General features: G+C 41.5%; 1 protein-coding gene and 1 pseudogene across 4 annotated transcripts; one reads left to right on the top strand and one right to left on the bottom strand.

Annotated features, from left to right (window-relative positions):
* Positions 1-29,771: 29,771 nt before the first annotated feature.
* On the top strand, positions 29,772-130,974 carry AHR (aryl hydrocarbon receptor). Of its 4 annotated transcripts, none has more exons than XM_059728947.1 (11): positions 29,772-30,035; positions 39,684-39,871; positions 94,572-94,687; positions 103,956-104,045; positions 106,013-106,136; positions 112,144-112,271; positions 114,790-114,992; positions 116,968-117,077; positions 119,643-119,784; positions 121,035-122,295; positions 128,137-130,974. In XM_059728947.1, the coding sequence occupies exons 1-11, from the start codon at positions 29,980-29,982 to the stop codon at positions 128,290-128,292; spliced, it is 2,574 nt and encodes an 857-aa protein (XP_059584930.1). In that variant the 5' UTR covers positions 29,772-29,979; the 3' UTR covers positions 128,293-130,974. The 4 variants fall into 4 exon arrangements, with proteins under 4 accessions (XP_059584930.1, XP_059584929.1, XP_059584932.1 ...); XM_059728946.1 differs by having other exon boundaries at positions 29,773-30,035; positions 112,141-112,271; XM_059728948.1 differs by lacking the exons at positions 29,772-30,035; positions 39,684-39,871 and adding exons at positions 66,119-66,303; positions 69,085-69,211 and having other exon boundaries at positions 112,141-112,271.
* Positions 97,530-97,657, bottom strand: LOC132251004 (U4 spliceosomal RNA; annotated as a pseudogene).
* Positions 130,975-144,179: the final 13,205 nt, after the last annotated feature.

The following is a 144,179-nucleotide window of genomic DNA, read 5'->3' as shown; positions in this document are numbered from 1 at the left end:
GGGTTTTTTGAAGTCAAGATATATGACATCAATCTCATCTCCCTTGTCCAGGTGATAGGTCACCTGGTCGTAGAAGGAAATGAGATTGGTCAAGCAAGACCTACCCGCAACAAACCCGTGCTGGCTATCCCTTAAGATGTTGGCGTCGGCCAGTCCATTAAGGATGGCCTCTTTAATAAACTTTTCTAAGATCTTCCCCGGGATAGAAGTCAGGCTGATGGGCCTATAGTTAGCTGGATCCACTTTCCTCCCTTTCTTGAAGATAAGGCACCACATTGGCCTTCTTCCAGTCTTCGGGCACTACACACCAGAGCGCCAAGAGTTTTCAAAGATCCGCGCTAGAGGCTGGGCTATGATGCTCGCCAGCTCCTTGAGTACCCTGGGGTGAAGATTGTCAGGGCCGGCTGACTTGAAGGTATCCAGCTTCTCAAGATGTTCCTTCACAAAGTCAGCATTAATGGAGGGCAGGGGATCACCCTCACCCGGACTTCCCGGCCCTGTAGCGGGGATGGGCGTCTCATGGGGCTGATGAAAGACTGACGCAAAGTACCTATTTAATAGGTTGGCTTTTTCCTGGGCGTCAGTTGTCAGTTGCCCCATCTGGTTCAGCAGGGGTCCAACGTTGCCCCTGCTTTTCCTCCGGCTCCCCACGTATCTGAAAAAGGACTTTTTATTGTCCTTGATGCTGAAAGCTAGTTGGAGTTCAGTTGCAGCCTTTGCTTTCCTGGTCAGCTTCCTACAGGACCGGACCAGTGCAGAATAATCCTCCTTGGAGGTGACTCCCATCCTTCATCCTTTGTAGGCCTTTCTTTTTAGCCTCAGGAGGTCTGCTAGGTCCCTGGAGAGCCAGGGGGGCTGCTGTGCCCTCTTGCTGCCTTTCCTCCGAGATGGAATAGACTTAGTTTGTGCATTGAGGATCGCTCCCTTGAGGAGCAACCACTCTTCTTGAACTCCCCTCTCCCTGTGGTCACAGTCCCTTAGGGCCTCACTGACAAGCCTCCTGAGCTTGTCAAAGTCGGCTTTCCTGAAGTCAAGGACTTGAGTGTTGCTGACCGACTTGCCAGCTTTTCGGCTGATGGTGAAGGTGATCAGCTCGTGGTCGCTGTCACCCAGCTTCCTATCGATCACTAGGTCGCCGACTAGGTCATCCCCAGTAGCCATTACCAGGTCGAGCAGCGCTTTGCCTCTCGTTGGCCCATAGACTTCTTGAGTCAGGTAGAGGTCATCCACACGAGAGGAAGCTCTGTGACCGCTCAGATTTTGCTGAGCGATCCTCCCATGAGATGTCTGGGTAATTGAAGTCACCCATGACAACCATGGTCCTGGAGCAAGCTGCCTCAGCCAGTTCCTGGGCAAACTCATGGTCAAGCTCAGGACTTTGGGTGGGAGGTCTGTAATAGACTCCCACCACTGTGTCCCCTATGCCGTGTTCCCCACGGATTTTAACCCAGAGGGTCTCCAGCCGTCCACCCTGGTCGCCAATATCGGCTTGCAGGGATCCGTAGCTTTCCTTAACATAGAGAGCTACACCCCCGCCCCTTTTCTCTACACGATCCCTCCTGTACAGGGTATAGCCATCTATACCCGTGGTCCAGTCATGGGTGGAGTCTCACCAGGACTCCGTTATCCCTATGGCATCGTAATTGTTTGCACTGAGCAGGAGAATGAGTTCCTTCTGCTTATTCCCCAAGCTCCTGGCATTAGTGTACAGGCAGGCAAGAGCCCCCTGGGGGGCTCCTTCCTTGCCCACAGATTTTACCAGGGCTGGGGCTGGGGTGGGCTCCCTTGAGTGCCGTGATCTGACTTAAAGGCATCCAGTTCTTCCAAATGACTCTGCACCATCTCAGGGTCTACGCATGGAAGTCTGGTGCCTTGCTGCTGCCTCTCTACAATCCCAGTGAGAGACTTGTCGCGCCCCTCGCTTAGGAAGACTGAGGCAAAGAACTCGTTGAGGAGTTCAGCCTTGTCCCCCCTGTCCATCACCAATTGTTTCTGCCCATTTAGCAGGGGTCCTATTCCTCCCTGGGCCTTCCTTTTACTCCCTATATATCTAAAAAACAATTTCTTGTTGTCCTTTACTTGGGATGCCATCCTCAGCTCCATGGTAGCTTTGGCCTGTCTAACTGCCTCCCTACAAGCACGAGCAGAGGAGGTATATTCGTCTTTGGTGATCTCTCCCTGTTTCCACTTTTTATGTGCTCCCCTTTTGGCCCTTAGGCTGCCCTGGATTTCTGCGGTCAGCCAGGGAAGCCTCCTGGCCCCTTTCCCTCTTTTACCCCGCATGAAGATCGTCTCGCTTTGTGCCCGAAGGATCGTTTCCTTAAGGCACAGCCACCCTTCTTGGGCTCCCAGCATTTCAAAACTCCTACTCTGCAGTGTGTCCTTGACTAATCGCCTGAGTTCACTTAAATCAGCTTTCCTAAAGTCTAGTACTTTCACCCTACTAGTTTCCTTACCCACTCGACATCTTATGGTGAATTCTATTATTAGGTGATCACTGTCCCCCAGATCGCTACCGATCTGTAGGTCCCCTACCATGTCATCCCCCGTTGCCAATACCAGATTCAGTATGGCATTCCCCCTAGTGGGACCATGTACCTCCTGTGTCAGGTGGAGGTCTTGTACACAGACCTTCAATATCTTCATTAATTATGTGGATATTGGAGTCGGAAGCGAACTGGACAAGTTCGCTGATGATACCAAACTTTGGGGTAAAGCATCCACACCTGAGGACAGGAGGGTGATCCAGGCTGACCTTGACAGGCTCAGGAAATGGGCAGATGAGAACCTGATGGTGTTTAATACTGAAAAATGCAAGGTTCTCTGCCTTGGGAGGAAAAATCTGCAACATCCTTATAAGCTCGGCAGTGCTACACTGGCTAGCACTATGGATGAAAGAGACTTGGGGGTCATGATTGACCACAAGATGAACATGAGCCTTCAATGTGATGCTGCGACTAGTAAAGCGAGCAAAACACTGGCTTTTACCCATAGGTGCTTCTCAAGCAAATTCCAGGATGTCATTCTCCCGTTGTACTTGGCTTTGGTGAGGCCACAGCTAGAGTACTGCATCTAGTTTTGAGCTCCACAATTCAAAAAAGATGCGGAAAAGCTTGAGAGAGTGCAGATAAGAGTCATGCGCATGATCAGAGGTCAGGAAAACAGACCTTAGAATGACAGGCTGAGATCTATGGGGCTCTTCAGCCTGGAAAAGTGCAGGCTCAGGGGCGATTTGATGGCCACCTATAAGTTTATCAGGAGAGTTCACCAGGATCTGGGGGAATGACTGTTCACCAAAGCACCCCAAAGGATGACAAGGTTGAATGGTTATAAACTCCTGCAAGATCATTTCAGGCTGGACAGAAAGAATTCCTTTACTGTCTGAACCCCCAAGGTCTGGAATAGCCTGCCATCGGAGGTGGTTCAAGCACCTACTTTGAACGCCGTCAAGAGATATTTGGATGCTTATCTTGCTGGGATCCTATGACCCCAGCTGACTTCCTGCCCCTGGGGCAGGGGGCTGGACTTGATGATCTTCCAAGGTCCCTTCCAGCCCTAATGTCTATGAAATCTATGAAATGGTGAAAGAGTCTGTTGCAAGGATCTCAGTCCTTTGAAACCCCATGCTAAGCAACAGGAGATGGAAAAGTGGGAGTTGCAGAAACAGTGTGTCATGGACTGAATAAAGTTTCCATGTGGGGTGAGTGGCTCTGGATTCATATACCTGAGTGGTAATAGAATGTATTGATCCCTGATTGGCCTTGTCAGCCATCTTTTGACCCACAGATAAGGCAGTCATGGAATACAGTGATCAATCATCTTTTACTGTGAGGGATTGCAGATGATGGTAACCTAATATTTCACATTGTGCTGCTGCTATAGCTCTATTAGTTTGTAATTTCCTGTTCTGAAAATTCAGGTAACCTTGTACTTTTGTGCTATAGGGACTATACTAAAATGTGGTGGCTCCTGATGCTTCAATACAAGGGCAGATCCAGAGGGGTGCAGTGACATGCCTGAGGGATTCTTAAGTGCTTTGGGGATTTGTTTAAAGTAGGCTATCTGCACTGGTGTGTGTGGAGGGGTGAGAGGAGGCTGGGAGCAGGAGTGCAGCCATTCTTCCTGTGCAGGTCTCCACCCCTCTTTGCCAAATATGGATTCACCCCTGTCTGAATAAATACTGAAAAGTTTGGGTATGCTTTGATTATCTGCATTGTCTGAATTGAAATTTTTGTAGAGTATCTAAAAGGAATCTCCATTTTAGCCTGTCAAAAGACTTTACTGAACTAATTAATACAATAGCTCTGAGGAGATAACTTCCCATGTATTTTTTGTAATGTTAAACAAGCTAAAGTGCATTGCCTAAAGGAGGTATGAAAGAAACAGCATTTAATCAACATCTATCAAGTTAAGTGGACTGTTTCAGCACAGTGATGCAATTGTAGTGATTGTCTCATAGCCAAGTGGGTGTATGAAGAGGAGACAGGTGAGTAAAGAGTTCCTAAGTCTATTCTGTGGAGATCAGAGCTGATAAATGTCAGTTTTATACAACAGTCTGTACTTTTTGCTAAACTTCTCCAAGTACCTTCTGAGAGAGAACAAATTGTTCAAAACAAACAGTTTTTTAAAAATATTGGTCTAAAGGTCACAGCTAATTATGAATTAATTTTACTTTAATACATTTAATACTACAAATATTTAAAAATAGATATGCAAAAATTAATAACATTTCAGTCGGCAAAACGTTTTGATAGAACAGACAGCTTTCTGATTCAGTATCTTAATCGATAGGAATGTGAGACAGACAAGCTCCCTGAATATTAAGGTGGGTTCTTTCCTACAGTATTTCAACACTGAATATGGACAAGAAAATCATGCTTCGTTTCTTCCACAAAGGGCACTGTTCAGAAATCTTTTACTGCATACAGCAAAAATTGAAACTTTCAGTTTAAGTGTTGTAGAACTTACTGCAGTGATCAAAAATAGAAAACTTGTGAGATTGCAACTGGCACTATTTGTAATATGAAATGAACAAGATTGGTGGAAAACTCCAGATAAAGAATCTTGGGATTCTGGGAATGTCAGATACTTCAAATGATCTAATCATATTTCTTAAAAATTACTGCTAAGAAGTTTACTCAGTACAGTTACTCTACATTTCCTGTAGGCCTTAAGCATTTACAATAACAGTATTTGCTGATTATAGGTCACTGAGGCTGCGTATACACAAAATGCTGGCTGCACAGTTGTTCCTGTGCAGTTATTTAGTACTTGCATACACAACAACTGTAGTAACCAAACAGCTTTTAGGTGATGCTGACTGCACAGTAGCTTGTTATTACTGTGTTACTACACAGTAGCTTGTTACTACTGTGCAGTAGTGTTACATCACACTTCGTGCCACACAATGCCACTGTGCAGTAGTAATGAGCTACTGAGCAGTCAGCATCTCATGTAGATGCAGCCTGAGTGTATGAAATCTTATCATGAAATTAAAATGTCTCAACTGAAATTTTGATACTTAACAGACACTTCTGAGTATGGAGAAAATCAGAACTTAATTTCTTGATTTCATTTGAATTGCTGGCAAAACATAGTATTTAGAGCCTACCATTTTATCGAGATGTTTTACATATGTCTGCTTCCATTTGTTTTTTAGTTCTCTCAATAGATCTGCTTTCATAGACAAAGGGTGCCTCTACATGTTCCATTAGGGGGCAGCAATAACCTGTGGAGAGTATGGCTCTGCAGTTTATTGTTCCCGGGAAGCTCCTGGGCACATGATATACACAACACATTGAGCTGGTTTGCAGCAGCCCTGGCTGGAAGGAGGTCTGGGGGGTCAGCTTGTGAGTCTGAGGCTGCTTTTACTGGGCTCAATGTGCTGTGAAGGGGCTAGCTTGGGCACGAGGGTGCTTCAGTGCTGTTAGCCAGCAGGCCACCCCACACTGAAGCACCCTTGTGCCTTTGCCAGCCAACTCAACATCTACAAGTCCTATGCTGCTGTGGAGTTCGTTAGTTTTATGCAGCCTAATAGGGGCACATGTGTAGATGCTGAGATGTTTACTGCACAGTAATTTGTCATCTGTGCAGTAAATGTCTCATGTAGATGCTCCTTAAATGAGTTAGATTCTGGCACACTTATTCAAGCTGAAAAGAGCTTTACTCTTCAAATTGGGTTACTGAAATTAATGTTTGAAACATTTGAATATTTGCAGTTTTAGGGGACTAGAGCTAGCATAATTTAACATTTTCTACTTATTAAACATAATTTTCAACACTTGTTACATCTTCCTCTAAAAGAAATAATTTTTCCTACAACCTTATGACGAATAGATCCAAAGATCCAATAGATCCATTTAGTACTTTTGGAAGTACTAAATGATGGTGCAGTAACAGGCCATACTGCACCATGCTGGTGGTACACAGTTATTTTTAGCTGCTACATTGCCGTAGCAACATGCTATAGTGAGGCGACATAGTGTCTCATGTAGATGCGCCCCAGTGATCTGGGAACTCACCAAGTCTACTTGAGTTCTCAGAGATTAGCCAATGGTTCTGAAATTAGCTCAGTCAGTTCCTTCAGTAGCCTACAGTATATCCCATCTTGTCCTGCTGACTTGAAAGTATTTAGCTTCTCCAAGTAAACCCTAACCTGTTCTGGTATTACTCTAGGCTGTTTGTCTCCTTCTTTATTTTTGCTGCCAACTGCCCTTGTCATCTGGTAGCTGCCCTTATTTGTGAAGACTGAAATAATAAAGGCATTAAGTGCTTCAGCCTTCTTTGAATCATCCATAACTAGATTGCTTTCTGCATTCAGGAAGGGACCTGTGGTTTCTCTGGTCTTCCCCTTCATATACTAGTCAAGTGCCTCCTTATTGCTTTTTATGTCCCTTGCCATTTCAAATTGTGTCTTGGCCTTTCTAATTTTCTTATTGAATACCCATGTGATAGTCTTCCGTAGAACTGAGACCAAGTTTTCACATTTTGTGGATTCCCTCTTGAGTTTCAGCTCATTGAAGAGATTGCTGTCTAGCCAGGCTGCTCTCCTGTTGCACTTCCTATTTTTTTATCACATCAGAATAGTTTGTCCCTGCACCCTTAAGAAGGTCTCCTTCAAGTATGGCCAACTTTTCTGGACTCCTTTTCCCTTCAGACTTGCCTCTTAGAGGGTCCTATCCACCAGTTCCCTGAGTCTGTTGAAGTCTGCTTTTCTGAAGCCCAGGATCCTTATTCTGCCACTCTTCTTCCTTCCTCCCCTTAGGATTTTGAATGCCAGAATTTTATGGTCACTGGGCACATCTACATATGTAATTAATGTGCTTTAAAGTTACTGCACATTAAAATAAGGTACAGTAAACTGCACCTGGGAATGTGTCTACATGTGCACCTGCATTGGAAGCAAATTTGCTCCCAACAGGAGCAGTTGAGTTTAGGGCTGCTCCTGCCCCCCTGCTCTGCTTTGCCCCCCTACAGCAGCCAGGGGGAGCTCCAGGCTCCCCCAATGGCAGCTTCAGGTTGGTAGAGGGCACAAGGGTCAGGTCTGGGCTCTGGGGAGCAGGGGAAGGAAGCTGTCCTAGAGCAGGACGACAGCTCCCAGCCATGTAGAGTCAGGATCACAGCCTAGCTAGACACCTCTGGCTTTCGCTAATGCGCCGTGGCTGAATGGCAGCAGCGTCCTGAGCTCTCCCCTCACTTTGCTTGCTGAGGGAATGGGAGAGCTCTGTCCCCAATTCTAATCCTGCTCAGCTCCCAATTCTGCAGAGCCAAGAGAGAAGCAGCACCAAGATGGGGGAGGTTTCTGTCCCCTTAGTACCTGGCTGGAAACAAAGAGCTTCCCCACCCCCTCAGCTCTGCCACTGCAAGCACAGCACACACCCCAGTCGGCTCCCACTTCCTGCCTATGCTTGGGGGGGAGCTGGGAGCTGAACAGCACCAGGACTGGGGGGAGCTTTGGGGGAGAATAAGCAGTGCCGGAACCAGGGGTAGCCATAGCAGGGTGGTGGGTAAGCAGCACCTGGACCAGAGAGGAAGACACAGGGAGAGGTAAGCAGCACTGGGACCAAGGGGAGCTATGTCTCCTTCCTGGTTCTGGTGCTGCTTACCCCTTTTGGCTTCCCTGGTCCTGGTGCTGCTTACTCCCCCTCTCCCCACGCCTGTGGCTTCCCCTGGTCCCAGTGCTGCTCAGCTCCTGGATACCTCCAGGCATGAGTGGGGAGTGGGAGCTGACTGGGGTATGCACTTCATAGGCAGCAGCAAGACTGAGGGGATAGGGAAGCTCTCTGCCCCGGCCTGGCATTGAGAACAGAGAGCTCCCTTGTCCCCTCAGCAAGCAAAGCAAGGGGGGAACTCAGGGTGCTGTTGCCGCTCAGCCACAGGGCATCACCTAAGCTAGAGTTGCCAAGCCAGGCTATGATCCTGAGCCCTGCACCAAAGTGGCAGACAGCTTACCCCCACCCCCTCTCATTGCCTAGGTCGACCAAGAGCAAATTGCTCTTGGTCAGCGTCTACATGTTTGCTATTATTCAGTATTTCATAGATTTCATAGACATTAGAGCTGGAAGGGACGTCAGAAGATCATCGAGTCCAGCCCCCTGCCCCAGGGGCAGGAAGTCAGCTGGGGTCATAGGATCCCAGCAAGAAAAACATCCAGGTTTCTCTTGAAGGCATTCAGAGCAGGTGCTTGAACCACCTCCAGCCATTCCAGACCTTGGGGGCTCGGACAGTAAAGAAATTCAGGCTCCCAGCTGTGAGAATTCATGGTACGCCCCTGTAATTGGGAGCATGGATCAGCTGATGGGGCTCCCAGCCATGGGGGAGCACCTGGCCACACATTCAGTTAATGCCATGATAGGAACCAATCACATTTATTACACTTTTTGTGGAATAATTTTGTGGCTTATTCCTTATTTTATGATGCCATTAATTGCTTTAACATGTGGTCAGGTTACAGCTTAAGATGTGATTAACTGGTTAGTTATGTCTTAAATAAATATAACATGTGGAAGGGGCCTAGGACCTCCAATTTTTTGTTCGTTCCCCATACTTCTCACACGAGCATATAAGCATTTTAAGGTATCTAACTGACTGTTCATCTTCTTCCTCAGAACATTGCTAAGGCTTCCATTATTGCTTTACCTTACTAAGTTTTCTCCAGGTGCCCAGGCTGTTTACCTACCTCTGGGCTTTTGTTTATATCCCCCAGTGAACCTAGTTGAAAGCCCTCCTCAAAAACACTAGGTATGCTAAAACATTCTTCTCTCTCTTTGTCATACATAACATGAATCTATGTTATGTATGTAATAGTTTGGGTGAAGAAGGCCATATTATTATTTTTCTCTTTATGAAAGTATACAAAAGAGGGACTTCTCTATAATTCTGAGGATGTGTCTATGCAAGACGCTTTACTGCACAGCAAACTAATTTGCTGCACAGTAAAGCATCACTATCTATACATGCACAACAATTAGGGCACAGTTGGCTAATTTAGTGCACTACTGGATAGTCCCGTCGGATACAAGTGATATCTGGCAGTGTAGTAAATTACTGCGCTTAAGCACACGTGTAGATGGTGACATCAGGATTAGTTTACTCTGGCTCAAATTGAACCAGTCATATTATTTTCATGTGTAGATGCGCCCTGATTTGCTCTATTTGTTTTGTAATAGGTGTAAACCAGATCAAAAGAGTATGAGTAATTAGTTAGTACATTGCAGTAGTGAATAGACTAGCTCTGAAAACTGTTCATATTCAGGTATTTTGTAGCATTTGTGTTTTTTAAAAAGCTGCATACTTTTTCTAGAGAATCCTACCTTTACCTTTTGGGGTTAATAAGATGCTATTAGCTAGATGCTATTAAAACACAGTTTCAACTGTAAGTTTATTTTAGCCTGTAAATTTATTCCCAAATACATAAACACACTGATTATGGTACAAAAATGTTTGTCAGGTCTATGGTTCTTGCAGTATGTATTCAGACCTAATTAATGAGATTAAAATAAAGAACACATGTTCTCTCCTTTTTCAAGTTATCTATAATTAAGGAATTGTGAAATTTCTGATACATGGTATACTCCCTTTAGGTGCATCACCTTATGACTGTAAAAGATATGTACTCCATGTACATAATGCTCATTAACTACAAGAACAGACTGTGCTCAGCTTTTCCTAACTTATTAAGGCTTGTTACCTTGTTCTGCAAAGCACCTTAGGCATCTATCTAATTGCAGCCTTGAAATTGACAAGACTTAGTCAGCTCAGGGCTCTTTTAGACACCTTGTAATTGAAGTTTCTTCTATTATGCAGTTAAACAGAGTAAACCATGCAACTGAAGAGCTCCTGCATACCCGCGTTCTTTATACACTTAAAGAACAGCTATTCAGATACTTTGTTTTGTTCTATAAGCATATTCTGGTGAGAAAATGGAATTGGCATTGTGTTGAGCTATCAAGGGAATTTCTCTTATCCAATATGCATACAAGTGGAGTACGATACACTATTTCATGGTGTTATTGTATAGGATTGACAACTAGATTTTGCAAATGTTTGATGTAAGATGCAGATTCCCAAAAGATCTTTATCCTATTCTGTAAGCACAGACTGCTGTTGAAGCCTTCCAAAAGTGATAGATACAGAACTTCACTTTTTATATACATTAGTTTGACTGGTTCCGACTAGAAATTTTGAATTAGCACATAACAAACATACTAATTTGACAGGGAAAGATAACAGGAATAATGTGCACTGGATATTAAATCTCATAAATGTTTGTATATAATTGTTTCTATTCAGCTAACATGATAAGGTAAACAGAGAAATTGAGAGTCCATGCTAATACTGATACAGCTCATTAACTGGTATTGGTGCAAAGAAGGAAGAAATGCACCTAAAAAGGAAGTCGAAGATTCCTCTTGTGCAGAGAGTATCCAGGTCAGAGAGGACCATTATCAGCTGGCATTAATTTTGAATGGATGTAAGGAGGTTCTTTTTTGCTTGGTGTGCCAAACTCAGGTCTTGCAGTCTTGGAGACTGGAAGCATTCATGCCTGAGACGCAGGTGCTAGTAACCTTTATATCTCACCTAGTATGTTAAGTTTTGGGCCATAGTTCCCAACTGGTACCTTAATATTACCTATTTAATTTAGATCAAATATTTTAAGGATAGACTTAATGCAAGGCCAGAGCTGGAACAGATCAGCTCACTGGCTCCCTGGCAAGCCCCTGCAAATACATATACTCTCCTACACCAAGCAGGAAGAAGAAAAGATATACTTTGGCCATTATAGGTAGAGTAGAAAGACAAAAAGTCTTCAGATAGTTCCTATAACAAAGGGACTTTCTCCATACTTCTGTTACACCAACAAGTACTAACAAACTCAATAGCTATGTGTATTGTAGTAACATCCAGGCTATCAATAGGGATTATACCCTTGTGCAAAGAAAGTTTTCCCACCTCAAAGAGCTTGTTACCTTAAGACCTCTTCTCCCCTGCTGTTCATATTTTTCTGCTTTAGGAATCCCAAATGCCTTCCTCTGTAACCAAAAATTCTTTAGACCTGAAAGGTAGGGGTGTACGAAACAGGCCCAACTTGATTCGGATTCGGTCCAAATCAGGGACAGAGATTTTGATTTGTTGATTCGGATCACTGTCCCTGATCTGATTTGGCCTAATCTGAATCTGAAGATTTGATGCTGATTTAGAGAATCAGTGATTTGGCCATTGATGTAGCTTTAAATTTTTTTTCTACATACCTTGAGGCACCAGGCGTGGCTCGTGAACGCTGCAATGCTGAGGTGGATGGAACATATCACAGGAGTGCGAGGAGCCCCCCTGCATGCTCAGCGGAAAACCCAGAAGTGGACCAGACGTACTTCTGGTCTGCTTCCATGTCCAGTGGGGAGTGTGCAGGGCACCCCCACCCCCTGCACCCTCCAGCTCAGTGACCAGCCGTGGGGGGACCCTGGGCATCCTCCCAGACCCAGGAGGTACTAGTCGCTGAGCCAGAGGGGCCCCCCTGTATGCTCCCAGGCAGACCCAGAAGTGGACCGGAAGTTCTTCTGGTCTACTTCTGGGTCTGTTGCTGAGCACACTGGGGACCCCCCGCGCTCCTGTGGAACACTCCATGTGCCCCAGCATCACAGCATTCATGAGCCGCCAGGTACCTTGAGGTATGTAGAAAAAACTTTTAAAGCTGTGTCTATGTCTAAATGGCCGAATCTTTCTGAATCTCTCCAGATTGATTCCGAGGGTTCCGATTCATAGACATTACATAGATTTTATAGACATTAGGGCTGGAAGGGACCTCGGAAGATCATTGAGTCCAGTCCCCTGCCCGAAGGGCAAGAAGTCAGCTGGGGTCATAGGATCCCAGCAAGATAAGCATCCAATTTACTTTTGTAGGTGTTCAATGTAGGTGCTTGAACCACCTCCGATGGCAGGCTATTCCAGACCTTAGGGGCTCGGAGAGTAAAGAAATTCTTCCTTATGTCCAGCCTGAAATGGTCTTGTAGGAGTTTATAACCGTTCAACCTCATCATCCCTTGGGGTGCTGTGGTGAATAAACGTTCTCCCAGGTACTGGTGGTCACCCCTGATAAACTTATAGGTGGCCATCAGATCACCCCTGAGCCTGCGCTTTTCCAGGCTAAAGAGTCCCATGGCTCTCAGCCTCTTGTCATAAGGTATGTTTTCCTGACCTCTGATCATGTGCGTGGCTCTCCTCTGGACTCTCTCAAGCTTCTCCACATCCTTTTAGAATTGTGGAGCCCAAAACTGGACACAGTACTCCAGCGGTGGCCTCACCAAGGCCGAGTACAAGGGAAGAATGATGTCCCGGGATTTTTTTGAGAAGCATCTATGGATGCAAGCCAGCGTTTTGCTCATTTTACTGGCTGCAGCATCACATTGAAGGCTCATGTTCATCTTGTGGTCAATGATGACCCCCAAGTCTCTTTCTTCCGTAGTGCTAGCCAGTGGAGCACTGCCGAGCCTGTAAGGATGCTGCAGATTTTTCCTCCCAAGGTGGAGAACCTTGCATTTTTCATTGTTAAACACTATCAGGTTCTCATCTGCCCATTTGCTGAGCCTGTCCAGGTCAGCCTGGATCGCCCTCCTGTCTTCTGGTGTGGATGGTTTGCCCCAGAGTTTGGTGTCATCTGCGAACTTGGCCAGTCCGCTTCCGACTCCGATGTCCACATCATTAACGAAGATGTTGAACAATATGGGTCCAAGGACAGAGCCTTGGGGGACCCCACTGGTCACAGGGCACCATGATGATTGACTTCCGTCAATTACCACCCTCTGGGTCCGACCATGGAGCCAATTTCCCAGCCAGCGGATCGTGGTGGACCCAAGGCCACAATTGGCCAGTTTTGCCAAGAGGTGATCATGGGATATCAGATCGAAGGCTTTTTTGAAGTCAAGATATATGACATCAATCTCATCTCCCTTATCCAAGTGATAGGTCACCTGGTCATAGAAGATAATGAGATTGGCCAAGCAAGACCTACCCACAACAAACCCGTGCTGGCTATCCCTTAGGATGTTGGCATGGCCAGTCCATTAAGGATGGCCTTTTTAATAAACTTTTCTAAGACCTTCCCCGGGATAGAAGTCAGGCTGATGGGCCTATAAGTAGCCGGATCCACTTTCCTCTCTTTCTTGAAGATAGGCAACACACTGGCCTTCTTCCAGTCATCGGGCAGTACACCAGAGCACCAGGAGTTTTCAAAGATCCACACCAGAGGCTCGGCTATGATGCTCATCAGCGCCTTGAGTACCTTGGGGTGTAGGTTGTCAGGGTCAGCTGACTTGAAGGTATCCAGCCTCCCAAGGTGTTCCTTCACGAGGTCAGCAGTAATGGAGGGCAGGGGATCTCCCTCACCCGGACCTCCCCATCCTGTAATGGGCATGGGCGTCCCATAGGACTGATGAAAGACTGACGCAAAATACCCATTTAATATGTTGGCTTTTTCCTGGGCGTCAGTTGTCAGTTGTCCCATCTGGTTCAGCAGGGGTCCAATGTTGCCCTTGCTTTTCCTCCAGCTCCCCACATATCTGAAAAAGGACTTTTTATTGTCCTTGATGCTCGAAGCTAGTTGGAATTCAGTTGCAGCCTTGGCTTTCCTGGTTTGCTCCCTGCAGGACCAGACCAGTGCAGAATATTCCTCCTTGGAGGTTAATCCCATCCTTTGTAGGCCTTTCTTTTTAGCCTCAGGAGGCCTGCTAGATCCCTGGAAAGCCAGAGGGGGCTGCTGCCTCTTCCTGCCTTTCATCTGAGATGGAATAGAATTAGCTTGTGCATTGAGGATCGCTCCCTTGAAAAGCGACCATTTTCCTGAACTCCCCTCCCACTTGGGTCGTGGTCCCTTAGGGCCTCACTGACAAGCCTCCTGAGTTTGTCAAAGTTGTTTGACTTTCCTGAGGTCCAGGACTTCCATGTTGCCGACTGACTTGCCAGCTTTACGGTGGATGGTGAAGGTGATCAGCTCATGGTTGCTGTCACCCAGCTTCCCATCGACCACTAGGTCGCTGATTAGGTCATCCCCAGTAGCCAGTACCAGGTCGAGCAGCGCTTTAACTCTTGTTGGCCTGTAGACTTCTTCACTCAGGTAGAGGTCATCCACGCACGATAGGAAGCTTTGCTACCTCTTGGATTTTGCTGTGTGATCCTCCCATGAGATGTCTGGGTAATTGAAGTCACCCGTGACAACCATGGTCCTGGAGCATGCGGTCTCAGCCAGTTCCCGGGTGAACTCCTGGTCAAGCTCTTGACTTGGGGTGGGAGGTCTGTAGTAGACTCCCACCACTGTGTCCCCTGTGCCGTGATCCCCATAGATTTTAACCCAGAGGGTCTCCAGTCATCCACCCTGGTCACCAACATCAGCTTCCAGGGACATGTAGCTTTCCTTAACATAGAGAGCTATACCCCCGCCCCTTTTATCCACTCAATCTCTCCTGTACAAGGTATAGCCATCTATACCCGTGGTCTAGTCATGGATGGAGTTGCACCAGGTCTCCATTATCCCTATGACATCGTAATTATTTGTGTTAAGCAGGAGGGCGAGTTCCTCCTGTTTATTCCCCAAGCTCCTGGCATTTGTGTACAGGCAGGCAGGTGTCCCCTTGGGGGGCTCTTGCCTTGCCCACAGATTGTACTAGGGCTGAGGCAGGGGTGGGCTCCCTTCAGTGCCTTGGCCTGCTGGCTTTGCAAGGTTTGCTCAGTGGGCCAGCAGTGGCAGTAGTGCCCCCATCCCCTGGCAGGCTTAGTTTAAAGCCCGGTGGAGCAGGTCAGCCAGTCTGGCTGAGAAGAGCCTCCTCCCCAGGGGAGAGAGGTGGAGGCCATCTCTTCCCAGAAGCTCACTGCCTCTCTCACCAAAGAGCAGGCTTTGGTCATGGAAGCCAAAGCCTTCCCGATGACACCAGCGCCGCAGTCTTTGGTTTACTACCTGGATCCTCCTCTCTCTCCTCAGCCCATAGCCTGAGACTGGGAGGATCGACGAGAACACCACCTGTGCCCCCAGACCCTTTAGCCCTGCTCCCAAATCCCTGTAGCACTTCATGACCCAGCTGGGAGCACTCCAAGCAGTGTCATTGGTGCCCACATGAATAAGGAGCATGGGATAGTGGTCTGTGGGCTGGAGGAACTTAGGGATCTTCTCCACAATGTCTCGGATGCGGGCCCCCAGGAAGTAGCAGACTTCCCGGGCTAAGGGGTCGGGGCGGCAGATTACCCCCTCAGCCCCCCTCAGGATGGAGTCTCCTACAACAAACACGTTATGTTTTGTCTTGGGGAGAGTGGAGGTGGTAGCTGCAGTTGAGCCTGTGTTGCCTGCGGGAGTTGGCAACTCGACAGGCTCTGCTGGCAGGCTCTGTTGCTAAGCTTTGGCGGGGCAGGGGCATTGGTGCGGTGGGCCTTGGGGCCCTTGACCACCTTGGTCCATCCCCCTGACTGGACAGAATGGGAGGTCCCGGAGTCCTCCCTTGTCCTTGAGGGAGACCATGGTCTACCCTCCGCCTCCCAGGTGAGAAGGGCCTGGCGGTACGAGTCTATTTCCTGTTCACAGTCCCTGATGGCACACAGTCTCTGGACTGTGGCCTGGAGCTCCTCCAGCTGGCGCACCAGAGACCCCTTTCTGATCCAATTCAGAGAGATTAAAGGCCTCCTGATTCGAGTCAGATTCGGAGATTTGGCCACTGAATTGGGCCAAATCTCTGCTGGATCGAATCAGTGACCGAAGGTTTTTACAGCCCTACCTAAAGGTTTGTTGACTTAAGTATTTTTGCCCTGAAACAGCCTATTCCTCTATTAAGCTTCTATAAGTAACATTTCTTTTTCATAGTATTGACTGCATAGGTGACTAATGACAGGGGAGTGTACGTGCCTCCCCTGACAGGGCCAGTGCTCCCCCTGACAGCCAGCACTGATGTTGTCAGCAGGGCTGGTGTGCCCCCTGACTGGTCCACTGCCATCGGCGGCTTCTGCAGGTGCCCCCCCCAGATTCAGGAGGCACCAGTCACTCATGATTGACTGGTAAATTTGTTCACCCAGGATTACTCGCCATTTTTACTCAAATATGGTGATCCCCCAATAATTAGATTCTATATATGGAAAATTTGTACATTTATTATAATTTTCCAGGCGTAGATCTAATTATTAGAGGTTTGCCTTGAAGTTGTCTCTCTCCCATTGCTACAGTGGGGAAAATAAATCTAGCAGGGGGTTCAGGTGGCACCCTTGTGCTGTGACTCCCCAAATTCTTCCCCCTGCAGCCCCTTATAGTCAGATCCTTGCTCTTTCTGAGCACATAGAAGGGGAACATTTAGAAACACTGACTTTGAAATAAACATGTCTATAATATTTTGCATACTACTGTGGGTATCCATAGGCTTATTTCTTCAGAATTGATGTGTTTTAGCTTCTTTTTTTCAGAAACTGCTGCAAGTTTTAGCACAGGTCCTCCATAAACACACTTTTAAGCAGCACTTTTGGACTTATACATAGTACAAACGGTGTATAACATTAGTCCAAAGCCAAAAGGCTCATGATTTACCATATAGGTCATTGGGCCATGCCCCAGCAGAGTCAATGTTTCAAGCCATCATGACCCTATAGCACAGCACTGCTCAGTATGTGTGTGTACTCCACATACCCCCTCAAAGGAGCCATGTGCTAATTAGCCCCCACTCATACCTGGAACTGGGTGTTCTTGTCATGGGTCCTGGGATCCTCCAAAAATTGATATGTACAGGGCAGCCTGGTCCAGCTCCACTTCTTGGGAGGCAGGGCCACACTGTTCATATGCACCAGGCTGAGAGGGAGGGTAACAGAGGGATTCTGTGTGAACTGTTTGGGGCCTTATTTGGTGGTGTGTGCCAGACAGTTAAGGCTGGTGAACCAAGAAACAGGAATTATTGGAAATGGAAAAGAAAGGCACAAATCAGCAATTGAAGTAAAGAAGAAGTAAAAATGTACTCACTGTAGTGGCTCATCATAACTTGTAAAAGAGTCAGTGGTGAGGGAGATTGAATGTGATGGCCACTACCACATAACTTATTCAGGTAAGTTACACTAGCTTATTCCTGTGGTAGATGGGGGACTGCTTTCAGGTTTTTCTCCTAGCTGTTTCTTGGCCTTTTGACTAGGAGCAAGGAAGACTAGAGGGCATCAGAACTCCAAGGCTTCTGTGCCTGGGGCTTGCATGTAGGATGCTACCCAAAGAAAAAACATTTCTAACAGCATTTCTGGCACCAAAGGAGGGTGTCAGCACTTGCTCCAACCTCTCCAAGTGCTGGCCTGGTATTGCAGTAGCTCCACTCCCAGTTCTTGTTTCCTTCTGGGGAAGTACTGCCTTTTTCTAAGACTCACACAAAAATGGTTTCCATCAGTATGTTTGCCCAATATAAGCCATGTGTTTTATAGTCCTGGTCAGTGTTGGCTGCATTTAATCGACTACATAATTGGTTTCCATTACTGAGCTCATGCTGTTTTTAGCAGCTGTTTAATGATAGACAGTGTATTTAGTGAGGTTTTCTTGCATGCAAATGTAAGACAAGTAGCATTTTTCCCCATGCTGATTTGGGGGGAAAATTTCATTTTGAGTAAATACAGTATATACATTTGTAACCCTTTTAAATCAGTTTTTAAGACTGGCTCAATGAATTACATCTCTATGCCTATATTAGCATTTTCTCATATTCTTGCTTGTGATGTTTATTTGGTCAGCTTCACGGGAAATCTACTGGAAAAGAGATTCTATAAATTGGTATGTTACCCGCAGCTTGTGATAAACTGAGGGATACATTTTATTATAGCGGGAGTCAAGGACAAGTTGCTACAATTAGTAAGATTGGCTCAGGTTTGTTGGTACAAAAACTAAAGTGTAGCATACCAACTACATTGTCATTTCTAATTTAGATATTTTTTTTTACTCATTAATCTTATTCTATGCTACACTCTTTCTTTTTAATGAGAGCAGAAAGGGAATTCAGCCTGCTGAGTTAGACATCGTAGTTGTTAAGATTGTATTAAGCTCTCTCAAACACAGATTTTTGTTAATGTTATAAGCCAGTTTGGTAACAAAGCCCTAGCAATCAAAATAACTCAACAGAATTTTAAAATATGAGAAAACAATAAAACAATAATCACCATTATTTATGTATCCTTTTTACAGGTTATTTAGTACAGCAGTGACTGTATCATAAGTAGCTCATTATTGGCTGATTGAGATACTAACTTTACGACTGGGATAAAATTCTTCCTGCTTCCAAACAGAATGTTAAGCTATATGCTTCCTAGATAGCCTGAAGCCAATAAAAGTGGGTTCACATTGACTTCTGTGGATGTAGGATCCTGGTAGCAATCTATATGAATACTCTGCAATGGCTTCAGAAAGATATTACTCTATGCATATTGAAATAACAGTATACAATTATTAAAAAATGGCAAATGCATTTTATTTCAATGTGACTGTCAGAGAACATGCTTCATAATAGTTACTTCTTACGTTCAGGTTCTTGCCCAGAAGCTTGGTATCTGACTGTGTTATAAAAGTATGTTGAATAATATGACTGACATATTTCAGATGGTTCCATAGGGGAAACTATACAATGGCTTTTTATATTTTATTCATTAAATGTATCTGTGCCATGAGGTTTGTGTTGGTTCTTGGATCCTGAGGACATTTGTTCCACAATTTTGTTCCAGAGAAAGTTTGGTATTCTTTTTGGTATAGTTCCATTTTGCCAGGCGCGGGGGACAGAGTTATTGATAGTACTCCTTATCCTTAAGCTCTAAAGGTTCTTTTAGATGTACTGGATCCCACGGAATACCTTGAAGATGAGCTCCAAAGTCTTGCAATGGGTGTTCAATAAGAAATCAGTATTTTATACTTGCATTAGTCTGAGTTGCTGAGAAAATATGCTATATTGTTCTGTATTACTGGGAACTTTATGTCTAAGTAGTTTGGTCTAAGATATTTCAGTGAGGAGATGACAAAAATTAACATAACTGATGCTGATATTCATCTGCCAGCATGGAATGGATCTTCTAGTCAATGAGAACGGATATAGTATATTACTTGGAGAGGGTGACAAGTGATTGTTCATTAGCAGCAGCACTACCCCTAAACTGCTGATTCAATTCATGTGATTGTGCATCTGTAGCTCATTATTAGGGGCCTACTTAAATTGCAAAATCCATGAAATAAACAAAAAAAAATTCTGGCTCCCTAGTGGGAGCAGCAATCCTCACTGCCAGGAGGTGAAGGTGCTAGCTGGCAGGGCAACACAAAGGGCAGTAGACAAGATGGAGGCTGTCCCCTTGAACCTCTTTCCCCTCCCAGGGCCTCTCTGGCAATCAGCACCAAGGGGTGGGGCTGCACAAAGGGCAACCAGCAATCAAGATGGCAGCTGCGCCCTTGTCCCTCCTCCCACCCCAGGCCTCTCTGCCAGTCAGCATTGAGGGGCAGGGATGTTATAAAATAACCATGGAATTAGAACTTTATTCCATGATCAACCCACCAAAAATAGTATACCCCACCCCATGATTTAGGTGGACACCTACTCATTATGATTTAAGACTCCTCAAAAGCATTTCTCTATCAATCACATCAACCTATTCCTCCAAGGGTCACAACATTGACATGTGTGCTACCAGGCTACAAACTGTGACAGGCTTCTGTGCTATCAATTAACTTGAAAGTGATGCCATCTGAAGTTTTGTACTCCTGATGGGGTCACCCGTGGCAGCAAGGTTGAGAGAGAGGACTGAAAGGAGTGAAGAACAGCTGTCAGGATCAGAGAAGTTGCACAATTCACTGCACCTAGTGAGATCAGATGTGTAGGAGAGAAGAGCTCATAGATCATGGTAGTGGCTACAACTTTTTTTGGAAAAGAAAAGTTGAAAAAGACAGACACATGGCACTGGTTTCACTATGAAGAACCAGATTGTTACCTCAGATGCTGGAATGTCCAGTTGGCATCAATAAGGGTTTGTCTTTAACTGGCCAACAGATAGCAATGTAACAGTTATCAGTGTATATGCCCCAACCTTTGGTGCAGAAGACAAAAGATTAATTATATTTTAAACTCAACCAAATCCTGTCTTCTGGCTCCAAAGAAGATCATTCTTCTTGGTGATTTCAATGCTAAAGTGGGCAGGGACACCAAGCTATGGAAAGGAAGGGGTGGTGAAAGTAATTTCAAATGAAATTCTTCTCCTGAGTGTTTGGAACATGGTCTCATCATCACAGACTCCTTATTCTGCCAAAGTAACAAATGGAAGTCATCATGGATATACTACCACTCAGAACACTGGCTCCTGATTGACTACATCCATAGTGCATGCCCAGGACCATCACAACTAGGACTAGATCTGTATTTTGTCAGGCCTCAAACATGGTGTCTCAGCCTGACTATCCCATGGATGCTTATCCCAGCCTGATACCCTACAGCTGGTAACCCAAGCTGGTCAAGGCTGTCTTGAAGCCTCCAGAAGGACCTAGCCTTCCACCCATTCACTGGAGTGACTTGGTCAAAGTCAGCTGACCCTCCAGTTTGCCCCACATAAACCCCTGACCCAGAACAGGAAGGGAGTGGACAACATGGCTCAATTGATCCCAGACTGCCTTGCTGTTCACTCAAGGTTGTCTTGGTTTCTTTACTCAGATTACTCTGACTCTACTCTCTGCCTGATCCCTCCAGTATCCTGACTCAGCCTGTTCCTAGACCCTGTACTTCAATTGACCTCCTGGCTTCCTGACCCAATTTGTCCATGGAATCTGTCTCATTCCTCCTGTCCCTGGTCAGCATCTTGATCCCCGAGCGGCCCCACACCTCGCCATCCCTCACCTGGCATGACAGTGACCAGCACAGATTACTGCTGGATAGATCATTGTTTGATATGTTTCATCACATCCATTTGTATTGCTCTAAAGTTACAAAAACAAAAGAAGCAACCAAGGAAGAGGTCCAATATCTAGTGCTTGAAAGCCCCTGCTAAAAGTAAGCATATCCAGCAGTGTCTCATTGAGAAACTCTGATGATCTTGACACCATTTATCACTGGGAGAGCCTCAAGAAAGGCATCCATAAGTGTGCAAAAAAAATTGCTAGGCTTCTTCTCCATAAAGAAACATCAGGGCTATGATGGCTAGAAAATGGTATTTAGAGGCTTGCTTTTGGGAATTGATTTGTACGTAAATATATATGCATTCGAATAATGGTCCAGGGTGGCAGCAAGGCTTAATTAATTTCTAAAGGCCTGGTCACATAGTCACACAGTGCTCATGGCCTTTAAGGCAGACAGGGTGTCTAACACAACAAGGCCAATGGATATACACATAGCCTGGGAAGATATGGACATGTACCACACTGTTCCATAACATGAGATAAGGTGGCAGCAGCTTACAGGGCCCAAGAGTGGGGAGCCTGAGAGTTACAGTTTTGGGGGAGCAGACCAATTAGGAAAAAACCCAGAAAACCCAAATTAGGATTTGTGCATGTGATGGGCTTGTGAAACAAAGGAATATGCTATCAGGACAGAACATGGACAGTATGACGACCACAGAAAGACCAGTTAGCAATAGCTATGGATGAAGAGTCATTAGGAAGGAAAAAGAATACAAAGGCAGAGACTTTAGAGCAACAAAGGGTCCTTGTCCCTGAGAGGGGAACCTGAGGCCACCATAAACAGAGGGCATACCACCAGCCTATCTCATCCACCCCACTGGGGGGAGGATGTGGGGGGATGGGCCTTGGCCTCCAACCTCCAGGCTGCTGACATCTGACATTCAAGAGAGAACCTTAGAGTGAAGCTTGCATCCTAGCCAGATGTATCTTGACTCTAATGATGGCCCTAGGAGTGGTAGCTATTGAATTGCTTGTATTATTATTTTCTGTTATAACTATGCATCAATAAATTTGCCTATTATTAAATGGAAAGGTCATGATCGGTCTGAGAGTTTTGGGTCCCACAGGAACAAGGCATGTGAGTCCTAAATCCAATGCCAACAGACTGGTTTGTTGAGAATGATAGGTAGATTCAAGCTCTCATAGACAGTAAAAGGAGAGCTTTCAAAGCTTAGCATAATGACATCAACTCCAAACAAAAGAAATACATTTATCACCACACTGAAGCCAAGACCCTCAGGAAAATTTGCAAGTGAAAGAACAAGTTGGTAGGAGGACAGAGTAAAAGAGATTCAAAAGTTTGCTGGTAGACATCACATGTAGTTTCTTCAGTGTAACCAAAGTTATCTGTGCACCAAGTACACAAGGAACTGTCCCTCTGAGGTCCAAGAATGGAACAACACTCTTCAAAGGCAGCATACATGGTAGAAGGAGCATTTTCAAGAGATCCTGAACCGAGATTCTAATGTCAAAGACATTACCATCAATGTGATTCCACAACACTCCATTGAGGGCTACCTTGCAGATCCACTAAATTATTAAGAGGCTTTGAAAGCCATTGAGTAGACAGTAGCTCTGTCAGGCCTTCAGTCAGTGCAGATGTAGTTAGGGGTCTTCTGGAAGGGCTAGACATTTTTAAATCTGCAGGTCCAGATGCCCTCCACCCAAGGGTGTTGAGGGAGCTGGCAGGGGTCATTGTGGAGCCCTTGGCCCAGCTGTATAAGCATTTGTGGTCATCTGGCCAGGGGATTGGAAACTGGCTAATGTGGTCCCAATTTTCAAGAAAGGGAGGAAGGAGGACCCAAGTAACTATAGGCCCGTAAGCCTCACCTCGGTGCTCGGGAAGATCTTGGAGAGAATCATCAAGTAGCACATCTGTGGGGGGCCTGCAGGGGAGATCATGCTCAGGGGCAATCAGCATGAGTTCATCAAAGGCAGGTCCTGCCTGACCAACCTGATTGCCTTTTATGACCAAGTAACTAAATCCTTGGATGTTGGTGTTGCCGTGGATGTAGTCTTTCTAGACTTTAAGAAGGCCTTTGACACTGTCTCTCACCCCATCCTCATCAATAAATTAAGTGACTGTGGCATTGATGCCTGCACAGTTGGATGGGTAAAAAATTGGCTGATGGGGCGCACCCAGAGAGTAGTGGTGGATGGGTTGTACTCAACCTGGCAAGATGTGAGCAGTGGGGTCCCCCAGGGCTCGGTCCTTGGGCCCGCACTGTTTAACATCTTCATCAGCGACTTGAACATGGGGGTGGAAAGTGCGCTGTCCAAGTTTGCTGATGACACTAAGATGTGGGGCGAGGTGGACACACTTGAAGGGAGAGAGAGGCTGCAACTTGATTTAGACAGACTACAAAAGTGGGCAGATGAGAATAGGATGGGGTTCAACATAGACAAATGCAGGGTGCTGCACCTTGGGAGAAGGATCCACAGCATACATACAGGCTGGGAAGTTCCCTTTTTGAAAGCACAGAGGCAGAAAGGGATCTTGGAGTCATTATTGACTCCAAGATGCACATGAACTGCCAATGCCAGACCGCAGCCAGCAAGGCCAGCCATACCTTGTCATGCATCCAAAGATGCATCTCAAGCCGATCCAGAGAGGTGATACTCCCCCTCTATGCGACTTTGGTCAGGCCGCATTTGGAGTACTGTATCCAGTACTGGGCGCTGCACTTCAAAAGGGATGTGGCCAGCCTGGAGAGGGTTCAGAGGAGGGCCACCCGCCTGGTGATAGGGCAGCAGGACAGGCCATACAAGGAGAGACTAAAGGGACCTGAACCTACTCATCCTCAGCAACAGGAGGCTGAGGAGGGACCTGGTGGCTGCCGAAAAACTCATCAGGGGAGATCAACAGCAAATAGGCAAAGTCCTTTTCTCCCCAGCACCACCTGGGGTGACGAGGAACAATGGTCATAATCTGATGGAAAATAGGTTTAGGTTAGAGATCAGAAGGCAATATTTTACAGTTAGGGTGGCCAAAATCTGGAACCAGCTTCCCAGGGAAGTGGTCCTCACCCCTACCTTGGGCAATTTCAAGAGGAGGTTGGATGATCACCTGTCTGGGGTCTTGTGAACCCAACATTCATTCCCGCCTGTGGCAGGGGGTCAGGCTAGATGATCTGTTCAGGTCCCTCCTGACCCTAGCTACTATGAAACTATGAAAAACAACAAAGCATGAGGTCCTGATGGAATACCAGCTGAAATATATAAGTAAGGTGGGAAAAAAAGCTCTCTTACCAACTAAATTTCATTATTACAAAAATCTGGGAACGTGAACAAATTCCCAGTAACTTGAGAGATGCTAGAATTTTTACTATATTCAGTAAACAAGATAGATCAACTTGCAGCAATTATAATATCACAACTCCTGCCTATAGCTGGGAAGATCCTCACCAACATTCTCCTCAATAGTCTCACCTTCCTCTCTGAGAAGATTTTATCCAAGTTCCACTGTGGCTTCAGACCACTCAGATATATAACAGATATGATCTTTTTTGCTAGACAGCACATGAGAGGTGCCATGAACAATGCCGAGATCGTTACATGTCCTTCATTGAACTAAGTCTCCCATAGGTCTAATCAATGGAGAGACCCTATGAAAGATCCTGATGAGATTTAGATGCCTGCCAAAATTTGTTACCATTATCCAACTTCTTCACAACAGCATAACAACAACTATACTAAGCAACAGCTTAGAAATAGACCCCTTCATCATTAGAACTGGAGTCAAGTAAGGATGTGTGATGATTACACCAACGCTCTTCCATCTCTATCGCTGCTTTTCTACATATTGTTGTTGATAGACTTCCAAATGGTCTGAGAATCCAAGGGAATCTCCTTAACATCAACTAGTTACATTCCAAATCCAAGATAACCAACACCTCTCTTGTTATCTGTCTGATCTCCTGGCTTCCTGACAGTCTGTTTCTAGACTCTGTTCAATATGCTGCTGACTGCTTCAACTGAAGAGCTCTGGGTCACCCTTGATTATTTCTGTGAAGCACATGAAATGCTAGTCACACACTGTCAACTTCACAAAAATCAAGGTCCTTTACTAACCCACCCCAAGCCAACCCAGGTGCTCCTCCACATATTACAATTAGGGGGTAGTTTTGGGAGAATCTTGAGCATTTCCCCTATGTGGCGTACCTACCTGCAGCAGGGATGCTGCCACGAGATGAGACTCACCTCCAGCGCCAGAGCAGAGGGAAAAGCAATGGCCGCCAAATGCCGCTGAAGACCAAAGGTGCTGCGGTGTGAACATTTCCACAAGAGGAAAAGCATAGGTGGCACAGGGGCAACAGGAAAAGCAGCAGCAGCAGAATGCCACTGAGGACCAAAAGCACCTAAACACACATTCCAGCGTGGGCATGCTTTATGGACTCTTGCTGCCAATGATTCACTGGCCTTCCGAGAGAGGGATAAAATCCATACCAGCCAATGTCCAGGGAGGACCAGAAGTGAGGCCTCCTGAGAGCCAGGAGCAGCAAGAAGTGAATGGATGCCCCGGTAGGGGCCAGTGATGGCAAACCCAAGAGTTGGGGTGCCCAGCTAAGGCTGGCTCAGAGGAGCCAGGATACATACCTCTCATGAAGCCATAGTTCCCAGACAATGCTGATAGAGACTGGGACAGCAGCAAGCCTCCGGAGAGAGGAAAAGAAGGATATTAAAAGCTGTAAGGAATGCCTGGGGAGGGAGTGAGCCCTCAGGGAAGGCACCCCGGGGTATATGCAGCGACAAGTCAGGCTGACGTGACACCTTGACAAGGACAGTAAGCCATCTGAACTGGGACTGAAATTAAACAGGGGCTAATGCCTAGCCATGGCTGACAGTGAGTTAGCCTCGGCCAAGACCTAACATCATCTGTGGTTGGCGTAAGGAAGGGTGTAGGGGAGGTGGAGGCCCAAGACAAAGACCTGTGCGAGAGACCTAAGAGGGAACCAGGAGAGGCAGGACTTCAGAACTTCCTCCCAGCAATAATCTTTACAATCAAGTTGTGGCAGGCGAGAACCCATGGGGACCTTAAGGACTCCCATTGGAAAGCAAGCTGCTGACCCACAAGGGGACAGCAGCACTCAATTGCCCCGAAAAGTCAAAATGCTCAAGTAAATGCCATGGTAAACTACACCACCTTTTCCAAAAAAGTAAATATAGATGACAGTATTCAGCACCAGATAAAATCTGCCAGTGCTACCTTTTGGATGTCTCCAGAACCATGTATTCAGGACCCAAACTAAACTTCTCATCTACCAAGGTGTTGTCATCCTTACCATGTTGTATGGGTGTGAACCTTGGATGACATATCAGAACCACCTGAAAGCTTTGGAATATTGGCATCAGCAATGCCTTAGGACAGTGGTTCCCAACCTTTTTTTCCTGTAGACTGGCACAGGAGCAGGACAGGGCACATGGAGCCGGCTGCCTCCTTCCCGGGGCTGCCCCAGCCCCCAGCTTTAACTCTGTTCACCTTGGAAGCTGCTCACTCGGGCAGAAAGATTGGGGTCTGAGCAAGGGGCTTGTGCTACAACCCAGCAACCAACCCTTCGCAGCCCAATGGTTGGGAATCTCTGCCTTGGGAAAATACCCACTATTAACTGGAAGGACAGAAGAACAAACACCAGCATTCTGGCTCAAGAAATACCACCAGCATTGAAGCCATGTTTATAGGTCCTTTGGACAGGACATGTTATCAGGATGCCTGACAACCAGCTCCCAAAACAGTTCCTATACTCCCAACGCACCAATGGTCACCAGTCCAGAGGTGGGCAAAAGAAAAGCTTCAATGACACCTTGAAAGCCAATCTAAGGAAGTATATTAACATCTATATGTGGGAGATTCAAGCACTGAATCATCTCCAATAGCACCATGATGTGCAACAAGGCATTAATCATTTTGAGCAAATTAACATCACTATGGCGGCAGATAGACAAGAGAGAGAAAAGAAGCTGTGACCTGACATCTCTAGTATCTACTGCTTTGCCTGGAACTATTTGCCATGTCTGCAGTCAAACATGCAGATCTTGGATTGGCCTCCTCAGTCACAGACTCATTGATGACTTTGCTATTTACTGGAAGGCTGTCATCCTCATATTGAAGACTGTCACTGCCAATTGACCCATGTTTTGGTTGTTTGAAATAGAGGGCACTTAGATGTGCAGTGGGGCTGGTTCAACACACAGTAATTAATCCTGTAATTACTGCACTCCAGCAGACCCCAGTGTCACATGCATCAGTGTCCCCACACTGAAAAATAGCAGCAGGGGCACCTTAACTAAAGTTTGCTCAATGAGCTTTAGTTAAAGAGCCCCTGCTGCCACTTTTTAAGTGCAGGGACGCTGATACACATGATGCTCCAGGCATTTTAATCAGACCAACTCAGAGCTGCTCTAATTAAAACCTTCCACCCCACCCCATGCACACTCCTGGACCATGTCTATAAATGCCCAGAAAGTCCTCAACATGAACTAATTTTGAAGAAGCACTGGGCCACCTTTATGAAAGAGAACAGACATGCACTGTGAAAGAGTTAAAGGTGTTTACTGTCCATATATTATTAGTACTTGAACCCTGTCCATCTCAACAACAGAGTACGACTGACATGTGAGGGGTCTGGAAGTCAGGTGCAATTTGGGTGTATCGCTCAAAGAAAGGACTCAAAAAATTATGTTATATCTGATAACTACAAATAGTACTATTATAATGGATATGGCCATAGAGCAAGAATAAGGTACATATTTGTTTGTTCCTTCACCAACAGAAATCTACGCTGTCATACACCTGTTGTACTTTTAGTCTTTGAAAGAGATGAAGCAGGAGGTCATTTCTGCTCATTCCTTTCACTGAGTTTAGGTCTCCTGATTCTAGCTCTATGTTTCAATAAGGCTCTTGTACCCTTTTTGGCAGCCTCTTGGAGAACACTCTTTGCACTGGATTTCCTAAGCCAGTGTAGAAGTGGATGACTGAAAACTTGTCTTAGCCCTAGTTCCCCTCTTGGGATGCTTGTTTTTAGAAAGGAAACCAGAGCATAGTGTGATGTAGGGCTGGTGGGAGTGGTGAAGAGCATGAAACAAGTTGAGGTTGAAGGTAATTAAGTTTATGTGGTAGATGGAGCGTTCAGAGGACAGCAGTAGTTTTAGTCATGGGTGAAAGAGCAAAGGACGCTAGAGGTTGAAGAAGAGAAGTAAAGAGATCACAGTACATCTCCATAGTCATCTTCTTAAAAAACCTTGACAAGATCTCATGTGGAGGCAACAGGATGAAAAGGAGAGGTTATGAGTCAAGAGTGGAAGACTATAGGCAGCATCAATCACAGACTTGGTTCAAATTCAGAGAACCTATAGGTTTTCTTGTCCAGGAAAATGTCAAAATTAAGAGTGGCATAGTACTAGATGCTTTTCAATACATTCTGGAAAGCTTTATTTACTACTTCATTTATTTTTGAAACATAACAAATGTACTCCATCTACTTTGGAGTTTACTGCCATTTTCACTGTTAGTGTGTAGTAGCTTTGCGGTACACAGCACGGGGAAAGCTTGAGAGAGAAACAGTTGAGCCAGCCAAATAAGGCTTATAATTAGACAAGGTGTGGCCTGCTTTGATTACAAGTTCCTTGGTACCTTCTTTTACGTTTTCAGTCCAGGACCCAGCATACTCATCAAAGGTTGTACTGGGGTGTTCAGAGCACCAGCTCTGAGGAAGCCATCACGTTGCTGGAGAACAACTGTGCTAGTTTCTCTCAGTTGTGCCATCCCCTTCACTCTGCTCCATCCGGGCTGTCTGATTTGCCTAATCTCTGTACTGTTATTTCTCAGCGACTGCTTCTATGGTAATGCCGTACTCCACCTAACTACTCATCCCGGTATTGTTTTGAAGAGACCTAGAGTGAATATGCAAAGCCGTGCTGCTGGCTGGTGAAACACCTTTCCTTCGCCTGCTCCTGTGGTCTGCTCCGAGCCGTGTGCCAGGACCAAGGACACTGCCTCCGGCTTCCTTCGCCTTCACCCACAGCAGCCCTCTGGGCCGCGGGGAGGCCGGTCGGGGCCGAAACGAGAGGCACCTGAGCGGCCCGGGAGCGGAGGCAGGGCGGGGGAGCCCCGGGGCGAGGAGAAGCGAGGGTTGGGTGTGAGCGCCAGCACGTGCCCCCGGCCGGGGCGGCCCCAGGGCGGGGGCCGGCTCGTCCTACCCCCGGCTCTCACACCTTGCCCGCGGCCCGCAGCGTCCTCCCCAACATGGCGCCGCCGCCGCCCCGCGGGGGCCTCCTCAGCGGGGGCGGGGCAGCCGCCGGCGGGGCGGGGCGGGGCGAGACGAGACGAGGCGGCGGTTGCAGCGGGGGCTGCCGGCGGAGGGGAGTGCGGCGGGGCAGTGCCAGGCGGCGGCGGGGAGATCGCTCCCTCCCTCCGCGCGGGCAGGAGGCGCCGGGAAGCCCCGGCCGCCCCCGCACCTGCGCCCGGGGGAGCAGCCGCGGGTCACCTGCGCGCCCTCCTGGGGCCGCCGCGGCTCAGAGCGGGTCGGGCGCTGTGCGAGGCGGCGGCCGGGCCGGGCGGCGGCAGCAGCAGCAACATGAACCCCAATGTCACCTACGCCAGTCGGAAGCGGCGGAAGCCCGTGCAGAAGATGTAAGCCCGGGCGGGGTGGGGGCGGGTCTCGTCTCGGAGCAGGTGAGTCCGAGCAGCCCCCGGGCGGGGGGCGCTCGTCGCTCCGGCCGCCCAGCGGCGGCCCCCGGCGGGCGGGCGGGCGAGCGAGCCCGCGCTGCTGACCCGGGCGAGGCGGCGGCCGGCGGTGACCTAGTCTCAGGAGGCATCTAAGGTGACGGGCGGGCGGCCGCCTCGGGCCGGGATCGCTCCGCTCCGCCCCGCCCCGCCCCGCCGCACTCGGCGCGAGCCCGGGCCACGCCGGGGAGGCGGCAGTGCCCGGGGCTCGGGCCCGAGGGCGGATGGGCTCCCCTGCACCCCGGCGGGTTTCCAGAGTGACCCGCTTCCATGTGCCCCCCCACCCCGGTGCGTGCGGCGGGGCAGCTGCGCTTCGCCAGGCGCTGCCACGTCTGACCACGAGACACGTGTCGCTTGGCAGCTCCTGGGCCTGATCCCGACTGTGCCAGAGCCCCCGCCGCGTGGCGATCCTTGCTCCGCTGGGAATGGGCCTTAGGCTTGACTGGCCTGGCATCAGGGTTACTCGCATTTCTGTGACCGTCTATGCTAAGGGTTCCCCACCTTCTTTTGCACCAGGACCCGTTTGTAAACGCCGATTGGCAGTCCCGACCCGCTGCACCCGTGCCCCAGCCACTGGGGCAGGGTGGGCCCAAGCAGCCGCTCACAAGCTGGAAGTCTGCCAGCCTGCAAGAGCAGCCCCACAGTTTCCCATGTTTTTCTCCTATAAAGGAGAACGCATTTTTGACGTTTGTTTGCAGCCCTTTCATATACTTTTGCAGCCCACTTTTGGGTCACAACCCACAGGTTGAGAAATGCCGGTCTAGAGGAAGAAGATAGGTTTTGACATTTAGGTGTCAGGCATCTAGATGACTGGCTTTCGTAAAGAAGTAGAATACAAGACTGTAAGGAAGAAAAAGAGGACCCCCCCCCCCCCCCCCCATGATTCAAAGCCAAAGCAAGGTTCTTATTCTTGTTAATCGCGTGCATTTGTGCAGATAGCATTGCTGGAGTACATCTGCTACACTGAAATCCCTTCCAAAACGTAAGCAAAGGAGGAAAAGGAGTATTTGGGAGACTAGCTGAGTAAGCAGTATTCTTTTATTCAGCACAGCTTACAGCTCTTATTTTGGATTGCTGCTTTGGGCTAGGATGGCTGTTGCTATTACGGTTTGGGGGGGGAGGGGGTTGTTGTTTGCTTTTCAAAAGGAGATTTCTCTTTAAATGAAGGTGCTGTGTTATAGACTTTAAATAAAGAATTAAAAGCTCTGAAAAATTCTTGACTTGGGCAAACAGCAGCAGCCAGGCAGAAAGTGTGGCAATTATAGAAATAAATTGGGGGTGGTCATGCTTTGAGCTGGAGTCGGACTAGATAAACTTTTCTCCACATGTGAGTTGTGACCCAAAAATGGGTTGCAAGAATATACGAAATGGTTGCAAATAAACTTTACAATGGATCAACAAACTTTAAAAATGAATTCTCCTTTAAAGGAGAAAACTAGGAAACCGTGGCTTTTCCCCTGCAGGCTGGCAGAGTTCCATCCTGCATGGGGTTGCTTGGGACCCCCTTGTCCCAAACTGAGGGCCTGCGGGCGCGCAGTGGGTCGGGAGTGAGGGGCACTGGATTCGGACTTGCCATCAATGTTTACAAATGGGTCCCTTACAAAAAAGGTTGAGAACCACTGGACTAAGTGACCTCCTGAGGTCCCTTGCAACCCTAATGTTTTACGATTCTGTGATACTGTAAATAGGCCTATCTACTGTTGAGCTAAAATAGAGAGGTTGAGGTGTTAAAGCAATTCAGCAGTATAAATTTACATTTTATAAAGAAAATAGTAACTCTGTTGCTCTGCATGCAAGTGTATACACTCTACCACCTGTCCAGCTAATAACAACTTTCCAAGTCTATAATTTCTTTGGCTAAAACTTATTCAAAATTGTGGCAATATTTGCTTTTTCTGGTCAGAGAACTTCATGATTTGCTTACTAATAAATTCACTTTGATTACCAGATGTGCAAACTATTTTTATTTTGAGCTATTGATTGTTGTATAACAACTCACTGTTACTATTTTATATTTCTTATTTCAATTGGCTGAACTTCTCTTATTTGTTGAACCTGAAGAATATTTCCTTTTTTCATGAATGGAAACCAATCAACAACATTTTAGGGCTAAAGGGAAAATAAACATTTCTTCTTAAAGTAAATGTTTTTGGTTTGAATGTATCCTATATAGTTGGTGTTTTACCTACCTTATGGAGGAGGAAAAAAATGTTATTATATTACGTAGTGCCCTGTTTGATTGACAGACAACTTGTGCAACATAATTATTTTTTGTTCAGTGTATCATTTATTATCCTCCTCTTACTTACGCTGAATGGTCCTTGATTATTTTTTTATTTTTTTTTTTTGCATTTGTCCTCTTAGATGTTTCCTAAAGCTGCTCTACAGGCCCCAAAGGGTTTGATTTCTTCAATTAAAAACTAATCATAGTACATATCTTCGGGCAAAAAAGTTGAGTCAGTCAGAGAAGCAAACAGTTGTCAGAGCTGATTTAAGAGAGTTGGTTTTTGGTTACAGTCTATTGTTGGGTAGTAAAGCTTTTACATGTTTGTAAAAAGATTTGTGTGCTGTCTATGCCTTCCTAAAACCAAGGTGTCCCACCAGTGGGATGCAATTAGCCTAGCATCAACTTAATTCCGAATTCAGACCTCTTGAGAAAGCGGTTTTAAAGTAGAAGAAAGTACATACTTCAGTGATTAGAGTAAGTTGTTTTTACATTTGTCATATAAGGAAGAGATGAAATCTGTGAAAATGTGTGTTTGTTACTTCCTTTGTTACATGTGAAACTGCCTGAAGCATGACAGAAGCATTGCCTATGATATTAGGCAATCAGTATGTATGAATACCTTTTTTCTCAGTTGTGTAACGGCAATTTTTACAAGAAAATCTAAATTCTGATTTTTTGTGAGTGAAAAACAATGGTTGAAGATTATAGGCATAATTTGAAGCTAACTTGAAATACTGTAGGCAGTACACAGGACAGAAGTTGATAGGGGGGCTTGGACCATTGCTGTGACAGTGCTAAGTATTGGAAAATAATATTTTCTGGTTCTGTAGAGAGCTATCTTTCCATTGCAATAGATGTTTATAAAATATTTAATTTTTAAAGTAATGTAATAGCAATCTAAAACGTAGGAATACTTGCTTTTTTGTTGAAGAAGTAAACACCCTGGTAAACAGAGTGTAATTCTGCCCACTCCCAAAAAATCTTGTCATGTTTTAGGGAAAATGCTTTCTTGTTGCTTTTTAATATTTTTATTTCTATTGTATTGATTGAACAATGTGGCTTCCCCCTAGTGGCCATATTTCCGTGGCTGCGTAAGAATAATGTAACCAGATGAGTGAATAGCATGTTTTATTGTTCTAAGTTACTGAATTCAAATGTTCAAGTGTGTTCAGTTTTCATGAATCATTGGACTCTAGTGCTAATTTATTAACAGCATTTTTCACACCAGGCAGAATAAAATGCAAGTTATACAAAATGAGGATTTGTTGTAAATTGATTGTAACCTTAGGGAAGAGTGCAATGAAGTATGTTAAATATTTTCTTTAAATATTAATTTAACTGATTTTATGGTTTTGTGAAGCAGAGTACATAAACAGTTAAAAAGCAGGTATCTTTTAAATTGGCAATTGAATAAATCCTGGTAGCAGGGGATTAATGAGGGCTCAAAGTTACTATCATGTATTCACAATTGAGAGTTCTGATCTTAAGCTTAATTGCATGGAAGGTGAACAAGAAAATGTGACTGGCTTTATGCAGTAATTATATAAATAGGATCCAGATAAAATATTCCTGGAAAACATGTTTACTTAGTGGTTTGGTTGATTCTTTAAAATAGGATTAAGGCATGCCAATACAGAAGGTAAAGTAGAGATACTTGTGCTGTCATTGGTTCTCCCTTACCTATAGATAGGTTTTCTTTTTCCAGAGCCGTTATGAATGCTTTTCATTATCTCCAACTGAGATTACAGACTGGACAGAAATAATAGTAAAATCCAACTACAGGCTTTCTTTTTTTAACAATGAACACCTATTTTTGCAGTCAAACATGTCAGTTTGTAGCAGATGCTACTTTAAAGTTAAAAGAAACTTTATGTTCTTTTGTTTAAAATAAAAAAATGCATACCTACTCAAACTACACAAAAAGTCTTACTGTAATATATACAATGTGTTGTGTGAAATTGGGTAAAGAAAAGCTATACACCTAAATAGTTACACATTCCTGTATTATACACAATGTTTGCTACTTAAATCATTCCCATTAATTTTTTTTTTCTCGGTGCTTCGTACATGGAAACATTAAAAAAAATCCATTATTAAGATTTTTATTTTCTAGAAGTTAGTCAGGCAGTATGGTGGGAAGCAAGCAAATTATTAATCCATGGCACATATTCTTAAAAATTAAATATTGAAAGTCTGTTGGCATGAAACTTTTCACATTAGTTGTTTGGTGTGACAGCTATGTCCAGTCTTGCAATAAGGGAGGATGCAAAACTATTCTTGCCACACCTCCGGGTACTTTGTTAAAATAATAGCCTTATACTTTAAACTGTTTGAAAACTCTTCTGGCACATAGCATCTGATTAAGTAGGCTGTTGTCACCTGTGAAAGCTTCTACCGCTTTGAACAAATTAGCTTTTAAGATGCCATTCTGCCCTGTCTTCTGTCCAGAGACTGGTCAGAACAGAACTGCTGCCTCATTCAGATAGGTGTGCCTCCATCTCAGATCAAAGGGGTCAGTAGTCCACAGAAGTCCTGTCCTACCCACACCATTCCCAAACTACACATCTATCCTATTATTAATAGCAAATACAATGGAGGGAAGTGTGAAGGAAGTGTTTTAAAAAATCAACCTTATGCTTAGGATTTTTAGTAGCTTGGGGAAATAGTATGACATTTGAGGATGGCATTTATTACATCAGTACAGGTGGATTGTAGTGGTATAAGAATTTCAGGGAATGACTAGTTTGAAAGTGTGATGGTGCCTATAGTGGGCTATCAACTTTATTTAATTAAAAAACAAAATTTCTTATTTTATTGAAATACTTATTTTCAAATCACCTATACCTTTTACATGTCCATTTTCATATAGTTAACATGTGGTTGTTAATTATTTGAAAGGATAACTTCATTGATTTCATTTGTAATCTACAGTGATGTCCCTACAAATGATATAGGCACATCACATTCACCGTAGGCTGCAGATTGACTAAATAAGTTTAAAAATAATTATCTTGCCTGTTATATAAAAGTGGGCTATGAAAACATGCAGCACTTTGCAGCCCATATATAGCCCATCAATAGGTGACAGATGCCTATTCTTCCCTAGGGTCCCTGAAACCCTCTTTCTCTTTTTAGGGAATAAAAAAGATCCCTAACATTTCTAATCAATTTTCTCATGACATGTTTAACAGTATAATTTTCCATGTCTTTCTTGCTCTTGTTGCATGTTCTTTTTTCTTTCTGCTTTCGCTTCACATCGTCTTTTTCTTGTAAGAGATCACAAAGTCCCTTTTTCCCTTGTGATCTTTTCACTGTGTTTCTTTACTCCTTCCAACCTTAATAAATATACCAACTTTATTTACAACTGTTTCAAATTTATTTAATTTTTTTAAAATCTGCTGGTGGGTATTGAATTTTTCTTTGGTCTTTTGGTATAAATTAAGGATGAAGACCCATGCTTTTTAAAATTGTATATATCTAAATATATTTTGGGTCAATACACGCAAGTATGGAACCTACTCTGTAGTATGCCTGGGAAAAGTGTTCAAATTATATGTCAGGTTGGTAACTGAATTTAATCTTATTTTATCTCTCCATGACCACACTTGCTTGTCTTGAGCTATAGATTGCCGTTTAATTTGGAGAGATTAATTTAAAATGACCTCTGAGTAACTGATTTATTAGAGAATTCAGATCTCTGATAATTGATTTTAAAGGTTGGAGAAACAGAATTGGAAGGGGATTTGTTTCCTCCTGAAGTATTTTTGGTTTTTCACTCAAAGTATACACACTTAGGATTAATCTGGACAAAGCATTTATTTTCACTTGAGATTAAATTGCTACAATGCATTTACTGCTGAAGTCTCCATAACTGATGCACACTTTAGTCAGCCATTTAAATTTGTATATGGGAAATGGCACACACAGTGCCCCTCTGTTCTCCTCACTGATTTCCTGATGGCTGTTCTAGGCTTTTATTCCTCCTAACAGATTCAGCTTACATCCTAGTTTTTACTGTGTGGAAGGGGATAGTTAAGGAAAATAAATGTTTAGATGGGGAAAAGACAAAGAAATGGTGAGTTTATTAGCTTCTTGGCTATCCAGAACCTCAGTACTATCGTATCTCATACTCAGTATTTCCAATGTCATTGTGCATTAGCTAAAGTAAAGAAAAAAAGAAACAACAAAAAGACTTCAAAGTAACCAGACTCATAAACGTCCCATCCCCAACAATTGGAACTGGTCCAGCTCCATTAACAAACTCTGTCATCCACTAAATCAGTTGTATAATACCTCCTGTAATTTCTAGTTAGCTTGTCAACTTGCCTGTGGATGTTACGTGTTTAAATGGAAAATGGGGGTGGAGATAAATTGTGGCATTGGCTTTTTATTCTCTTGGCTCTTTGTGACTTAGTAACAAAGGGATCAGACACTGCAAGCTATTGCATGAGAAGATACACTTTCTGAAGATGGATACAGCTGACTAAAATGTGCAACTGTATGAATGGATGGCTCACTCTTGCTGCCCAAAGTTATTAATATAAATTTAGTAGTAGTTTTCTAATCCAGTTCTTACTGGCAGTTGTATACACAAATAAGTCAGTTGCAGGGACATGTAATATTATTAGTTGGGATGGTTGTGGGAAAGGTGGGTTATCTTCGGCTGGGGTGAGCTGCAGGTAACCTAAAGTTGAGCTGCCTATTTGGCTCATGATTGCACTTAGAAAGCCAAGACTCAAAATAGAGGCCTTGGTTCTCCTGTTGCTCAAAGCCACATAATCAGTTTACCTCAAATTGTATTTGACAAGGCACCCACCACACACAGTGCTCTTTTCATTTTGGATTTTTTCAAAGTCAGAATTTTCACAACTGTTCATTCCCTTTTCTGTATCCTCCCCCCGCTGCCCTTTTCCCCATAAATCTATTCCTGGTCCAATCTCCAAACAGTGGAAAAACTGACCCTTTATTTCTGGAACAAGCTCAGTATTAGTGGGGATTAATATAAGTACCATATTAGTTGCTGTCCTGGAGGTTTTGTGTGTATCTGTAAACATGCTATATTATAGTCTCTATTAAATAGCAAATGCAGGGAATGCAATGGGACATCTCTTTAATGGTAACAGCAGTACACTTTTTTAATATTGAAAGTGGACAGCTAACAAAAATTAAACTTAAGTACTTGCCAGTTAGAAAATAGTGTTACTGGAGAAGCACCTGCCCTTTAAAAATAGATTTAAAAGGATTAGACCTTAAGTAAAATTGTCAACACAATCTTTCAGCCAAAATAAAAAGGGGAAACTCAATTGAAATGGAGAAATATGAGGCAACAACGTGTATGACATTATGCATGTATGATACGATTTCAATTCTATCCATTATTTATTTGACTGGAAATCATGAAACTGTCTTGCAGTTCAGATCATATCTGCATTTCATCACTGCTGAAAATACTACAGGAGCTTTTAAATTGCTAGCTAGTGCAAAATATTAAGTTGATTGAAGTCAGTACTTTGAATTAAGTGCTCCCAGGACTATTTAGACTAAATAAAGCCTTTAGGTACAGACAGGCATGTCATGTCTTGCAAAACCAATATGCATAATAAAATAGGATAAATCATAGCAGACTGACAACTTTATAAACTTACATAAAAGTGAACGATAATATAGAAGCAGTAACCCATAGCCTCTCCACTTAAACTGTGATTTCCTAATTGCATGCATGTTGGAATACAATACAAAGCTAATCTGTTAACAAAGTATTTGCTTATAACGATTGAATATAATTTCAGGTAACATAGATGAGTGAGGGACACAACCCAGTTCTTTAACTTTAATACGTATAAAAGATTGTGAAAATTCGAGGGCATGGCAAAGGAAATTTATAGTGGGTGTAAATGGAAACTAGAAGCAAGATTATATAAACCCTATTATATAATTCATGTTGGAGCACTGTTACTTTAGCTGTATTTGAACAGTATATTTTGGCAATTTGTTGTCACACATGCTATAAATTTTGGGATTATCTGAAAGTTGAAGGGCAGTTTTGTGCTTGTAGCAGGGAATGCTCACTATGCTTTTGGCTCTGAGAGGATGTTGCTTGGTGCCTGCATGCATCTCCCCCACTAAAATCTAATTAAAAGCATCTAAATCAGTGGCTTCTTCAGGAACTCCCAGTATGTTTTAGTGTGTTGTCCTAGATTAGAAGGGATCTGGGGCAGGGGCTTGTCTGATAATAACAATGTTTTCAGCAAAGAAGTTCACGGTTTATTTTCAGTTGACAAATAAATTAACTGTACAGTAAACTGAACATGTATCAAGTAGTCTTCAGGATCAATACAAAGAATTGATTTTCATCGCATCATATTTATTAAATTTTTATTTTTTGATGACTAGTCTTTTCTTTTTAAAATAAAGCAATTGTAAAATGAGATGTGATTTTTAGTACATACTGGTCTAAATTTATAATCTTTTAACACATTTCAATAAAGAGTCTGCAACCCTGGTGCTCTATTAAAAATAAAACCCCTTAGAGTTATGCAGACTTTTCTGTGTGATGAAAGGGGTAGGGGAATATCTAACTTTATAAATATGCCACAGTTGATGTGAAGGGCTTGATCTAGTGAGGAAGCCGGAGTCTGTGCCACTGGCATGCTTTGGGCCTTGGTCCCGTTTATTGGATGCATCATTATGTAACTCAAGAGTAAATTTCATTTAACATCCTAATGCAGCTGGTTGACACGCATCACTAGCAGAAAGAATTATCAATTAAAGAAACAATCTGTCCTTCACCATTTTAATGCATTTAATAGGAATAGGAAAATATTGAGCTGTATAATTGTTTAAATAAATGTGCTTAAACATGGGTGCATAGTTATAGTATAGAATCTTCTAGGGAGCGAAAACACATACCAAATCTAGAATAAAGACTGTATTTAATTATAAAATTATATGTTGTAAAGGTTAATTAACCAATGGGAATTCTTTTTTTAAAGAAAGCAAAGTAACTGAAATACAGTTGGAAAAGTTGATTAAAGTTGTTTTAAATTGACTTATTGTTGATTTTGGCTGCCATGACTTAAATAAAACTATGCTGCTGATTGTTGCTGAGCTAAGTTTATTTGAACTCAGTCTCAGCTGTTACTTTTCACTGAAGAATGTACAAGTCATTCTGGTAAAGGAGATACATATTTTAAGTTTAAAAAATGACTTGTACAGGTAGTCATCAATTTAAATGGGAAAAATTTGCTGCCTGTCTATGAAAGAAATAGCTATGATATAATATTTTGTGGGATAAAAGTTTGTGTTAATACAGTTTCTCTTTTTCACAGAGTAAAGCCATCTCCAGTTGAAGGAGTCAAGTCCAATCCATCCAAGAGACACAGAGACCGGTTGAATGCAGAGTTAGATCGCTTGGCTAGCCTTCTGCCTTTCCCACAAGATGTTATCGCCAAGCTGGATAAACTGTCTGTGCTTAGGCTTAGCGTCAGTTACCTGAGAGCCAAAAGTTTCTTTGATGGTAAGAGCTTAGAATTTAATTTTTCTTGGACTGCTTATAAAATTCTCTTGGTACTGTATGTCAGTTTCAGCTGTTTAAGTACTTAAAAATGTTGAATTTATTTATAGTTTTATGAAATGTCCAGGTCTTTGGTGATGTACAGTATAATTTTATAAAATCAGTTTTCCAGTTTCTTGAAAACCAGATTCATCTACTTGTATTTCATTTAATTTACCATCCTTTGAAAAGTTTGCACTTGAAAGTAATATGACTTTTCCAGATCTTTTCCTTAAGCTTTCAAAGCCTTAGTGATATAAGATTTTTTTAAAGAAAGACCTTAATAAAATTATTGCTATACTTGCAACCCTTTTTCCTATGAATTTTCCATAAGTTGGAAGTTTTCCTTTGCGATGCGGCAAAGATAATTTTGTTCTGAGTACTTATTGTTACATTCTCTTACCATAACTTGCTTTGCCTTTGAAACCAGTGGAGGAAGTGAAAATAATTAAGACAGATCCTCTCCTGTCCTGTGTTCAAGCTCGATTTTCACATGAGAGTGGGAGGTATTCAAAACCAGTTTTGGTTCCCTCATTCTGTGGGCTGCCTGGCATTGCCCCCGTCTCTAGTACACACAGCATCCCATAGGGCACATCTACACATATGCTTTACTGCAGTTGACAAATTAGCTCTACAGTTAAGCATCACCATCTACATCTGTGCCAGTATTAAGGTGCAATAGATCAGTTTAATGTGCACTAAGATAGCGCTGTTCCCCTAGAGTTATTTACTGTGCCAAAGCACATGTTTAGATGGTGGCCAGGGCTGGCTAGGGCATGAGGGTATAAAGGTGCAGGGCTGCCTGCTGCCCAGCCCTGCACTTCGACACCTTCGTTCCCCAACCAGCCCCTCTGTAACCCAAAAATGACCTGCAGCCCAGGCCTGACCCCCCCCCCCCCCCCCCAAAACCCTCCTGCCAGCCTGGGGGTGCTCTGCCTCGGCTCAAACTGCTGCAGTCCCAGGCACAGCATGTGCACCCTAGACCACAGCAGTTTGAGCATCTACACATGCTATTTAGGCACACAAACTGGTGGAGTTTATCACTGCACTTTAATGGTACATGTAGATGCCTCCACAGAGTGTAAATTTAGTCGAGCAGCTTATTTCCTTACATCATCTGAGAATTGATGCTCTCTGTATCTCCCCTAGAGAAACTGTCTAGGATTCAATGGTTGGTTTAATGCCAGCTGAGAGCTGCTATAGCAGTGCAAGAATATTTGAATAAAATCGGTCTTTTTTGTTGGTATCAGTTGTTATGATGTGGCAGTTGAATTTCTGTCTATAGATGCAATTTAAGTTCATCAGCTAGACAAATAGATGAACTTCAGCTAATGGTGAAGCCAACTGTAAAGTTGGAAGTACTTCTTACGTAGCCGTATGATGTTACAATCTTCTGGCCTTATCCGCTACTGGTGTAATGTTTTGGCCTGATAATACAATTACTTATCTAGGATAATTAGGTTTCAAATTCTAGCTAAGAGAGTTTCATAATTGTTTTTTCCCCTGTACGTCTCCAGTGCAGAACTAGCATTTATATTGCATATAATTATTAATTAACCCTAGTACACTTTTTGTCCTTTTTGATTTTTTTTTTCTGCCTTGTCGAGTAAATGGTCTATGTAATGTCTGCTTTTGGGATTGTTAAAGATAGTTGAAAATATAAACCTGGTCACAGTAGATCTGGTTGAAGATTTTCCAACAGAAACTATGCTTATTGTCATGAAATCAACATGTTTTAGAGAAATGTATAGGTTTCCTCAAAATGTTAATGGAAAACTATCTAGAAGTTCCATTTTAATAAGAGCAAAACATTTTCTTTTTTGCATATATATCAAAGCAAGGTGTTTTAGCCTTATCAAGAAAAAATATTTCAGAATATTTCGTTTTCCCAAATATTTAGAGACTTCAGCTGCTTGTTCCTGGGATGAAATTTAGAAAATTCCTAATTTTTCTATGAGATAAAAATCAGAAATAAATCAGAATCAGACTTTCTTTTTTTTTTCAGTTCTTGCTCAACAAAATAACTTTCATCTTTCAAAGTCTGTGAATAGTGACTGACATTCCTGTCCAAGTTGTGCGCGAGTCTGTGCTTTTACGAATCCTTTTAAGGATCAGATCTTGATTCAGGTTCATGCTTTACAAAAGTATGCCAAAAACCTCAAATATCCCACCCCAAACTTGTCTTACATTGCTTGCATCTTGGTAAGTCTAGATGTGGAAACAGTTTCCATTCATTCAAAGAAATTATGAATTTTATCTTGTCCTTTTGGCATCAGAGAAGTATGTGTACTCTTCAGGGTACAAATAATTTTCAGTGGGTCCAGATTTGTAGCAAGATAATACAGTATAGAACTGAAAATGCAGTCTTTTAGGATGAAAGCCATGGAATTTGCACAGCAGTATGCAACTGATGTACCGTATTGGACATCAGTAGTTGTGATATGTGAGGTGTTTTTAAATTTTGTTGTATAGAAATAAGTTATTTTGCAGAATATTGATATATCTGTCTGTAGGAAACATAAAGTGTTCATTTTCTAGTAAAAAGCATTATGTGCATATACTACAAGAGTATTATGGCAATATCCGTTAAGCTGTATGTAGAAATGGTTAGGAATACAAAGAGAAACAGCCTGTATTAGACAGGTGCTCATCTATCTTAAGTAGAATTGTCAATGTAAGGGTTTTTAAAAGTTTTTCTTGTAAAAAGACTTTCATTATTTGTTTCCCAACTTTAATAAGATACTTTAAGTATATAAGTGGGTTAGTAATTGAAAATCTGTCTCATTGTGTTAATGTGTACAACAAATTGTTATCGCTAAAAGCGAAGGGCTGCAAATAAACGTAAATGTCTAAGATTTCAACAGATTCAATATTAGGAGTGGCAGTAATCTTAATCTCATCACTATTTTAGTAGACCTATCAGATAGTTATCTAACAAAATTCCAACCTAAAACTGTTCACCAAAAGAAAATCACTAATGTGGCTACAGTTCGGATGCATGATTCTACACCCCCCACCACCCAATTGTAAAGTGTATTTTAAAACGGAGGTGCCCTCTACAGTATATTATGTATAGCAGGCCTTTCAGAGAAACATAGTTTACCATATTTTGTGCTGTGAGCTCAGCTATCCTATACATAGAATAAACCTGATGGTCAAAATGCTCACCTTTTAGCATTTACTTCAACTTCAGTGCATAGCCTGAACCACCAGCCTGAAGTAAAGGGAAACGCTAAATGAATAACAGGATGCAAACGGGGGGGTGTGTGGATTCCTGCGGAAAGTAAAATATAAACGTGTAATCATATGATCTTGTTTGAAAGGAAACCCAAGTTTTTGCTGTAACAATAGATATTTTTTCAAAGAAAGCACTTACATTTTTCCAAGTTTAAATAATCCAGAGTGGATGTCTGTTTTCTGAAGACGGAAGTCTGTGAAAGAAAAAACTACTTTTGTAAAACACATGAGTAGAAATCACATGTTTGGAGTTTTTTAGTAGGGTTTTTTTGTTTTTTGTTTTGTTTTTTTTTCATTTAACTAGCCATCTTTCAATCATAGCCCTGAAAGAGGAAAGTGGAAAAAAAATTTCATGGGTTTCTCAGTCATTAAGATGATAATAGTGTTTCCATGTCTAAGATTGCACATGTTCTTAGATTTAAACAACTAAAGAATTATAGAGATTTCATTTTTATTAGAAAACTAGTAGGGAAGGTGAACTCAATTTCTGCTGCATTGTAGTATTAGAAAGCACACCTTTTTCAGTGATTATGACCTTATTTTGTCTATATGAGGATTTTTTTTGGTTTGGGAGGGCTGGGTTGACAAACCAAAGTGGTTGTTCTGACATCTTGTTTGGGTCTTTAAGCTGTAGTACAGTTGAGTTGTTCTAATTTTGGGTCACTGCAACTTCAGATATGCCATTTTATTGACACAGCATTCACAGCTGTGTAGAACTATGGAAAAATGTGTGCTCATTGTCTTGGTTTTTATAAGATCAACTGGTAACCATTTACTTGACTTGTAAAAAAGGTCTATTAATATATTAACAAGTTTTCTCATATTTACAGGGTGGAAGTTAGACTGAAGGGCAAAGTATAGTTAAATAGAATTACTATTATGGCATGCTAGTATATTTGTCTTATTTTGGGGAGCAATCTAACTTGCATTTGCCTTGTTAAATTTTGTATTTAAAATTCCAAAGGGTAAGAAAGAGGATTCATGGAAGCTCAGATAAAGTAGCTGTTCTTCATGTTTATCTGGTTAGCATAATGAGCCTAATCAATCTGAAGTATCAAAACCTGAAATCCAAGCATAGTCTCCAGGTTTGGTAATATAAATTATTACAAATGATGTTAAAACTAAAAGTTTTTCTTAGAAATCTACTTGTCTGTGATAAATAAAATGATATATGAAGTCATAAGCTGTACTTAATATCAAAGTGGGGAAATTATACAATTTAAAACGCTCAACACAATGCCCCTGAACTACTCATGGTACTGTAATTTTGTTATATCAAAAGGTCTTAGGAACAGTGTTTAGCATTTTGCTTATTAATATGACTCTCTCCATTTTTATTAATTCCTGTGGTTTTGAGAATGCAGTCCTTCTCTTCCTTAGTGTACAGTATCTGGAGTTGCAGAAGAAAATTTCTGTTCAAAATTGGTTTCTTATGGTCTATGAAAGTGAGTTTTAGCAAGTCCAGCAACAAATAATTTAATGTACAGTTTTTTCTATTAAAGTTGCATTGCTTAAGTTTGCTTTGAAATATAATTAACACATGTTATTTGACCTTAATTGCCTCGTGCATCTTGTCAACATGCTCATCGTGGCAAATTTATTTTGTTTCAGTTTACTACCTCTACTGCAAATCATGCTGGTGGTCTGCAATCAGCTTCCCGCTGTGCTATACAGCATAAAATCATAATAGAGGCAGTCTCTATTATAGAGGATTAAAAATGGGGGAAACACAACAGGGGAATGGGAGGAAAGCAGGGAATCCAGTGATCCCAGCAGAGCAGCTGATTAACTGGTATATATAACCTTTTTCGAGGTGCTAGACTTTATAAAGGGGTGGTTCAAGTGATGTCCAAGAACACTTCCAGGGGTCCCTTTGAACATTTAAGAATGGCTTAAGTCTCCCATAGAGCCTTTATGCACATTTTCATAGAATTTGAGTTTAGAAGAGTTAATTAGATCTTCTATTCTACCTGTATATATAGCCATTACATTTTACTGTCATGGTTTTACTTGTTTGTGTAGCAGGTCTTCCAGATACCTCAGGTTTGATTTGACAACTTGGAGCTAGATAATCCATCCCTTTCCTTGGTAAATTTTACACAGTGGTTAAATACCCTCACTGGTTTTATCAGGCCTTATTTTTTAAGTTCTGAATTTGTCTGGTTTCAGGTTCTAATCAGTAGTTTTTGTTCTGCTATTCTCTACAGTATTAGAGCTCTTTTTATAGCTGCAGTAATAGTTTCTCCCTGTGGAATTACTTTTAATTACTTCTACACTGTAATCAAGTCATCTGTAATCTTCTTTATGAATGAGCCATTTGCCTGTTATTGAAAGCCACTTTTTCCAGTCCTCCTTTGTGAGGTGATTGATCCAGTAGGCGTTCAGAGCATGGTTACCAGATCAGACTCCAGAAAAAATGCAGTGGTGTCTGCTACTTTCTTTTAAAATCCCAGGCAGAAGAGGAGGGGCAGCAGGTTGAAGTGGTGAGTGTTTGTGCAAGTGCTCTGCCTACTTAGTTACTTATAAAAGAGAATCATCTTCATCTCCTCTTAATATCTGAAGGAGTGAACCCTACTCAGTTTTTAAGAGAAGGTTTAAGGTCTTAACTTCAGGATAAGGAGAGGGTTCAGGATTGTGAATTTTGAGTCGAGGGAGGCAGCTAATTTTGCCCCTCCCTGGAGTATAATATTCACTTCTGTCTGGCTAGGTTAAATGGTTCCTTGCTTAGCATATTCTTTTGTGAATTGCACTCTGAAGTGCCTTATCTCTTCCCATGCATTGTATAGGAAACCAGCTTGCCCTACTACTGTCTGTGTATTCTGCGGCAGGAGCTAGGAACCTAAATTTACTTGCTGTGATTATTTTGTGGATCTGAGATCCTGACTTCTAAATAGTTTTCAAGTCACTAGTTACAATCTTCCTATTCTGTAGCCTTGCATTGCATTTCTTATTCCTAGATTTATAATTGAATTTGGCTGTTTTAAAGTGCATTGTCTAAATAGACCCAGCCTAAAAAACAATCCAGATTGTGTGCGTCTGTCCTGTCCTCCACAAATCCTTGTCATTAGTCAATTTTATCAGCAATTTTTATATTTAGTGCAAAATTGGGTATTTGCCTCTCTCAAACTGCTGATTAGAGCTGGTTGGCATGGTTCAGGAGCCCCTGGTATGGGTCAGATCTTGGCCCAGAGGGTGTAAAGGAACACACTGTGTAGACCAAGTTAAGGCCGTACATCTGAAAGTATGGAAACGTGTACTTGGAGCAGTTTCAGAAGGGCAGCAGCTGTTACATTCTGGTTGTTATATGTGAACAGGTTAGGAATGACACAAATGTAGCAAAACTGCTCCAGCTTCAACACTGCTTCATCAAGTCTTACCAGTGGAGTCGTTTTGATGTATTTGTATCATTTCTGGTTTGTCCACCCATAATGTTTAGAACCTAACAGCTGCTGCCAATTTTAAAAGTTTCCCTTTTTGAAACGGTGCCAAATATGCATGTGTCCATACCCTGAGGTGCTTCTTGGTATTGCAAACCCTTTGTCAATCTAATTCTGTTCATTTCAGTTTAGTGCTCCTGAAAGGTTCCAAGTTAACAGTGGTCTGTTCACAGAATGCCCCTGTTACATTTTATAGCATATGTGGGGATTACATAATGCATTGGCAATGTCAGGGAGGCATGAAAGGGCCCATGCCCTTCCCCCCTCCCCCCCAAGAGTTCTGTGCTGACAGTGGGGTGCAGGGCAAAGGGTTGCAGCCTGGCCAGAGCCTGGCAGCAGGGGGGTGGGCATCAGCAGCATGACTTCTGCAGCAGCAGCAGGGCATAGAGCTTCAATGAAGCTGGACCCAATGCGCAGCAGTGGTGGTGGCAGTGCAGAGTTGTGCCGTGCCCCCCCCCCCCCCCCCCCACTGTCAGTACTTACGCATCACCTATGATATAATGCAAGCATTTGTTTTGTTACGTTATCTCCTAGACTGTGATCTTGCAGATATTTATGCACATGAATATTCTTATTGGGTGTCATGGGATAAATCATGTTTGCAAGATCAGAGCCTAAGGATGAGTGTTGTCCAAGGAAAACTGAATACTAAAATGATCGGGATTGACATCTTGAGCATAAGCATCAGCCCAAGAAACAGAATGGGTAGAAAGATCAAGCTGTCTTATAGAACAGAGCATGATGTATTGCAAATCTATAATGTTGTAGTACCCAAAAGTCGCATTCCAGTTGGGCCCCATTGTGCTTGGCATTGTAGATACTGTAGTTGACAATAATTCTTCCTCAAAGATGCTTTCAGCCTAAAAGTTTAAGGAGATGTAAAGATTGTTGGTGAAATCCTGGCCTTACTGAAGTTGAATGGCAAACTCTCATTGATTTTTAAGCTAGAATTTTATTCCTCAGATTTGTTCCTTGTTCGATTATAGTTTTAAAAATAAGTGAAATTTAAAATGATAAAAGGACTTAGAATTATTTGAGTTTTTCCTTATAAATACATGATATGCAGTTAAGACTGCAAAAGCTTCTTAATGCTTTGTGTTCTTTTATGACTCAGCATTTTCCCCTTACATGTGCTGGTTGATACCAGAAATGTCCTAGATTTTCCTGTTTGACTTCATCTGTTCTGACTTTATCTGTACTTTGATAAGGAAATGACATACTTGTATGGTTGAGCTCTGTAGATGTTTACAGTTCTAGCCATTTATAACATAATCTATTTTCCCTATATAAACAACAACTTCAGTTCTTAAATCAGTTCCTACTCTGAGCATACTTTTATGGAACAGTTAGTGATTGCTTTGTGAACAAGTCTAAAGTTTAGAGCAGCCTCAGTCAAATATTTTTCTTAAGCTTTGAAGCTAAGGTACTGTTGTAATCAATGTAGAATAAGTTTTCAAAAACTTTACCAGATCAATTTATATTGATGATGTTTTTTAATTTTTTTTAAAGTATTATGCTACTTTCTAGAGCTGTACTACGAACAGTTATACTTTAGTTCATAACATGCTTAATTTATCAGCAAACACAAAAAGGCTCCAGTTATCCAGAACTTTTAAGAAGAGGGAAATTGATTCGAGTGTTGTCTTCAGCAGTCTCTACACTAGTGGTTCACTCTAAACGTTTTAGACTCAAAGCACCCCTCAGTAGACTCAAGGCACCCCTTAGAAACTGCCTGCTATTAGTTTTCACTCATTTTTTGACTACAGAAAAATAATAGAGGAATTTTTCTGTTACAAGGAACTTGGACCACAACAGGTCATTAATGCTACGAATTCCTATTTTAAAAGACTACCCTATTTGAAATCTACACTGAAACTTGCATTGATTAACCTTGTGCTGATCTTATGCTGAGATGATAAAATGAAGTTTTCCATCTCAGTGCCATGATGGACTAGATGTCAAAATAGTGAAAACAATTTCATGTGGCATTCCATTGAAAATAAATCATAGTTACTAGAGGCACTTAAATGAAATGTAGCAGTTTTCCTTTTCTTTTTTCAGACGGAAGTGTTATGTGAAATTGCTTTAGGAAGTTGCAGATTAATTTGGCTTGCTAACTATGAACTTTAAAGTGATATGCAAATGAGAACATTTTAATCACCTTCGGTAATACCTGCTGAATGCTACTTCTGAACAAGTTAAGAAGGGCATTCAATATAATACTTGAAATCTGATCTGTGGGGATGGGGAAATGGGAAACAGTTGGTATGTGCCCTTTTACTACTTTACGTCAGTGAGGGCTTTTAATAAGCTTGTAAATACACCCCCATACTTGACCCCAGTGGACCAATTTGAACTAGTTATATAATTAGAAACATTTGAGATGAAGCCTATACTCCTCTAGTTCAATATCCCATCTCCAATATTGGCAAGCACCAGATGTCTTGGAAGAAGATGCAACAAACTATTCAATCCTTCTTTGAGCTGTTCTAAATTCTTAACCTTAATGACATCCTGTGGCAGCAATGAGTTCTAGTTATAGATAAAGCAAAAATGTATTTTATTTTTCAGTTTTGATTTTTGCCACATCTTAATTTCATTGAGTGTATTACTCCTCTTGTGTTCTGAGATAAAAGCCATGTCAATACTGCTTCTCTGTGGACTCTGAACTCCGGGACTGCTGCCAAGAAACAAGCAATTAGGAAGACAAGATGGCCAAACGGATTCTGAGAATTAGGGCTGTGCAAAGCATTGGTCACTGATTCGGTTTGGAGGAGATTCGGCCTGATTTAGCAGCTGAATCTCCGAATCAAATAAGGAGACCCATTAATCTGTCCGAATCAAATCGGAAGCCTCTGATTTAATTCAGATAGATTCAATGATTTGGCCATATAAAGCTGTGTCTATTTTTTTTTTCTATGTACTTCAAGGTACAGGGTGTGGCTTGTGAATGCTGAGATGGTGGGGCAGATAGAGCGTCCCATGGGAGCGCAGGGAGGTCCCCCGTGTGCTCAGCAGCAGACCCAGAAGTGGACCAGAAGTACTTTGGTCCACTTCTGAGTCCTCTGTGGAGTATGCAGGGGATCCCTCCCACCCCCGGGCTGCCTCCTGGATCTGGGGGGACACCCGGGGTCTAGCTCTGCTCTGCAGCTGAGGGCAGTGGGACAAGGCTGCATGTGCCATAGCCTAGGGTCCTTGGCTGCTTCCCACCCCTGGGCTGGGTGGTGCCAAGGGACCTGCCATGGGCTGGATAAAATCCTGTGGTGGGTTGGATCCAGCCTGCAGGCCATGTTTTGCCCGCCCCTGGTTAAAGTGAAGTATAAGGGTAAACTGAGGAAGAACTAGAATATTTCTTTGTCTCCTAATCCTGTAGGCTGCCTTGGCACTTCATTGTGAGCTATATGTGAAATGACATCTTAACTTTATTTGGGTGGTGTATGTTTTTCCCTCAATCTAGGCAGTATATGTTTCTAATAGAAATTGTTTGGTTATTAAGTTATTCTTGCTATAATAAAAGGGGTATAAAGGTCACCTCCCACCCAAAGGATTTTCTTTGTTGCCATGGCAAAAAAACACCACCACATAATTTTAGAAGACCAATTAAATTGTCCTGCTTCATTTTAGGACATCAAAGACAATTGCCATTTTCCTTTCTACAGATGAAAGCATATAGAAATCCATCGGCCAAAAATTCTGGGAAGTTTCCTTAAAGTAACAGAGAGACAAGCCAAAGTTAACCATTGTTTCCATATTCAAGGGATGTATTATTTTATAGAAAAAATGATGATGAAGTTGAGATATCAAGTCATTTCATGTGCCATACTTAGCTTTGAGCTGAAAAGGCAGCTTATTGAAAACATTTGATGTTTTTTAGAAAAGCAATAAAATACTATTAACTGTAAAGGGAATTTGAAAAACACTGGATATCTAGGCCTTCTAATAAAAGTTGAATGTTGGATATGCACAACATATGCATATGTGGTGAGTGAGATTTTTTTGGAGGATTTGTCAAGAGATTTAATCATTTGTGAATGTGAACAAATTGGCACGTGTTTAACAATTTCATAGGTGTCAGGGTCAGAAGGGACCTCAATACATCATCGAGTCCGACCCCCTGCATAGGCAGGAATGAGTGCTGGGTTCAGATGACCACAGCCAGATGCCCATCTAACCTCCTCTTGAAGACCCCCAGGGTAGGGGAGAGCACCACCTCCCTTGGGAGACCATTCTAGATCTTGATTTTGGCCATTCTAACTGTGAAGAAGTTCCTCCTAGTGTCCAGTCTAAATCTGTTCTCTGCTAGCTTATGGGCATTATTTCTTGTAACCCCCAGGGGTGCCTTGGTAAGTAGAGCCTCACCAATTCCCTTCTGCGCCCCCATAATGAATTTATAGGCAGCCACAAGGTTGCCTCTTAACCTTCTCTTGCGGAGGCTGAAGAGGTCAAGGTGCCTTAGTCTCTCCTCGTAGGGCTTGGCCTGCAAGCCCTTAACCATACAAGCGGCCCTTCTCTGGACCCTCTCCAGGTTATCCACATCCCTCTTGAAGTGCGGCGCACAAAACTGCACACAGTAGTCCAACTGCGGTCTGACCAGTGGCCGATAGAGGGGCAGTATCACCTCCTTGGCTCTATTTGTCATGCACCTGCTGATGCATGCTAAAGTGCAGTTAGCTTTTCTGATGACTTGGTCACACTGCCGGCTCATGTTCATCTTGGAGTCCACTAGGACTCCAAGATCCCTTTCTGCTTCCGTGCTACCAAGCAGGTAATTTCCTAGGCGGTAGGTGTGCTGGACATTTTTCCTCCCTAGGTGCAGCACTTTGCATTTCTCCTTGTTGAATTGTTTTCTATTGTTTTCTGCCCATTTGTCCAACCTCTCCAGGTCTGCTTGTAGTTGTTCCCTGCCCTCTGGTTTGTCCACTTCTCCCCACAGTTTTGTGTCATCCACAAACTTGGACAGAGTACGCTTCATTCCCTCGTCCAAGTCACTGATAAAGACATTGAAGAGTATTGGTCCAAGGACCGAGCCCTGCGGGACCCCACTGCCTGCATCCTTCCAGATCAATACAGACCCATCCACCACCACTCTCTGGGTTCGACCCTCTAGCCAATTTGCCACTGGACTGTGTAATCATCCAAGTCACAGCCTCTTAACTTGTTCACCAGTTTGGGATGGGATACAGTATCGAAGGCCTTCCTGAAGTCTAAGTAGACTGTCAACCTCTACTCCTGCGTCAATGTGTTTTGTAACCTGGTTGTAAAAAGAGACTAGATTAGTCAGGCATGATCTACCTGCTATGAACCCATGCTGGTTTCCCCTCAGCATAATTTTTCCTGCTGGGCTCTTGCATATATGAGCCTTAATAATCTTTTTAAAGACTTTGCCAAGGATGGAGGTGAGACTGACTGGCCTATAGTTGCCTAGATCCTCCTTCCTCCCACTCTTGAAAATAGGGACCACGTTGGCCCTTTTCCAGTCCTCTGGGACCTGGCCCATGCGCCACGAGTGTTCAAATATTCTTGCCAGTGGCTGTGCAATGACATCAGCCAGTGCCTTCAGTACCCTCGGATGGAGCTCACCCAGGCCTGCTGACTTAAACGCATCCAGTTCCTCCAAGTGCCTGTGTACCATCTCAGGGTCTACGCTTGGTAGTCTGGTGCCCTGCTGTTGTGTCTCTACGATCCCATTGTGAGACTTGTTTTGCCCCTCGCTTAGGAGCACTGAGTCAAAGAATTCATTGAGGAATTCAGCCTTGTCATACCCGTCGTGTCCGTCCGTCCGTGCCCCGCCCCGCCCCCCGTCTGTCACCAATTGCTTTTGCCCATTCAGTAGCGGCCCTACTCCACCCTGGGCCTTTCTTTTACTCCCTATATATCTGAAAAACAATTTTTTGTTATCCTTAACTTGGGATGCCATCTTAAGCTCCATGGTAGCTTTGGCCTTTCTAACTGCCTCCCTACAACTGCGAGCTGAGGAGGTATACTCCTCTTTAGTAATCTCTCCCTGTTTCCACTGCTTATATGCTCCCCTTTTTGCCCTTAGGCTGCTCTGGATTTCTCTGGTCAGCCAGGGAAGCCTCTTGGCCCCTTTCCCCCCTTTCCCCCGCACTGGGATCGTCTCCCTCTGTGCCCGAAGGATTGTTTCCTTAAGGCACAGCCACCCTTCCTGGGCTCCCATCTCGCCAAATCTCTTACTCTGCAGTGCGTCATAGACTAAACGCCTGAGTTTGCTGAAGTCAGCCTTCCTAAAGTCTAGCACTTCCACCCTACTAGTTACCTTACCCACTCTACGCCTTATGATGAATTCTATTATTTGGTGGTCACTATCCCCCAGGTGACCGCCAATCTGTAGGTCCCCTACCATGTCATCCCCTGTTGCCAATACCAGGTCCAGTAAGGCATTCCCCCTAGTGGGACCATGTACCTCCTGCATCAGGTGGAGGTCCTGTACACAGGATAGGAACCTGCGTGAACGGTTGGGATTTGCTGTCTGCATCTCCCAGCAGATGTCAGGGTAGTTTAGGTCCCCCATGACTACCGCCTCCCTAGCCTTTATGGTCTCTGAGAGCTGCCTCAGGAGTTCCGAATCTAGTTCTTCCCCTTGGTGTGGGGGTCTGTAACAGACCCCTACCACCAAATCTCTTTCCCCATGACCTCCATGTATCCTAACCCACAATCCTTCTACTTTCTCCTCCTCAGATTCCATTTTGATAAGGGTCGATGTATAACGCTCAGGAATACCTATTTGTATCAGGAATATCTATTGGTGATTGATTAATCTCAGTGACTTTAACTTCCATATACAGTTTGAAAGAGCCCAGTCAAAAGCGTAAGAAATACTTGCAAGTCTAAGGAACTGACAAAGACCTAGTTTATGTGGTATTTTCTTTAGTTACCAAAATAGTCTAGGAAGATTGTTTTGGAAAGTTTAAAAAAAAAAAGTAGCTGTTTTCAAAGTCATTGTAGTTGAAGCCTTGTTTGAAAAAATATTATAAAAAATAAACCTTTTCTAGGATTTTTTTTTAATTTGAAAAAACTTCTCTGCTGTTGGAAGCTGAAGGGCGTAGTTAAGTGATGTGATAAATATTCTAGGTCCTGCTAAGATTTAGGGCCAAATCCACAAAGCTATTGCCTGACTTCCACTTGATTTCTGTGCCTCTGTATCTTATTTTCATTATCTGAAGCAGTCTTGTGAATTCACACAGTATAAATTTAATGGGATAAAAAAGTGAAAATCATGGACATAGTATCTCCACCTGGCACTTTTTCAGCCCAAAAGGAAGGCAAGGTCAAACCAGGCCAATACTGGATTGAGAGATGCATCAGAAAATAAAGGGTATACTTCAGGACACAGTCATAGCAGTTCTTTGGGCGACTTTCTTTGATTTGGTATTGAAGTAGACCTGATTATGCTTCTGCATAATTTTGCTCATATCATGCAGATGCTTAGAAAGCTTCCAAAAGCATTATTAAATAGCCACATCTTCATAGGTAAGCACCAGTAACTCCTCTTAACTTAATGAGTAGTTGGAAGTTGATACCAATTACGTTTTGAGTTTCTGTAGCCCCTTCATTTCAAGGATTTCAACAAGTTTTACAAGTCAGTGGCTTAAGGCTGAACAAACCCTCCACACAGTACAGTAAATCTGTTTTTACAGACAAGGGAACAGTAATAGAAAAGTAAGATAATTTCCTGGCTCAGCATTATGTATGGTGCACAATACGCACATTCTATAAGTGTAATAAGATATTGTATGTTATTTTAGCATACGTGGGCTCAAATGTCTTTCCCCTCATGAAGATCTCAAACCAAGAGTTGAGTGATTCTGCCTGTCATAATATTTCACTTTATTTCTTATACTCTACTGAAGCTTTGTAAATGATCTAAATAATACCAGCATTCTGCAGTCACTGTGATTAAAAAGTCAGTACAAGTCTGTTACCATAAAGAGACTTCTGACACATGAGTTTCCTACTTAGGAAAATAGCAATATGTAAAATACCACATTATGATTAAGGAAAAAAAAGGTTAATGCATCCCTTTAATGCATATTTAAATCATAGTTTCACTTAAAATTTCCAGACTTACTAGACATCTGTTCCCTCCTTAAAAGCATGGGAATGTAAGGAGTAACAATAGTGTCCACAGTGAAATTCTCACCTATTTACAAAGATTCATGTTCAACTCTTCACCCTTCTGTGGGGGCTTCTATGGTGTATGGTCTTTCCTAGCTTCGCCAGAAGACGAATTTCACTTTGTATATGTGGCTTTTAAAAATGCTTACATAAGATGATACCCATCTGCTTTGACAGTTTTTAACTAGGAGTGGGTCCAAAGGAAGTATATCTTACAAAATCTGCAGTGGCTTTAATTTTTTTCAGGGATCTTATGATCTCTGTAATATTTGTGTTACTGAAACCTAGCAGACCCAGTGTCCACTCTCCCATTAAAAAGTACTTTAAAATGATATAATAATAATTCTTCAATCATGCCTTGAAGCAGATTTTAGCACGTTTAGGATTTTCATAGTTACTACATTTTAAAGTTTTTTTTAAATAGGATTTTAGGTACTGTGATGCTGTGGGGAAACTGATTCACTTCCTTTGCCACTTGCAAAACAAATTAGTATTAACCTTTGTGCAACCTTACTGAAGGCACGATAGATATTACTTGGTAAGCCTGAAATGGTGTCATAGTCATTTTTGAAGTAAAATCAGGAGGTACGCTGTGATAATCTAGATGGCTTACTTCCTTTTACCTGACACATCTGTCTTAGTGACTTTGGGACAAAGGAAAGATCAGGTCTAGAATTTATAATTTTTTAAAATGTATGTGCTTTATAAATCTCTTGTTAGAAGTATCCTATTAGAAATAGAAACAGCCCCCTAGCCCTCTTAGCCAGGGTCTGCACAGCACATGGAGGGGGGGGGGGCGGGGGGAAGCCCCTGTGGTGGGGCCTTTTCAGGCCCTGGCAGCTCTCTCCCCTTCACCTTCTCAGCTGCTGCTTGCTTCAGTAGCTGCAGCAGGAGGGAGGGAAAAGAGTCCTCCAGGCTGGGTGGCTGCCCACGCAGCCCAGCATGGGGCACCAGGTTGCTCCTGCCCGGAGGCTTCCCTTAGCCAAGCCCAGGTCCCTGAGCCTGGGACTGCCCCAGAGAGTTGATGGGAATTCATCCCCTCCCAAACTGCAGAGCTGCTTGCCTTAGCCCCTGTGAGTTTTAGGGCAGCTTCAGGGAGCAAAGGGAAATTCTCCTGTTCCTCCATAGCTGCTGGAAATCTGAGGCAAAACTAATGCAGGGGAGCAGAGGAACTTCCCTTTGCTGTTGCTGAGACTCACAGCACCTAAGGCAAGGGGTTGGGGCTAGGGAGGGGAAGAATTCCCTCCAGCTGCCTGGGGCTGGGGGACCCATGGGTTGGAGCAGGGAGAAGCCCTCCAAGGTGGGGGCTCCCTGGTGCCCCCATTCTGGGTTGCATGGGTAGGCACCTGGCCTGGAGGAGTTGTCATCCCTCCCTCCTGTGGCAGTGGCTGAAGTGATCAGCAGTTTGGAAGGGGGAATTTCCCTCGTCTCCCCAGGGCTGCCTGGGCTGGGGAACACCTCCTGAAGAGGCTCTTCCAAGGTTGGCCCACACCCAGACAGGGGGTTTCTTAACCCCCTGTGGGGCACAGCAGGAGTTTGGGGACATTTGGCTGAGCTGGCAATAGCCAGCAGGCTGGGAGATATGCTCTAGCTTCACCTGCCTACTGGCCTGGGTCAGTGCAGGCCTCCCCCTGCCTCTCCAAATTGAAAACTGAATGTCAGTTCAGTTGGTTATTGATTCAACCTACGCAGCTTAGAGGAAGCTGCCTAGATTGAATTGATTCAGCCTCAGGCTTTTTTGACTGTCTGTACTTAGCCCTGCTGATTGAAATTTGATGATACTGAGGATGAAAATCAGGGTTTGTTATGATAAGTTTGTATGTTCTACGTAGTTTTTTATGGAAATAATATATCTTGCAAGTGTATTAAGTATGTGTCATACACATATTTGTAACATTTCTAAAAACAAAACTTGAGCTTCTAACACACTTTTTGTCATTCAGGAAGAAACGGGTCTTCTTTGCCTAACAGCTTTTACTTGTAGTACGGTTTAAGCAGTTTCACTTCTTAAGCTATGGTGTATCTATTGGTGTTAAAGTTCCTGTATCAGTGATATAGAAAGTAATACTCAGTTAGAAAACATTAAAAGATTGTGGCTAACTGTCTGGACTTTGAGCACTATGGTAGACAAGGTGGTTTCCGTCTCAGACATTCAACTTCTGTGGTTAACTGAAAGGGTTTATGGGCATGATAATACAGAATATTTTTGGGGGAAGGTAAGTTTTTAAAGAAACCTAATAGATTTGTGGAGCACAACAATGGCTTCTACTGGGCACTAGGAACATCCATCAATATGTGGTTGGGAAGGTGATGTAAAGACTAAAGAAATTTAAGTTTTAGGGGCTTGAAAAAAAATTTAGAGAGAAAATATATCAGGTTAAACTGACTCAGCCTTCATCAAAATGGAACCAGACAGCTGGCATGTAAAGTGAGGTTTTTGGGGAGTGCTCAAACCAAGAACTGGGGGGAAACTGCTTGAGCTGATGAATACATAAGGGGAACTAACTCATGTTCTTACTGACATCTTTAACAGATGTCTGTGTGCTTAGTAAAAAGTAAGATGTTAACTACGGTTTAAGTAGAGCATAAGAGCAGAGGAAATAATTTTCTGTAAAATCAGCAGGATACCAGATTAAAGAGTTAAAAAGAAAGGACAACTGGTCAAAAATAAACTGTAAATGCCTGTATACAATGGTGAGAAGCTTAAAATCTTAAATAATTAGAATGACTTTCAGTAATAGGCATTATAGAATGGTGGAATGATGACAAAAAGCAATGAGATACTGTAATACCTATCTGTAAACTACAGAGGCAAGGCTTGTTAGGTCAAAGAAGGCAGGTAGTAATACTGTATTGAAAGTGCTAGGGAGTTATGTACCCTTGCAATTGCTATTTCCTGTTTATAAAGAAGAAATGTGTTGAGGTAGTATTAGAGATTGCAGTTTCAGGAGATGAAGCACTTGATAAAATTAAGAAGTGAAAAAAACAGTAAGTCATTAAGCTCCAGGGAGTGTGTATGCAGGAGCCTGGAAAGAACTTAGTTGGTGTTCTAACACATTTCTAATAAAACTCTATAAATCATAATTATATAAATTATAATAAAGTTTGCTTGTATTTTCCATGAAAAGATCCTGCTTTCAGTTGTTATAAATTTACCTAATTTTAACCATTAAGGTTGACATTTTCTATGCTTGATAGCTGTTTTTTGCTGAATTTGGGGAGAATACTCTGGTCAAAATGCTCTGCTGTGTTTTCACAAACAAGGCTACAAGTATATATGCTTTGTCTTACCCAGGTAAAAGAAATTCCAACAGCCTTTTCTGTGAATAGCTCTAGTGCCCCCTGTATATTAGACCTAAAATTTGACAGGGAAGTGTGTGCCTGGAATGTGCTATTTGTCATCCCTTTGAAAATCCCTTCAGGTAGGGCAAAATTTATAAGTTTTAGGCAAAAAAATCAGTATTTGGTTTTTCCTCTGTTTGATAGACAAGACTTGGATTCCAACATTTAAATGCCTTGAGCGTGCTTCAGATAAAGGCTGAATGGAACTTCAGCAGCTGCAGACAGAATCGGAGCCAGGCAAGTGTCTCTTCTCTCTGGGCCCAACAAGAATGGGGGGGAGAAGGGGGTCATATAGCATCAAGGAGGAAGCAGGCCTGCTTTGAAAAGAGAAGATAAGAGTCAAACCTGCTCTCCTTGGAACAAAAAGTTTAGGGTATAAGTTTGGGGTTAGGCATTAATAAGGATGAAGATTGTAAGCTACTTGAGGTGTATAAAGGCCATAGTGAGGTATAGAGCCACATTAGATGGGGAGTTTTATAAGGGAGGGCCCTTGATTCGGACAGAGAGGTGGGGTGAGAAGCCTTTGCAAGTGGAGACTGAATTTCACAGACAAGGAGAATGGGACTCGGATGAGGAGCCAGGTATGTGAAAGAGAGAGAACTGCAATGAAGAAAAGTTGAATGGGATGTGATAGGGAGCAGGGAGGATGGTCAGGGCTCTGCCCACAAGAACCCATATTTCCTGTATCTTGCCATTCCTTTTGTCAGTAAATATCCCTGAAATTAAAATACACAGCAAAAGAGCCCATCACCCTCTATTTCTGTGGTAAGCATCAGCTCGTGTGGCAGAGGTATTTTTAACCCCTCTGAATATCAGCATGATTAGTTTGCTTCCCTTAGTTTAATTATGAAAACTTTGTTTCCAGTTTTTAAAAATGTAGAAAATTGCGCACACGTGCTATGTTAAAGCAGGGTAAGGTTGTGGGAGATCAAGCAGTTTAAAAGGTGAGAAATGTGAGAAGTAAGCTTGTCTATGCAGTCTTCATTTTGCTGCCTTTCAATATGTATTATGATCATCTAATCAAAAATATGGACAGACAAAACACTTGAACTGTTCCAAAAATATCATTTGGCAACTGATTTGGCAACCAATTTATAACCTTCCTGGTTTAAAGGTGTCCTTTTGGGCATTGCAATGCTGTGAAACAACCACTAGGGTATGGTAGAGAATATTCAGATGTTCAGCCCAACATCCCTCCCAATGATAGGTGTCTGAATTTTTCCCCGAAATTCCTGGAGCAAGGGAGCAAGACCTGAACTGGTGGGATACCAAGGAAGAGAATGCATATGTCAGTTTGTCTGCATATGCAGATTTCTGATTCCCCTGATCACTAACATTAAGATCATCCTAATAAGGACTATTCTTGCACTTTACCAAAATCTGTGTGGAGGTACTCTGATGTGATATGCCAGGTGTATATATTTGCATGGGCTACCTAGACTCCTGTTTCTGAGCTCCTGGGAGCTGGATGCTCTGGGGCTGTCAGAGCTTTTATAACTTTTAAAGAGCGCTTTCCTCCAAGCCACTTATTAATTTACTTCAATTCCTGGCAGTGTACCAGGGTTAGGTGTATAATGGGCTGACCCATTATACACTTTTTGGGATGACCAGCTGGTTGGAGGGTCTTGACTTCTGTTTCTCTCTTCCTAGTGGGTCTGAGTATTCCTGTGGGCTACCCAAGGTATCTGGCTTGGGCTGCTGCCTGGAGAAGACTTTCCCTAGGGCTGAGTTGGGGATGGGGGGGCAGGGACTGGGGTGGGGTGACTGGAGCCCTGCTTCTGGGTTCCTGAGGAGCAAGGTATTCTGGCTGCTGCCCCAAAGTTTCCATAGCTTTTAAACAGCACTTTCCCCAGGCTGCTTCCCAGTTTCATTCCATTTCATAGAATCATACAAAATTAAGGTTGTAAGGGACCTCAGGAGGTCATCTAGTCCAACCCCCTGCTTAAAGGAAGACCATCCCCAACTAGATCATCCCAGCCAAAGCTTTGTCTAGCCAGGTCTTAAAACCCTCCAAGGATGGAGATTCTATCACCTCTCTGAGTAATCTGTTCCAGTGTTTTACTACCCTCCCAGTGAGACACTTTTTCCTAATATCTAACCTAAACTTCCCTTGCTGCAACTTGAAACCATTGCTCCTTGTTCTGTCATCTGCACCAATGAGAAGTCTAGCTTTATTCTCTTTCGAACTCCCCTTCAGGTAGTTGAAGGCTGCTATTAAGTCTCTTCTCAGTCTCCTCTTCTTCAAACTAAATATGCCTAGTTCCCTCAGTCTTTCCTCATAAGTCATCCCCCACAACCCCTTCACCATTTTTGTTGCCTTCCACTGGACTCTTTCCAATTTGTCCACATCCTTTCTGAAGTGGGGTGCCCCAAACAGAACACAGTACTCCAGATGTGGCCTCACCAGTGCTGAATAGAGGGGAATAATCACTTCCCTTGACTTGCTGGCAACACTTCTACTGATGCAACCCAGCATGTCCTTATGCATCTTTGCAGCAAGGGCACGCTGTTGGCTCATATTCAGCTTATTGTGCATTGTAACCCTCGGGTCCTTTTGTGCAGAGCTGCTGCCCAACCAGTCAGCCCCAAGTCTATACCGGTGCATGAGATTGTTCTGTCTTAAATTCAGGACTTTGCACTTGTCCTTGTTGAGCCTCATGAGATTCCTTTTGGCTCAGTCCTCCAGTTTGCCTAGGTCACTTTGAATCCTGGCCTCAGCTACTTCCTGCAGCTTGGTGTTGTTTGCAAACTTGCTGAGGGTGCACTCTATGCCATCTTCCATGTTGTTGATGAAGACATTGAACAAAACCAACCCCAGGTCCAACCCCCTGGGGTACTTGATACTAGCTGCCAATTAGACATTGATCCATTGATTAATACTCTCTGAGCCTGATGCTCCTGTCAGTTTTCTATCCACCTTACTGTCCATTCATCCAACCTGTACTTCCTCAGCATGCCTGCAAAAATGTTGTTGGAGACGGTATCAAAAGCCTTACTAAAATCAGGGTAGATTATATCCACTGGTCTCCCCGCATCCACAGGGCCCGTCATCTCGTCATAGAAGGCAATCAGGTTGGTCAGGCATGACTTGCCTTTTGTGAATCCATATTGACTGTTCCTAATCACCTTCTTCTCCAAGTGCTTTCAAATGGATTCATTGAGGATCTGCTCCATGATTTTTCCAGGGACTGAGGTGAGGTTGACTGGTTTGTAATTCCCTGGATCCTCCTTTTTCCCCTTTCTTAAATATGGGCACTGTGTTTTTCAAATCATCTGGGGCCTCTTCTGATTGCCATGAGCTTTCAAAGATGATGGCCACTGGCTCTGCAGTCTCATCAGCCCACTCTCAGCACCTTTGGGTGCATCCTGTCTGGCTCCATGGACTTGAGTATATCCAGCTTTTCTAAATTGTCCCTAACCTGTTCGTTTGCCACTGGCTGCTTACCTCCTCCCCAAACTGTGCTGCCCAGTGCAGTAGTTTGGGAGCTGACTTTGCCTGTGAAGACTGAGGCGAAGGCAACGTTGAGCACTTCAGCATTTTCTGCATTCTATGTTACAAGGGTGCTTCCCCCATTCAGTAAGTGACCCACAATTTTCTTGTTTCTCCTTTTGCTACCGACATACTTCATAGATTCATAGATGTTAGGGTCAGAAGGGACCTCAATAGATCATTGAGTCCGACCCCCTGCATAGGCAGGAAAGAGTGCTGGGTCTAGATGACCCCAGCTAGATGCTTCTCTAACCTCCCCTTGAAGACCCCCAGGGTAGGGGAGAGCACCACCTCCCTTGGGAGCCCGTTCCAGACCTTGGCTACTCTAACTGTGAAGAAGTTCTTCCTAATGTCCAATCTAAATCTGCTCTGTGCTAGCTTGTGGCCATTATTTCTTGTAACCCCCAAGGGCACCTTGGTGAATAAAACCTCACCAATTCCCTTCTGTGCCCCCGTGATGAACTTATAGGCAGCCACAAGGTCGCCTCTCAACCTTCTCTTGCGGAAGCTGAAAAGGTCCAGGTTCTCTAGTCTCTCCTTGTATGGCTTGGTCTGCAGGCCCTTAACCATACGAGTGGCCCTTCTCTGGACCCTCTCCAGGTTATCCGCATCCCTCTTGAATTGCGGCACCCAGAATTGCACGCAGTACTCTAACTGCAGTCTGACCAGTGCCCGATAGAGGGGAAGTATCACCTGCTTGGATCTACTTGTAGAAACCCTTCTTGTTACCCTTCACGTCCCTTGCTAGCTGCAACTCCAATTGCACTGTGGCCTTCCTGACTTCATCTCTGCATGCCCGAGCAGTGCTCTTATGCTCCTCCCTATTTGTTTGCCCAAGTTCCTACTTCTTATAAGCTTCCTTTTTGTTACTTAGTTTACTGAAGAATTCCCTACCAAGCTTGTCTTCTGCCATACTTGCTAGTTTTGTGGCAATAGACCAGGCTTTGGGGCATCCCAGGCTGATTTGGAGTGGGGAGTGCTGGCCAGGAGATTAGGAGTGCCCTGGGTCTGGGGTGCTGGGTACTCTGAGGCTACTGTCAAAGTCTCTGTGTTGATTGCCAGGAATGGAATGAAATTGATCCCAGTGGCTAGGGAAAAGTGCTCTGTAAAAGCCACAGAGACCTTGGGCAGCTCCCTGAGAATAAGGAAGCAGGGTACCTCTTGTACCTGCATAGCTGTCTCCTCAACCCAAATCAGCCCCTGATCTCCTGAAGCTTGGTCAGTTGCCACCATGTAATGAAACTAGTAAGCAGTTTGGAGTCAAGTGCTGTTAAAAAGCTGCAGAGACATTGGGCTGCCTACCCGTTGCCCCAGGAACCGAGAAGCTGGACCCCCTCCCACATACTTGACCATACTCCCCACCCCTCCAGCCAGAATCAGCCTGTGATTTATGGACTATATAGGTTGGGAAGTAGAGGTCTGGTTGCATCCCAAAGTATCCAGTTACAATGGTTGTAGGGAGGTTGTGAGGAATGATACAGCGTGGGGTGCCTGGAGGACCAGCCAGACAAGGTTCTTTGAGCAAATATGATATCTTTTATTAGACCAACTAAATAGTTGGAAAAATTGTTCTTTGCAATATTTTGGGCACAAACACCTTTCTTAAGGCATAGGGAGAATCTCCTGTCTCTTGTCTTCCTGGTTGGAGGACCAACCAGGCACTGGTCATGGAAAGCTTGATGTCTGCACAAAACACTAAATTTGTTCAAGGAGGACCAGTTCAAAATAATACCTGATTATCTGGATGTACTTTTGAAATGTTTCAGGCGGTTTAACCCATTCTAAAATGACTTATGTCTGGACATTTGCAGTTCAAACATTTAAAATTGTTTTATGTCAATCCACATTCTCAAGGTTACTTCTTGTCATGGAATCATCACCAAATGCACAGTATGGTTCTGCTTTGAAGATCAGGATTGTGTATTGAATAAAATATGTATCCAACTCCTGTTTTATTGTTGCAAAATGTGGAATGCATGCAGAAGTAAGGCAGATGGTTGGTCAAATACTTAATCAACAGTCCCCTTTAGGATGGACATAAATTATAGGAATCCACAAAACTGATAAATCAGTACACTTGTAGGTTATCTCAACTATTTTGAAGATTTCCTGGTGACTAATTATTATCAAAAAGGAAAGCAAGCAAACTGACCTGAACTGAACTTAAGAGACCAATACATTAGTGAATCCAAAAATGGCTCCTAACTCAGTTTGGCTGTGCTGCATATACACAGTGAACCTTAAGCTCATTTCTTGGTCAGCATAGGCTCCTGCTGGAGCTCTGGGTGTTGTCCTGTGGGGTCAGGCCAACTCTCAGGATCCCAATATTGTGCTGTTAGACAGGAGGGTGTGACACAGTGGTACATATACAAACACACAAATCAGTTAGGTGTGCGCTTGCTTGCTCGCTCACTCGCTCATATACATCCAAACCAGCCTAGGCACATGCATTCATACCAGTCACCAATTCAAGCACATACACTATACACCCCAAAAGTTAGACACAGATCACTAATTCATATATCATGCATACAATCACACACTCACAGTTCACATGTACAACCCACCTACACATACACACAGGTAAGTTCCTAACTTGGATGGTACTGTGTGTGTGTGTGTGCTTGGGGTACCTAGGATATTTGGGGGAAGGTTCAGGTGAGAGAGAGAGAGAGCGAGTTAAAGTGTAGGGAGTGAAAGTTGCCAGAACCAGGATTAGAACCAGTGGACTAGAGAGAAGCTGGCTGAGGAACTGAGGCTTGGGTTTACTTAAGGTAGACTGGGGCTGGAAACTGAGGCAGACAGCAGAGATATTGGGGGGGGGGGCAGATAAGTGGTGGCAAGGAGGAGACAGCCAGGAAAGAAACTGAGGCAGAAACCTGGTTGCTCAGGGGAAAAAGTTAAAGGCAGTGGGGATAAGACAGTGGCAAAGAAACAGGGAGTTTCTTTCATAAAATGTTAAAGCTTATCCTACATCTTAGCTTACTTATGCTTATCTATAGGGATTAGAGAGGGAGAGAGAGAGTCAGAAATGGTTGGGGAAGGGAATGCATTTTAAAATAAATTAAAAAAGAAAAACCGGGGGTTTTGCTACATGGCAAACAGTAAACTGTGAGCTCACCAGCTGATTGGGGCAGGATCTGGCTGGTGCCTTGCTTTCATGGGACTCCAGGGCCAACAAAAGATTAAATAATGTCCTAAGCCAGGGGATGGCCAATATGTGGCACGGATGCCACAAGTGATAGGCATGTCTAAGCAACTAAACCTAATTCTTTTGTTTGGGATTCTCTCATACAGTAGGAAAAAAACTACAGCAACACCACAAAGCAACCCCAGAATAGTTCCATTGCACACTGGAGCCTCATCTTAACGTTTATCCCCAGATCTTTCAGGATTTCACAGAATTCTCCATTTGGGACTTCCTACCCTACTCCAGTTCCTTGTGGATGGATTTTTCTCTGGCCTTTGGCCCTAATCTTGACTTCTCTCCTGTCTGTTCCCAAGTCGGAGGCAAGAAGTCTTATGTTCAGGTACTCAGTACTGATTTAGCAAGGACCTGTAATCAGCAGTTACAACTTCCAGGTTATAGGCCACAGAGTGGAAATAAGCATGTGGGGACATTCACTTGAGTGTAGTCCCGACTGCATTGTCGCAGTAGTTAAACATTGGACACCATTTCTGACTCATGCCAGGGCAAAGTTAACTGCATTATATGGGTCAAAGTACAGGATTCTTTCTGAGGCAAAATGCAAATTACACTACTAGTAATGGTACCTGGGGTTAAATGTCTGCTTCCTTTAGCTACAGAGATGCATTTAAAGCAATAAATATGAAGTGGATGGTCCTCCAAGAATTTGCACAACAAGGTGATTACTTATAGTCATCTTGTGATACAGCAAGATTATGGCTCCTTTACTTAGAAAGTTAAAGCCACACCCATGGTCTGGCTCATTTGACAGCCTTAATGCATAAGAGTGTGCCACTGGATAGCTAGGGAACAAAATGACATGGGAAGCCCACCCTCAATTTATGCTTTCATTGGTGTTTAAATCATTGTAACCTGATGGCAACTCAGCCACACAGCTGTAATAAAGCTTCATTAAATAGCGCTGGTTTACTGATAATTATTCAGGAAAATTATTTTCCTTCCAGTGGGATCTCTCTTATTTTTAATATATTTAACCCCACAAATTGCAAGGCATTTGAGAGTGGTACCTGATTTTTATATTACATAATTTTCATCATTGAAAAAAATTGTATAATTATCAACAAAACCACAGGTTCATTGATATATTTCACCTTTTCCTGTGCTGTTTTTAAAAGTAGATATTGTCACCTCATCACTGATTAAATACAACATTTGTTAATGAAATTACCAATTTAGTGACTGATAATTTAGTGATATTCAATTTCATGAAATTATGATGGGGCAGATTCTTGTCTATCTATGGGGCTTCTAAGTGGACTTTGGGTGCCAAAATGCAACTCTTTTTCATGCTGTTCAAGTCTTAAAAATCACTGAATGCTTGTATTTTTGCAGTATATGATAATCTTACCTTAAGACTGACTCACAAAACTGCAGCAAGAAGGAGGACGACTTGCTTGGTGTTCTGTTAACTTTATTTTGAGGGCCTCAAGCACGGTGTAATAGAACACATAGAGGTGAAGAAGTTCGGTTTCATTCCCAATAGAGGGAATAGAATTTGGCTCAAAGTGTATAGAGTTACATGTGTGTGCTGAATGGAGCAAACAAGGTAAGCTATGCAAGCAACTTGATTTAAAAATTAAACCTATCTGATAAATTTCCTATGCATTTTCATGGAGTGGGAAATTGACTTTTTGTAATATCTGTAAAGAAGTAATTGAATGTAATCTTGAGAGGTAGAATTTCATTGTCTACGATACATGAAGTGGTTTAGTGAAGGTTTTTATATGTTGTCTAAAGGGCTAAGACTACTTGAAAGCTTACTAAGGACATAGGTTGGATGTCAAAACAAAGTATTTGTACTTAGTCACTTGCATTGATTCCATAAGGGTGACGTCTTTTTTATTTTTTTCTTAAAGGACTAGGCCAAGTACATATTTGGAATGAAATAGAGCAAATCTGTCAAGCATACAGCTCACAAACTAGATTCAGCCTTCAGAACCATTCTATCCAGCTTGTTGGTAGTCTGGTGGACTACTGGAAATTTGGGTATAGCCTTCCACAGAACTTGGCATCCCTGGATCCTGGTGGACATGGCCTTTGATGGTAGTCCCATGCCACCACGCCCATCTGGTTTCATGTTGCTGCCCTAACACAGTTCTGTGCCTTCGCACCTGGACTTGAATGCTGCCATCTGAATGTGGCTCTGTGCCACTATACACCCCCACATTTTGGCTATCAGCTGAACGCAGCTCCACATTACCACCCAGCTCTAGATCTATTGCAGTTACCACTGGCCCTGTGCCTGGGAGTAGCCCCTGAAATCTGCAGTGGGTCTGACACCTGGGGTGAGTTTAACAACACTAAAATAGAGGATATTCTGGCACTGACATCTGAAGAAGGAAATGCCATTTGGTACATGAGAATGTAAGATTGTAAGCTATTTCTGTACTTGCCAAACTGAAAATCAAAGGATCTTTCAAAATTTTTAAGAAATATGGCGTTTTTCTAATTTATGGACATTTTACCACTATATTAAGCGTAGCCATGATAACATTTTTAGAAAATTATCTGTGGTTTATACAACCTTTCCTTCACCAGCCGGTTGCTATTATAGGACGAGGAAAAGAAATTTGATATTGTAAACACTGTTCTTTGAGGCAGTTCTTTCTGTCTGCTAGAGGTAGAAATACATGAGGAAAGCCGGTTGCAATAGATTATTTTCTTGTTTCATAACAAGCCAGCCTTTCCTGAAAGGGAGTGTTTGGGTGGCTCATCCAATCCTGTTACGTGACCAGATAGAATTAGGTCCATGCGAGTGTGTCAGTAACATTATTTTCTAGAAAGTATGGACATGAAAGAAGGGTCCCAAGACTACTAGTTTCTTTCCTTCCCACCAGCTGGCTTCCCTGCAGCACAGTGCTTTCTTTTTCTTTCCATCTCAATATAATCAGCAACAGAAATGTTTGTGGGTTTTTTGTTGGACCACAAGGTAGAGGGAGTGACCAGAAAATAGCTAACGCTTTCATTGGGTTGAGCCAAGACACTTTTTCAGTTGCCAAGGTGGTGGATGTATTTATGGGGAAAAAAAGCCACAAAGATGCTTTCTTGCTAATCCCTAAGCAGTGAGGGTGCATTTGTTTGTAATTTGGCTCCCACAACCTAACTTTCTGCTAAAAAATAAATAAATAAATAAATAAATAAAAACAATTGTTGATACTTATTTTTCCCCCTCTCCCACTTACAGGGTGGAAGGGGAACCCAGCTTTTTGCTTTATTTTAGTATTCCAAGATTTCTTTGTCCAGGTCCTCACTCTCTCTTCTATTTTAATATTAGGGTGTTATATTTACAAATAATCAGTGACTGCACACATGGCTAATTTTTAAAGCTTTGCAACATTTAGACTGTATAAAGTATTAAACTATAACTGGCACTATTAAATATGCTTCTACAAGACTTTAACAGCAAGTCTTTTGAGCAAATGTACATACCAGTTTCTTCTATATGTGGCAGAGTTGTGCCACAAGTGTTAGTGATACAAAAGCTGATGTTTGCCTTTATGTGGCTCAATTCTGATAATTTTCCCAAATCTTATTAGTAAAGGTCTACTCAGTTTGAAATTCCTCAGGTTTCATGGAAATCACAAAATCTGGGATTGTCTGAACTATCAACTTAAAACAAAATAATTACATGCTGGCTCCCCAGTGAGAGCCAGTGGTCCTTTCTGCCATTGGAGCCCAGCTTCACAGCCCAAATGGGGGGTGGGAGGTTGGGGGCGAGGGGGAGGAAGGAAGAAGACACCAGTTGGCAGGGCAGCACAAAGAGTAGCAGGCAGACGACAGCCTCTTCTTGTTCTTCTTCCCCCCGCTGGGGCCTCTCTACCAATCAGTGCTGAGGGGCTGGGCTTCCGGAGCACATCCAGGGAAATATCCACGGAATTTGCTATTTATGCCATGAACAACCCACAAAAATTGGTTAGTTTCTCTGTGATTTAAGTAAACGCATATTTATTAGGCTAGATATCTAAAGTCCACTTGTGCTATCATTCTAATGAAAGTGGTGGATTTTATGCTAACACAAGAATTATAAATTTAACTTTCTTTAATTTCTTTGAAACAACACGTTTCTCATTTTAAACGAGATTAATATATGAAGTATGTAAAGGACTCAAATTGCTAAAGTTAATGAAATATAATAGTTGGAAAACTAGCTATTAGAAAAGTTTTTTATAATGTTTCTAGGCCCCTTACTGCAGTGTAGTTACACCACTGTATATATTTAGAAGGTAAGTAAGCATTATTTTGGGCTGCTTGTGTTGCACTGGGTAAGTAGAGTTCTTTAAATGCATAAAATGTATTTAAAGTGAACATGTCTTTGCATATTTGGAAGTTCATTAAATCCAGGTGCTCCACCCACGCATGGAAGAAGCAAGATCAACTTCCATTTGGTGATCAATGCCAACATTTTTTCTGGCGGCAGATTTCCACTATGCATATGTGCCTTGTCACACGTGCAGGTGAGAAATGATTTGATAATTTAATTTGTTTTATGAGTCCCTGCAGTGTATTGGTGGTTGTGATTGAATGAAGCACTACAGCAAATGTATTCAGTTATTTACAGAATGACCCATAAGAAATATTATCATACTCTAGACGTGGTTATGCTTACTAAACAAGTGGAGAGCTGCTGCTATTTCTTGTTATGGCCTTAGTTGGTACACTAAGTATAATATCAACATGCGGTCTCTCAATTTCTTATAGAAACAGCAATGTGTAGCAGCCAGGAATGTGGTTAAGAGTTGCTGTTCTTTAACAGGGTTTAATGAGCAGGAAAAATACAGAACTCCTAGATGTGTACTGCTCAGTCTTTCTCTACCAGAAATGCAGCTTCATTTCTGGAGAGTAAACATATGATTTCATAGTAATGATTCCTACGTTTTACACACTGGTATTATGACTGCTGTCATCTCCTTTTTTCTCAACTTGTGTCCACAGCTAGATTTTTGCATGATATAAATCTCCATTAGAAAGTCTTAATTTGCCAACTGTAGCATCTGTTGTTTTTAGGGGAAAACTTAAGGTTGGGAAACATTAACTGAATTGTGACCACTGATACTTAAGGCCAACTGACTTTAAATGTGTGAAAAGGCTTAATAATGGAAAAGAAACATTATTTCGATCCCACGAGTAAGCAAAAGAATTCATATAGCATACAAGGGAGTAGTGTTGAGAGCTGCTTATTCTATGGCTAAAGACTAACTTCAGAATTGCATAATAAAATAAAATAATTAGCACAGAAGCACTTGTAAATGTTGATTACAGTATGTACTAATCCATGACATCTGAAAATGCAGACATTTATATGCATTTAGTCAGAATGGCATTGTCTTTTCCAGGAATTTTTTTTATAATATATCTTTTCTCCATATTGCAAAATGAGGCTGACTCGTTAACAAGACATTCTAATAGCAGAACTGCTGAAAAGTAACTCAATAAAACATATAAAATGCTCATTTGAGCAGTGTTTGCCATAAATATAATATTTCGGAATTACCCTAATGACCATTAAGGAATAGAAACTTCTGTTCCAAATAGCTAGTAATGCATAAATGAAGTTATATGATTTTTCCCTCTATGTTTAAGGTATATTAATCATGTCCAAAATCTGTTGTTAAATAGAAAACGTACGAAGTGTCTTGAATATGCAGCATAAAGATTCGGAATTTAGGGAAGGCAGTAACGGAAATGTTTGTATAATAACGTTCACTCTGATTTTAGTCTTTCTGATGTCCTGGCTCCTTATTATCTTAAACTTTTAACCAATCTCTTTAGAGCATTACCTTAATTTTATAAGTTTGCCTTTATCATTGTGGCTTTTTAAAAATTCCTTCCTTCCAATAAGTTGCCAGTCAAAATGAGGCCAAAAGAGACCCCAAGTTTTAAAACAAGAAATGAAAGTTAGGTCTTGTTAACATACTTTTATGTAGTTTGTGCATAATCTATTCCTACTGGATTATTTTGCTATGAGAAATTAAGAGATTTGTTTGTCAGTGAGAATGAATATAGGAGCAATTTGAGTATGTACCAATCAAAGTCAACAAAGTGAAATTTACAATAGAAAATTTCAAATCATTATGTGCAGTTGCATTTAAAGTGTGACTTGTAAGCGGTTTCTTTTGAGAATGACCGTGTTGTATATTAACGCTAGTATTTCCTTTCTGAAATGGATTTGTGCACCTTCTTAATATTTAGACAAAATGGTTAACTGATTATTGTTCTTTAGGTAAAAAGATATAGCTGAAGATAACTTAATGTACACTTGGAACTGCCCAACAGCCCAAAATACTTTTGTTTTTTTTCCTGGCAAAGTTCCATGTATTCTAAGCATATGGAAAATGTTAGCAGAAAATATATAATTATCAAACAGATCTTTCTTTGCCACCTTGAACATTATTCCTTGTGGCAGAATAAATGAAACCTCCTGTTGGGATTTTGTTTCATTTGATCTTGTGCTCCATCAGCATAAAACTGAAAAAAACATGACAGATGACACCCTGAAATTCAAGTTGATTTTCATTTATTCTGATAAGAATCTGAGTGAACTTCATACAGACAGGGGTCAGAGTTTTAACTGAACTTTAAAGCAAGACAAACTAAATCTTTCTGAATACGTTCTAGAAGAATCTCTAAAAATCTTTGCTATTGTATTGCTGTTGTATATGAAGATGATGCTTTGACACGTTTAAAAAAAAAATCAAACACACTACTATATTAATTACAAATAAAGCTGTATTGGAATGTTGGCTGTAAGCTTGTAGTTTCAATTCTCAGTTTCCTATATAGAGGCCAAAATCAGTTGAATCCTGATTCGTAGTTGACGTACCTAATGTATATTTATATTTCCAATGTATCATTAAGGCAGGCAGTGGAGGCAACCATGTTTATTTGTCCTCTGCAGCCCAGTTGTGCTCCCTAGGGTTGCCTCTGCCTGCAGTGGCATGGTGGTGCTTGGATGAGCTCTTGCACACCCACCCAGGGACCCCAGTGCCTTCATGAGTGGGTGTAGCCCCAGGGAACCTGACTGGGCTGCAGGGCATGGTCAAGCTCATCTCCCCCTGCTGCCACATCATTGTCAGCCATTGTGCTGACTTGGCTCTGTGAAAGCCCAAGGGTGGGGCTGGCTGGGTACTTGGCAAGAGCAGCTGATCACAGGTTGAGTACTAATCTGCCTCCCTGCAAGGGGCAGGGGGTTGTGCATGGCCACAAAGGAGCCTGGGATGCTGAAGGGCAGAAACCTAACTTGAATCAATAGAGGATTCGGTACACCAGTTTAATGCACCAATTTAGGATAAATTTATTAAGTATGAGTGCACTTGATCCAGGTCTATCTTAGAACAGGTTCCACCAGTTTTAAATCAGTCTTTGTGCACCAAACTTCTGTACTGTTATGAATTTAGACCCATTTCCAAGCATTTATACCAGTAAAAGTATAATGTCTATACCTGGCCTAAATGAGACGCACATGCGGCCAAAATTAATTTTCAGTGACCTACCTTGCTAAATGCATACCCTGACTTTCTGAATTAGCTTGCTTAGTCACTAGCCCTTCATTAAAGGGATTCTTATCCTGGCTCCAAGGACTGTTTCTTATTTATATGAAATAGTCAGTAGATACAATGGATAAACTATAATCCAACGCAGTTGTACTGCAGTAGTTTAAAATGGTGTAAGGCAGTAGGGGCCAAGCCTTTTGGCAGGAGTGCCACAAATTAGCCCTATGCCCTTCCTGAGAGTCAGTCCAATCCTCTTCCATTGACGATCTGCTGCTCTACTTTATGCACCCAGCCGTGCGCTCTCACTTGAAAGCCAAAAAAAGAGGCGTACACCCAATGGAAAGGAGGGTCTATCTCCAAAGAGGAGTATACCTCCATCACTTGGGCTTGTAGGAGGGCTGTTAGGAAAGCTAAGGCAGATACAGAACTAGGACTAGCATCAAGGACAACAAAAAGTCCTTTTTTAAATACATAGGGAGTATGAAGAAAGCACTGGGTAACATGGGGTCCCTGCGGGATACGCTAGGCAATCTGGTGGTTGCACCAGAGGAAAAGGCAGACCTTTTTAGCAATTTCTTTGCCTCCATTTTTTTGTGCAGGGACTGGGAATCCCCCACTGAGATTCAGGATGGACTCAGGAGAGACTCTGACAGGCCTAGGGTCGGGGAGGACCGAGTTAGGGAACTTCTGAAGGGGCTGGATGTGTTCAAATTAGCAGGTCCAGATGCTCTCCACCCCAGGGTGCTGAGGGAATTGGCAGGGGTTATCGAGGGGCCCCTGGCACGGCTTTACGAGCACTCGTGGTGTTCTGTCCAGGTGCCAGACGACTGGAAGAGGGCCTATGTGGTCGTCGTTTTCAAAAAAGGGAGGAGGGAGGACCCGGGCAGCTATAGGCCCATTAGTCTTACTTCGATCCTGGGGAAGCTCTTTGAGAAGATTATCCAGGAGCACCTCTGGGAAGGACCAGCAGGGGGGACAATGCTCAGGGGCAGCCAGCATGGGTTCTTTAGGGGCAGGTCCTGTCGGACCAACCTGATTGCCTTCTACGATCAGGTCACAAAATCATTGGACACGGGTGTCACAGTAGATGTAGTCTTTATGGAATTCAGGAAGGCCTTTGACACCGTCTCCCACCCCATTCTCATTAAAAAGTTAGGCGACTGTGGCATTGATGCCTGTGCAGTCAGATGGGTTGCAAATTGGCTGAGGGACTGCACCCAGATAGTGGTGGTGGACAGGTCATATTCGACCTGGAGGGATGTGGGTAGTGGGAACCCCCAGGGCTCAGTCCTTTGGCCCGCACTGTTTAATCTCTTTATTAGTGACTTGGACAAGGGGGTGAAAAGCACCCTGTTCAAATTTGCTTATGACACCAGGGGCGAAGTAGGCACACTAGAAGGGAGGGACAGGAGACAGCTGGACCTGGACAGGGTACAGGGGTGGGCAAATGAGAATAGGATGGGATTCAGTACTGAGAAGTACAGGGTAATGCACTTGGGCAGTAAGAACCAGCAACATATCTGTAGGCTGGGGAACTCCCTTCTCGAAAGCACAGTGGCAGAAAGAAATCTTGGAGTCCTTATCGATTCCAAAATGAACATGGGCCGCCAATGTGAGGATGCGGTCAGGAAGGCCAACCACCCCTTGTCATGCATCCACAGATGCATCACAAGCAGGGTCAAGGAGGTGATCCTCCCCCTCTGTGCAACACTGGTCAGGCCACAGTTGGAGTACTGCGTTCAGTTCTGGGCACCGCACTTTAGGAGAGATGTGGCCAGCATTGAGAGGGTCCAGAGGAGGGCCACTCGCATGATCTGGGGACAGCAGGGCAGACCCTATGAGGAGAGGCTACGGGACCTGAACCTGTTCAGCCTTCACAAGAGAAGGCTGAGAGGGGACCTGATAGCCGTCTGCGAACTTACAGGGGGGACCAGCGGGGAATGGGAGAGACCCTGTTCACCCATGCATCTCCCGGAGTAACAAGGAACAACAGTGATAAGTTGTTTGAGAGTAGGTTCAGGCTGGACATTAGAAGACACCATTTCACAGTCGGGGCAGCTAGGATCTGGAACCAACTTCCAAGGGAAGTGGTGCTGGCTCCTACCTTGGGGGTCTTTAAGAGGAGGCTTGACAGTTACCTAGCTGCGGTCATATGAGCCCAGTATTCTCTCCTGCCCAGGGCAGGGGGTTGGACTTGATGATATACTTGGGTCCCTTCTGACCCTACATCTATAAATCTATGAACCCCTGCCTGGTCTGCTGTTTACCTTCTGCTTCCTTGCTTATCAGCCACTCTGCTGCCTGTCCTCTCTCTGATCTGCCCATGCCACTCGTGGGATCTATGCGTAAGGTTGGCCACTCCTGGTATAAGGGATTCTTTTGACAGGGCATACTCCTGATGTAATTCATTACATCTATAGTGGATTAAACTTTTACAGTGTCCTCCAAAATCAGTCCACATACTCTCAGAATTTGAAACAGTTGAGAAATACTTGAAATAGTGTTTGTAGCATCGTATTGTCTTGTAAAGACGCATGCAGTTTGTGTTAAGCAGAGGGAATGTTTGTAAGTCTGCTGTTCAGTAAACCTAACCTACAGAATAGCCACAACTTTCATATCCATAGCTGCTTTTTATTTTAATGGATTCTAGAAAATTGAAAGGACGTGGAGCAGGAGTACATTCCAAACTCCAGTGTCTGAAATGAAGGCTGAGATTTCTGAAAGGTAAATCTATATTTTTCAAACCTCTTCTTTAAAAACCAAATTTAAATAATTTAAAATATTTGACTTGGACATTTTTATCATACAGATGCTTGTTACATCTTAATTTTTAACTATCCTACAGTTACAACATTTTAATTTCAACCTAAATTAGTTATTAGTGATTTACAATTGCTATACCATTCAAGGAAGTTACATGCTATTTTTGGAGTATACCCCCCAAAGAAATGAAGCAAATTGTATTTTTTTTTTTCTCAGCATGCAACTAAAAAGCATCTGTAGTCCACTGCACTGAGAAGCTTTTTAGCATTCTCAGTTTTTAATTCCCCATTTAATGTGTGGGAAAAGCTCCTCATGTTGGAATTGAGTAGAAGGCATTAGGGGGCTACAGCACAGGGGTGAGGTTGAAGCATTTGCTGCAACTCTGGCTCTGGCTCCGACCCCCTATAGCCACAGGCCCCTGCCGCCTCCCCCCGCCCCCCTTTCCACCAGTTCCCCCTCCGCACGCACGCACGCACGCACGCGCACACACACACACACACACACACACATTACAGCCCCCCCCCGCATAGCTGCACAACTGTGGCTCTGGCTTTGACCCCCTGCAGCCACAGGCCCCTGCTTCCTCTTCCTTCCTCCTCCCCCCATTTCCATCAGTTTCCCATCACACGCACCTCCAATGTGCTCCCAAGACTGAAAGCGCCCTCCCACTACCTAGCACTCCCAGACACAGGTGCACCAGGAAACTGGCTTACTATTTGCTGGTGCTGGGGTTCCTGGGATCGTGATCCTGGGCTTCCCCTGCATTGGCACTAGGGTGCAATTGGGATCTGTTCCCTGATCCCACAATGGCAGCTCCTGACATGCAAGAATGGCATGACAGAAGGTACAGTTGTCACGACTGGGCATCAGATTATCATGCCTTTTATTAAACGTCTCTCATGAGTCTAAGGTGTCACCTTGCCCTACCTTCTACCATTCTAATAAGAATAGTGGAGGCAAAAGCCTATTCGATTGAGCCTGGAGGAAGCTTTCGCTCCTAAGTTCTAAGCAAAGTAGTGACTGAAAGTTTTGTCATGGTAATATCTGGAAAAATATTCTCTAGTTTAGCTTTCTGCCAACTACTTTAGGTCCAGTAGAGAGGCCCAGCATGCTTTTAAAATGGTCTTTGTTTCAAGAGGAAATAAAAATTACTTGTGTTCAGCCTTTCAATTGTCTTAACAACTTGCTTGGGCATACCTTCTGTGCAACTTCCATAGGGGTAAAAATGTGTGCTTTACAAGCAAAAATGAAATATATGGAATTATCGTTCTGTGAAAATGCTTTCTACTCTCATAGAAAATGCTATGACAGAATTGAAAGACTGTATTTAAATACTTCATATAAAGACTTGCAAGCCTATGCAAGTCAAGTACTTTGAAGAGTGAAACACAAACACCACCTCCTACATTTTAATTTAACAACTTCTCTTAGTCTTCTACTGTATCTTGTTTTGCTTTGTGTGTTCAGCCTTCAGGGCTGTCAGCTTTTCAAGCAGGGGCTTTCTGTACTTTTGGATATTATATAGTATTATGTTGGTCTTAATATGTAGATTATCAACAACTCTGTTGATTTCTGAAACACCGTATTAACCACTACTTTAATAAATAAGAATTACAGGCGGCTCTTGCTTAGGTTTAGTATAGCATAGAAAATTGGATGATTTTATGCACTCGTTCTGGTGACATTCTGGAAGAGGTATAGAAAAATAGTCAATTTCTGGGTTTGCTTGGGGTTTTTTTTACCCCCTCAGATCTGATGGGATAAAGCTCTCCAGGCAAATAAAATAAACTTCTTAAATCATGAGTGAAAACCCAGATTTTAATTGCCAACTTTAATCTTCTACATTTTCAAAAGGAAACAATCTTGCCTAGTGTTGAGTCATAAAGTATTACCTATTTGATGCACTTGAAATGTAAATTGCCTGATTGAAAGGCTAATAGGCCTGCCTTTTTACCTTAATCATTTGTTATAGTGGATTGTTTTACTTCTTATGTTTCTCTTATTTCATATTTTTTTAAAGATAATTCTCTATTTTTACACTAAAAGTTGACTAATATTATATTGAACTGTTAATAATTTCCTTCTTCACAAAGCTTTTACTTGCAAGCTTTAGTAGTAACAAGGTATTTAAAATAATAATAAAGGCTACTTGCAGATGTTTTAAAAAAAAAAAGTTTTTTACCAGAAGAAGCAGTGCATTACTTCAGCCTGGCTCTGTAATGTCTGTAAAGACTGAGTGCTGTAGTGGGGCTTTTTGGCACTTTTAGCTAAAGCTGATTCAATCAGCATTTCATAAAAGTGCCAAAAATCCCTGCTAAAGTGCCTGATCTTTACAGAGTCAGGTATCCAGGTTGTAGCTGTATTGGTCAAGAGCAAAAGGCAATCAGGACTTATAGTACAGATGATATCTTATTAGCCCAAGAAGATTTTTTGCAAAAAAAAAAAAATCTTTAATTGCAAGCTTTCAGGCACAAGCACCCTTCATCAGGCATTGGAGAAAAGAAAAAATATGGAAGTTCATAGGATTTCATAGAGGAGTCAGTAGACTGCCCCAGAGGAGTTTTCCATCTATTGACTCCTCTGTGAAATCCTATGAAATATGAACTTTAATTTCTACCCAGGAGAACTTTTACAATCTTTTCTCCAGTGCCTGATGAAGGGTGCTTATGCCTGAAAGCTTGCAATTAAAGAATTTTTTTTTTGCAAAAATCTTGTTGGGCTAATAAAAGATATCCTTTCTACTATGAGTCCTGATTGCCTTTTGAACTTTACAGATGCTGCAGAGCTGGGTTGAAGTAATGCATGGCCTCTTCTGGGCATGTGTGGGGATTGGCATGTGAAACTCCATGCGTTCCCATAAAGTACCATTTTGTTTTGTTTGGGGATTTTGTGGGGGTTTTGGGGGGTTTTTTTAACGTCTGCAAACGGCCAATAATCTGAGCACACAATGAGTTTTTTTCAGGTTTCACCTCTGGCTTTCCCTGTACTATTTATAATAACTATTTTTTTTTCTGAACACAGAAGAAATTTCAAATTCAGACTTTGACAGCAGATTTGGTAAAACAAAACTTATGTTAGAAATATTCCCATTGGAAAGAGTGGATGAAAGTATCAGAAAAGTTTCTATTCCTGTTTTTCCCTTTCCTTAACTTGACCTAAAACAGGGAACCTTTTAACGTTCTTGTTGTCTCAGAGTGGTCTCTCTTAGGGTTGTAGTACTACCCCTAGACTTAGGCCAGGTGCACACATTATACTTTTTTCAGTTTAGATGGTCAGAAACCAGTCTAAACCTATACCAAGTTCATATCCAGACTGGTTTTAAAATGACAGAACCCGATCTAAGATAGATCTGGATGAATAAAGTATCAGATTTAATCGGTTTAGGTTATAGTCCGTCAAACTTCTGTCTCAGATCCCCTTCTGACTCAAGTTAAGTCACAACCCCCTGACATCCCAGGAGCCTTTGGAGCCTTTGCAGCTCTCTCACTAACACCCCCCCCCCCCCACACACACACACACACCTCTTGCAGGGTGGGTAGGCTAACCTTAGCCTGTGCTCATCTGCTCTGGCCAAGAGCCAGACTGGCCTCACTCCAGGCCTGTCACAGAGCTGAGGCAGCAAAGCCTATTTTCCCCAGCCCCGTGTCCTCCCTACTTGTCAGCCAGGCATAGATGGGGGGGCTACTGTGCAGCGGGGGCTTCCCCGCTTTTCTGCTCCATGGCCCACCTGGCCAGCATGGCTTCTCTTTGCAGGGGGAGGCAGGCCGATGCCTGCACTGGCTGCAGCCATCCCTGATTTTCTGCCGACACATACCCCCAACCCCCTCCTATCAGCTACAGGGAAGGGGGGAACCAGCACATACTCTCTCCCCAGCCTCCCCACTTCTTCCAACTGTGGCAGGGAGGGAAAGGAGGGGAAGGTAGAGAACCCTGCCACATGACCCAGCCCCTATCAGACCCAGCCAACACAGCTGAGGGTCTGTGTTTTCCCCCTCCTGCCCCCCTCCCTGACAGCTGCGGGCTTCTGGCCTTGGCCAGAGTAGGCATCTGCCTGCCTCCTCCCACTATAGGGCAAATGTGTGTTCCCTTTGCTCCTGATCCTATCTATGCAGCTTAGAGACACCTGTGTAGATTGGATCATTTTTGCCTCGGGCTTCCTGAATGTGTGTACATAGCTTAAGTGCTGTAGACTGAGCCTAAAAAAAGTAAAACATATGAACTTTGCTCAAGTTTATTTTGCTTTCTTTACCTTGGTCAGGGTTATACAGGAAATTTGTCAGAGCAGGGGTTCTCAAAGGATAGGCTATTTAGTATTCTAACAACTGAGCCACATTTCTTCTCTTATACTTGTTCTTGACAAATTTATAACAGTATTCACACACAAGTATTTCACTTGTCATAGGAAATTCCGTAAAGACATTTGATATGGTGAAATGTTTTTAATTGCTTAACATTTATATTTATATTTTATTAATATTAAAATCTAGAAGAATGTTTTATTCTTCACCTCTACTAAGGTAGAAACTTGTCTGTGGTCTAAGTAACAAAAATCTACATAACTTTTTAAAATTGCCTACCTATTCAGATCCGAAGCTATCCTATCTTAGGTATTAATGATACTACTTGTCTGGGGCAGCTGGAAAAGTGAGGCAATATTACAAGTCAAGTTTTTTAATAGAAAAAATAAGGGGAGAGCTCAACATAGTATCCTGCTTTGAGTAAATTTATTGAACTGCTGCCTTATAATGAAAATAAGTGGCAGTAATTGTTGGAAATTATAGTTTGAGTACAGTTTGAGATAAAAATTTTTGTTCTGATCATCTCTTATTTTTCTCAGAAAAATATGAATATTGGACTTGTCCTGACCTAACTAATTGGAAAAATATGGAATCTATTTTCCTCAAATATTCATCCTTTTATATAAAGAATACTTCCTTTTGCTCTTCACTTGACATTTTTTTTGATCACTGATTTCTGCTAAAGTAAGGTAAACTTGTAAAAAGAATACCAAAAGCAGCAGAGGCCTTTCAGCAGACCTGCAGAATTCTCATAGTTTCAGTTGCTGGAAAAGAAAATTGTGGGCTTTCATCCTGTTCTGTACCACACTTTTTAGTATAGTTACATGCCTAGCAAACTTCTGCATTTTGATTAGTACAGTGAAATATTAATGTGCTCCTACCAATTTCCTGACTAGTGTAGTGCTATCTGTGTTTCACTTGTGGAATCTTTGCATTTCACTGAACATAAACAGTATGATTATGTTTATAAATTCTCTCTTTTTTTCATCTTGCTGAGAGGTACTTCTGTGATTATTTTTTTTCATTATGCAAGTTGATAAGTAGAATCATACTGATGTGAAAATACTTATAGAGCACCCTAATGTGATATAACCAAGTAGAGCTGAATAAAACATCAACATATAGTAAAATACCCTTGGAACACTATTTTGCTACAAGGATGCTTATGAAGTCTCTCTGTAGCTATCTAAAACAGCATGGAGAAATTTATTGGAATTTATTGAAACCTTTGTAAATAAAAGCAGAAAAACTTTTATTTTTTCATCCATAAGTTAGTAAGTCACATCAAGTAGCCAACTTAATAAATAAGAGCTGTTCTTATAGTGAAACAAAAGGGTTCCTGGCGATCTATTAAATGCATACTACTGCAGTTTCTTGTAATCTAGAAATGGAATTTCTGGGAAATTCTGGGCTGCCTTTCAGTCTTGGGCAGTGAAATGTAACTTAAGTTTAAGAAAGGAAAAAGAGAAGAGAGTGCTACTCCTGCCAAGTTCTTGTCTGTCCGGTGATTAAGAGCCCTGAACATTTGAAATATATCCCTGTCAGAGACCTGGAAACCAAGTAGCACTAGTCTGAGCTCACAATCATGTCAGTTTTGAAAGGGCAAGCAACAGATTTCCTTATGCTAAAAATAGGTTTTTGCAAACTTAATTAAGCATAATATTTGATTGCAACTGCATGGATAATATTAACTTATGCTCTTCACACCATTTTTGAGTTGGGTGAATTAAATATTAATTTAAAATTAAACCTGTAGCCTTAGATTAGTCTAAAGCATCTAAAAACCTAAACTTTAGTAGCCTGTCTGCCTTGAAAACATAAGCAGTTGTAAAAAATAAATAAATAAAAGGGGGGGGCAGGGGGGTTGTCTCTAAATTTTTGTCTGTTCTGTTTTGTTTTGGTAACTTGCAATATGCATTTAATGGGTGAAGTAAAAATTATTTTTGCTGACTACTGCAGCAGCTTGAACAATACCTACTGCATTTACCCCTTTCTGTCTCTCAATTTAAAATATGTATGAGGACATGTTTCATATGTAAGCAGAGGGGGACCCTTGGGAAGCTCTGTAGCTGTACATTACGTTATTTCAGTACAATACTGACAAAATATTTTCTGTTTTGAGTTTTGTTTTGTAAATGTTTTCAGCTGTGTTCTCTGAAATATTCAACAGCAACTTCTTGTAAAAGCTTAATATTGGCAGGACTTTATACTGATTAAACTGAAATATAAACAGTGCTTTTTATTTTAGCAACCAAACATTGTTCTATTTTAGCGGTTACTTTAATTGTAACCTCAATAGTCAAGATTTTAAAAGTTTCCATTAAAACCCTCTGCATTCATACATTTCAAAGTTTCTGAATCGCTAACTTTAGATATGAAATATTCCTTGTATATTATTTAGTGTTTTGAATGTTTTCATAGAATTTGAACAAACGCTACATTTTTATGTATTGGATAAAAAAAAGAAAATCCTGCCCTCCTGTTTTTCTCAGCGCGTGCTCACAGCTGGATATGCTTTACCACATGAAACAAGGCATAGGCATGGTCTTGACTGCTGAATACATGTTTTAGTAAGTTTGAGGAGTGATTCTAAAATAAAGGAAGATATGGATAATTGGAAATGCAGGACTAGAAGTATTTAGCAAGTGCTTCTGCTTTAAACTCTTGGCTTGGGAGATGAAAGGTTCTGCTGACTGAGAAAATAACTATTCTAATTGTGTGCTGATGCTTATTAGAAAATTTATTGAAGTCTGTGGGTACATACTCAGTGATGCATCGTAAGTATTATATAGTAATTAAAATAGTCTGTGTCAGTAACTGAGAAACTTTCAGACGTAGCCAGTTATCTAGTGCCTTTACTTCCTCATTTTTTAAAAAAATATATATTACTGTGTAGGTACTGGTTATAAAACAAAATAAAGCAAAAACCCTAAAGATTTTTTGTCAAGTGACAGCAGAAGCAAATAATGGTGGTGCTTTGCTTTTCTGCATTGGTATCTCATCTGTGACTAGTAATGTCTCCATCAATAATGGAGTAGCTGGTATCTTTGATTGACCTCCTGTGCATGGCTTAGGGAAAAAGCCCTTCTCATTCACTTCCTCCAATTCTTATATTAAAATGGTGCCATCTGCCACCTGCCCTGTTGCTGGTCAGGAGTATATCCTGAAATTAAATAGTCCTGACTCACTGATTCTCTCTTATGGGCTGTCATTAAGGCTGTTGCTGCTAAAAACGTTTCTTGATGTATTAAGTAAATTAACTTTTTTAACAAAATATAAACTATTTTGTTTTTTACTTCATCTTTTTAAAGCAAATAATCTAATTATATGAAAGCTCCTATAGAACCAGGTATTGCTGAGCCAGTGAATATATGGAGGCAGCCATCCTAGGATAATAAATAGGTGACAGTTCTGATGAGCTAGGTGAAAAATTATAAAATAAGACACCCATCATTTTTGTACATTGTATGTTTCTGTGGACACAATGATATAAATTTGAGGTGGAATACTTCCCTTTTAGCTGTATAGTTTATTTTTGCAGCTCTTTAAGTGAAATGTTATAGCTTTTGGTAATACCTCTGTTTATAGCACTAGGATTAGATATGTAGGTGAAAGATACATATGCAGGGATAGGCAAAACTTCCTTCTGTATCATTTACAAACTTTGCAAGCAGTAGCTGAGATTTGAAAGCTACAATTGACTGCTACCTAAGCATACCATTCTGCATGCAGCTTGCTGTTCCTTTCTCCAGTGTCTTTGGCAGCAGGTAATACAGGAAAATACACAAACTTGGTGATGAAGAATAGGAATCGTATTTGTTGCCTCTTAGTTGCCAATTTCTGACTAAATATTTCCCTCCTATTATTGTTTTTCTGTGCTGGCTTTTAAAAAAATATTTTATGTGTAAAACTAATTTAGTTTAAGTTTACAAGCTTAATCACTTCTAAGACGACAAATGCCAAAATGAAAACTGTAAAATCTTAACCCTTTTACTTTGTGCCTGCTCGTTAAGATGTATTGTGACTTTTCTCAGTTGTACATTTAATTCTACAACCTTTTCCAAAAGCACTTTCTTTTAAGCTAACTTAACTCTAAAATCCATAAGGATGTAAGTATTCTATCCGATTTGATTTTATTATTGTATTTGTGTTCCTAATTGGGTTTTATGGGATAAGTGGGATTCCTTTTCCCTAGACCCATGCAGTAATGACCTAAACAGTAATCTATTAATAAACGCCACTCTATAATGAGGCTTGAGTAGAATTGTTGTTAATAAAGAGCTCTTCCTTAGCACCTTTATTTACATGAATTTATACTGTTTTCCTTGCTGATCTGTTTTGTTATAGCTTACTTAAAGTATTTGGTTTATTTGCATTTCATTTGATATAGTTTACTGAAACAATTTTCATATAATCTCTGCTTTACATGGTTACAGTGATACAGAAGCAGACAGAATGCTCCCTGTAACTCTAAGTTAATTAGGCAGATTTAAGTTTGCATTTCTTAAACCTGCATTACTATATTATTTATGTCTTTTAAATTGATTCTAATACTTTAATACATCATTTACCAGAATACCTTGAAAAATATAATTTTTCTATATAACTTTTAATCAAAATGAATGTTCTGTTAGTGGAAGCAGTTTAATACATGTTAATGATTTGGGTAGTAGTTTAATATTAACTCAGCATTCCAAATAGTGTCTTCCTTGTGACCTTTTGAAATAGATCTAGTCTTGGTTGTTAAACTTTGTTTTGGAGGTGGGTGGTAGTTACTCAAGCAACCAAAAGCCTCCCCCTCCTATGAGCTGTTTTTTAAAATAATCTAGAACAAGAATTGTTGAACTTGTAATCCTACTGAAGGGTTATGAAACAGTCTAAATTGACTCTGACTACAAACTTTGACCTGTTTGGCCGAATTGTGGGAGTTGTGCCAAAACTTGATATAAAACAGTTCTGGGAAGCTCTTTAGGATTGAATTCCAAAGCTACATGAGTGATGTGCTAACAATCTATTTTTGATATTGATGTAACACTTGCCTAATACAGTTTTAGACCTAAACAGATTATTTTAAAATTGCATTGACACAGATTTAAGTAATTGGAAACTTCTCAATGAATTTTAAAAGGGATCATTTAAAAATAGGCAACTTCAGTCTTCTTTCTTCTCCCTTCAGTGCAAGTAATAGCCTGCGTCTGTGCTTACTTCCTAAACTTGCCTCTTTGTCCGTGACTGAAAGCTTTTGACACTGTCATTCATCTTTCCGGCTAACAGTAGTTAGATCAGTCAAAACTGGGTTTTTCATAGACTTTGCTGGTTTTGGAAGTTGGGGTACTTTTACACATGTGAGGATGCACTGTAATTACAGCACATAAGAGCTGACTTATTTAATCGAATTTGCAGCTGCTTGCTAATTAGCGCACTTCAGCAGCCTCGTGTCTTGTGTATCGGTTTCCCTGAACTTCAAAATGGCAGCAGCAGAACTAACTAAAGCTCATAGAACAAGCTTTAGTTTAAGTGCCCGCACCACCATTTTGAAGCTTAGGGACACTGATGCACAAGATGCTGCAGGTACTTTAATTAAAGCGGCTCTTGGAGTTGCTCTAATTAAACTGCTCTTTCCCCCCCCCCCCCCCCGCCTCCTGGAGCACACATAAAGACCCCCCTTTGAGCTCAGAAGTGTGTTTTAAGTAGAGGTAAAGGATATTTGATCTGTGAACTTTGGCCATGGAATCCTGGATGAATCTCCAGACTCTAGAACAGTGGTTCTCAACTGGGGTGCCACAAGAACCTGCCAGGGGTGTTGCAGAGTTTCTGGCTTAGGATGAAACCACCCCATGCGCCTGTTTTCAGGAGGTACATTGCAGCTGAACTGATAAGTGGCTGCAGCAGGAAGTCATGCCTTCCTGCATTACATAATGCAGGCAAGCACAGCATTTCTGCTACAGATCTTCCCAGTTCATCTTTGAGGTGCTTCCTGAACACAGAGGTGTGGGGGACAATTCTGTCTGGTGGCAGTGTAATAACGAAATGCAGGCTGGCACACCTTTCTGCTGTAGCTGCTTCTCACATTGTCTCCAACACGTGCTGAAAAGACACTAGCAGGACAGTTCCACCTGCTCTGTGTCCCTGTTTCCAGGAGACGTCATACAGGACTAGAAAGGCTATGACAAAAGCACACACTTCTGCCACAGCCACTTCCTGGTCTGGCTTTGCAGTTTTTTAGTTTTTAGGTTAAATGGGGTGCCTGCCACTATCTTCTGAAGATTTAGAAGACCTTGAGTCTAAAAACATTGAGAAGCACTGCTCTAGAATTAAGAACCAGCAAATGTGGAGTATTCCCCTTGCTTACAGAAAAGAAATCTTTTCAGCCCCAAACAGTTCTCTTATTTTTAGGGATTCTTTTTACCTTCCCTAAGAGAAATCTCAGACAGAAAATAGTTTGCCTGAGTTTATTATTTCAAATGTGATGAAATCAATAGAAATGGCTGATTAGTAACCACTGCTAGCCAATTGAGTGTTCCTTAAGATATCTGATATGTCCATTTTATATCCTTGAGCACTAAAAAAATCGTACTAAAACCTAAAAAAAATACTTCCTCATGAGGTTTTCTGTTAAATATAAGGATTTAGGCTCATTTTCACAGGTGGAGAACATGAGAGATTCAGGGATATATCCAGTTCTGCCCAGTGGGTGTATCTACACTGTAGTCAGAGGTGATTACTATTCATGTAAACTTACAGAAGATAGCTTTACACTGGTAGCTCAGGTGCTGCTGTCAGTGTAAATGCAGAACAGAATTCAACATGGGCTGCAAAATCCAGCCATAAATCTACGTAGATTGACAGATAACTGGTCTGTGCTGTAGTCGTGCTAATTAGCCCACATAATGGGCCCACACTGTGGTTGGGATCAGAGGGAAATCACAGTATGTAAGCCCAGGAGCACCAATAGCTCAGATGCACCAATAGCAAGACTGAGGTTTTCTGGTGGCATAGGGGTTACATTTTCAGAGGGGGGGTGATAATTGCTGAGAGTTGCTTGAGAGAAGCAGTTCTCACACACATACACCCCAGAGTCAAAGGTTTTGATGACAAAGGAGATCATTCCCGACTTTCTGTTAACGAATAAGAAGCCTCTAGGTAAGAGATAAGTTTACATAAGCTTGTAATTGTTTTAAAACCCTTGTTCTCTTTTTGCTTTACTATGTTCCTACTTTTAAGAATAAAAATATTTTGTTTATAAAAATCTGGTCACTCTGTTCTCCACTGGTTACAGTTTCCCAAAGGAAGATTTGCAGGCAGCAATCTCAGTTGGAGCTGCTGAGTAATCATGTTAATACACAGGTTTCTGTAGCCTGGGAGGCTTGTGGGATTTCACCCTAGGAGATGGGTAGAGTTTGGCACAAAGGGAACCTAACACTAGGGGTGATATACTAAAAGTGGCAGGGGAGGGCCAAAAGTAATGTTATCCCTTAAAACTGTAACAGCCTCCATGTATATACCATGTTGTTTTTTTTTTCCTCAAAACCAATATGTTAATTTGTGACATTTCCTCAAACTATATACTCAGAAATATGTTTCTCCTAGGGTGTCCAGTTGCTTAGATTCAGTAAACTCTTTATACATCAAGCAGTTGAAAGTACACCCTGAAGCTTCTCAAAGTGGAAATTCTTCTGTCGAAAGGAAGCTGTTGAATAGTTATCTCTGTATGTATTTAAATGTCACCTGCCAGTTCATTTTTTCCATTAATAGTTCTGGTTATGCAAACATCTGCTTTTTAAAATTAAAAGTCAGCATCTGCCAGCAGTTAGTAGTGTCACCTGAGTTTATTATTGTTTCTCTTGTGCTTAGAATTAGAGATATGAGGTTGGTAAACATTGGCATTTTTACTGCTTCTGTGTTATACAGGATTTGTATTTAACTTGTCTTCTGTAGATAGAGTAAAAAAACTGAATCAATTAAATATATTTTGCTTTTGCTGGTAAGTCTGTAAACAGATTGCCTTTCACAACCCTAATGCACATGCACCAGAAACTGTAAGGCTAATCTATATTTAGAAAAGCTGGTAAAGGTTCTTACTTCATTCTGTTAACTATGGGTTTTAATCATTACCTCAAATCAGAAAAGTCCTGGCAATGCAAGGAGTGTATATTGCTGAATGGTACATTTTGGATTAGGTGGCAAGTGTGAAAATATTCAGAGAGCTTGTTTTCTTAAATACAGAGATCTATATTAATCTACTTGGTTAGTTTAGCTCAATGGTTTCAATCTCTTTCATTTGTGGACACACACATATTTTGAATGGAGTTGTGGACCCCTTTGAATAGTAAGTGTGGGTATTCACATACTTTTGATCATAGTCATCTTTCACAGACCCCTTAGACAGTCTGTGGACCCCCAGGGGTCCATGGACCACAGGTTAAAAACTATTGGTTTAGTTTAATGTTAAAATAGAGAAGTGTGTAGCATTTAACACAGTCATTAAAATGAAAACTCTGCTTCCTTATTTATAAACTGGTTTTGAGGTTGCTGAGGATTCCCTAATTAAAAGTAGTAACAGATGATGCCCTCAATTTTGCCTTTCAAGTGTAAATATTACTTCAGAATTTTAAAATATTTTCTGTTTTTAATCTGGGAATGATCAGATTTTGACTTCTGACTGTGGAGTGGGAGTGGGCAACTGGTATCATAATAGACTGAAACATGAACTGTGGAGTTACATTACGTCATTTAATAATTCACAGATTCAAAGTTTTTAAAGCCAGAGAGGACCACATTGATCCTCTTGTCATACCTTCAAAATAATACAAGCAATACTACTTCTCTAAATTAATTCCTGTGTGAATTAGGACATGTATCTGAGAAAAAACATCTACTATATGTAGCTGAATACAAAATAACCCTGAATTTAAGATGATCCCCCAATAATTAGTTTCTATACATGGACAACGTGTACATTTGTTATAGTGTTCCTAATCTAATTATTAGGAGGGTCATCCTACTTTTAAAGTGGATTTGGATAAATATGGTATTAAAACTCTTGGATGCAGGTAGCCCAGACTTGATGTGAAAATGTCTGACTTAAGTATGTACTGTTTAAAATCCTCCCTAGTTACTGCTGGAATGAAAAGCATCTCACTTTTATTATGCGTTCTGAATATATCACCCAGCCCTTTTCCTAAATACAGAACAAAAATATTTATTGAACACTGCCATTTTTTACTTACTATTTATAGATCTACCATTTCCATCTCCCGGTAGATTGATGTTATTGTTACAATTCTTTTTGTTCCTAATATTCTTTTAAAAAATCTTGCATAAACATTTCATATAGAATGCCGGGAGCTGTTGGTGTGAGCCTAGTCCAGTCAACGAGGATTGGGTCATTACCCCTGTGAGCCATCCCCTCCTCTTCCTTCTGCCACACACCCTGGGTTGACCCCTGCCTTCCTCCTCTCCTCCTCCCCCTGCCCATGGGCTCTCTGGGCAGAGCTTGGGAAATACCCACATCTGTACCTTTCATCTCTGGGTCCTGCAGCCCAGGTGTTGGGGAGTGGCAGGGCAATGTATGGCACACAGGGGGATCCAACTACACCCTGACCCTTGAAGAGAGAGGTCTGGAGGCAAGTGAACAGAGTGAGACCTGCAGCACCAAGCACCTGGGCACATGTGCAGGCACTTCTTGCTGTACCTGTAGGAGCAAGACGAAGTTGCACATCATAGTCATCCTGGTCCTGGCAACAGCTTGGTGACTGAGTGTTCTTAGTGGTGGCAGATGACTGTTGCTCCTGGAGAAATGGTCTCAAGCTGCAGCAAGGGAAGTTTAGTTTGGATATTACAGAAAACGTTCTCCTTAGGATGGTGGTGAAGCATTGGAATGGGTTACCTAGAGAGGTGGTGGAATTGCTATCCTTAGACATTTTTAAGGCCTGGCTTGACCGAGCCTTGGCTGGAATGATCTAGTTTTGGATGGCCCTGCTTTGAGCAGGAGGTTGGACTAGATGATCTCCTGAGGTCCCATCCAACCCTAATTTTCTATGATTCTATGACTGGGGGGGTCATGTTTGATACCATGGGATGGGAAAGGGATTGTTGTGGCTGGGCCGTCTATGTGCGTGTAGTCCATCGGCCTGATTTCTGCATGCTATACCTTCCTAAGCAGAGCCTGTTTCTTGCTCCCTTGAGCCCTATTTCAGCAGTAGACCAACCAATTTCAGCAGGAGGGCTGTTGGGCACCTTCCTCTATTTTTCCTAAACCAGAACCAGCATAGGCTTTCACTGAGCTCTGAATAGACTAATTGGCATGACAGTAAGGGAGTTGACTTTGCTGCTCCCCGATACTGATCTGCCCATGTGTAATGCAGCTTCCAAGTTAAGAGCCTTTTGCATGGAGGAAAGCAGTCTATTTGAAGTTACCACTGGCTAACTTGGCATTACCACAGAGCTGGCTGCCCTGCCCAGTCCCAGCCTCCTGGCACTTTAAAAAAAAAAAAAAAAAAAAGCCCCACACTTGCCAGCTCTGGTAGCAGCAATTTGGGGCCTCTGGGCACTTGTGGCAGAGCCCCCCCACAGTGCAGAGCAGTGCAGGGCAGCAGGGATCGCCCCCCGGCACCTGCGCAGCAGCTGCTGCATGGCACAGGTGCAGCACAGCTCGGCAGGGCACCACGCACTGTCCTGGAGCTGGGGCAGCTCCATGTATCAGCCGGAGCCCAGCAGTGCTCAGCCCCAGCTCCCAGACAGCGCGCAGCGCCCTGCCAAACCACTGAACCCACACCCTGGGGCAGCTATCATGCTCATGCCAGGGGATGCTATCCCTGCTGCCCCTCACTGCTCTGCACTGCATGGGGGGGGGAGGGGCTCTGCCACAAACCCTCAAAGGCCCCAATCACTGCTGCCAGAGCTGGTGAGTGTGGGGCTTTTTTTTTTTTAATTTTTTTTTTAAGTGCCAGGAGGCTGGGACTGGGCGGGGCAACCAGTGGGGTTGGGCAGGAGTGGGGAGACTGAGTAGCAGGGGCTGTGTGGGGGGCGCTCTGCTATGCGACCCCAGAGCCCCCACAGCAACTGCTACTACTGGTGAGTGCGTTTGGGTTTTCTTTTAAGTGCTGGGAGGCTGGGGCTGGGTGGGGGATGGGGCCAGGCAGGACAGCCATAGGAACTTCTCCCACAGCTCCCCGCTCCTGGGGCGAGGCAGGCACAGCCACCTGGGTGTGCCTGCCTCTCCCTGGCCAATCCAACTTACCGAATCTCTCCAAATCAACGTCGAATGTTCCAAAGCTGATTCAGCTGAATCAATGCAGGACAGTGATCTGAATCAAATTGATTTGCTGTCTTCTGAATTGGCCGAATCCGAATCAAATACTTCCCTACTTGCACAGGCCTACCAACCACCACCAAGGAGGATGGTGGCACTAGCTTGGCCATCCACAAGAAGAAGGACCTGGGCTGTGAACAGTTTATTCAGAGCTAGAAGGCACCCGTGGGTAGGTGTTGCTTACGGGTGCTCTTTGGTACTGCCCTCTGGTATGATCCAAGGGTCTTTTTTTCCTCATTTTTGTTAGGGTACTTAAATTTGAGGGGGAGAGGAGTGATATAGCCCTTCTGTCAGAAAGTGTTCAGGCTTGGAGGGGATGTTTGAGCCGGATGGGAGGGTGGGGTGGAATATCCCCTTGTGGTGAGGTGAGCTGGGGGGATGGGGTGAGTAGGTGAGAAATAGGATGCTCTGGGAAGAGATTCTTGTATCTTAATGTGAATGGTGGTTGGGGGGTGTGATTGAGTTTGGCAGGCGGCTTTGTTTGTATGGGGACTTGGGCAGGAAGGCAGTGGGTGGGGAGCTTGAAATTTTTTGAGTTTTGCAGGTTTGGGGGAATCCTGTGGGGGGGCTGTTTGTTTGTTGTAGGTCACTGAGCCTTTTGAATAGGATGGGATATAAATCTAATAAATAAACTATTGGCTTAGCTCTGCCAACCATTGATTTCTCGTTGCATCCTTCTTCTTACCAACTTTTTTCTTACAGTTCTTGGCTTCTGCTTTATATTCAGCATCATCAACTTATCATTTTTTTCATTTCTTATATGTTTATATATAATCTCAGTTTGTTTTTTAGAAGTTGATTTTACTTCTCTATTAAGTCATATGTTAGTCTTTTAACCAACATAATCTTCTAGCAATTATGGGATTTTGGGTTTCTGGACATCTAGTAAAATGTTTTTAAACAGTCACCAGTTATCATTCACATTTTCCCATTTTAAATTCTTTCTCCCAGTCAATCTGGCTGTTGTTTGTTTGGAAGAGCTAGTTTCACAAAGTACCAACTATATATTACTGGGTTTGGATTTTTGACTGTTTACACACCAAGCAATAAACAGTTTAATGCAACACTTTGATTTAGAAGTCATCTAACAATTTAGAAATTTGGGGGATGTCTTAGTGCCAGCAGCATGAGACTGCCTCCAGCACAATTCAGATCAAATTCCTCTAATAAAGCAATTTTTGCCTTGCATTATGCTGATAGGAACCTAAGGAGCCAGTAATCCAATCCTCTGGTGTGATTTAGTGGTATTTAGGTAACCATTATCTTGCCTTGTGCTTTACAGATGCACTAACTTTTCCCAAAAAATAAGCGTTCAAGATAAACTTTCAAGCTGCCAAGTTATAAGTGACTTGGAAAAAAGTGTGAGCATGTTTTGACACAGAGAGCTACTCTCCTTTTTACCAACTTGAGCCTTTTAACATTTCTTTTTAACATTCCAATCATGGAAGCTTTCCCATCAGGTTTCAGTAATAGCAAATCTGTTGGTTATTGTACAATATTGATTGCATGTGAGCAGTTCTATTTTCCTTAATTACTTACCCCTGCAATCGCTCCATGGTTGCTCCGGGGCTCAAGCATCCACCGAAAAAAAAATTATCTAGTGCTCAGTGCCCATGAGCCATAGCCACAGGCTGCTTGCAGACATTTAAAAAAAACAAACAAAAAACACTTTACTGGAAGGAGCAGTGCATTACTGCAGCCTGGGTCTGCAGCATCTGTAAAGCTTCAGCATGGCTTTTTTGCACTTTAGCTAAAGCCGATTCAGTCACCTATTAGATAGAAACACCAAAAAAGCCCTATTAAAGTGCTCAATCTTTCCAAGCTACAGAACTGGGTTGAAATAACACTCTGCCTCTTCTGGACATCTGTGGGGTTTGGCGCAGGAACACACTGAATTTAAAGTAAAATGAGTTTAAAGTAAAATTGTTTACGTCTGCAAGCACCCACCGCCAAAAACCAAAGTTCATGCCTGTAACCAGCTCTTACTCTGTGCCTACCAATTAAAGAATTTTCTTCGTATCCCTTGGTTTCTTGACTACTTTTATTCTTGTCATCATAATCCATTAGTTCTAAATGGACGGTCATCTAGTCCCCTTTTCTACCTTCCAGGTTTGTCTTTAAATACTGTATCGACTAATTTCACCAATCCATTCTGGGGGAGATTTGTTCTATTGACATGCTGGCCATTGTTTCAGCTTCCGTGTGATTAAACTAATAGTGGTTTTACGTTGAGTGCTGTACAGGAACTTGCCATTTCTGTTCTGTTTTTGCAAAACTGGGATTTGATTTTGATTTTGAATCAGGTAATGGACATTATCCTTAACCATATTTTAATTCCATTTTTCTACCCATTTTTAACCATTAATTTTTCTATTATTTGGGAGGCACTTTTTTTTTTGGTGACTGTCAGGAATACTTTAATTACAACAGGCTGGATTAGCATTTGCTAGCTGTGTGTGATTATGCTGAGAAGTTTGAAGTGCATTAATATTTTTGTCAGCTATAATAGCTTAGAAATTTTGAAAGGCAATGAAATGTGGGTCTATCATTTTATTTTTCAATGGAGGGAGTTAGCTCTGTGGGTCTGAAGTTAGGCAGAAAGCAAGTATGGTGGCACTGAGTTAGTCTACCAGGTGCCACACTGCACCTTAATTTTATTTTTATACAGTACCCTTAATATAAAAGATCATAAAACAGACATTGTGACATGACAAACAAACAAAGCTGGAGTTCCCAAAGCCTGAAGCAAAAGATGGTTAGTTTTTGTGGCAAAATCTGAACAAAGTGCAATAGAACATATTGTGAATATATATGTGAATATATTCAATGTATAAGCAGAATGATTTTAATTAGTGGTAAGCAATAGAATAAATTTACAGATTAATCAATAATTGTCTAGCCATTGTTATAGATACATGTCTTGAAAATTGGTTTTATAGCAACATCAAGCAAGCAGACCATTTGAAGTTACAGAAAATCTTTGAGTATCTCTTACTGTTTTAATGGAATTTGGGTACCTGTTTCTAATAGCCCCATATTCAAAGTCAGAGCAAAGGAGATGCTGTTGTTTTGCAATTTATCTTGTAAAGCTTTAAATATTTTTCATTTGATTCTTTGTCTCTTATTCATGCAAGTAGTTTCACTGAAATCTGTTAGATTTCATGTCGCAAGTAATAGCTGTAGGATTTGTTTCTTAGCTTCTGGTGGAATGTCTGCATTACTGGTCAAGTTATTAAAACTGCAGTAAAGGGGCTTATTGTTTTAAGAAGATTTTTTACCTAAAGTAACTCTAGGAATATTTTTTGTATTCAATATAAATGTTAAGTTATAGCTGAAATATTCTTCTGCTTTACTAGCAAAAACAGTTACTTATGCACAAATTAAGTGACTTTTTCATGCATTTCTACTCTGAGAATTAGGATGAATTTTAACTGAATGCGTTGCTTTGGGCAGGGGAAATAAAATCAGTTATATAAACTTAACGCCACTTTTCCTTAAGGACAGTATAATGCTATTGGCATCCTGTTACTATAGTGCGTTTAATAAATACTTTTGAGTATCAAAAATGGTAATTACAAAAATGGTTAATGCACTTGAGTATAATGAAAATAATAAAACAAAAGGAAGCTGCCATTCTGACAACTGGATTTGGCTTGCTTAAAGCCACATCCCAGTGAATAGGCAGCTGTTTAGACAAAGGGCTTTAGAGGAACTTCTATTAAGTCAATTCTAGCAAGGAACAAACAACCCCCTTATTCCCCCCACGTAGTAAATATTACTATATTTTGTGTCTTTGGGAAGTTAGAAACCAGTGTGTAAAATATTGAATTTTAAGACCTCTTGTTATGTGTTTCTTCTTGCTTTTATAATAAAGGGCATTTACACATAGGTTTACAAGTAGGTCAATCTCAGAAAAATTCAAACTTTTTTTTTTGTTTTGGATTTGTAGTTGCATTAAAATCCTCCAATTCTGCAAGGCCTGAAAGAAATGGCATTCAGGAAAGCTGTAGAACAAACAAACCTGGCGAAGGCATACATATACTTGAAGGAGAGCTTTTACTGCAGGTATGTTTTACTATGGATGTAATGTATAGTGACAAAAGTAACATTCATTTGTTACAGTTAAAGTCTTTAATGGATGAGATTCTTCTACTATTTTAATTTTTGTGGTCAAACTCATGAAAAAGGAGGCAAAAACATGTATTGACCAATGGCTAGAATGCTATCCTTTTGTAGCATACATAATTGATTATTGGCTTAGGAAAGGTAATTCAGTATTAAATTATTACTTAAAAAAAAACAAAAACCCTTTGTATACCTTAAATATATACTTTGACTTTTCTTTGGCAGAAATTGTTTCTAATTGTGATAATTTCATGTAAAACCTATTTTGGTTTCAAATTAGTTTTCAGAGAGAAGTAGTCAGCTGCGTTAGTATGAAGTCAAGTAGAAGGCAGGGTAGATTTCCACCTTGTAGGCCCCATCTGCATGTTATACTTTTATTAAGTAACTGTCAATCCTCTAGATCATGGTGTACATGTAAGAAGTCTAGTCAGGTGCCTGATGAATTCACTTGTGGCTGACAAGCCCAATTCAAGAGTGACATAGCTTCTTACAAGTTTCACAGATCCAAGTCTTGCCTAAATTGGAGTCCAAGTTTACAGCACACTGCTTCCTTCTTTCTTGTTTTGCTTCCATCCTCTGGATCAAACCCACTTCATTTTGAGCTGCACCTAGTACCAGATGTTCCCTCCAGATTGGATGGGATTCTGCACACTTCTCCCAGCCTTCTACATTGATGTTGAATTCTTTGTATCATTTTTGCACATGTCATGGTATTACCATAAAGGACAACCCTGCTTTCTAAAGCCATTTCAAATCTCACTGTACAAAATAGTTTTGGGGATATAGTCTTCTTACATTCTCCTGACATGGCCAAGCCATCACAACCTCCTCTTCTTGATTAGTGGTTTCTAAGTGTGTCTGTCCTGTGCACTCCAGCACCCGTTTGACATTTTCAGGATCATTCACAGGCATCTCACATAGAAGTTGTTCAATCTTCTGATGTGCCTAGCTTATGTAGTCCTCATTTCTGAACCATAAATGCAAGTCTCATAGATTTGCATCTTTCTTTAGCTTGGTTGATAGTAGGTGGTTGTTCCATGCACATTTTTATAATAGGCCAAAATTCTTAACTGCTTTTCTGATTCTCTTAATCAGTTCAGTCTGAAGGTCACCTTGTAGACCCTATCTACATACTATGCTTAAAGCATGATTAACTAGTTAATTGTGTCTTAAGTGATCACTCAGCCACATGTTCAGTCAATTAATGTTGTGATAAAAAGAGGAATAAATTACAAAGTTACTGTAGAAAGTTTGTGAAATAACTATGTAGCTGCTTCCTATCACTCCATTAATTGAATGTGTAGCCGGGGTCCCCTGTAGTTAGGAGCACTGTCATCTGATCAGCGCTCTCAGCTGTGGGGGACCCATGTGCACCCCTGACCTGGGAGCTCCCAGATGATGCTGGCTCCCAGTCACAGGAGCACTGCCTCTAAGGCTGGGAGTCCCATTTAACTGACAAGGCTTCCAGCCACAGGTGCACAACATGCACTCCCATGGCCCCAATACCATAGCTGATGTGGTGCCCCAGCCATGAGCATGTCTGGAGCATACCTGAGGCTGGGAGACCACATCAGCTGTGGTTTCCTTGCCACTGGGGTGCCTCTACAGCCCAGGTCAGTTGACAGGGCTCCCAGCCACGGGGAACAAATGATATGGCCCCATGTCTGGGAGCTCCATCTACTGTGGGGGCTCCCTTCCATGGGAGCTTGCTGCTTGCTGGTGCAGAGGGAGCCTGTGATCCTGGACTCCCCCACACTGGCAATAAACCATGATGGGATCTGATTTGCAACCCCACAGTCATGCCCTGCCACACACATGTGGCATGGCAGAAGGTGCAGTTTTGTGGATCATGTATCAGATCCCATCATGTCTTGACCTGCACATCTAGAAAGACTGACAGATTATTTATATATATACATTTTAAGTGTAATGTGTGCCAGGGGCCTCAGGATAAGACTTGAAGACAGTGTTTGTCTTTAGGGTTAGATCTACCCAAGAGGCTGTATGTTTGACTTCTGAGGTCTAAGGTGAAGCAAAAGTATAAGAAAATGGAATCCCTATACTCAGCACAAACCAAACAATGTCACCAAGCAAACTGTGCCATCCCATCCCATGCACTTTTAAGAGATTGGTGACATTCTTCATAAGTCTTTTCCGGCACCCAGGTTAAAATAGCACCTGCCAAAAGTATCGACTGTGGTCACTGAAAGATCTACAGATCTGTATCTTTTGTAGAGTCTAAAATAACATATTGAGATGAATAACAAAATTTGTAAAAGGATATATTATTTTGTTGCAGTAGAAATACTAAATTAGGCTAACCAGAGTTCTGGTGTTAATACAACCAATAGGATGAAAAGTTTGACCTCCAAGTTGTTATTTTGATAGCTCCAGATAGGGGAAAAGTCAGTAAGTAAACTGCAGGCAAGATAAAAAAAAATCTTGGAAATAATTCTTTTCAGTCTTTGAGAAGTTTTTACATGCCATTCACATGAGAAGATAATATACCTGTATCAAGTTACATGTTTAAATTATGATTTCCAAGCCATCTGCTTCCTGCCCCCACTCCCGGGGATGGGGCAGCACTGTGAGAAGAGGCCCAGGGCAGGGTCTTTGCTGCCTGCACTCCAGGTATGGCTAAGGGGAGAGGAGCTGTATAGGGAAGGGCAGGATGCCTCTGTGCAGCCCATGGGAGTGTGTGGCCCCCAACACCCAGAAGTTGGATATGTCCCTAATCTCCACTTCCATACCACATTCCATTTATGATACGGTCAGTTCCTACTTTGAAGACAATTATATTATAAATTAACAACTGCTTTGTGATCAGAAAAGAGGAGAGAAGTTTCCAATTAGTAGTAACTGCGCCTCAGATTAACTTCATTGGCTGCAATACTGCTACAGTGTAGGGAAGAGTTGAAGAATCAATATACATATAAAAAGTGAAAAAAACAGGGTATGCCAGTTGCACTAACAACAGAGAAGAAATATGGAAAAATAAATCAAAATACTTGACATATTTCATCATGTAAATATTACTATTTTGTCATGAAAGACCACCTTAAAACTGAATAAAAATGTGTATTGTCTTAACGTATCTTATTAAATAATTATTTCTTTGTCTCAATCTGGGCTTAATTCACAATAGCAGAGACCATACTTTTTCAACTTCCAGCTTGCCTCCTTAGGTCATAGGATACTTGCAATTACTCTCCTTTATTCTGAGAACTATGGCTGCCAAAAGCATATCTTACATCAACATATGCTCTCAGCTGTGTCTGAGCAAGCCACAGCATCAGTTTTGTATCGGTAGGGAGGCAGTTTCACAACCAAGAAACCCATCTGGCCTTTAGAAGGCTTATAGGCTTCTGGAGGCAGTACTGGATCAAACTCTTGACCAAACTGAAGGTGTGCAAAGCTGTGGTGCTTACCATATGGTGATGTCTTAAACTAACAACTGATTTGTGATGAGGCAAGAGGAGAGAGGAATGAACAGTGTGAGTGTGAGCTTAGAACATTATAGAGCAGGCACATCCATCACCTGGGAAGTATCAGAAGTACCTTTATGCCCTAGTCTGAAGTGAGGTGGTAGGACAAGCTGACCCATAAGAGGCTCTGGAATGTGTTGACTGCACAGCTAACCATCAAGATGTTAATAATGAAGGAAGGCACAGCTATAATGGACCAGTCACATGCCTCAGATGATGTGTGAATCCCCATGTAGCTCCTATAAAATGAACTGGAGTGCTGGAAGACAAAGGGCAGTTACCCAAGTAAGTACTTCAAGACTTCCTAGAGATGCAATTGATCAAATACAACCTATTGGCTACCTCTGAGGTCTTACTAGTAAACAGACACCAATCAAGTACCAAGTTGAGGTTAGGTATAAACCTTTTTGATGGCAACAGCATGTCCTCATTCAGAAAAAGTTTGCAAAGTAAAGAATTCATCATCAACAGCAGATCAGTTTGCACAGTGAGTGAATGGCATTTCAAGTTTTATTATGAAAGGTGCATAGGTCTGTACAGTTGCATGCCAACAGTACTTAACCACCTTCAAATACAGCACTGTCATCTTTGACTACAAAGGATTCACAGGTATGAGGCAACCTCTTCCTCAGCTCCTTCAAAAGGTATTTATGCCTTAAGGAGGCTTGAACTAAATCTACCACAATTCTCCAAAATCTGAGTTTTAAATTATTAAATATTGGCCTTATCAATCTTTTTTTCTTGCTAGGAAATTAGTAAGTTTTCAAAGCAGTGTGCAGTTAACAGCAACAACAGGAAGGAGAGGTGATAACATATTAATATTAATGAAAGACTGCATATATCCAGTAAGTTGCCCATTTAATGGGGTTTGGTACACCATATGCCATCTGTTTTACTAGAAACCACTGCTTAAATTCATGTGCATTTTAGTCTATATGGATGAATAATTAACAACAAATATTTTTCTTGCTATGCAAGAATGCATTATAGAAATGCATAATTGTCTCCCTGAATGCCAATCCTTGCTCTCTAACTTTTGAAAAATCAATTTAGGTAATACATTTCTCTTTTATCTAAGTATTTGAATGGCTACCCTTGAACAGCCTGTAAGCTGAAGCAAGGACTAGGACACAAACAGATGTGCCAGTTGCATCATTATCAAAAGGATAGTGCTACCTCTGTAGGATTCTATAGTGATACAAATGCAGTAAAACCACTCCAACTTTAATCCTGCTTCTTTCAGGGTCACAATGTCTATGGCAGTCTGGGGCAAGAAGTACCTGCAGTACTTCCTATGCAGATTTTGGTACAGTAAACCGTTCCAGTACCTGATACTATTAGTCTAAAGTTCTTAATTATTTGTCTCTATTCATAACAAATGCATTAATATTGCTTTTCTGGATCAGGTGAAACTTCCTATAATTATTCACTTGGATTAACTGGGTAGCACTAACAAATAAGTGGACAGAGTTTTGCAGGGTAAAATTCTATGGTGTGATTATCTCAGGAGTTATTAGGAGGTATCAGTTCCCATCGCACCTTTAACTGTGTGTCTGCCAAGTCTTAGAAAATCCCAAAACTTAGAACCAGGTTATAAATTGTAATAGTGCATACCACTACATTGGCCCATGCTCCCATTTACTTCATTGAGACTGTAGAGGCACATGGAGCATCTATACATGTGCGCTAGAGTGCAGTATGGGGTGGGTGTTTTAATTAGAGTGGCTCTTAGGTGTTGCTTTAAAACGCCTGCAGCATTTCGTGTATTTCGTGTATTCAGCTTCCTGCACTTCAAAATGGTGTCAAGGGCACTTTAACCTAAAACTTGTTCAACACGCTTTAGTTAAAGTGCCCTCACGTCCATTTTGAAATGCGGGGACATTGAATACATATGATGGTGAGGCTGCTAGAGCATTCTAATTAGAATGCATCAGAGCAGGTATCCTGAATGTGTACAGGCACCCATGAGTTCATAATAGGTCCTTTGTTTACTGAATGAGGTCTTTAAGCTTCATTAACACAAGATTGAAAGATAATAGGTCAGCAGACATTATTCCTGGAGTATTCTTTTGGTTTTCCTTTAAAGTCTCTGGCAAGCTCTTAGATACTTTACTTGGAAATATGAATATCAAAAATGATTGGGCAAATAGGTGCTGATACATGTAAGCCATAAAGGGGCAGGTCCTCAGCCAATGTAAACTATTGTATTTCTGTTTAAATCAGTGAAGTGGAAAATCTGGGAATAGCTTAGTATTTTTGAAGTTGGGACTTAAGAAGATTTAGAAAAGGGTAATATATGTTTGCATCAATTAAAATGAAATTAAAATGCCCACTTATTTAATAACTTTAATATAATATTTTAAAGAAGAAAATGTTTGTATTTAGACAGTTACCTGCCACACACAGTCTTCCTAAAACTGGAAGATTAGATTGAAGAGAACTGTTCAAAAATACCTTGTTGGTAGGGGTGCACCGATAAAGATTTTTTAGGCCAATCCCAATGGCCAATTTTTAACAAGCCATGTCAGCTGATACCAATCCAATTGCTAGCATGCAGCCTGACAGCTTGGAGAGCAGCATTTGACCGGTAAGTCTATGGGAGGGAAGGGGCATGGAGAAGTAGGGGCTCGGGGAGGGGGTGCAGATCAAGGCCCCTATGGTGAGGGAGGGAGTGGGGCTGGGGTAGCGGCAGGGACAGGCACTGCCCAGCCAGGGTGGAACAGAGCACCCCTCAGACGAGCCGTGTCCCCGTCCCGCACCCAATCCTGGCTAGGCAGCGCCTGCCCCACTCCTTCCCTCGCTGTGGGGGCCTCATTCTGCCTCCCCCGTGCTGCTTTCCCCCCACAAACTTACCAGCTGGATGCTGCTTTCCAAGCTGCCGGGCTGCATTCCTGGCCCTGTGCATGCTGCGGCTGTGCACATGCACGTAGCATTTATCAGTGACATTATCAGCCACATAAGCTGAAAAAAGCCTATTTACAATGTCAATTTTCCTTTTATCAGTGCCAATACAATATGGACTAATGTACCTGTGCACCTCTACTTGTTGGTGAATATGTCAGTATAAAACTCCTCTGAAGGCTGTGGGTCTATCTAAATGTTTGAAATGTGACATATCTGCCATTGGGAAAAAAAAATCACATTTCATTTTCTCTGTTTTTTAGCATGTTTGACAACTTCACGTAAAACTGACTGTACATTATGTTCTTTAATGTACCCTTTACACCCAGTCCCAAATTTATTTTAGACCTTTGCAGGCCAGATCCTGTTCCATCTATAACCCATTTAAGTTTGATCCTATTCCAACCTGCTTCAGTGCTTGTACAGTAGTTAGTGCCAAGACATGGCTAGGTCCTCCTGCTTAGTATTTTAAAAACTTAGTCTTAAGGCTAAGATGGTGGCATCTCACAGCAGTAGGTATTTTAACTTTTTCAGGGACTTGAGCAGGGTAGAAAAGAACCATATTTACTGTTAAAGTAGACTTAAGTACCATCCCTGTGTGTCTTAAGGAGCTTTCAGTACTTTGCTGTAGTAAAGATTTGGGAAAATGCTTTGCTGGTGCTACATTGAAACTGATGTATAATTTCATATGAAGGCTAATGTATCTGGGTTTTGTTAATTTGTTTTTTGCCCTGAATAGTCAGGTCTCAAAGCAAACTAAGCAACTGAGCTAATGTAAAATATAGGTTGCAGTAGAGGAGAGAGCTGCCCTGTTTGTATTACAGAATGCACAAAGAATCTTTGCTTTAGCTTTTTGGGTGAAAAGAAACAAGAGTACTAATTTTAGCTGCTGGCCAGAATCACTGTATAGTTTACAGTCATTTTATTGGACAATAGGAGATGTATTTATAAATCAAGTTGGCAGAGCACCCACATACAGGCCATAATATTTTTTCAATCCTATGTACTTGGAGGTAATGTGACTTTTTAATTTTTTTTAAAACAAAACTAGGCAATGTTTATAAAACTTGGAAGGTGTTTATTTTGAGGTTTTGGGACCTCAAATAGTCTAGCTATTTGCTTAATTTAATTAATATTCTCCCTTAATTACCAGCATTGCAACTGTAACTTCTTAGTATAGGAGATGAGTACTTCACTTTTGAAAATCTTTAAGCAGTTCAAGAATATGATAATTAATGATTTAAAAGTATACCTTGAGATAAAATGGTAATACACTTTTTTTGAAGGATAATGGGCCATTTAATCTGATTTTATTAAACACTAGTAATAGAATAAACAAGTGGAAGTAGTAACTGAAGTTATAACTCACTGGCATAATTTACTCAAAAAAAAAAAAAAAAGTTGTACCAATGATGATTGTGTTGGGTGAGGGTGGGAAGCTTTGTAATGAATTGCTTTCATTTAATGGAGTAGCTAAACACAACAACTCAATCTTTCATTTGCTTTATGTGATGCAGTAATTCTAGTACTCATTTTCAGTCTGCCGACTTAAAGTGTGCTTATATGAACATTCTTGAACTCGATCTCTAAATGCAGCTATGGCAATTAAGTGGCACAACAGTCTGAGTTCAGTCCCTTGAGCCAGGCTTTTGTAAATCTTGACTGGAATCCGTGGAAGTAAATCAGCACCTTTTAGATGAGCTGCCAAGTCACAAATGTTCTGTTTGCTATCACAACAATTGCCATGAACCATATTGATTGGGAGTTCAGATAAATGCCCTTTGCGTGACTTTAAATAAGGAGCCACTTTGTCTGTTTCTTTATAAAGAGGGAAATCTCTTTGAAAACATTGTTTGCTTACAGTAAGTCTGCTGGTGTAGAAGTTTTCAGCCGTATATTTTAAGTGAGCTGTAAAATGCTTTTAGTATCAAATGAGGGGTGGGGACTTCATGATTTACTCAGCTTCAAGCCCATCTGCACTATAAGTAGAACAGATCTGGGAGACCTGTTTTACAGCCTGGTTCTGTGGAAGAAGTCTCATCTGTTACCTATGCCAAAAGCTTGGGCTTCTAACAGCTGTTAGATCCATTTACACTAAGTAATTGAACTGTATTTCAGAGTATTGTCATAACAAAATCTTTTAAAACTGATATCTGAGTACTTTCCATAGAAAATCAATAGTGATAATGAAGTCATTCGTGGACTTCATTGAGCCTCTGAGGTTTCTCCCTTTTGGGAATCAAAACTCCATTGTTTGTTTGTTTGTTTGTTTGTTTGTTTGTTTGTTTGTTTGTTTAAATTGGATTTTCCAAGTTGCAGTACTTGTAGTATTTATTTGCCTATAAACATATTTTTTCTAATATTTTACTTTCACTGTTGTCTTTAAAATTTATAATATATTATGAAATCTGAACTGTTTCCTTTTTCTTATATTGCTGCTGCATTTTCTTTTTAAAATGAAAAAAAAGTGTTTATGATTTAATTTTGACTTCAGTGGAGTTTACTTTGATTATAGTTTAATTAGTAATTAATTTAGCCCAGTATGCAGAACATAAATAAAGGACAATGTGAAGAATTATGTGCTAAACCTTTATATAAGGTTTTCTTTCAAATTGCATTTTCCAGAATGTTTTTGTAGGGACCACTGAAAAATCAGGTTTGTATTATTGAACAGAAAACAGATTTGCATTTTAAAGTATTGTTTTTGTCCATTATATTCCATGCAGTACTGAAACATAAGACCAGTAAGTAGACTTACAGCAACTATTGTTATCGTGAAGAATTTTATCTTCCAAGCTGACAGTTTGCTGTCTTCTCTCTAGGCATTAAATGGCTTTGTACTGGTTGTTACATCAGATGCTCTGGTCTTTTATGTCTCTTCAACCATCCAGGACTATCTGGGGTTCCAGCAAGTAAGCCTATTTCCCAATTTTTCTTTTCCTCTACTGTTTTCCCCCTCTTACCCTCCCTGCCTAATGCAGGTGTTCACTGATATCTAGGAGATTTTTGTTAATTATTTCTAAAGGCTTCAGTGTTCATGGTGTTCAGAGACTTCAGTGTTCAATTAATTATTTTGAATTGGATCAATCTGGTGCTTTACAACCTTTGTACTAACTAACATAGGAGAGAACAAGTCTTGGGCCCATTAAAAGAAGGTTCTTGTTCGCTGTATTGAGTTAGGCAAGACAGGGAACTTTCAAATTTTATTAGTCCTTTACTGGAACAAATGTTTGAAATGTGTACGTGGTATATAGTTTAGTCTGTTGAATGGAACATAATTCTTTGGAAAGGTAATGATTTCTCATAAACCTTTCTCATAAAATTAACTATATGTGCTTTGAGGTTGCTTTAATTAGGTATCGGGTTAGCTTCCTAATATTTTTAGTTCCCTTTCTGTTTTATGTAAAGACTCATGCACTTGTCAACCACAGCTTATTGTGTAAATGAAGGAATTGCTTTTTCATTTAATGATAAATCACTTACTCTGTTATATAACCCAAAGTGTGTTGTGCTGTACAATAAAAGTCCTGCTAAGTGGCATTATTGATCTCCTGAAGAAAAGATTGCTAATATACATTTGTACTTAATGTACTGCCATGCTATAAGCTTTTCAACTTTTGAGATTTTCAGTTATTGAAGCAGATTTCAGTCTTGTGAATACTGGATTTATCCTAGATGATAGGTGTAGTTGCTGTTAAAGGAAACAAAAGATTCAGTTATGTCGTTGTTGTTAGCTCATTCACAAGGGATTTGGGAATGTGAATTTAAAAGGAAATGTTCCAAATAAAATATCATATTTCATTAAGAGCTCAGTGTTGAAAAATAAGAACGGTGAAATCAGTCTGTATAGGCAATGCATATAGTAACTACAACAGATCTACCATGTATTTCTTAACTTTTCATACCATAAGTTTAAAAGTTACATTAACATTTTTAAAATAGTGTTTCTGATAAGATTTCTTAGGAAACATTGCCTTTATAAAATATAGTAAAGCAAAGGACTGATTAGTTTGAACTAATCTGTTGTTTCCACCATATCATCTTACATTTACAGTCCTTGTTTAATTTTAAATTCTGTGGCTTTGTTATGCTTACTTCAGACAGAAAAAAAATTCTATAAGGGAACAAACAGCACAGTTCTCTTCAATTTTACTGACCCCTCTCTTGAATGTTCTCTTCTTGTATTTAAAAAAAGTAGGGTTTTTTTCATTTCTTCCAAAACCTGATGCTGGAAGTTGCTAATTTGTGACTCATATCCCATTCCTAAGCACCAGTACTGCTGGTGATAAAGAAGTTTAATTATTAAAGACTTGAATGCACCTTTGCGGAGCAATAAAGATTGTCAGCAAACAAAGCCAACATTTGTAGTTTATACTTCTCTTAGATTTGTGTGCTCTTTCGTGCAAGGAACCTTGATTCCTCCAAATCTTGATTGGCACTGTGCTTAGTTTACTCCTATATAAACTGAAGTTTAATTTACAAAATCCATTTCAGCTTCAGCTCCATTGAAACAAGTAGAGAAATATTTAACATTGTCATTTTTTGTATGGCAAATCTGTGTTTTTTCCCATTTTTTTTAATAATTCTAATAGATTTGCCCTGAACAAAGAAGCATAACAAAATTAGCCTAAACTTTCAAGATATGCTGCAGTTTCAAAATAAAAATCACGAACATAACAAAACATTTAAATGTAGTGAGCATGACTGGCAGCTCTTCTGTGCTGTTAAAAATAGTTCATTATGTATAAACTTAGAATAGTGTACCTCCAGGAGATGAGTTGCATTATACCTTTAGAAATCAGCCATGTTAGGAAGATGTTTTTGGTACTATCATCACAGATGTCTTGTTATCTTAAACATTTTCCTTTTTTGTGCATAGTCTGATATTATACACCAGAGTGTGTTTGAATTGATTCATACAGAAGACAGGCCTGAATTTCAACGTCAGCTTCATTGGGCATTAAATCCTGCTCAATCTACAGATTCTGCACAGAGAGTGCAAGGTGAGAATGCAGTGGACTAAGCTATATATTCTGATTGACCAGATTTTGCTTTAAACACATATGGGTCAACTCTGTTATACCATCAGTGGGAGCCCAAGGGGATGTTCTTACATATGTTTTAATTTTGTGCATAAAAGGCCCCCAGTGAAGAACAAGGCTTCTAAGTTGTAAATTCTCATTTCAAATAACCACTTATACATTTAAAAGGCAACTGTTGCATAAACAAAATATTAATTTTGCTTCAAATGAAGATTAGAAATACAAAATTATGTAGCTACCCAAATCCAAGATGAGTTCAAATTTAAGATGATCTTCTTCCCCAATAATAATACATGGAAAATTATTAATTTCTTATCATTTTTCATATATAGAATCTAATCGTGGGGGGGGTACGCAGCGGGAGGGAGGAGCAAATAGCCAGACCCCCACCCCTTGCTTTCTTGTTGTGCTTGTACCGGTGTCTGCATAGCCTGCTGCCTGTCCCCATTGGCCATTTGCCCACCCTGCTGCCTCACTGCTTATCTTCTGCAGTGGCTCTGGCTCCAGGGTGGTCAGAACAGTGGCTGTGGCTAAGCAGAAGCAGCTCCAGACTGGGTTTGGACTGGAGCCAGAGTAGAAAGTAAGTGGCAGGGACAGGCAATGTGGTCTCCTCTGCATACCTCTTGAGTCCCCCATCCCCAGCTGTGCTATCTCCCCTGCATTTCCATGCAGCAGGCCCAAGGGAGGTGGCCAAAACTAGGGCTGTGCAAAGCTTCAGTGACTGATTCAATTCGGAGGAGATTTGGCCTGATTCGGCAAATGAATCTCCAAATCTGAATTGTATCAGGAGGCCCATTAATCTCTCTGAATTGAATCAGTAGCCTCCGATTTGGTTTGAAGAGATTTAACAATTCGGCCATAGACACAGCTTTATACATTTTTTTTTCTACGTCCCTTGAGGGTACCAGATACGGCTTGTGAACGCTGAGACGCTGGAGCGGATGGAGTAGGGGAAGTCCCCCGTGTGCTTGGCAGCGGACCTAGAAGTGTACCAGAAGCACTTCCAGTCCACTTCCAGGTCTGCCGCGGACTGCGCAGGGGACCCCTCCACCCCCTGGCTCAGTGACTGGTTCCTCCTGGGTCTGGGGGGGCACCACAGGTCCCCCTGTGGTCGATTGCTGAGCTGGGAGGGTACGGGGGGGCCTCCCCTGTGCACTCCATGGTGGACCAAGTAGTTCCAGTCCACTTCCAGGTCTGCCGCCGAGTGTGCTGAGGACACCCCCCCCCCCCCCCCCGGCGCTCCCATGGGATGCTTCACACACCCCACCATCTCGGCATTCACAAGCTGCACCTCATACCTCGAAGTACGTAGAAAAAACATATAAAGCTGTCTCTATGGCTGAATCTGAAGATTCGATTCTGTTTCGGAGAATCAACAATTCAGCCAAATGGAATCAGGACAGCGATCCAAATCAGCGAATCAAATCTCTGTCCCCTGAATCAGGCTGAATCTGAATCAAATACTGCCCACTTCACACATCCCAACCTAAAACCCAAATTCAAGACCAGACTTTTTTCCCCCTAAGTTGACGGGGGGGGAAAAAAGCCCCATTTTGGAGCTGAGTACGTATGGTCTTGATTTGAACTATAAAGCTCTAAGAAATTTCCATGAATCTCCATGACTTGAGCCATCCATATCATGATATTACTCATTGTTTTCATGTTAGGATTAAATAATTTGTTTCTTTAAAGTGCCAACAACATAATTTTTATTAAACCAATGGCATTAACATATACATACACTTCAGATCAGTTTTTCTGTTCACATCTGCTAGGATTTTGATGTCTATGAATAAGGTGACACCTGTTCCATGAAACTGTGTGTGTTCATTTCACATCTGTTTCTATTCCTAAGCTTGATATCAGTTAGCTCAGGCATCCAGTCACTGAATTAATGCATGACATACCTATTCAACACTTTTGACTCTGAAATCCATTCTTAAGTTGATGAAGGGGTTTAAGTCATGTGTTAACATTGAATCAGTCTTCTCCTCTCTCCCTCTGTCTGTCTGCCTTCCTCCCCCCTCTCCTACTTCCCCCTTCCTGTCTAAAGTCTCCTGTATAACCTGCGCCTGTTGGGAACAGGGAAGATGATGCAAAATGATTGGGCCTTTTAGATCAGAGCCTTAATTGGCTTTTAGAGTTAGTATGGACATGGCCTGTAGAAGTGAGAAGCAGTTTGAGAATAATATGTCACATATACAAGCACAGAGTGACTTTCCTTTATAGCTGGCTTCCTGTATTACAGGAATTGGATCCTACCTATTGAGGTCCATCAAAGTCAACTTAACCAGCTAGAGCACTTGGATTTTATGTTTAGAAATGACACGAGTGTTTTTACAAAAAGCTAGTTGGTCTAATAAAAGATATCCATCACTTCAAAAACAGTAACATGGTTTAGGTAGAATTACTGACACTGAGTTTAGCAAACAATAGCTGAAATGTGGATATGTTAATCTACATAAATAAACCTTCTTTAAAATCTTATGATTTCCCATTTATCTTTAATTTATGGCATCTGTGTCCAAATAACAAAGGCAGATGTCCACTACCCTAAATAATAAGAACAAGTGTATTGATCTGTGCTTTTTTGACTCATTCATAACTCACTATTTATCAGTGTTGCTAGCAGGCATACTTTAGAACAGCTTAGTTGGGTTGGTGACTCAACCACATTTTTATATCGATCAATTTACACAATCCAGTTGAAAATATGGTATAGTGTACATTTCAAGGCTTAACGGTGGGACTTTATTTAGCAAACAGCTGCTGTCAGAAAGCATGTTTGTATGGGGTGGTTTACTCTAAAGTAAGAAAGCATACCAAAGATCTCTTAAGACTTAAAAAAAAACCAAAACCTTTTACCAGTACAGCAGAACTTTATATATAATATTGTGAAAGAAAGTATGACATCAGTTTGGCTCGTGATCAGAATTCACTTAAAAGACAGAAGTTCTACAAGTGCAAAGCAAGGAACATTGATTCTATTGCATTTATACAGTATGTTTCCCGTGACTTAAAGCAGGGTGTCATAGATACGACCTGCGGGTCAGATCTGGCCTACAGAGCTGTATCATCCTGCCTGCAGTGCTGCCTGCTTCATGTAGCACATGCTTGCTTCAGCCCCTCACTGCATACGGCATGCAGAACCTGTTTGGATCTGTCTGTGCACGTCACGGGGCTGGTTTGGGGTGCATGCACACTGCAAGTGATGCCTGTTCCAGACCAGACCTGAGTGCTGGATCCAGGCCAGGCCTGACCAGGCCCATAGACCATCCCTGCATGCCAGATCCAGTGTGCAGGGCCAGTCTTGCATGGGTGCCACATGAACCACGTACCCTAGATCAGCTCTCCAAATTTTAAAAAAATTCCCTATTTAATTCACTTTCCATTTAATAGCCTCATCACATATATTCTTGTCCTGCTTTATACTTTGTTTTCTGAACCATTGGATAAAGTTGATATAGACACCGAAGAATCTTGTTGCTACTGAAAGTCATAATTGACATAATGGAAAGGAACAGATCATCCTAGCCATCCATTTACTAGATCTATATTTCAGATGCTGTATTTTTCTTGTTGCACACCCTTTGTTTTCATTGTAATTCCAGCATTTTACAACTAAATGGGAAAGTGTGCATACTGTGTTAATCCAAACCATTCAAATGTTTTTTTGTGTTTTTTGCTATTTCCTTCACTGAAAGATCTTATCTGGAAAAACTGGAATTATCACAGGTGTGGCAATGGCCATGCTACTCTAACTTTCCCTTTGTACGTTGTTTTATTTGAGGTAATGAGTACAATGATAAATCCACATTTAGGCATTCAAATGTTATCCTGTTTGAGTCCCTGAAAACATTAATGCAAAAGATGGTTTGTTTTTATGAGTTAGTTTTACAGCTAAGATGATGACATGTTGAAAAAGTAAACTTGCTAACTTTTTTTTCAGAGCACAGAGCTGAAATAGAATTGAAATAGAACTGCAGAGTAAAATAGAATTGCATTTAGATAGCTAAAAGGTGCCTATTACACTCAAAGTTCTCAAAATATAAAATGGCCATGTATTTCAACTGTACATGCTTATCCTAAACTGCCAAACCAGCATCACTTTTAGCTCAGTTACACATTCTAATGCCTTATTTTAATACTCATTCTCTTTGCTTCTTATAGGTACACACTGGACACGTCAACATGAGATGCTGACTGCGCAGTCGCCAAATAATACTGCTCAGTAGCACGTCATAGCGGACAGTGCTAATTAATTCACTATTATGTAGTATTATTAGGCTACTGCACAATAGTATCACTTAAGACCTTCACTGGCACTACTGCACAGTAACTTGGTTACTGTGCATTTATTTAGTACTTGTATAAACAAATAAATAAATGTGCAGTAACCACTGCACAGTAGTGTCTCACATAGATGCGCCCACTGATTAGCACTCTGTAGACCAAGTCTTGTTCTCTTGTTTATGTAGTAGCTATGTTACGAACCAGTCTTACACTTATTTTTAAATGACCACCACAACATAAGTAAATATTTAACATAGTAGATAAATCTTTAAATAAAAACAGTAAATAGAACAGACCAGAATAGGTGATTTGTTGTAACTTTCCTTATTGGAGGTTGCATAGGTGCTTGGAGATGCATCATCCTAGCCCAGGGGCAGGCAAAGTCTGGCCTGGAGGCTGAATCTGGCCATTAGTGGACTCCATTTCCCAGCAGCCCCTGCCTGCCTGGCAGGTGCTGGTTTGCATCGACACCCCAGCAGCAGATAGCACAGGGCCAGGGTTTCCATGGAGACCGGCCCCAGCAGCACTAGCAGGCAGCCTCTTCCTGGTGGGTGGGTTGGGTGGGGGCTGTGCTCCAGGCAGGAGTGAGACAGGTTCAGCTGCCACTGCTTGTGCAGGGTGGGCAGCAGCAGCAGTGCCACTGAGAAGGGAGCTATGGGGAATTTTGGGGTGGCTATAGTCCCCCTGACACCCTGTCTAATGCTGCCCCTGCTGGCAGGGTGTGTGACAGGGCAAGGATCTGCTCCAGAGCTGGGATGGGATCTTGTGGTGGTGACTTTGTGATCGAGACCCAGGGCAGAGCCACAATATGCAGCCTGCATCCTCCAGGCAGGGATGCGCAGGCAGCAGATCGCAGTTCTGCCCCAGCGCTGAACCATGCTGTCACCGCTGCAAGAAGCCAAGGCAGAGCCGCAATCTGCTGCCTGCATGTCCCAGCACTGGAACATGCAGGCTTCAGATCACAGCTCTGCCCTGGCCTAGCTCTGGACCAGCCTAGTTCTGGACCAGCTCCACATCCTTCCACACACCCTGTCAGTGCTGCTGGGGCCAGTCTCCCTGGAAACCCTGGCCTCGCGCTATCACAGTGCAGCTACTGCTGGGGTCTCCATGGAAATCAGCTTTAGCCACACGGGCAGGGGCTGCTGGGAAATGGAGTCTGGCCACTGGCCACATCTGCCATTTTGCCCACCCCTGCCCTAGCCTGATACTAGGGCACCCAGCTATAGTGTAGGCTAGAATTTTTAGAAAATCGTAATGGCGTTAGGAGGCCAATATCAATAGTAAATGGTAATAGAGTGCCTAATCCTTTAGTGCCCTTTTGAAAATACCACCCATGCAACAAGATTGGATGTTCTCTCCTCTCAAAACTAATTTTCTAAGACTGATTTAGAATCTGTGAAATAGTTCTTTTTTTTTAATGTAAGAAAGCAAAGCTAAAAAGTGTTATACACAATTCTCCAGTACCATGCATAGCTAAAAACAACTCCATCATAACTGATATTTAAACCAGTACTGTAATCATTATAGGTCTTGAGGATGTTTCCAGTTTACATTGTTCATGTTCAGGTCATGACCTGAGACTTTGTTTATGGGGCGGAAGATTATTTGTTATAGATAGCCTTCACTAGGTGTTCCTCTAAAAATAATCCTTATAAATAATCTCTTCCTGCAGCAGATAATGGCTTTTCACAGCCAGCAGCCTATTATAACCCAGAGCAGCTTCCTCCAGAGAATTCTTCCTTTATGGAAAGAAATTTCATCTGCAGATTACGGTGCCTCCTAGATAATTCATCTGGGTTTCTGGTGAGTGTAGCATTGTATAAAGACTTCTACTCTGATCTAAAATGTGAAAACCTACAAAATGATTATAATGTGTAATATTTTAAGTTTTAAGCTTTAGTGGAGGGTTGTCTACTTGGACCAGCATGTGCTAGCACCTATGGCATGTGCGCCACAAGTGGCACATGCAGCCTCTGAGCAGCTTGTGAAGGCTGGGGGAAGGCGTAGCAGTGGAGATGAAGAAAGGAGGTAAAGGCTAGGGCAGCATCTGCACTGGCCCCCTGGTGACCTGCTCAGTAGATGCATGGTGAACTTGGCTTGTCCAGAAGTGCCAGGTGTGGGGAATAACCCTATATGGCTTGGCTGGAGGGGCTGAGTGCAAGACACAACTGTAGCAGCTTCTGGGTCTTTGCCTCTTCAGAAAAGGGGACCACCCTCCTTTCCCCTTTCCCACCACAGGGCACAGGAGGGTTTTGCCTGAAGTACAGAACTGGTTCATTGCACCTCTGCCCTGGCACAGTCCAGCCTGGCAGTCCCCGACCAAGGCCTGCAACAACATCTGAGTTCAGGAATCCTAGAGTAAAACCAGCCCATCACTGCCCCTCACCAGGTCCTCTGTGCTGGGTACCCCTGGAAACACAGCAGGGCACCCTTCACGCAGCCCCACATGCCCCAGTGCTGCCCCATACTGAAATTTTATTTCTACATGCTCTCAGTTCCACCCAGACCAGGAATTCCAATGTCACTGCCCACAAGGAGTCCTGACACCAGGATCCCATGGGGTGGCACTACCTCAGAGCTAGCCCTTAGGGACACTCCATTCCGCTGCACCTTGGATTCGCACAGACCCTGAGGGTAAAACCGTGGGCAAGTCCATTAAGAAAGTTCCGGTTGAAAGGGCTACCCAGTAACAGCAGCTCCAGGAAAGGCTGCTCCAGGAGACCCCAGTGACACCCTGCAGGGAGCCTCCAGAATGCAGCCACCCATGGGTGTAAGTTGCCCTGTCAGTGTCATATGCTTTTGAGGTCTTTCAGATGCCAGAGCGCTGCTCCATCGCTGGGCCCTACTTGTTGTATCCCTTGGGAAGCGTGGGCCCTGAAACTCTTACTGGGCATATGGCAAACCCATCACTGAAAATTTCTTTAGGTGCTTCAACCAATGCCATCCCAGGGTAAAGACACCTGTTACCCATGTAGCCATAAAATAATAAAGCTATTGTAGCTGATAAGGGATATGGGAACCCCTGACCCTGAAACTCCTTTGCCAGAGATTCTGTATATAACTAGTGCACAGAAGTGGTTTTCCACACCTCTTTTTAAAAAATGGTTACAATAAATGGTTTTACTTTTTTAATTCTATGTCCAAACGATGAAAAACAATAAAAATAGGGATGGCCAACCAGCAACACGTTGGCCACAGAAAGTCTGTGTGTGCACTGCATGTGAGCCCCTCAGTAAAGAGGGTGTTGAGCTGGAAGTAGTGAGTCTCGAGCCTCCAGCTACACAAAATGGAGAGGCAGCAGCTACCTTCTGCAAGAGGTGTAATTGCTAAGAGGCAGATTGAGACTTCCCTAGCTCAGCAGCTGTTGCCAAATTAAGGGCTTTGGATCGTCGTTCACCAAATAAAACTGCAGTGGTTGTAGAGCCAGGGAAGGCCCTATGATGCCTCCACCCTCAGCAATGTCCTGCTGAGTCTCCACCATTGGAATAGAGATTTAAGCCCCCTGCCTCCTTTCTAGCACCCCAGGGTACAGGCTGTATCAGGTACACCTCTGGGGGTGAGGATTGGAGTGGCACTTGGATAGAAGTAAGCCTGGCAAAACTTGGGGCACACCTGCCCAAAAAGTTGGTTACTGCAGTTCTAACAGATAACGCACTAAGCTGTGGGAGTACTGGATCTATTCCTGGCTTGGCAGCTGAGCTGTTATATGATATTGGCAAGAATCTCCATATTTTGTGCTTCAGTATTCTTTATCTATAAATTGAGAATAAATACTTTTGTGACATTGCGTTTGATTTATAAATGATGGGGCTTTCCCTATATAAAACTTTGTTGGTATTGTTGTTTGTGACTCGATATTAAAGAGGAGTTTGCCAAGAGTTAGCCAAATTATAGCTACTGGTCAGAAAACATCATGTGCTGTTCTTAACAGTTTAATAATCTTCATTTTTAACAGAATCTTGAGGTAGGGTAGATTTCTCACAGGCTACATGACTGCTTATAGATTTTAAATAGACTTAAATAGATTTTACCATGGTGTATTTTATAATAATGAATAGATAGCAAGCTGTATGATCAAGAATAACAAAAGGTCATCTGAATCAGCGTTTAGGATTCAGAAGGATGCAGCTGTTATTTGCTATTTATTTCTTTTACATCATATCTGCTGTATTTGGGGGGGAGGGTTGGACTGAGGGATTGCAATGAGTTTGAGAAGGTAGATTTCTAATAAGAAATAAGCAGCAGCACTTTGTTATTAAAACTTAAGAATTAAGTTTTAGGTAACCCAGTCATTGATATTTTTTTTTCCACTTTTGTGAAGGCCATGAATTTTCAAGGGCGATTAAAATTTCTTCATGGACAGAACAAGAAGGGGAAGGATGGTTCTACTCTGTCTCCTCAGCTGGCTTTGTTTGCTGTAGCTACCCCACTGCAGCCTCCATCCATCCTTGAGATACGAACCAAAAACTTCATCTTCAGAACTAAACACAAGCTAGACTTCACGCCTACAGGCTGTGATGCAAAGTATGTGCAAGATCTTTTGTTTAAGATGTTATGTAAATCTCTTTACTAACAGTTCAAATTAGCCATTAGCCCTTTAAAATCTTGAAGTGCTTAGTACTTAGATTGATATTGCTAAGCATGTATTGGAGTTGTAGGAAGTATCTTGATATTAGAGTATTTTGATGTTTCTTAGCAAATGAAGAATTTGTAAGTTGAATGGGGACTGTGTAAAGAAACCATCTTTAAAAGCAGTTTTTAAAAATAATTCTCATTCCAAAACAAAAGAAAAAATTGCTCTTCAGAATAACCTTTATTAAATATGATTTGGAGTAATATCCCCTGATGTGAATGGATTACATTAAACTCAGAGTAAGCTTTTTATCACTTCCATATGAATACCCTTTTAATACATATAGACTTAACTATTATGGAGAGGTCATCTGTTGAAAATTAACTATGAATTAAAATGGTACAGAAATTAAACAAATGAAATCTGTTTTTTATAGTGTGTTTGACCAACTTCCAAATGATTCTCTCTAAAAAACAAAACAAAAGACAACTACATTAGTAGGTGACAGATCAGCATAGCAAAAATTCCATTAAGTTTCTCACACTCCTGCCAAAAAGCGCCCTCTGGCTTCTCCTCATCCCTCCTTTTCAAATTTAAGATTTCCTGTGCTTTTAGGCTTTTCTCTTCATTTATAATTGGCCATCTGAGTTTGACTTCACAATGCAGTCAGGTTGTTGTCCACCATTTTCCAGCAAGCTTTTTCATGTTCCTCAAAATACTGATTGAGAAAAGTAGGTATACGAGTAAAAATTTGAGCCATAACGTTTCTATCTTTCCCCATTTGTCTTTGTATTTATCTTTCAGTTTCCACAATCTCCTTTTCTTATGGCCAAATCATTTCTTTCCTTTTCTTATGTCCCTTTTTCCTTTTCTTTGTCAGTTCCTTTTGCTTGTCTTTCCATTGTATCTGCATTTCTTTTGCTTCCCTTCTTTTTTTCATTTCCTTCCCAGTCCCTGCCCCATACTGCCCTTCCCTGTCACCTTTCATTGTTACCTGTCCTCCCCCCAGCTTCTTCACAATTACTGCTTGTTCATTTCTTCCTTCCCATCCCTGATTTGCATCTTTTTCACCCTTCAAAAGGACTTTTACATAGTTATGTTTAACTCTTATGGCTATTTCTTACACAACTGTTTTACACTTAGTAAGCAGAATGCGTATCCACTCCTAAACTGAGGAGCTTAGGTGACTGGTGTGTCTTTGGGCATTGGAGATGGCAGAAGATATCTAATTAATTACTAGATGAAAGAGGTGCTTAAAATATTTTCCTGTTTTAATGGGACCAGGGCTGAAGTGGCTTCTGGCCCGCTGAAGGAGAATCAACAAGAGTATCTCTGTGACTTCTTCATTACAACATAAGGGCCCATAGATTACTGATTAACAAAAACAGCATATTTGTGGTTAGAGTATTTACTAGAAGAAAGTTGCCTAGAATTTTGAATACCTGTCAGACTAAGTAAGAAAATTGAGAGCACATTTTCCCCCTAAAGTTAGGCTATCTAATTACATATTTAGGCACATAGCAATAAGAAATTTTGCTATGTAAAAAGACCAAGAAACCCAGCAATGTACACTAAGGTAAATAGGAGTTGCAACCTGTATTGCCAGAAATTTGACCACTAATATATTCATAGGCTCCTAACGCTGCAGTTAAGTACCTAACTTAATTTTAAGCCTCTGTTTTTGAACATGCTAGCTTTTTTGTGGCCCTAATTCTATGTACTAAAAATGGCATAGCTAAATCATGAAATCTTTTTATTGAAATTTTAATAGAAATTATAGACACACCTTTGCATGCTGTCTGTTGTAAATCTTTTTGTCCTCTCTTGCTATAGGTAATATATTATATCTACAGGAGGTTTACTCCTTGTTTAAACTGTGAATGGGTTCAGTAAATAGAACTGAAGGTCTTCCTTTTTGTCTTACAGAGGGAAAATTGTTCTGGGATATACTGAAGCAGAGTTGTGCATGAGAGGAACAGGTTATCAGTTTGTTCATGCAGCTGATATGCTTTATTGTGCTGAGAATCATGTCCGAAGTAAGTGTAATTCATTGCTGGTAAGGCAGGCTGCTAAAACAAAGCCAAGATTGTATTATACTGAAGAATTGTGTAACACAGCCCATATTAATCTAGGTATTAACAAAATAAATACTTTTCAATGTAGATGTCTTCCTACTACATGTAACAGTTGATGCTGGAAGAAGTATTCTATATTCCTATCTAGCCACCTTTCCATTTAAATGGCCCAGTTCCTGTCACATCTTGCTGTTCACGCTTCCTCTTCTTCATAGCTCAACTGTTGCTATTTCAACAATGTCCCTTGGGCAGAAGGACTAATTTTAAGAGAGGTTTCCTGTCAGAGACTAAACTGAGTGCTTTCTTTGATCCTGATTTAGCTTTCTTAACATAAATTAATCCCTAAAGATGTCTATTCATGTTTTATAAATCTCTGTTATTGTGTTCTGCTCAAGAGCTGTTTAAGATGAGAAGTATACTACTTTTTTTTCTAATGTCAACCAGTGATATGGTGAACTTCTTTTGGTCCTTTGTTTCTGGTACTTGTAATATTGTGCTCTCTGGAAGCTTTTGGAGGTGTCATTAAGAGGTTCCCTACTAGCAAACGCACTTTTACTGTTGCTGTCTTTTGAAAGAATGTTTAATGTCCTTACTGGTTGGTTTTAGGTTACTTGCATATAGTTAAAACTCTTGTGACCCTGCTTGTTCATAATTAGTTGTAGAGCAAACTGGTATCTGTCTTTTACTCCTAGTCAATGAGAGATGACAAAGATGTGGGCTTCTTCCCAGGTTGTGCTTGCATAGTTCAGTGTCTGTGTAGAGTACACTTAGAGTTGGTACATACAGGACACATCTATACATGAATATTAATGGAACACAATAAACTCCAGCGCAGTTCATGCTGCAGTTTATTGCTCCTGAGTACACAGCACCCAGGACTGCAGCACATTGATCCAGGGCAACACAGCCTTGGCTGGGGGGGAATCTGAGGGGTCAGCCTGCCAGGCCAGGGCTGCTTCTGCTTGGCTCAGCATGCTGTGGATGGTCTGGCTGGAGCTCAACGGTGCTACAATGCAGTTCTGTCCAGCAGGATATCCCACCCTGTAGCACCCTCGGGCTACAGCCAGCCCTGGTCACTGTCTACATATACGGTGCAGCAGCGTAAATAACTCCTCCATAGAATAGTCTTTGTGTTGGGCAGTACTATCCTATGACAGAGTGAATCAGTTTACTCTGGCCTAATAGCAGTTCTTGTGTTGGCAGTGACGCTTTACTGTGGAGCTAATTAGGTAACTTCACAGTAAGCATCTTGTGTAGATGCACCCACAGATATTACAAATTTGGGAAGCCTTAGAGAAGAACTTAGTGATCAATTTAGTCACTCCAACTAAAAACTTCAAAAGAAAGTGAAGATATTCAAAGATAACTACTGATTACTTCCAGTTGTGTCTGAGACCAGGACTGAAAATGGTGGTACTAATGAGAAACATAGATTTCATAGACATTAGGACTGGAAGGGACCTCAGGAGATCGAGTCCAGCCCCCTGCCCCAGGGGCAGGAAGTCAGCTGGGGTCACAGGATCCCGACAAGATAAACGTACAAATGTCTCTTCAAGGAGTCCAGAGTAGGTGCTTGCACCAGCTCTGGCAGCAGTCTGTTCCAGGCCTTGGGGGCTCGGACAGTGAAAATGTCCAGCCTGAAATGGTCTTGGAGGAGTTTATAACCATGTTCCAAACTTTTTAGAACTTCCTATGTTTGGAGACTTAATATATCTAATAATGAAAGGTTCTAGGAAGTAGTGAAGTGAGGAGCTCCATATTGACTTTCTCCAGTGCTAGTGTTCTCTATAATACATTATTTTCTCTTTACAGCTCTTAAAACTTTATTTTTCTTTTTAACTTAATTTTCTCATTCAGTTTTAATGCAGTTATTGATGATGCAATTATTTTGGCAGTTTATATATAATTAAAGTGCGGGTATACTTTAAAGGAATTTGCAGGAAAAGTAATAGCAGTTACATTTTTGAGGGAGACTTCAAATAATTTACATTTAAGCTGCTCACTATTGTACCACTGTTTTCGTGCCAGTGCTATATAAATTAAAGCACGACACAATCTGAATTAATAGCTAACGTTCTGTCATGTTTATCATTACAATTGCCTTTTCTCTGTAAACTAGCTCAAGGCTTTTTCATATACTTGTTTTTGTATTTAGTGGTCCCTGCAATTGGGGAAATAATGGACAATGATTCATATGGGGTATTCTCAATCTTTAATGGATTTCTTGAAATTATTTTTGTGCTTTGGCTTTTATATATTGATGTGTAACTGATGTCAAGCATGGTGGCAAGTAAGCTTTCAATATATCATTTAGTTTTATTTCCTGGGGTCAAATGGGCTTAGTTTTCATTTCTCCATGGCCTTTTTGAGAACATAATGCTATAATATGGATATATGTTTACACTATAATAATTACCACTATTCAGTATAAACTTGCTCTTCACACAGTGTGCTATAAACATAATTCTATGTTTCATTGTTTTTTAATTGCACTGAAATAAGTAAGTCTGACCTTATCAATTCTAGTGATAAAAACTGGAGAGAGTGGCATGACAGTGTTTAGACTTCTTACCAAAGAAAATAGATGGGCCTGGGTACAGGCAAATGCACGCCTTGTCTACAAAAATGGAAGACCGGATTACATCATAGCAACACAGAGGCCTCTTACGTAAGTAGTTGTTCTATAATGACAGTATCATTTCATAGACATTAGGGCTGGAAGGGACCTCGGAAGATCGAGTCCAGCCCCCCGCCCAAAGGGCAGGAAGTCAGCTGGGGTCATAGGATCCCAGCAAGATAAGCATCCAGTTTCATCTTGAAGGTGTTCAATGAAGGCGCTTGAACAACCTCCGGTGGCAGGCTGTTCCAGACCTTGGGGGCTCGGACAGTAAAGAAATTCTTCCTTATGTCCAGCCTGAAACGATCTTGTAGTAGTTTGTGACCATTCGACCTCGTCATCCCTTGGGGTGCTCTGGTGAACAAACTTTCCCCCAGATACTGGTGGTCACCCCTGATAAACTTGTAGGTGGCCATCAGATCACCCCTGAGCCTGCGCTTTTCCAGGCTAAAGAGCCCCAGGGCTCTCAGCCTGTCATCGTAGGGTCTGCTTCCCTGACCTCTGATCATGCACATGGCTCTTCTCTGGACTCTCTCAAGCTTCTCCACATCCTTTATTTGAAATTTTCCAAGTCGTGATCTGAATTGTAGATCTTAAGCAAGGATTTGGCAGGGGAGGTTTGTTCAGCTTGAAATGAAGTGCTCTCTGTCCTGAAGCAGAAGGCTTTATTGTAATTGTTTTAAATGTGTTGAAACAATCATTGCAGTACTTCCACTCTTGATACATTTCTCTCTTGATTGTCTGAAGCTATATGTAATGCTGATCATGACAGATGCCATTAAGGCTCCAGGTACAACAGTACTTCAACCCAACCTTTAATTTTCACACTATCTAGGCTGGGGAAAAGAAGATATCCAACTGCAGCTGCATAGACATAACAATTACCTATAGACATTAGCTTCACGGTACAGTACTAACTATATTTTTAACATCATTCATAGAAACTCAGCACTTCCTCCTGGAAAGTGAGGGGAAAAATGACAGTTCAGTACTGAATTATTCATACATCTAGCCAATCAATAACAATTTTGCCAGAATATTGTGCACTAATGTTCATTCTCAAATCGTAGTATTATAGAAAAAACATGGAATATGTTATTATGTAAATATAAGATTTGGAAATGTACAGTGGCATTACAGTTTAATCTCTTTCATAATCTGTTATTCATTTTACCCACTGAAGTTGAGTTTTAGTTAGCTTTTTTAATGTTTCAATTGCAAGGGACAAAAGTAGCACTAAACTTTTGCTGTAATTAGTGTAGCACTCCAGTTACTGTACCATATGTGTGTTTTAATTTCAGAGATGAAGAAGGAGCAGAGCATCTACGGAAGCGAAACATGAAGTTGCCATTTATGTTTGCCACTGGTGAGGCTGTGTTGTATGAGGTAACTTTCCCAGTGCCTAGTCTAATGGATCCTTCTCAGGCAAAGATGAAAAGTATCATTGGGAAAGGAGCTGCTGCCAAAGCTACACTACACAAAGAATCTGTTGATCCCAGTTCACTGCTGGGTGCCATGCTAAGGCAAGATGAGTCTGTGTATCTCTGCCCTCCGGCGTCAAATAAACTTTCCTTTGAGAGAAGCTTCTTTACAGATGCCAGGGACGAATTGGGCAATGTTATCAGCAGCAGCTGGCAGGATAATCTCTTACCAGTTGGAAATAACATCCTGAAGCAGGAGCTAACTGAGTGCCCCCAAGAAAGCAACTTCATACTGCCTGAAAACAATGCAGAGCTCTTTCAAGATAACAAAAACAGTGATTTGTACAGCATCATGAAAAGTCTGGGTATTGACTTTGAAGATATAAAATGCATTCAGCAGGACGAGGAGTTTTTAAAAACAGAATTTTCTGGTGTGGATGATATTGGAGACATGGACATAACTGATGAAATCCTGACATATGTTCAAGATTCCCTAAATAATAAAACTGACTTCTTATATTCAGGTTGCCATCAGCAACAGCCCATGGTTCAGAATGCCAGCTGCTTGGTACAGCAAGAGTTTGACCAGCAACAACTTCATCAACACCAGAAACAAGTGGTAGAACAACATCAGCAACAACTGTGTCAGAAAATGAAGCACATGCAGGTCAACGGGATGTTCTCAAATTGGAATTCTGTCAGTAGTGTACCTCTTAGCTGTTCACAACAGCCAGAGCAATATGCATTTCCTGGCACCCATGGAACTACACAAGAGTGCACTTACAAATCGGAAGTCAACGTTGCACCTTATGCATGTAGACAAGAGTTTATTCCTTACAAGCAACCCACAGGCATGGTGCCACAGCTTTCTAATTTTACCCAAATAGACTTCCCTGTAGGAAGCTTTGATGGATCAACCTATCCTGCTTCTTCCACCTTGGAAGGTTTTCTCAATTGTTTACAGCACATCCCTGAGAATCAAGGGTGTGGAATAAATTCTGAACCAGTTATGCTGACTCCTCAAACATGTTATGCAGGTGCTGTGTCTATGTACCAGTGCCCACCAGAAACTCAACCCAACTGTATGGATCAAATGCAGTATAATCCTATGATGGCAAGTCAACAAGCATTGTTACACAAGGTATGGGAAATGGGGATGTTTTAAATTCCCTTAATTTTCTGATTGTTTTTAGCAGGGGACTAGATGATTTATAAGGTATAAAATCTATTAAATCACAGAGATTAGGAATGAATGAAAGCTATTATATCCTATGTTCATTAGCATGAAATGCACTTGCACACATTGTACCAGGTACCAATTCCATGTCCACATCACAGGAACCTTCCCAACTGACATCTCAGTTGGCAGTATTAAGGGGAAACCTCACTTAACCATCTTCTTATACCTGGAATTAGGTTTGAGGGAAACTGGCAGAGTAGCAGAAGTTAAGGCTTTCCCTGCAAAATAGCTATAAGAAAATAAGATCACTGACAACACAGTTACCTGGCAAATGTTGTTATCATGAAATGCCCCTTAAATCCTTAGACCTCCATAGCACGTATGAAAAGGTTATATTATCAGTATTTAACTGTTCAGATTAAAATTAAAATTTAAAGATGATATTAATAGATTTCAGTGTCATATAAAGTGTGTATGGATCATGGATTGTTGTCCTCCTTCACATGTGAACGTATTGTAAATAAATTTTCAAGCTGTGTAATAGTACACATTTACTTAAGATGAGAATCTGGCATATATGTGGCCTATGCTTTACACATGAAATATTTTAAGAATTAAGTTTTATAAATATGTTTATAAAAATCCAAGTAGTCTGTTAACCACAGTTGACGTCAATGTTAAGGACTGTAAGAAAATTAACAAGTGTTAAGTAAATTAGGCATGTACTCAAAAACAAAATGTAAATATTCCATTAATGGCACTGAATATGATAATACATGAGGTTCAGAGCAGAACATGAACATCACTGATATTAAGATGCTGCCCCTAAAATGCAATTTTGTTTCTGATTCTGAGCAAACAGATTTAGATTAAGCAACTTCCAAAAAACTAAACTAATGTGAAAAGATTATTAAAATCTGACTATAGTGCAGCAGACATATTTGACATTTATGGTACTTGCAAGCAGCAGTGTAGGGATGTGCCCAGGCACCCAGGACAAAGCGCAAATGGCAACTTCTGGTTCACGACCAAACGTGAATGTGAAGCTGCTGGCTACAGTCACTTTTTTCTCTCTTCCCCATTGCCTCACTAGTTATGTCACTTCTTGCAAGCAAAACCAAAAAGTGAATACAGATTTAAAATAGTTGTCTTGTTTTAAAAATTGCAAATTTGTATAGTCACTACCTAAAGTGTTTCGTAATCAAACTAGTATAATATGGACAGTAGAAAAGACCAAAATTCATTTATTCCCTTTCTTGAACATACTTTGGCAGAATTCAGTGAGAAAGTCAATGCAGCATTTGGCTGCACTATGCCTGAATCCAGCCAGTGGTATTAATCCTTCAGAGCCCCAGGTACTAGGCCTGGAAAACATCCCCTGGCCCATCCAAGTTTATTCCCATGAGAAGTGTTCCTATGCAGAATTGTCCTTTACACAAAATCCATACCTGTATAGTACCTCTTTCTTATACAGTTGTAATACTGGTACATGAATTATTCCAGTCTCAACTTCATTTAATAACAGTTTACATTTTCATTTTTTATGTGTAGGCTGTTCATTTCTCACAATATAACTTTTAACAACTTAAATTATTCTCCCTTGTTTGTTCATATTGAGTAGTTTTACCTCTTCCATGTTTCATGGCAGAATACCATACTGGGTTCTCATTGTACTAACACAGTGTCATGTTATGTACCATTATAGAAATAGTACTACTAGCCTGGCTGTTAGAACAAATTAACAAAGTACATTTTGTGATATGGTATCTTTTACTTCTTTATTGGAAGGCAGATCCAGTGTCTTCAGCCTCTGCAGGTCCATGTACCACAGAACTGGATTTAGGTACCAGGACAGTAAACTTTGTAGAAGGTTTTAAGGTAGCACTACATAAAGAACAAGATACATTGCCAGCAAAGACAGGGTGGGACCATTTTATGGGCCCTCTGAAGAGGGCTGTAGAATTACCTGCCTCCCTGTGCTACTTGGTCTAATGGAGCATCAAATTTCTTGATGAGATAGGAGAGTAATTATGACCCTGGTTCTGCCAGTAGACAGAATTGGCCATATACACAAGAATTTGAAAGACTGGAACTTGTGGGAGCACACAGGAGAGGGATTTTTGCTACGAACCACTGTTTTTGGTTTTTCGTTTTATTTTTATATTGATAAATATGCATACATAAAATGAAAAATGTGTCAATTTTCCACTTTGATCAAATAGACCATATCCACTTTGATCTATATTTGTTTGCATAGAACAAACATATGGCTTTATGTATTAAAAATAATGCTGCTAGCTCTGGAAAGAGTTAAACTATCATGTTCTGATTTTTTTTATGTTTTCATAATATATTTTTTACATCGGAGGAGATGTAGAACAACCAGGGTAAACCCAGCTTTAAATATATTTGTAACATGGAGACTAGATTTCTTGCCATCAAAGAGTGATTTCAAATAATTGTGTTTGCATGAAAGAAATAGGAAATAAAGGCATAGTTTGTACACTTGAAGTAGTAATTATAAAGAATATATTGCAAACCAGAACTATAAAGGTAAATTAAATATATAAGATATGTTCACTGTAGAGAGGAAAAGAATTGATTGATATACTAAAGCAGGTAAAATTTCATTTGAGGTTGAGAGTCATGGTTATTAATTTTTTTCTATCCTTCCATGCCTATATTACTCATGGATTATAAGGCAAAAGAGAAGTCTGACTAGCTCTTGCACAGCCATAGAACTTCCTTTATTACTGTTTGAACCAAAGTATATGTTTACAAAAAATTGTGTCCTAACCCTTAATAGTGGTTCCAAAGTTATGTCTGATCAGTACCCTTTTGGCTTTCTCTTCTTTATCATTCTTCACCCAAACTAATTATTTTTACCTGTTCAGATAAATCTGACAGACCCATCCAAATATGAAAAAGTAATCACATCATCAGAGAAACATAAAGGAAAATACCGAGGAAAAGGGAAGTGACCCAGGAGAATTTTCCCTTTTCTAGCTGGAATAACGGATCGATGGTATAAATTATCTCAAAAGGCATTAGGCAGACACGGTTCCTTGGGTGAATCTGATATCTTTTATTAGACCAACCCAAATAATTGGAGAATAGTTATTAGACAAGCTTTCGGGTTCAAAAACCCTTCATCAGGCTAAGGAAGTTTCAGCTGTTGGTGTGTGCTCTTTCTGGATGGAATGAAAAGTAAAGAAGCCAGGGGCTGGGCTGGGGAGTCAGTTGCCAGGCAGATTATAACGTGTCAAAAATCCCATGTCTATATTTAGTCCATGATTTTTAGTATCCAGGAGGTTGATGTAGTGGAGTTCATAGGCTCATCTCTGGGATGTGTTGTGTAGGTTTCCTTTGAGGATCAGGACTGAGAGATTGGAGAGAGAGTGGTTGTCTTGTGAGAAATGTGCCCCCACCGGTAATTGGGTGTTTCTGTCTTTGATGGATTTCCGGTGTGCGTTCATTCTGGTGTGTAGTTGTTGTTTGGTCTCTCCTACATATCTTCCATCAGGGCATTTGGTGCATTGGATGAGATATATTACATTTCTAGAGGTGCAGCTGTAAGATCCTGGCATGCTGGTGGCTCTGTTGTGGGGTGTAGTAATTGTGGGGGTGGTGGAGATGTGTTGGCAGGTTTTGCATTTCTTGTCATGGCACGGTCTGCATCCTTTTGGTGTGTTCTGGGGTTGAGGAAGTTTGCTTCTGGTGATGAGGTTGGCGAGGTTCAGTGCTTGTTTAAAGGCTAGGATGGGTGGCTCTGGGAAGATCTTTTTAAGAATAGGGTCTCTTTCTAGTATAGGTTGCAATTGTTTGAGGATTTTCCGTACAGGTTCAAGGGAGGGGTGATATGTCATAACCAGCAGTGTGCGATTTGTGGGGGGTTTTCTTCTGTACTGCAGCAGTTCTTCATGTGGTATCCAGGTGGCTCTTTCAAACGTGCAGTCTGTCTCTCTGGAGGAGTGTCCACGGCTACAACCTACACCCCTCAAAAGGCACTGTAATTTTTTGCATTAAAAAGCTGAATCTGCAGCTGCTGTCTGTATCCATTAGAACAAAAATAAATGCAGACTTAGCATCACATCTCAATAATGGTCTTAGCTAGAAAAGCAATTTCCAAACATATGCCTGATTTGTATATTGAGTATTTTATGGCTTTACTTAAAAGCTTAGATGAGGCCTCTTTACAAAGAATTGAGGGGATTTTTTTTATTTGTTTGCTTTATTTTCTTTCTATAAATGGAGCACTGTTTTGGACAGGAAATATTCATCAGCTGATTGACATAATCCCACAAGTAAAATGTATTTAAAGAAAATTGCTGAAATGCATTTTATCAAGACTGATGAGGGCCATTTGGTTTTTTTGGCTTTGTCAGATAGATATGGTCATCATTCATTCAAGGAAAAGTACAGTTTATAGTCAGTGTAACAAATTCCAGTTCATGAAGTGGACTGACTGCACAGTTATAGGAGTACTGTAGAAGCTGAAAACAGTCACATGCACTCAGCATGTGGTGTTTAGCTGGATTTTAATTGTAGCATTCTTGATGAGGAAATTTGAGGTGGACTGTGCATTCCACAAGTGAAAATTATGTTACAAATCCGATCTGTAGGAACATTCAGTATGCCTAATTCTTCACTTGTTAATTAGCAACAAATCTACCTTTGACTTCAGCAACATTAGGATCACCCAAGAATTTTGTATAACTTTTCATTTCTCTAAATATTGTAGTGCTTTCTATTTCATTTGAGAGCAGGAATCGGGATTTCACCATTTGGTTTGTTAATGCAGTATGTTCAGTTCTAGGGAGTATTCACTGTCTTAAGGAGTTAGTCTTGAGAAGATTTAAAGTGTATGAAAGGTTTTTCTTTTTTTCCATTAAAAATATGGCATTTGCCATTCATATATTTATAGAAAAAGGAACTCTTTAAGTGTCTCTTAACTAAAAAAAAAAGTTTCCCAGAGTACCTTGAAGAAAAGGGATTTGATTTCAGAATTGTTCATGAATGGCACCCACCAATCAACCACCATTCAACAGTATTTGAATACTTCAGGCGTTTAATCAATTCATCAGCATCAGAACTAATTTTAGAATTGCTAGATGGCTCTTCCATTTGGGAAATACAAATTAAATACAATAGTCACTATTAGACTCAAGTATTTAGAGTCCTGAGTAACTCCTTGTGAGGTTACTCATCAGAAATTCCAGTTTTGTGCAGTACTTACCTTAACCTGGTTTTCCTGTATACCTCAGCTCTTAGCTGAGAGTACAGACATAATCTTTGCAGTTTTAGGATTACAAATCTTTAATGCTATCTGTGTGAATCTCAAAGCATGTCATAGGCATGGTGACCATATTATTTTTAAGGAAATCTGGGACACTGTGCCCCAGGCAGGAGGAGCAGTGCCCCGCCCAGCCTACCCCCACCTCCAGCTCCAGAGGACAAAGGGCACCAGAATACAAATTCGCCCAGTGCTATACATGCACATGTACAGCAGCGCACACGCACAGCAGCGCTTTCCCCCCAGCCCCAGGCAGGAGAAACAGTGCCCAGCCCAAGACACCCCTGCCTCCAGCTGCTGCTCAGAAAGAGCCAGGCCAGGGAGTGCAGGCAGGGTGGTGCCAATCCAGGACTTTTGTTTCCATTTTCACCAACTGGACGAGGTGCTGGGACAGCCTACAAAATGTAGGATTGTCCCAGCCACACCTGGATGTATGGTCACCCTAGTCATAGGGGTTTCTTTAAAGAAAGGAATTGCTTTTTACTAACTACTGTAATATTTTTTTCCAGTTCCAAAACGGTTTCAATGGAGGAAACTTAAATGAAGCATATCCCCCTCAGTTAAATGTGATCAGTAACACACAGACTACTGCACACCTTCAGCCTCTTCATCATCCCACAGAACCCAGGCCCTTCTCAGACTTGGCATCCAGTGGATTTATGTAAATTAGAGCTAATTGACCTATTTGTTGGTTTGTATTGGTGGAAGATTGAATTGTGAAGAAGAACTTCATCAGGCTAAAGGTGTTGGGCTTTAAATATTAAAATACATATTGAGAGGTTGTGGTTGGTTGCACTATCTGCCACTTGGATAGGTAATCCAAGACCTACCATTCTGAGGGTGGGAATTAGAATTATAATCTGCCTAAAAGTGAACATATGCTGATTTCCATCAGACTGAAAATGTGTGTTACAATATGGATTACATATGAAGGACATACTACATCATGTTGTAGAACATAAGATAAGGCAAATGGTTTTATTATTGAGAAAAAAAATTGGGCACTTTGACAACGTGATTTGTAATGTCAAGGAGAAAATCTTTTCACATTTGAATTTTTTTCAGACTTTATTTTAAAAAAATTAAAAAGCTCTAAATCTACAAGCATCAAAAGCAGTTACTTTTATTGCATACTAAGCTCTTTAATTGCTTATTTGATATTTTAACTTCTTTTGGTTTAGGTCTCCAGTTCTAGCACTTTAATACAAGCATAATTCAAGGATATGATATGTAGTTTTAGGTTTATATAAAACAGATCCATTGCATTCCTTTACTGTTAACCTGAAGTGCCTCACAACTTGGCTACCTTGTTTCTCAAAGGAGCTTGTTTCTGAAAAATATTCACCATAAATTAATTAGCTATATTCCATGAACTTTTAGGTAACATCAACAGTGCTACTGGCTGCTTGTTTTTTTCCCAATACATCTTTTAGTAAATTCGACTTAAGTTTGTGTCTGCAGAATTTTTAAACTATTATCCAGAGTTTTTAATGTTCTGAATTGAGTTCATCTAAGGGTTCCTTATTCTATGTTATTGTTTTGCTTTCTTCAGGTAAACAGAGTTAGAAAAGAAGTAGATTTGGGGGAGGGAGGGAATTGTGGGTCAAAGGGGGTGTGATTTCTCAGGATTAGTTTTAGAATATTACTGCTGAAAAACATGTGCCTTATCTTGTGTTAAAACACTTAAAATGTTCTTTACAAATAATACAAAGCTGCTCTATGCAAATACTTTCATTAAAATGGATATTAAAAAGGGTTACATTTTAAATCAAGGGAAAGGAACTCTCAATAGCAAACAATAGTGAGGCTTACTTTTGGTTAAAAAAAAAAAAAAATTACTCCAAGTCAGATTTTGATTGGCAGCAATTTTTAACCGTCTCAGTGGGGAAGAGGTCTGATGTTTTAATATCCCTGATAATTTGCACTCTTAGAGAAAGAAGCTATCCTTTTTTTGTATGTAAACCCATTTTTAAAGTTCTTTATGCAAAATACATAATCAAAAATATTTTAGTTCAGGTTATAGTGAGAGATCCTTGTAATTAAAGGATTTTTGTAATTTTTGTTTTCAAAAAAGCAGAAAACTTTTTTTATCTGAGGATTGTTAGAATTGTAGACACCAATGTTTGGTGCAAAATACTAGTCTAAGTGAAATATAAAAATGTGTATATGTTCAAATTATTGCATACTCGAGTGCTGTATAATTCATATGTAACAAAGACGTCTTTTGTAAAATATTTTAAACCAGTTAATTTTAAAGTGTTACATCATTATATATAAAGAAAAATGTTTATTAAGTTTGGTATCTATAATATAAATGGCATTGTAGACGGTTTGTTAAAAAAGGAGAAAAAGAGCTCCATCTAAGTTGGTGTTCATATTGTTTAATACAAGGACAGTAACTGAAAATTTGAATTCATTCTTCTTTAAAACAGGCTTTCCATGAGGGAAAATGTATTTAATGTGATCTGCTAGACCAAATTTCAGTTTGTCACAGAATTTTCAGGTGCAAAACTTTACCAGATCTTTTACTCAGTGTTACCAAATGTGAAATTTCTTCAAAGAAATAACTGTATTAATAAACAGCTGTTATTCAGGAAAACCCATTAAGTGGCTTATAACATGAGATTCAATTCTTTAAAATGTGTCAGACTTCTTGTTTTCAGTAAAAGACATCACTAGAAGTTTTGAACTAGTACCTATACCCAAATCATATTTTAACATTTGAGTTTTTTATTTATTTAAGATCTTGTTTTAAACTACTATATGAAGCATCTTCTAGTCAATGTGCCATTTAAGAGTGGATTGGATGATTATATAAATACTGTAAAACTAAAAGGTTCAAAGGGATAATGTAGATTTTACATCAATAGAAATATCTCGTTTATCAGTTTAGTTAAACCAAATACTTGTTGTCCTATCACTAAGTGCCAAGGAAGCAGTACTACTAGTTTACTGCCTTACTGCAAACAAGTTAGGTTTGCTATATGCATAATATCAGCTTATTTTCTGTGTTACCTATGCCTACAACAAAACTGCGATTACTAGTGCACTCTTGATCTGCACCAAACCATTCTAAAAGTGCCCAGGCATTTTTAATGTGTTTTTAGCCCTCCAGCTCTGTTATAAGTAAGATTATAACTCAGTGTTAATCAGTATTACTATCCAGTTTTGTAAAAGTTTTCCAAATTTTTTTTTTCTGTCCTGTTCTTATCTCTAATTTGCTATGCCTGCACATGTCATGCAATACATTTCTTGTGCTAGAGTATGGCTTTGTGTAGTGCTCTTGCTGAATTTCAGGAAAGTTTGTAAAACAAAATATATGATAATAAAATAATCACTTGAATGTAGCTGGTATGCTTTCTTTCATGATAAAAATGTTTTTTTGCTATAGCAGTGTAAATATAAAAAAGGCAGCACAAAGAAAGTAAGAATGAATGCTTCTTGTACAGTTGGGTGCTTGTCACCAAATATATATTTTATAAACTATTGGTATTTGCATCATTGTGAGCTTTGGAATTTCCCAAGTGTTAAATGCTAACACAGGCAGACAGTTTGGTGCAGCGTGTTCATTTGCATCTGAAATGTACATTCCTTTTGCCAAAGTAAAACAGAAAAAGGTAACTGGTTTAATCCATTTAAATTTTTAAAGAATTTAAATGTAAATCGCAGTTAACTTAATAGTTGAATTCAGCCAGACAGAGAACGTAGCTTGAGAATGCATGTTTTTGTGCTGTCGTCATTCCACTGCATGTTAAGCAGTAAAAGATTCCCCTAGCCGTTAAAGAGTTTATTGGCGTGGTAGAATATTTTCATTCATGCTCTTTGGCAGCATGGCATATACAGGTTCAAGATGCAAGAGTATATTTTAAGCAATATATCATAGGTTTATACAGGTTAGGTTAGGTTTAACAGTTGGTAGGAGTGATGTATGCATAGAGGCATTAAAAAAATGCACTTTGGGCAAATCCCCCTTACTCTCAGGTATGAGTTCCATTCCATTTTTTGGCTACTGAAGCCCATATCCAGAGGCAAAAAAAAATGCTGAATTTAGCAGCAAAAAATATAGGTCAGTTCTCCCCCACAAGCAACAGAAACCTCCACTGCTGCTCTACAACTATTTCCAGAATGCCTTGCACTGGGTTTCTGCTTCCTGGAGCCAAAAAGTTCTGGCCGAGCAAGACAAGGCAGGAAACGGCACGGTAGGCTGTAGTGAGTAGCCCCAGGGTGAAGCATTCTTCCCTACCCATCCTGGTGTCCCTCCCCTTGAACCATGTGCCCTGCTTGCCCACTCTGGTATGCTGCTGTGTATGCCTTTCTCCTGCACCAAGCATCTAATTAAGTCTACTCAGGGGTATAGGTCTCACACCAGCTACACAATAACCCTCTCTTGCCAGCCTGTCCCCAAGATGCAGCTCACTTCTAAGTTGTCTAATCCTGTGTTTCCCATAGAGAAAAGAAACATTGAGACATTGAGTCTCCAAAGACTTCAGGCCTCCCCTTATGGTCCACCAGCAAAATTCCAGATCTCACTTACCTTTGGGGTGAAAGTGGCCATCATGACAAACACTGTTTTGGTAGCTCTTTAATTCTGAATCTCTAGTAGTTCAGGTATCAATGAGATGGCCTCAGTGCTGAAGCTTAGTTGTGATATACCTGCCAACCTCATTTCCCATGCGAGTTAATTAAGTGCACAATAAAGTGCTTGCAAATTCAGACCTTGACTTTATTTCCAATGTCTTCTATAATCAGGGACAGATTGAGGTTAGATCATACTGTTGGCCTCTGCCAGCAGCCCTCAATACGACAGATGTACAGCTTGAAAACCCAGATTTTCCAGTGATGGGTTGGCCCCTCTTAGGGGTCTGAACCTTCTGATAGATCAGTGACTCAGCAGCTGTCCTACAGGAATTAATACCAAATTGCCGACTTCAAACTGGCTCATGCTTTTCTGAGGGTACACTCGCTAGTCCTGCATGCCATACCAAAGCCAACACTTCTCTTAGATTTCTCCAAACAATGAGCACTGCTAGTACTGGGAGATGATGAAAAAACCTAAATAATATTCATGATTATACCCCGCACTGTTCCTTATACATGACAAATTGCTATGCACATTGCATGCCTTAGGCAGCATATTCCCAACCCAGTAGTTTAGACAGACACCTCCATTCATTCCTGACATCAAAGCAGGTCACCATATTAACACTCTAGAACACACTTTCTATAGGTGGGAAATATTTCTCTAGTATCAGCCCAACACCATGATGCTCTTTGCTTTTATAGACTGTTATAGACATGTGCAAAATAGCCTCTCCAAGGGTGCCAGCCTCCATTCAGGTCCAATGCTCACCACTGAATTGCTGGAAACTCTAGACTTGATTCTCCACTAGTATATCTGAACCAGCTTTCAGGTCCAATAGCCATCTGATCCTTCCATCAACAAACTACTGCTCTGATTATTCAACACCCAATATATCCTCCGTCTCTTGGACTTGTCCATAGTAATAAATTAGGCCGGGCCAGTCAGGGATGCAACCAACTGCCAAGTTCAAAATACCACCTCCAGAGAGGCACAACTGAGAATATGAAATTGATGATGGCCAAGTTCATTTGTAATTCCTGCAAAGTAATCTTGAATGCCTCAACCTCCTAGCTAGCTCCCATACTCCTGCCTGTTTAACAGTGAGCAGAGAGCTGAATCTAATGCTCCAGACAAACTAGGCAACTAATTTTTTTTTCTGGCAGTACTCCTAAGCTACAAGCCAATTTTCAAAGAGCACAAGAGGCTTGTTTCCTTCCCTGAATGCTCCCTTGCTACAAATAAAAATTCATACAATGCCCCACTGTCTGTAAATTGGCAACCCAATCTGCATACCACTCTTGACTTTGACCCTATACTGAACCTTCAGAGCCTGAGCGCACACACAAACATAAATGGGCTTGGCCATCAAAATTTTAAAAACCCAGCAAATTAAAGCCAGAGGGATATTTGGTATATGCAGAAGGCTATGTGAACCTAAATGACATGCAATCTTTAATCCTCCTATGCTTACAGTAAGGTGCAGGAAGAAGAGTGAGAGCTTTGTTTCAGGTCTTCTTTGCATTTACTAAGTGCTGAAGGTCTGTTTGCTCCAAACAGACCTCATGCCCTGCTTGGCTAGCTAATCAAGCAGCACTGCCAACACCCTGGTTACCTAATGTCAGGGTGTCCAGGGATTCAGATTCCCGCATGTTCAGCATGCCGTTCATGGGAATTTAGCGCTACCTCTGGCCTACGTGCCACAAAGACATCTTAGCTCTTCAAGATAGCCCTCTGTTCCTTTGCTAAGAACTAATTTTTTTCTCTGCCTCACTTCTTTGTGGACTAAACCAGGGTGTCTCCCCAGTAGTCAGGATCACCCTACATATGTTAGAGTCATTAGTTTGGAGCCTTCAAAGTATATATCTAGGGCTTTTCTAACCTCAAGTAAGAAATGCATGTTGTACAGGGCTCCTTAACTTCCCCTTTACCACTTTGGGGTAGTTCTTAACTTTGACAGAATTCATATGAGCCTCTAGTTAACCAATAAGGGGAGACAGTGAGCTAGCTTTTTCACTGAGCTTGGGCTCCCACTCCATGGTGACTTGAGTAGGCCTGTCCAACTCATACCACACCACTCCCTCATCTCAACAGTTATGCAAATGAAGCAACTACCCTGCTGAAGATTAAGTGGGGACAACCACCTGAAATATTCCCCCTTAAATGGCCTTGGCCCCTTCCTCCTCTGAGTTGGATCAAAGTGTTTACTCTGTAATGTGCTTTCTTTTAACACCATCCCTGTACTCTCACCTAGGAACCAAAAAATCTCAGCTATTTACTCTCCTATTCTCTTACTTGAGCTAGTAGAGCTGCAGATCATTTCCCCTACTAAAGGAAACCATACTTTTTTACTGTTGATGCTACAACTTTTATAGTATCTTCTCAGAGACAGATGTCTTTCAGCAAAATTCTTAGTTTATTTTCCTGACCTCTCTCTCCCTGAAACACAAGAAGGTTCATCTCTACTGAAAAGGGGAGTTATTGGAATGAAGGAAAAGCAAAGCAAAGCAGAAAGATCTGACCAACCCACAGTCTCTGAGTGAGGTGTCACTCACAACTCTATTTCATAGATTCTACAGACATTAGGGCTGGAAGGGACCTTGCAAGATCTTTGGGTCCAGCCCCCTGCCCAAAGGACAGGCAGTCAGCAGGGGTCAAATAATCCCAGCAAGATAGGCATCCAAGTGTTTCTTAAAGGAATCCAGAGTAGATGCCTGCACCACCTCTGGGGAGAGTCTATTCCAGGCCCTGGGGACTTGGACAGTAAAGAAGTTTTTCCTTTTGTCCAGCCTAAAACAGTCTTCCAAGGGTTTGTGACTGTTGGACCTAGCCTTCCCATGGGGTTCCCCGGTGAACAGACATTCTCCCCATTCCCAGTGCACACCCCTTATATACTTATAGACTACCACCTATAAGTATATAAGTATGCCCCGGTCTGTTGCCAGACAGTCCAGAAGTTCTTCATTCTACAGTAACATCACCATCCTTAGACGGTTTCTTCTGGGCTGTGGTCAGCTAGCCCATTCTCTTGCATGCTTTCTCTTTTTCTCTTTACTTTCTTCCTTTCTCCTCTCTATATGTAGATGGAATGCTCTCCTTTCTTACTTTTCCCCCTCTAAATTCACAGGTGGAGTGTGGCTCCAAACTTTTTAGTCCCTATCTACTATATTGTATACTTTAAGCCTCCCTGCAAATGCCCCATTTACAGACACCTTTTTTTTTTTTTAATTACAAATCTTCTGTTATACCAATTACATACGGTAGCCACTACATTTTACAAAGCTGAATAAAGGTCAAGAACATACCCCTAACCTCTGCCAGCTACTGTAATTGTGCCTCTGTAGCCTTAGGCCTACAATCACTCATCTGAAAAACTTAGACTAAGAAGACGTGAAAGAAAAACTTTAATTTCTATGGAAAAGCAGCAAAGCAATTTACACAGAGGAGGCCTTTTAGTTAGGAGACTGTTGACACCTAAGCCTAGCAGAACAAGGTCTTTTCCCACCTACCTCAGCTGTAAGGCCCAGTCTAACAGATGTTCTCAGGATACACCTACTAGGTCAAGTCTTGCAAAGATCACATGAGAAGGAGAGAGCCTTTAATAGCCCAGTCATCTGAGACTTACCTGGATTGTAAAAGGTAAGTAGGCAGGTAGGCATCTGTCTGTCTCCTGATAGAGAACAGAATAGAATAGAATTGCACCAAGTGAGGCATCAGTTCAATGAAACATTTGTGAGTGTGGTGGTAGAGTCCAATTCTTGAGTAACAGTCCCTTCCGCACTTATCACATTTGACGTTCCTATCTAACAATCCTGAATGTGGTGCAGGGTTCTTCCTGAGGTTTCTTTTTTCCTCTGCATGTTGGACTCTTCTTTCCTCAAAAGCCTTAATTCCATGCTTAATAAACTGTTTCCAATTGCTTTGACCCTCAGGTATCTTCTCTGAGTCATTTTGCTCAATGTTCATTGCCTTAATATCCTCTTGCAAACATCTTTATAGCAAAGATAAGAACACCCATGTAGTCTTCTTCCTGTAAATAGGTATCCATATAAGAAATCCTTGGGTGGCCATCGTCCAATCTCTACATATGACCAAGCTATTGAAGTCAACACTGACTTTGGGGAGAATGAATGCACATTCCACAATCTCAGCATGGGAAACTGTCCCACCAGAAAACTCCTAGAATGTGGCAAAGGCAACATCAGTAGAAGCTGCTGAGGCACTTTTCTTGAACAAAGTATGTGGCCCAGGATTCACAGCCATACCCAAGGGTGTTTGTGACAAAGTGAGGTATACCTTGATCTTGATCAGTTTATTGTTCCATACTTATTTGCTCAGCATGCTCATGATACTTGATTTTTTGCCAGTACAGATATTCAGTTCAGCCTCAAGTAACAGATTGTTGGTAATAATAGAGTCAAGGTACATAAAACTACTAACAAAATTTAATATATTTCACCTCTTGTGATCGCTGGTGATGAGTCAATGTTTTGGCCCATAACATTGGTCATCTTGATGTAACTGTAAAACCAAACCCTTGGCAGGCATGAGCAAGGTGACTGATGAGGCTTTGAGGGTCACTGTCTCTGGGCTATCAATGCAGTGCCATGAGCAAATAGCATCTCACAAATCAAAACTTTCTGCACTTTAGCCTTCACTTAAAAGCATGTGAGGTTGAATAATTTGCCACCTGAGCATGTATGCAAATAAATTCCTTCAGTGGCAGTCCCAAAAGTGTATATCAGAAGAATAGAAAAGAAATAAACTTATCTTTAGATCACTCCTCCACTTGATTTGAAGCAGGTATTTGAAACCAGGTCTTGTACCTAAGCTAGAGAGCTCTCTCAGCCAAGATTTTCTCAATTTATCTTGATGATGTTGTTTCACTTTGTATAAATGCATATTCACTGAACTACACAGAGAAAATGACTCTATACCCTAGTGGTTAGCACACCTGCTTAGGAGAAAATGGATTGCAGGTCCTACTCCAATGAATATTTTATACAATGTGGAAGGATTTCACCAGCAGATGAGACTTACCTCAGAGCATCTTGCTATCCTGGTGGTTACAGCACTCTTTGTTGCTCCCTTTGGCTCATTATTCCTTCCTCTACTATGAAGGAGAGAAAGCAGCATTATAGCATCTAGTTATGGGCCTTTTTAATGTATAGAAGGGGTCTAACTTGTACATCCACCCTCCGATTTACAGAAGATAAGGGGACATTGTGTACCGCTGAGACAGGCGCTGAAAAAACCCTACTGGCCATCCCTGTTTGGTAATAGCTGTTAAATGCTGATGAGGCCTCCACATTTAGCCCTGTTGGGCATTGACAGATGTGGGAGAAAAAAAAGTGTGCTTTACCAGAAGAGGCAGACCCAGTTCTGCAGCCTCTGTATAGATTGGGCACTTCAACTGGGCTTTTTGGTGCTTTTATCTAATAGCTGATTCAGTCAGCTATTAGATACAAGCTTCAAAAAGGCCCCACTAAACCTATACAATCTATATAGGCATTAGGTGAACCCGGTCCAACTAACGCAATGCCTCTTCTGTGCATGGGCTGGGCTCAGCACAGGGGCACATAGAGTTTAAAGTAAAGCACCAGAGTTTTTGACATCTATAAGCAGCCATTATGGTTTCTGCATATCGCTGTTTCCATGTCCACATCAACACTATAAGTAGGACAAATTCAGGCTCATTGTTATTCAGTATATGAATGTAAATGCAGAGAAAGACCATAGGAGAGTCCATCATTGTGAAAAACAGATTGGTGGGTTGCTCTGTCAAAGCTGGAAAATTATGGAACAACGGGGAACCAAATTGAGACTTGGGAAGTCAGTAGGTGGCATTGCACACATAGGGACAAACCACATTAGAGCAGGATCTGATAATGATGGCCAATATGCCAAAGAAAGTCTTAAGTCCACTGTGATCAGTTCAAACCTCTAAAGTCTTCGAGAAACTTATGACATTTCATTCTGTTTATGAAATCCATGTACACTGAGTTCTTATCAGCCCATAAACTTTTATGCACTTATCTTTATAACTGACATCTACTTACATTTTTAATAGTACTTAAAAAACATTTAAAAGGAAATTCCCAAACCAAAAAAAAGAAAAAGAAAACTATAATTTAGACTTTAAAATTTCTAGGTAAAATCAGTGTTATAGAACAACATTTCAAGAATGCTGTAGTTAATAACACCTAAGGACTGAAAATATGAAAGTGATGATGTAAAAAAAAATCATTAATATAAGTGCAAATCATGTTCCCATTCAAATTCATATCGCAAAAACTACTTGGACTTGGAGTTATACAAACATACAAAAATAGAATGTTTAATGTTTCTTCCTATACACAGAAAAGAAACAGATACTTGGATTCAGATCTGGATCCAAAACAGATCAAAACTCAATGGGGTATTGAAATAGAGCCAATTGCTCACTAATGGTAAAACCAGGAAAAAAAGTTGTAACGTATGGATTCAGATCCAGCAAGCCCATTTATTTTTAAGAAGGGGCAAATTAGATAAAGAGTTGTATCTAAAATGGGCACATCATTGATAATTCTCATAACTGCCAGGAATCAAATAATGTACTCCTCACACGTTCTAACTGAATAAAACCTTTTTAATTAACCAACTAGACAGACACCAGGGCTGTGTGAAGCTTCTGGTGATGATTCAATTTGGAGGACATTTGGCCCAATTCAGTTGCCAAATTTGTGAATCTAAATCGAATCAGGGAACCAATTAAAAGGTCTGAATCAATTCAAAGCTCTCTGAATCTTTGGAAAAGATTTGGTGATTCAGACAGTCCCCAGTGGCTGCAGCAGGGAGCTACAGCCAGACTTGGAGCTGGTAAGTACTAGGAATGGGGGCCAGGACTATGGGGAGACCCCTGCCAGCCCCCAGCCCCTGCCAGCTCTCCCTGCTCCGCCAGCCCCCCCCCCCCATGGCTGCCCCGTCCGCCCCAGCTCCAGCCCTTTAAGAAAAATAAAACAGAGAAAAGCCCCAGGACTCACCGCTCCTGCAGCAGCCTCGGGGCTTCAGGTGGCTTGTGCAGAGCCCCCCATGTGGTGCAGGGCAGTGGGGGGGGGGCAACAGGGATCACCCCCACTGGCAGGAATGGTGAGTGCGGGGATTTTTCTCGGGTTTTTTTTTCTTAAAGGGCCGGAGCCATGGCAGGCAGGGCAGCCGTTGGGGGGGGGGGGGGTCGGTGGGCTCATGCAGATCCCCCCCCATGCCACATGGAGCAATGGAGGACAGCAGGGATCACTCCCCCCCCCTCCCCCCACCTGGCAGTACCCGGTGAGCCAGGGTGTTTTTTTTTCAAAGTGCCAAGAGCTGGGGCAGGCAGGGCAGCCATTGCCGAGCTGGGAGAGTGGGCGGGGGATGGACCTGGCTGATTCGGATATTGGGCAGCAGCCAAATCTCCAAATCAGATTCAACCGAATCAATTCGGGGCAGTGATTCAAATCACCGAATTGAATCACTGTCCCCTGAATCAGCTGAATCCGAATCCAAAGTGAATATTAGCTGCTTCGCACAGGCCTAACAGACACTACAAATTTGGGTTTGTTTCCAACATTGTTTTGTAATTAAGACACCTGAATATACTTAAGACACCTTTTTGCTTGGAATGGCTAAAGCCTGCTCTGAAAATATATCTAAATGACTACATTTTTCTAAGCCCTCATCCTGATTTTTTATCTTTATTTAAGCATGTATTTAAGCATGGGGGATTTAAATATGGCATAGGGCTCCTGAGCTCTGTATGGTTGATTAGTGGGCTGGGTAAATTGTTTGTTTCTTTGAGGAGAAAGGTAACCAGGTATCTTGCTTAGCTCTTAAATATACTCCAGCTAAAATATTGTGAAGCCAGGGACCATACAGAGCTCAGAGTGCAAAGATGTCTCAGGGTTATAAGTAAGACACTAGACAAGGACTCAAGAGAGCCTGCCTCTACCACACTCTTCCTGTGTGGTGCCGGACAAGTTACTTAGAGCTAGAGCTATAAAGGGGACCTCATCATACAACCATAGCAACTACCTTTAAGCATCTTGTGCCTATTACAATCAGTAGCCCTTCATGATGCCTTGGAAGGGTTCCTTACGAATGGCAATCACAAAAGCCAGCACACTGAGAGGGGAGCTAACCACAGGAAACAGAGGTAAAGTGTATATTTTAAGCTTACCTCTCTCAGAGATTTGGGCACATTCTGGTGTCTATGTGCAGTGCAGTCTCTAGTCAGGATTCACAACTGTGACCCTTCTGCTGAAGATGAGTGGCTATAACAGCCCTTTCTTATGAAAAGGAAGAAGCTGGTGGTACCCTGTGAAGGTTGGGTGACCTACAGGGACTACCTAGAATGCCATCACCAGTGCTATCTCCAGAAGATCCTTAGCAGAAAGTGGGAGGATCTTCACACAAATACCAGCGTCCTTACCAATGCTAACACCACCGGTATGGAAGTATTGATTATTCAACATTAGCTGCGGTGGACAAGGCACTGTGTGTGCATGCTTGATGTGTGCTTACCAAAACAACTACTATAGTCCCAACTCAACCAAGGACAAAGGACACATGGGAGTCAGAGGAAATGCTTCAATGACACCCTCAAGGTGAACATTAAGAAGTGTGGCATTGACACCACAAATTGAGAAAAACTAGCCCTTGACAAGGCTATATGGTGATGCCTTGTGAGAGAAGGTACATTTCACTTTGAGGAAAACTGTCTCACCCCAGAGACAGAAAAACAACAGAAACAGAAGGAAAGGAAACAAGACCAAGAAATCCATGGCCCAACCTTCCCCTTTACCACCTGTGGCGCATGCCAGAGAGTCTGCAGCTCTAGGATCAACCTTCTTAGCCATCAACAGATTCATTTACAACCCTTTACTAGGCCCAGGGAGTGATCATGCTCAACAATGAAGTATTACCACTGACAATCACCCTTTTCTCCAACAAACCACTCAGAGGTTAGAACATACATCAAAGATATAGGACACCCAGCTTGCTCCTCTATCACTATCTCTTCCTCTTGACAGGTTAAAAAGTGCTGACACGGGCATCTAACTACAGGAAAAAAGTCCAGGGTTGTGAATACCTATTGCTTCTGAATCACAGCATTCATTATCATAATTGTGTGATAAATAGAAGAGGAGTCCCAGGAATAGTTATAATGAGATACTTAACCTAGCTAGTCCTTGCGAGTACTTCATTTTGAATAGTACATTTTAGGATAAAATTTCTTGTCACTCAATATTTAAAGACATGAATAAAATGGTCTTTCATAGCCACATTAGCAACCAGCTTCCTTGCTAGTTGGAATTGGAAACCAGAATATACTCTTTTATTTACAAAATAAAATAGGTAGTATATGGTTTTGTTGTAGATTGCTATAATACTGTTGAAGGGTTCCATTGCTGTTCTCTAATTTATGATGAGGTATAATCCAGGCATATTTTTGCCTAGTACCAAAAGAAAATTGAGCACTAGAAGAATGAGAAACTCTTTATCCTCGTGGATGAATTTTCTGAGCATGCATATTTTGGAACAAATTATTCACATATAGGCCTTTGGGGTTATGCTTATTTGTAACCACCTAAGAGTTACTGTAGCTCTTGGAAATTTTTAGTCTGCCTAAAAATCATTCACATCAAGTGAATGTTAGTATATTTCCATTAATGATCTATTGAAAAGGAACCTTTTGGGATAAATTAAATTATTCAAAAGAAGGTGTGATTCTCTTAATGGCTCTAAGCCTGTTTATTACATGAAAGCTAAAAATACTCGAGCAGCAGAATAGGAAATATATAGCATTTCAAAATTAGGAGCTACCAACTGTTTATGTCTGATAAACAGATATTAAGCAATATTGTCATATTATGGCTTTACAGTAGGAACATGAGAACTACTTCATCTGATTAATTTTAGTCATTTGTTTCTGTAAACTGAAACTTTAATGGTGAATCAGTAGAATCTGGAAACTGAAGAGTGAATTGTAAAATCTAGAGATGAAAAAAACCTCTTCAGTTATCTCAGTCACCTCGTTGATGAGTGGAGGGCTGTTATTCTGTTTAAGTTTGGTCAGTCTAAATTATAATTATGCCAGCTAATGTGACTTCTACTACTTCAGCCTGGAAAACACTGGACTACCAACTGATCTTGACGTAAGAAGATTTCCCTGAATTCAGGTTATTTTTTCCCATTCTTCATTTTCTCTCATTGCTTCTTCCATATAAGAGCACATTTTGCATAATTAGCTTTCATACAGATGATTACACTACAAAATATTTGTTGATTTTTATCCTGTCCTCCCTACTTAGCTGTTATTTAGTTAAGCTGCACATATTTAACTTGTAATCATTCTTTATTATGTATATAAAATATATAAATATATATAAAATTATTATAAAAATAAGTGACAAGAGAGAAGTTAAAATTAATAGACCAGAATATATTTTAGGTGATAAATGACCTTGTAAAGTGAACTTAATCTTTTCTCATAAACAAATCCTATCAGTTCTCGACAGAAAATGATTTTTGTTTTTTAAGCACTCCACACTTTGGCAAGGTATTTCTGAAACTGAGCATAATAATATGGGAGTCAGATGTGGACTGGCAAGTTCATGGATGACATTAAACTATGGGGCAAGGCAGTCACACTGGAGGACAGGCTGGGAACACAGGCCAACCTGGACAGGCTTGCAAGGTGGACGGACCAAAACCTGATAGCATTCAATGTAGAGAAGTGCAGGGTGCTCCACCTTGGGAGGAAAAACAAGCATCATACTTATAGGCTTGGCAGTGCTACGCTCACTAGCACCATGACCAAAAGAGACTTGGGGGTCTTTATTGACCACAAGGTGAACATGAGCCACCAATGCAGTGCCGTAGCCGGCAAAGCCAACCGAACTCTGGCATGCATCCACCGGTGGATCTCTAGCAAAACCAGGGATGTCATCCTCCCACTTTACTCAGCCTTAGTAAGGCCACAGCTGGAGTACTGCCTCCAGTTTTGGGCCCCCCACTTCAGGAAGGATATAGATAAGCTTGAGAGAGTCCAAAGGAGAGCCACCCACATGATCAAAGGCCAAGAGAGCAAGCCTTACAAGGAGAGGTTGAGGGACATGGGACTCTTCAGCCTGAAGAAGAGAAGTCTCAGGGGGGACTTGGTGGCAGCCTATAAGTATATAAGAGGTGTAAACCAGGATCAGGGAGAACAGTTGCTCACCAGGGCCCCCCACAAGGGATAACAAGGTCTAACAGCCACAAATTTCTGGAAAGCCAATTTAGACTGGACACGAGGAAAAACTTTACAGTCCAAGTGTCCAGGATCTGGAACAGACTTCCCCAAGAGGTGGTGCAAGCACCTGCTCTGGACTCATTCAAAAGGTGTTTGGATGCTTATCTGGCTGGGATCATTTGACCCCAGCAGACTTCCTGCCTATGGCAGGGGGCTGGACTCAATGATCACACAAGGTCCCTTCCAGCCCCTAATGTCTATGAAATCTATGAAATACAAATCCTGTAATACCAGGGCCTGATGGATTATGTAAACTAAGTGTTCTTCACATTATACTAGTATCTGGATGGGAATCACTGGATCACATCCCTGTCCCAGAATTCTAAATCATATGCCAAAGTTGCATTGGTCTCATCTATGACACTTGGCATTGCAAAATCTTACATAATTTGTTATCTAAAGTCTCTTTTTTCTTCTATGGCTTTGACTTTTACATGTTTCTCTTTATATACAAATATTCACAGAGAAGCTGGACTAAAGGGGAGGCTGTCTACAATTTCTTGAAAAGTAAAGATAGCAATTAAGGAAGAAATTAGTGTAGTTCAATAGGATGTAGTTGGGAACTTTTAGATGAAATGAGAGGGCAAGAAAGTGGCCACAGACTTAATATTTAGAAAAATGTCCTGCTGATTTATCCTGTTAGTTTGTGAAACAGTCTCCGAGAA

Source organism: Alligator mississippiensis, chromosome 5 (assembly GCF_030867095.1).
Source record: "Alligator mississippiensis isolate rAllMis1 chromosome 5, rAllMis1, whole genome shotgun sequence".
In the NCBI taxonomy this organism is placed as follows: Eukaryota; Metazoa; Chordata; order Crocodylia; family Alligatoridae; genus Alligator; species Alligator mississippiensis.
Note: the sequence above shows the minus strand (reverse complement) of the source record. Positions and strands in the feature narration are given on the sequence as shown.

Excerpts from the sequence above, each read along its gene's own strand:
- AHR (XM_059728946.1), top strand. The coding sequence starts at position 29,980 with ATGAACCCCAATGTCACCTACGCCAGTCGGAAGCGGCGGAAGCCCGTG. Across the intron at positions 30,036-39,683 it reads CGGAAGCCCGTGCAGAAGAT|AGTAAAGCCATCTCCAGTTG; the intron begins GTAAGCCCGGGC and ends TCTTTTTCACAG. Across the intron at positions 106,137-112,140 it reads TTCTGCACAGAGAGTGCAAG|CAGATAATGGCTTTTCACAG; the intron begins GTGAGAATGCAG and ends CTCTTCCTGCAG.